Here is a 144,179-nt window from a genome sequence, read left to right on the forward strand (position 1 = left end):
CTACAGTTATGCAAATGAACATAGTTAACATACCCATCATCTCCTATAATATTATACCTTGCTTTGTGCACATGTATGTGTGGCAAGAGTATCTAAAATCTACTGTCTTGGCAAATTATAGTATGTAATACTAATAATATAGTAATAATATAGCATTATTATACTCTAGTATTGGGTCATTAAATATGAAATGTTCGATTTAGAATCGAAAGTGTAGTTTATTATATCTCAAACAAGAAGCAGTATAATTAATCAAAGTATGCACCTAAACTATTGACATGGTTTTGCCGTCTCAATGGCAGCTTGCTTATGCAAGCAGGGACAAAGCCTGGAAAGCGAGTGGGTATGAAATCGCCAAAAGCGTTTTCCACAGCTTGTTGAGAATTGAATATTTTTTCTTGCAAGAAGTGGTCCAACACCTGGAAGAAGTAGTAGTCAGTTGGTGCAAGGTCTGATGAATACGGTGGGTGACAGACTTTCCAAGTTCAATTTCTGTAGTTTTAACAGTGTTGTTTGTGTAATATGTGGTCCAGTGTTGTCTTGCAAGAGGATTGGCCTGTCTCTATTGACCAATCTCGGCTGCTTAATCGCAAGCATCCTCATCATTTCATCCAATTAGTTGAAGTAGACATCACTGTAATCGACTGGCCAGGTTTCATGAACCCATAGTAGAAAATACCAGCACTGGACCACCAAATAGACACCATTTGCTTTTTTTTTTTTTTTTTTTTTTTTGATGACTATTCAGTTTTATATTGTGTTTGAGTACTTCATCTTTATCCAATCATTGTGCCAAATGCTTGTGATTCCCAAAAAGAACAATCACACATAATGATATGGTACAGAAATGGTTTACCTTTATGTCATGACAGCAAAGAAAGGCAAGTTTTGAGATGATTTCTCTTCTGATGCTTGTTTAATTCATGCGGAACCCATCTACCCAGCTTCTTCACCTTGCTGATTTGTTTCAAATGGTCCAATATTGTTGGAATAGTAATGTCAAACCTTGCTGCTAATTCACGGATAAGTTGAGATGGATTCACTTCCACTACAGCTTTCAGCTCATCATTATCCACTTTGGTCTCAGGTTGCTCACATGGTTCATTTTCTTTCTTTTTTTTTTTTTTTCAGCATATTACAGGGGTACAAATGTTTAGGCTGCATATATTGCCTTTGCCCTGCCCAAGTCAGAGCTTCAAGTGTGTCCATCCCCCAGACGGTGCACACAGCACCCATTAGGTGTGACTATACCCATCCTCCCCTCCCCCCCCCCACCTGCCCAACACCCAGTGAATATTACTAGTAATATTACTGGATAGTATATGTGCACTTAAGTGTTCATCAGTTGATAACGATTTGCTGGTTACATGTGCTGCTTATTTTTCCATTCTTGTGATACTTCACTCAGTAGATTGGGCTCCGGCTGTATCCAGGATAGTACAAGAGGTGCTAGATCATTTTCAAGATTAAAATTGCCAGAACAGAACTTCCCAAACCATCAACATACTGTGTGTTCGTTAACCACATCCTTCCCAAACACTTCATAGGTATTTTGAGCTTTCTGTGCTGCATTGGTTCCACGATAAAACTCATATTCAAAAATAACACAAATTTTTGACTTATCCATGGTTTCACAAAAATTGCTCTAAAAAGATTTTTGATGGTGGGGGCAGAGGTAAAGCACAAGTAATGGAAGCAGAGTGCACCATATGGGGAAAGGACATGCTTGTAGCCCTGGCTTAGGCGAGGCAAACACATTATATGGAACCAAAATGCTTGTACCCCCATAACATCCTGAATTAAAAAAAATTTTTTGAAAGGTAATCACAAGCCAAAACATGAGTTGGAGAGACTGAGGATGTATAATACCTTCAAGACAAACATAAAACAAGAAGTGTCAAAGTGAAATGTCAGAGATATCAAACTGTCATACTTAGTACTTAAGGAAATCAGACATTTCATACTTAATAACCTAATGTAATAGTGTAATAATGTTGTAATAGTATATAATACGATATTATTAACTATAGTCTTTATCCTGTGCATTGGTTCTCTAGACTTACTCATCTTATGTAATTGTAACTTCATACATTTTTAAATAGTAAACTATTCTTATGTTGTTGGAAAAATTCCTATTTGGTCATGATTTAACTTTCATACAAGTTGCTGGGTTTTGTTTGCAGATATTTCATTTAGGATTTTTGTTCATAAGTATTATTTGAAAATTGTTTTCTGTCACCATGTTATTCTTGTATGATTGTAGTTTCAAGGTTCTTTTAGCCTCATGAAAGGTACTGGACAGCTGTCCTTTGCCCTTTTTTGCATTAGAGATTATCTGTTCCTTAAATGCTTGGTAAAAAATTTTTGTTTTATTTTACATTTGCAAGAGTCTTCTTTTCTAAGAGACAAACTTAAGACATAATTTTGTCCCTCTTCCTCCTTTACTTTAGCTCTATCTTACAAGTTTTTTGGGTTTTTTTGTTTGTTTGTTTTGTTTTTTTTGTTTTTTTTTAGAGACAGGGTCTTGCTTTGCTGCTCCAGGCTGGAGTGCAGTGGCCTGATCATAGCTCACTGCAGCCCTTAGCTCCTGGGCCCAAGAGATCCTCCCGCCTCAGCCTCCCAAATTGCTAGGATTATTTATAAGCATGAGCCACCATGCCTGGCCTAGTATCTTACAAGTTTTGATATGAAAAGCTTTCTTTGCCATTCAGTTATACATATTTTCTAATTTCCATTGTGATTTTTTCTTTGATACATGGATTATCTACATATGTGTTGTTAAATTCTAAAATACATATTTTTCCTTGGTTTCTAGTTTCATGACATGCTGGTTAAAGAGTGTGGTATTTATTGGTAACTTAGATTTACTATGTGGCTGGACTATAGTCATTTTTTCTAAACATTACACGAATTTTAAGAAAAGAATTTTTATATTTTCTAAATTATTACCTGCAAAATTCTATATATGTCCATAAGCTCAAAACTTGCTAGTTTTGTTATCCAAATTTTCTACGGCTTTACAACTTTTTGTCTGTTTCACCTTATCAAGTACTGAGAGATGTGTTAAACCCTCTCATTCTGATTTTGGTTTGCATATTTATCCTTGTAATTTTGCCCATACCTACTTTACATATTTTTAATCCACCTTCATAAACAATACAAATCCAGAAGTGTCACATATTCCTGATGGATTACTCCCGTTACCATAACAATGCTTTTATCATTAATAATGAATTTCTCTTTACAAATATTTTATTTTAATATAGATGCATAAGGTTTGCTTAGTATTTGCTGGTATATATTTTTTATTTTTAATTGATTTTACAAAAGAAGCATTAGCAAACTACTTTCTGATGACCAAATCCCACCACCACATGCTTTTGCAAACAAAGTTTTACCGGAAAACAGCCACATTGGTTCACTTACATATTGTCCGTGTAGCTTTCAGGCTACAACAGTGGAGTTGAGTAGTTGTGACAAAGACTTTATGGCTGACAAAGCCCTAAAATATTTATTATGTGGTTCTTTACATAGAAAGTTTCTGGACCACTGTGATGTAATATCGAATAGACCCAAAAGAGTATTTGTAACATGTGGGCGAGACAGACAGCGGTGCCATGGACACCTGTGTGCCCAATACCCAGGTTAGGAGATAAAACTTCGCCAGCACCTTGGAAGCTGTCCTCGGGTCCCGCCCTGATCTCAGCCTCCTGCCCACCATGTGTGCTCATCACTCCATTGTTTTTCTTTATAATTACACCACATTTGTATTCATAAATAACACATTGTTTAATTTCCCATAGGTTTTGAACTTTAAATAGAATCATAGTGTATTATTCATCAACAATTTTCTTTTTTCATTCAATTTATTATGTTTCTGAGATTCACCCTTGTTGCACGTAGCTGTAGTTCATTTTCACTGCTATGTAGAATCCCATTGTGTGTACCAAAATGTCATTTTCCGTTCCAAAGCTGATAAGTATTTCCAGTCCATCTGCTATTATAAAATGTATTGCTACGTACTTTCCTGTTTGTATCTCATGCTGCACATAAGCAAGCATTTATCCGTGATATATACCTAGAGGATTGCTGAATTGCCTGGCCATAGGGTATAATTATCTTCACTTTAACTAGAAAAAGCCAATTACTTTCCAAAGTGGTTACAAATTCAACCTTCCCATCGGAAATGTGTAAGATTTGCCATCATGCCTTAGACTCACCAATAGTTGATATTGTCTTCTTTTTAGTTGATTGGGTGATGTGATATGATATCTCATGGTTGTTTTCATTTTTATTTCTCAGAATATTAATGAATTGGCCATCTTTTTGTGTGTTGAATGACATTTATATTTCCACTTCTCTGATTGCCTTTAAAAGTTGTTTGTCCATTTTCAGTTTCATTGTGTTTCACTTTCAGTGATGGCTTGAATTTTAGCTCTCTTTTTGTTTGTTGCATGTTTCACAGGAGGGCTTTTTTTATGTAATCAAATTTATTCATCCTTCCCTTTGTGATTTTTTACTTTTCATGTATTGCTCCAAACATATCATTCACTGATGAAGAGTGACAAATGAATTCTCCAATATTGTTCCCTAAAAGATTTTGTTTGCATTTCACATCTAGGTATTTAATACACCTGGAATAGATTTTGAGTACAGTGTCAGGTAGGGATACAACTATCTGTCCATTGTAGGTCTCATTGTCTTAATTAGCATATATTCATTATAATTTTAAGTAATATTGCTTTATATTAGTTTTTTAATATGAGTTAAGATAAGTTTCCCCTTATTTTTTTCTTTATGAGTGAGTGTCTTAGATATTCTTAGCCCTTTATTCTTCCATAAAATTTAGTATTGTATTGACATTGAATTCCACAAAGAAAAAAAATATGTTGGAATCTTAATGTGAATAGCATGACTCTTTAGATCAACTTGGAAAGAACTGATGACTTTATAAAATTGAGTCTTCTTATCAAGACATAAAACATCCCTTTATGTCTCCTTTAACTTCTATCAATAATGTTTTATATAATTTTCTCCTTAAAGGTCTTACAAATCTTTAGATTAAGATTACTTTACATATAGTAATTATGTAAAGTATGGATAATGTGCCCATCTTGGAGGTGTGTGTGTGTATTTTACAACAGGAGGAAGTGAGTTTTGGTATGCACTGAAGACAGAGACAAGGCCTTTAGCCACACCACATGGGGGACCGGAACTGAGGCTTCACTCACAAAACACAGAGCACTTAAACTGCTGCCTCTTCCGAGAAAGCGTAGACTAGAAAAAAATCTAGAAGTTTGTCTATTTCTGCTCAATTTCTGGGTAGAAAAAGACCCGAAATATTATAAATTATACTATTGTAATTATAAATGACATATATTTTTATTATACTTTGTACCCATTGGTGGCTGGTTATTACAAATGCAGTTCATTTTTATATATTGAATTGTGTGCAAGAACTGTGCTAAATTCCTTTATTAATTCTAATAATTTATCGATAAGTTCTTTTGAGTTTTCTATGTACATATCATATCATCTGGGAACATTAACAGTTTTCTTCTTCTCTAACTTTATGGCTCTTATTTATTTTCTTACATTACTGTGCTGGCTAGGACTGCTGGTACAATGTTGAATGAAAGTAGTGACAGTAGATACTGTTTTCTTGTTCTTGATCTTAAAAGGGATGCTTTCCTCAATTTTCTATCAAATTTGACATTTCTGAGAGGATTTTTATATGTCTAAGGGAAATTCCCTTCTATTCTTCTTTTGCTAAGAAATTTTATCAGCTTTTTCTACACATATTAAAATTATTACAAGCTATTTCTCCTTTAAGCTATAATGGGGTAAATTAAATTAATTGATTAGATCACTAATGTGATCTACATTCACATCCCTAGAATAAATAAACCCAACCTGGACATCATGTGTTATCTGTTTAATGTATTGCTGGATTCATTTTGGGTAACAACTTGTTTGGGTTGTTTTCACCTATGTTCATAAATGACATTGGCCTGAAATCTTACTTTCTTATACTGTTCTCATTAGCTTTTGGTGTCAGTGTTCTGTCTCATAAAATGAGTGAGGAATGTTTCCTCTTCACTTCTACTCAGTAAAATTTCCATAAAAGAAAAATCTGAAGCTTATATTTTATTTTCTCATCTTGAGAATCTTCCGTATAAATTTGAATATCAAATGTATGTGAGGAACACGAGGCCTGTGTTTTTGAAGTCATACAGGGTCTTTTTCTACCCAGAAATTGAGCAGAAATAGACAAACTTCCTATCTCATCCCTTGATTAGGGGATAGGTTTTTTTCTAGTCTACTCTTTCTCAGAAGAGACAGCAGTTTAAGGGCTCTGTGTTTTGTGGGTGAAGGCTCAGTTCCAGCCCCCCACATTTTGTGGCTAAAGGCTTTGTCTCTGTCCTCAGTATACCAAAACCCACTTCATCCTGTTGTAAAATACACACACACACACACAAACACACACACACAAGATGAGCACATTATCCATTTACGTGTCTATTCTCCCAGTTGTCAGTCAATTAAGTATCCCTTTCTTTTCTGCAAGCTCATCTGTGCATTTGAAATTATAACTATACTATTTCCAGCATTTCTAGATGTTTCTAGAAGTTTCTGATCATTCACACTGTTGCCACAAGCCCTTCCTCAGTGACTCTTTATGATAACTTTGCTGCACAGGGATTATCATCCCGAATTTATAGCTGACGACAATAAACTGAAAGAAATCAAGCACTTCATTCAAGGTCACTCAGCCTGTAAACATCAGAACCAGGATTGGAACTGAAGAATGCCTGGTGCCAAAGCCTGCATTCCTAACCACAACTCCAAGTTTTCTGTTCTTCGTGAAATGCTTCTGATCCAAGATTGCCCATTTACCAGGAAGTTATAGAAGTGCTACAATTCTGGGAGGCAGTCATGAGCCTAATCACAGAGGCAGCCCAAGAGGAAAATCTCCTCTTTTATCCCCATATTCAAGACTCTGGGGGTCCTCTTACTCACTTACTGGTTAAAACATAATTTTTTAAAGTTACTAGGCAAAATACAGTAAAATTGCTAGGCAAAATACAAACCAGAATGTTAAATTGCAGCCAATAAGACAAAGTGCTAACAAGCAATATATAAATAACTCACAAAAATCAATAAGAATAAAACCAGCCTAATGGGGAAATGAACAAGTCAGATAAGCATAAAATTCACAAAAGAAAAAATATGAATGTGCAACCTCAGTGTTAATAATTTTTTAAAATGCAATAGACCTAAATGTAAGAGCTAAATATATCAAACTATTAGAAGAAAACATAGGAGTAAATCTTCCTGACTTTTTGTGAAGCAATGGTTTCTTAGCTATGACACCAAAAACACAAGAGAAAAATGAAAAAATATAGATAAATTGGACTTTATCAAAATCAAATACTGCAAAAGAACAGCATCAAGAAAGTTAAAGGCAACTCAGAATTTGAGAGAAGATACTTATAAATCATGTCTGATAAGGAGCTTATATCTAAAACATATAATGAACTTAAACTCAAAAATAAAAAGATAAATAACTCATTTTAAAATCGGCAAAGAGTCTGAACAGACATCCTCCAAAGAAGGTATACAAATAGCCAACAGGCCCATGAAAAGATGTTCAGCACCATTAGCCATCAGGGAAATGCAAATCAAAACCACAATGAGATACTACTCCACCCCTGATAGAATGACTATAACAATAATAATAATAATAAGACAATAACTATTGGCAAAGATGTAGAGAAATGAGAACCTTCATTTATTACTGATGAGACTATAAAAGTGTACAGTGGCTTTGGAAAAGAGTCTAGCAATTTTTCAAAAAGTATATAAAGTTATAATGATTTAGTTATTCCACTCCTAGGTATGTACCCAAGAGAAATAAAAACATACATCCACAGAAAATCCTGTACAAGAATTTTATAGTAGCAATATTCATAATAGCCAGAAAGTAGAACCAACACAAACGTCTATCAATAGATGAAAAGATAAACAAAAGGTGGTCTATCCACACAATGGAATATTACTGAGTCATAAAAAGGAATAAAGTATTGATTCATGCTACCACATGGATGAACCTTGAAAACATACTAGGTGGAAAACACAGAAAAGACCACACACATATCATAAGAAATATATGAATATACATGAAATGGAATTTATACAAAATGTTCAGAATAGGCAAATACAGAGTTACAGAAAGTAAATTAATAATTGTCTTGGAAGGAAGAGACACAATGAGGAGTGACTCCATTAGGTACACATTTGCTTTCAGGGAGATGAAAATGTTCAAAAATTAAATTACAATGATGGTTGCACAATCTTGTGACTGTACTACACAGATTAAATTATACATGTTAAATGGGTGAATTGTATCTCAATAAAAAGAAGCAAAGAAAAATAATGACATACTTTTCTTTGACTTTTGAGTTGGCAACTTTTTTTTTGCAAATGATGCTAATGTTATGCCTTGGCAAGGGTGCAAGAAAATCAGTGTAGTGAAAGTGTAAACTGATGCATATTTTCTGGAAGACAGTTTTAGGCATATATCAAAATACTGAAAATATGAATAGCCTTTGCTTCAGCAATTTCCCCTCTAGGAAATATAGCCTACAGCAGTATATCTAGAGATATATGCAAAGCTTTATATATCACGATGCTAATTGCATTATTATTTTTAATAGCAAAACAAGAGACAGCCTAAATATCCAACAATGGGAAAATCATTAAAGACAGTATTACACAAATATATGACCAAATACTATCTATTCATTAAAAATCATGTTGTAAAGGGCACTAGCAGGGAGAAATTGCCACAATGGTTCATAATAAGTGATAGAGCAGGCTACAATGCAATATGTAGGGTATAATGCTAATATTGTAAAAAAAAAAAAGGTATTGAAAATATTACTTTAAAATATTAATCGTTTTTTTTTAATGTGATAGGATAATAGAAAAACATTTTTATTGTCTTCTTTGCTCTTTATTGTTCTCATTTTCCCATAACATGTACTGGGCTTTTGATGACAGGGAAATTAGAGTTTTAATATTGATGTGCTTTGGAGTTTCCACTTTCCTGGCCATCCTACCCTCAAATGGAACAATTGATGGCTATAAGATATGAAAGCCAAGGAACTCTGAGTTAGATAATTTCTAAGATGCTTTCCATTCCTAAGACTATGACTCCGATGTTCCATGCTATTTCTTTTCACAATCCACCTAAGAAGTTCTCAGAGACAGAATCTTTCCATTTTCCTATAAACTCCATGGCCCCCCACATCCAGGGAGGGAGGAGTTGCAGTCTTGAAAAATAAGGTTATCAGCAGTCAGGAGAACAAGACATTGTGAGATGAGGCAAGGCAAGCCCTGCAGAGACCTGGGAACGATTTTTCTCTCCCAAAATATAATTAATCAATTATGTCCAAAGAAGGGGAATCAATATTTTTATAAATGAGATGTTCATACGCCAAGAAGGGATTGTTGTGGTGGTCACCTAATCTTTCACCTGCTAATCCAATGTAAATTATGGGCTGTTTAGCTGAGGTTTTCAGCGTTTGCCAACAAAACTTTTGCCCACTTTGGCATTCTGGTCACGACTTTCCAATTCTTTTGTCCAGCCCCCGGCAGATGCAAGGTGCCAGAGTCTCTTAATAAACAATACACCACTAATAACAAGACCTTGTATTCACTGGCTGCCCTCCTCTCTCAGGCCTTTGCAATATCGTCACATTGATCTTCCCAGCATCCTCTAGGACACAAGGAAATGATGTGCGACTGGGGACACTGGCAAGGCTTAGATAAATTGCAGCTTGATTGAATCTTTTTAATGCAAGAAACATTTATTAAGTGCCTACTATGCACCATGACTACACCAGGCACTAGAGCTACAAAGATAAATCTCACAGACACTGGCCTCTGGGACTCACAATTCAGCGAAGAAGACAGGCAAGGAATAAGTAGTTGCATTACATCATCACGGGCTGTGAGCTGTAGATCAAAGCATGGCATTATGGGAACACGGAGGAAGGAACAACAAGCTTTCCCTACAGTGATGAAAAGCAGTTCCTTGCAATTCTTGAAGGGTGAGGAATTGTCCAGCGAGCAGGCGTTCTAACAAAAGAAGGGGAACTGAGAAAAAAGAATATCCCATTCAAGGAATGGGAAGAGGGAAGGTTCCCAAGAGGGCAGACCAGGGCTGGGTTGGGGCAGGCTTTGGTCATGTGCCCTCTGTGGACATCTGTGGATCTGCCTCCCCTGTGGCCATCTCTCCTTCTTCCACTACAGCAGACCACTTTGCAAGTGGGGTCCACTCCTTCCACCTCCCAGTCCGATGGAGCCGACAGCTCCCACTCCCATCAACTTCCGGCACTCACAGGCAACATGCACTGGCCCTACCCCAGCTCACAGTGAGAGGTTCAGGGGTGGGCACATGACTCAGTTCAGTCCTGGAGTTGTAAACTGTGCAGCTTTTGATAGATGGTTGGAAAAAAGGCACCGTACTCTGAGTGTGGCCACTAGGCTGGTAGACTGAACACCAGAGCATGCCAGCACCTGGGGAGAGACCACCTGAGAAGGAGTAAAGAAAAGTCAGGCTGAGAAGGGAATAGAAGGGTAACCTTGGTGACATTATTTTGGGAGCCAAAGGAAATCCTCTTTTTGTTTCAATTAATTTGACCATTGTCTTATAATTACATAATGATATAAGGGTTATTAATGAATTAATACACCCCCCCAGTACTGGGGGAATCAAGCCTATAGAAAATAAGGCAAGTTCCAGTTAAAGAGGGACTTCAAGATGCCTTTAGATGAGGAAACTGAGATATACATGTAGTAAGTAAAGGATTTAGTTCAGATCACACTGAAGTTAATTCCAAAGCCAGGAAAGAACGAGGTCTCGCGACTCTGGGACAGCTGCTCTCTGCTTTCCAGGGCTCTGCCTGGAAGATCTATAGTAACACCAGCAATAATAACACCTACTTCCACGTGCCAGTTCCTGTTATAAGCCCTTTATATGTGTTAATTCAGTTAATCCTCTGAACTCCTTCATAAAGGCAGGATTATTCAGAGAAGTAAGAAAGTTGTGGAGCATTTCCAGCCATTTGAGCTCACCACCTGAAAGAGCGAGCTGGGACAGGGGTAGGGGTGAAATCAAGCTCAACCCCAGGTGTTCTCATGGAAAGATGGGTGGGGGAGGGTGTGTATGGACAGACAGCCAGGGGACCTGAAGGTGACACGGCAGCTCAGGTGAGCCTGGTCTCACAGCTCTATCAGAGACTTGGGAGTCACTCTTCTGGGAGCGGGTCCCCCCAAGGAGCATAGGGGTGTAGAGAATGGGGTCTCTAGAGAAGATCAGGGCTTCAGCCAAATCCTGGGGCTTAAGTCCTTGTTGAGGAAACAAAGGCAGAAATGTCATCAAGAAGCTGGGGCTGAGGTGGTGACTTCAGCTGCAGCCAGCGCTTTGCCATGGGTAAGAGCGGTGCTGATGCCCTGGCCTGCCCACTGGAGCATGCTGGGAGAGCTCCCGGAGCCCCACATTCACCTGGCTTTCCCAAGGAGCTCTCACCTGCTCTCCATTAGTAGCAATTGCTCTTTAGACCCTGACGATGCCTGGAGAAGAAATTGATGTTTGCTTGTCAAACACAACACATCCTTCCTCCTCCCTTTCTAACAGATTTTGTTTGAAAGCCCATCTTTTCCACCTGCATCCATGTGACCCATGGGAAGCAGATCTCGTCCCCAGTTCCAGGTATGAAACTGAATTGCTCAGCCAACCAGCTCACATGGTCTAGTAGTGACTGTGGACACGTGACTAGAGTTGGCCAATCAGATGGAAGGGAATGGCGGTAGTGATAACTGGGCGAGAGGCTGTAGTCTCTTCTGCTGAATGGGGAAGTGAGTGGCCCTTCTGGCCACTGGCAGCTCTAAGAAGTCTAAACAATGGAGAGCAGAGAAGAGAGACAGCATGAACTTGGGGTCTTTGTTACAGACATATGTCAATGAGCGACTGAAACAATCAGCCTGAGAACCTGTTCACCCTCTGGAATTACTATTTTATGAGATGAGAAACCTTATTGTTTTTGCCAGTTTGGGTTGTTTTTTCTGTCACTTAGAGCTGCAAACATCTGACTGATACTTCTCAAATTTCTCTCCCCAGCCCAGACCTGCCTCTGAGTTCCAGACTCTCCACATGGGATCATCCCAGCAGCTAAAACACATTGAAATAGCTCTGGTGTGTGTTAACAGGAATAACCTAGACTTCGCTTCTCAGCTTCCCTTTACAGGAAAATGCCTTGCAGGTGCTGTCTGCATTCATTGCCCCACTTTCAAACTCATTCTCGTCTACATCCTCTCTAGCCAATCATCTCAAGCTTCCCCACCACCACCACCCACCACCTCCACCCAGCCACACCTTCTAATTCCACTGCTCTGCAAGATTGGAGTCAGCTGGTCACAACCTCCCTCTTAAAATACTTTTCTCACCATGCTTCTAGAACATAATTCTCCTGGTTGTCCTCCTACCCAAACCTCCCCAATCTTTGTCTTACTTGCTGGCATTGTCTCCTGCTTCCTGACACTATGTATCGGAATTACCCAGAGTTTGCTTCCCAGACCTCACCCCTTCTCTGGCTATACCCGCACCCTAGGTGATCTCCCCGAGCCCTGTGTCTTTACAGAGCACATGCAAGCCAATGAGTCTCGACTTCCTGAGGTCCAGGGCTCTGTGTACCATCGCCTGCTTACCTCCCCCTGGAAGCCTCACACGGGACACACGCAAAAGGGACCTTGATAGGATTCCCAAACATACTTCTCTGACAGATTTACCATCTCAGTACATGGCCCCTTTCCCCTGTCATTCAGGTGAAAAATCCAAGACACATCCTTGACTCCTCTTGGTTTCTACACCCCACATGCAATACAACAGCAAGTCCTTCTGGAACTATAGGCAGAGATTATACATCCTGAATCTGCCCGTTTCCCATCACCTCCTTTGCTGTGTCCAGGCCACCAGCAGTAGCCTCCGGATTAGACTCACTGCTTCCACTCTTTCTCACCTGCAGTGTGTCCTCCCGCCAGCAGCCAGAGTAACCTTCTAAAAAGGTAAAAATACTAATCGTATCACCCCTTTATTTCAAACCATCAATGAACCTCTCTCTTCATCGCTTCAGGCCCAGCACACACACATTCCCAGCCTCAGGTAACTACTGTTCTACTCTCTACCTCCATGACACTAACGATTTTGGCTCCCACCTGCAAGTGAGAACACGTGATATTTGTCCTTTGGTGCCTGGCTTATTTCACTTGACGTAATGACCTCCAGTTTCGTCGTGGAAAGGCTTCTGTCCTTTTTTATAACTGAATAGTATTCCACTGTGTATATGCACCCCATTTTCTCCATGCTTTCCTCCACTGATGGACACCTAGGGGGATTCCGTATCTTTGCAGTTGTGAATAGCGGGGCATAAACATGGCAGTCAGAAGGCGTAAGTCCTAACCTTTGATAGGGTGACTATTGTTAACAACAGTGTATTGTATATTTCAAAAGAGCTAGAGGAGAAGAGATGTTCCCAACTCCCAGAAACAATAAATGCTTGAGGTGATGGAAACCCCAAATATTAATACTCTGACTTGATCATTACGCATATGATGCATGGAACAAAATATCGCATGTACCCCATAAATATGTGCAAATATTACATAGCTGCTGGAAGCCCCTATTCCTCTATGTGCACAGGGCCGCAGTGGCTGGGGATTTATGTCCCCACTGGGGATGGTTTTTAACCAACCATTGACAGGTGCAGAATATAAATACTTAAGGCCCCATGCCTATGACCCGGACAACTGCAGTGTGATCTACACTGTCTCAGGGCTCCCCTGCAGGGCCAAGCCACAGGTACCCTGGGCCTTGCTACTGACCACACTATTGCTTGGTCTCCTTCCTTTCTCTGTCCTACGTTGCCACTTCCCTGGGAACGTTTTCTGGGATCACATGCTAATGAAACACTTCGCATGAATCCTCCTCTGAGGATCAGCCTCTGCCTCCTGAATCTGCTCCTCCCACCTTCCCCATGTCAGGGCGTGATTTCTCTGCCCAGTCAGCAATCCTGGCGGCGACCAAACCCATCCTAACCCTCTCCACTGTCTAACCAACAGGCCCGCTTCTCCTGACCACTGTCAGTTTTAGGCCATTTTTCTCCATCTGCACTCCCACTGCCCCCTGCAGGCTGGCCCCAGGCATGGTCCCCATTTATTGAAGCCTGCTGGTGGCAGGAGTGGGAGAATTCTGCAGGCGGTTTTCTCATCTAAGCAGAGCAGTCTCAACATAGCACTTAAAGTCTAGCACAAGAGACCGTGTCCTCCCTGCTTCCCTCCCTCCTTCATTTTGCACCAGCGAGTCTATTCACTGCGTATTGCAGGCCACCACCATTTGCATTTTACTGTAATAGATTTCCTCCTTTGCTTGATGAGAGCCTATCAGCCATCTACATTAGGCCAGGCGCTGAGCTAAGCACTGGTGACGCAGTAATAAAAGGCACAGCTTCGGCTTCAAGAAGCTCATTGTTTAGCAGAAAACCAACATGTAAATACTTTCAATACAGTGGCTAAAGTGTCACAGGGCATTGTCCACAGGGCCCCAGACTACATGTGTCATTAAATCCCTGACACTGTGCCTAACACAGAGTAGGCTCACAAGGGATTAGTGGATTTTGCCTGGTGAGTCAAGTAGACGTATTCCCAGAAGTGACATTTCTACTGGGCTTTAAATAATGAGGAAGGAGGGAAAGAGCTAGCCAGAAAGATGTCAGAGCATGCACGAAGACCCCCAGGAAGTGAAAGAGTGGGGTCTCATAAGGAAAGAGCAATTGCACAGGATATTTGGAGAATTATATGCATAATGAGTAGCTAAATGAGTCAGCATGAGTGCTGAAGAAATATTAATACAGACTTCATGAGCCTAGACTTGTTCCTAAGGCAAGAGGGAGACATGGAAAGTTTTTGAGTTCCCCCACTTGTTAGGAGCCCAGGAAATCAAGACCATTAGAGTCTGTTCCAGTCTCCAGTCATGTAAATGACTCTTGAAAAGCCCACTGATTGTTCATATTCTGTTAGCTTAAATATCTGTAACCCTGGTCCTATTTAGCCACTGGGCTGATGGTACCAAATCGTGTATCCTTAAAAATCCATGCTGTGGCCTGGTGCAATGGCTCATGCCTGAAATCTCAGCACTTTGGGAGGCTGAGGCAGGAGGATCACTTGAGGCCAGGAGTCTGAGGCTAGCCCTGGGCAACATAGCAAGACCTCATCTCTACCAAAAAAAAAAAAGAGAGAAGAAGAAAAATCAGCCAGGCACGGTGGTGTGTGCCTGTAGTCCCAGCTATTTGGGAGGCTGAAGCAGGAGAATCACTTGAGCCCAGGAGTTTGAGGTTGCTGTGAGTTATGATGATGCCACTGCACTCTAGTCCAGGGGATTGAACTAAGTAAACACTGTCTCAAAAAATACATATATATCCATCACATGGAACTGTCACCACGATTGGTGATACTAAGTGAGGTCATCATTCAGCCAATTCTCTACCCCAGATGGACAGGAAATCGATCTCCTATCAGATCAGACCAAACCACAGTACCCATCATTGAGAGACAAGTTTGCACTTGTGTGTGTGCGTTGATGTCTGCAAGTGACTATGTATTTGGGTCCGCCTGTGAGTACAAGGATGGGCTGGCTGTCTGAGTGCATACACATGTGGATTTGCATGTGTGTGGATTTACCTGGGTGTATTGTGCTTGTGCATCATCCATGTTCACTATGTGTGAGTTTGCATGTGGACGTGTGTATGTATACATGTTTGTGTTTGCATGTATGTATGCCCATGTGGAGGTCTGCGTGTACAAACAAGTCTCCACATGTGGCATGCACACGCTCAGCCTAGCACGTTTTGTTTGTGAGGTGCCCAGAGCCTGCTTCTGCCAGAGCCAGCCCCGTCCCTTCGGCTCGCCACTGCTCATTAACACAGTCTGCATTGGTTGCGCCTGTGGCGATGGGCCTCTGCAGAGAGTGTTAAATATCGCAACTGTTTGTTGCTTAATATTCTTCATGCTAATAGCAGGCTAATTCACAGGGATTCAGGGCCCCGTATAAAACACCTTCTGCTGACTGCTCATTTCGTGCCAAGGAAGGACTTGGCAACCAGCAGCCCCTGCCCAGGGCCTCTTTGGCTCCGAGTGTGATGCCACACTGCCCCCCGTTTGGTCTTTCCTGAACGCATTTGCGGCTAAGCTGAGTGCACAGCAAACGGCAGTATTTGCGTTTCTCTGCCGAGAGGGTGGTGAGAGAACGGAAGCTGGAGCTATACCCTGCGGGGCCAGTGTAATCGGCCCGGAGAAACAAGTTTTAGAAGAGGAAAAAAAAAAAAAGAGGTGATCCCGCAAGAGAACCTGTAAATGACGGAGATCAAATCACGTTCACGTTTTGACTGGCCACGATCCAGTGCCCTGGCTGTGACAAAAGGCCGTTTGACCATCACCAGTAAAAAGTCATGCGCCTCTTGCAGGGGAAGCCTCTGCCAGCCGCCGTTTACTTCCCGAGCACTTACTATTTGCTGGCAGTGCACCACGCTGTACACAGAATTTTCTTATTTCATCCTCAACAATAACTCTTTTAGGCAAATAGTCTTGTATCCATATTAGTAATAAGGAAATTGAAATTCAGAGGGTTTAAATGACCCTGGCCATCAGCTAGAAAGTGACAACACTCGGGGCCAAGCCCTGGGTCTTCGATTCAACACTCCAAACACATTGCTTATACTCTGCACTGACGAGGTGCATATCTGAGCCCAAATTGATTCCGTGGATGTGTTTTGCCTGACTTGCAGAGTTTAGGTTTTTCTTAAATATCAGTAGCTGCCAACATCTAAAAACTGGAAGATCACTGATAAAAATCAAGAGTCCCAAACTTTCCTTAAAAATTAGACTGTCCCATAACACTGAGCTCCCACTCCTGCTTGGTAAACATGGACCAGAGTTGAGTTTGGGCTGCCTCTTCTACATGGTGCATGTGTTCTTCAGTTTGCCACACTCCTCACCATTCCCTATTATCCTACACACAGCCCTTTTTACTTATTTATATTACTGAGCCAGCACCTGCCACAATGTTTTAGATCATTTTTGCAAAAAAAAAAAAAAAATCTCTCGTTTTTTTTTGTTGTTGTTGTTGTTGTTTTTTCAGGTAAGACGTAAGTCACAGAAATAATTTCTCTAGATTCAAATGGTTGGGCATTTGCTTGAAGACTGGTACATAATCGGGCTGATGTTTCCAACAAGACAGTATAAACCGGAAAGGCAGAGCAGTGGTGAGTAACTCTTAGGGCTACAGAGAGGAGAGATTTATGGAGAAAATATTCACATATATAATTTTTTCCTGCAGTCAAAATGAAAAGCATATTATCAAGTCCCATGTAGTTATGTAGGTAGTCTAAGGACTTAGATCACCTAGTAATTAAACTAAAGTTAGAATGGCTAATATCTGGGCATATTTGAAAAGTAGCAACATGGAAATTCGCTATAACCTTTCACTCTGAAATTCTACGTTGAATCTTTTGGGGAATTCTGTGTGGCCCAAGAGCGATGGGGTTGCTCAGAAAACCACAGCCAAGGCCATGGCCCTCTCTCAGTCAAGACTAGAAAATCATTCCATGGCAAGATGATGCATTTTCTAAGCTTCGCTAGATGAGGATCTTGGGAGAAAAGAAGGGCTCTGGTGGCCACAGCCTCAAAAAGAATGAACTCTCCCAGGGGTCTGTGACTGGAAGATAAGAGACCAGATGCCCACAGGGCAGACGGTAATGGCAGGAGTCACGACTCAGCCCAGCAATTGTTGTCACGTAGAAGCTAGAGATCTTCTAGTTTCTCAAAAGAAACCAGAAATCTGCATTTTATATGAAATCTCCAAACTATTAAATGTTGTTAAGTAAAGCATTCCTAGCAGAGTCACTGCGTCAATGATGAAAGCTACCCAGCTATTATGTGCCGGGCTAAGCACGCAGCGCGTAATGTAAATAGCTCCCATTAGACAGTCCTTACTATGCGCCAGGCACCGTTCTAAGTGCTCTACACGTACAACCCACTCGTTCAATCCTCCTGTTAACCTTGCGCACTAGGTGCTATTATTGTCATCTCCATTTGACAGAGAAGGAAACTGAGGCATGCACAGGTGAAGTCACATAGCTAGTAAGCAGCAGAGCTGGGATTTTGAACCCGGCAGCCCTGACTCTCGGTCACTCCATGGCACTACCCCAGTGGATTTTCACAGCAACCCTTGGAGGTAAGTTTTATTACCATCCCCGTTTCATAGAAGAAGAAACCGAGGCCAGAGAAGAACGACCATTGCCTGAGATCATGGAGCTGGGGTCTGACTCCAATGCTGGGGTCTTTCTGGACAAGCCCCCCAGTCCGTGCACTAGGCAAGGTGGAAGCAGGTGGGTTATTAGAGAGGAGTGAAGGAAACATTTTCTGAGAACCCAAATGTCATTTTTTTTTTCTGATAAGACAAAGGCTACTCCGGCTGTCAGACCATAAGCTGCAACCTTTATGTTTACAAAGCAAAAAGGCCAATTAAGCGAGACAAAATAAATCTTCTCAGGCCTCCGTCGATGGACCTTGCAGGTCTCCGGGCTGAGGGCTGATTGACAGGACACATTATGTTCTGGAGTGGACTCAGCCTCTGACATTTCCTTGATGCCGCACTGAAGCATGAGGGCCGGTTTCTTAAAGTGCCCCTGCACCTTTTCCAAGCTATACAGGCCCCCAAGGCAGAGGGGCGTAGGGAAGGGCATGTGCCATGCTTGGCTGAGACAGGGAGGTGATGGCCACAATCACGGTGGAGATGACAATCATGATCTCAATGATGCCCAGACAACTGGCACCCATTGAGGGTGTCCTTGTGCCCAGCCCTGCGCTAAAGGACATCAGCTGCACCATTCAGTAAGATGCGTCCTCCCTCTGTGATTGCCATCTGTCTGGCACCAGGGCTCGTGATGCACCTGTGATGTACCCAGTGTCACACAGGATGGCTTTATTTAGAGAGCAGAATCAGTTAGAGAGGACAAGATGTTCCACCTTCTTACCACTCCTAGAGGGAGGTGTGCCAAGGCCGGTGTGCTTGGCAGGACCCTCCGTAGGAGCATGTTCTGGGGAGAGACCCCAGTCCCGTAATAGCTCTTCCTTCTCATAGGATGATGTCAGAGCAGCCCTGACGGTGGAGAAACACAGCCTGGCATCAGGGATTCCGGAGTTATCTGGAAAGGCCCATGGAAAGCTGGGCTTGGGCACAGCTCCTCCTGCTGGAGCAGGAAGCCACACACTGCCCACTTGCCACAAGAAGGTGAGGCCAGCCCCAGGCCCCCTCTGGGAGAGCAGAGTCCCGTCCTCACTCGCTCGCTGTCCAGCGTCGATTCAGACAGTCCCCCTGGGATTCGCAATGATCCCATCCGGCCCTCCTGGCCGTCCTCCCCAGCGGATGTGAGCAGCCCCCGTTTCCCACGCTGCCCTGCAGACAAAGCCTGTCTCTCTCCCACGTTCCCATTCCTGACCCTGGGCGCTGGGACGTGAGATGCGGTTGCACAGGGGTTGGAACCGGATGCTATCGACTGAGCGATCACCTGATCAATCGGTGAATACTTCTGCTTCCACCCAGAGGAGCACATTCAACTCAGGCGCAGAGGCAGAGTCGCCTGGGGTCAATCCCTGGCTCCTGCGCGGAAGAGTGTGTGTCTAGGCAGGCTGCCCTGTGTTCTGTGCCTCAGCCGCCTCCTCTGTAAACTGGAGGCCGCATCAGAACCTGTGTCCGGGGGCTGCCGGGGGAAGTGAATGACATGATGTGTACAAAGTGCCGGGCAGCACACCTAGCACGCAGGGTGCTCGGCGAATGTCCGTTCCTGATGTTCTGGCTGCTGTTGGTGCTGCCGACGGAGATGGTGCTAATGATGGCGATGACGCCGATGATGACGGTGACGCTGATGTCTGCTCTGTATCCCGTGCCACGTTCTCCGAGGAAGACCGCGGGCTGGGAGGGTGCCCGACATTCGGTGTTTGACGTTTTCTCAGTAAGGCAGGCAATAAATCCATCTTTGGATACTGGACATCTGGGGTAAACAGAGGACTTTAAAACCCTTGCGTTGGGAGAGTGGAACAAGCTAGCAGACAGCGCATTCCACCGGGTCCCTTTCTTGGTTTCACGTGAGAGCCAGAGTCACCGTGGGAACTAGACTGGAGTTGTTGCTTCCTTGGGGTTGACCTGCTGCTGGTGTGGGTTAATGAGCTACCACGAACCATCCTAATTAAACTTAGCCCTCTGCCTTTCAAATGCTACAAATATTCATGGCAGCACCAAAATCCAGCCAGCTACGTCCATTGGTGCCATTGTCTCAGGTTTAGAGGCCAGGAGGCAAGATTTCTACAACCCTGGAAAATGAGCATTCAGGTCCATAGGTCTGCCTGCTGGCAGGTGAACGCCCAGGTGTGCTCTGTCTGAGCCCTAAAGCAAGCCCCACTGGTCATGGAATTGTCAATGGGCACGAAGGAAGGTGGGAAAGCCAATACATACTTCTAAATCACGACAGCAGACCCCACGGTGGCCCTCAAGCTGGAAAGGGGTAGAGAAGCAAATGCAAATCTAGCTCCCCCACCCAGTGTCTGCTCCAAGAGGCCATTGTGCTTAGGGGCACTACAACAGAAGTCCGAAGACCTGGATTCAAGTGTCTGCCTCTCCATGACCTCATGGATGACCTGGGACAAGTCATTTTGATCAAAACCTCATCTTCCTTGGACTTGAAACAGGAGAAGGGTCCCACCTCTGACCATCTTACTACATTGTAATGAGCATTAAATGAAATAAACAGTGTGCTACACCTTCAAGATCTGCAAAGCGGTGTGAAAACGCTGTTTATTAACAGAATGTCTATTCTCTCCGGCACTTACTTAAGAGGGTGAGAGAGGCCCATTAGGGAGAAATCCTCCTCACCTAACAGCCAAGCACAGTCTTGAAAATTCTTGTACCTGTACTGAAGGCTCCACCCAACATAAACTAGCACCTGGAGAAATCCACCCCCTAAAAAATACGACAATGGGGAGGGGCAAGAGGAAGAGAATGGTGACGAAGAGCAGCGAGAGGAGGGAAGGCAACTGCATCACTTGAGATGTTTTCAGCCTCAAGCAATTGATTCACAATGGCTCACACAATAAGATAATTTATAATCACATGCAAATGTATGTCTGATAGAGGACGAGGGGAGGCCTCAGGTATAATATAATGCAGGATTCAACAATACCATCAAAACCTCACGTGTTTTCCCTCTTCCCACGCTGCCGTGCTCAGTGCGTGTGGCTTTTGCGTTCACCTGCTCCCTTCTCGGACTCAAGATGGCGCCGGAGGTTCTAAGCTTCATTCCAGTACGTAGTAGGAAAAAGAACGGAGAAAATGTAGGAAACAATGTAGGAAAAAGAAAAAGGGCTACCTCTTTCTATGTCTTCTTAAAAGGGAGGAAGCCTTTCCCAGGAGGAAGGCAGAAACTCCCAGATGTTTCATTGGCTTGAACTGGGTCCTTGCTCGCTGACTAGGGGAAGGGAATTCCCAAGGTTGACCTAGCCTTGCGCTGTCCAATACAGTAGCCACTCGTCACATGTGACTATATTTCAAATTGAAATATAATTTACATAGCATCAAATACATTCTTTTAAAATGTACAGTTATAGGGTTTTTGTATATTCACAAGGTCGTGCAACCATCACTGCTATCTAAAGAAGCCCTGTACCTGTTCCTCCCTCCCTCCCCAGCTCCTTGTGGCTGCTAATCTATTCTCTGTCTCTATGGATGTTTATTCTAGACATTTCATAGAAATGGAATCATATAATATGTGTGTTTTTATGCCTGGTTTCTTTCACTTGGCATAATTTTTTTGAGGTTCATCCATGTTATAGCATGTATAAGTACTTCATTTCTTTTTACATTTTACTGTACAGATATATTACATTTTTAATATATCACACTGATTAGTTGGTGGGCAATTAGGTTGTTCCATTTTTAGCTATTATGGATAATGCTGTTGTGAACATTCACGTGTAAGTTTTTGTGTGAACATATGTTTTCAAGTCTCTTGGGTATATACCTAGTAGTGGAATTGCTGAATCATATGGTACCTCTATATTTAACTTTTAGAGGAACTGCCAAATTGTTTTTCAAAGTGGCTGCACCATTTTGTATTCCCACCAGCAACGTATGAGGGTTTCAGTTTCTTGATACCCTTGCCAGTATTCATCCATCTTTTTTATTATAGCTAACATGTTACTGTTTAATTTTAAATTTAAGTTAATTAAAATTAAATGAAGTTTAAAGTTCAATTCCTCAGATGGACTGGCCACATTTCAAGTACTCAGTAGCTACATGTAACTAGTGTCTACCATATTGGAAAGCACAGAACATTTCCATCATCTCAGAAAATTCCACTGGACATCCCTGGTCTAGACCACTCAATATACCCCCAACTAGAGCTTGAAATGGCAGCAGCTTCCCCTGGCGCATAATTTCAGAGTTTGGGGAGAGGAGGAAAAGAGAAACAGATGGTTGTAGGCAACCAGTAGTATCTTCTTCATTAACATTTTACATACACCTTCATCACTTATAAAGAACTTCTGCACATCTTTCCCGCTATCATTCCACAACCATTTGTTATTATTCCCATTTTACAGATGAGAAAACTGGAGCTCAAGGAGAGTAAATGCTTTGGACGAGGTCATTGTTAGCAAGTGGCAGAGCCCGTGGAAAGGTCTTCTCTTGGCTTTGCATGTGGTACAGACAGTGGCCATTGAGGGGTAAGGCCCTTGACCTAGAGAAATTTAACTTAATAAATTGCATTTAATTCTGGCCTTTCCCAGTCCAACCCCCACCTACCCTGTCTTCCTCCCAGAGCAAGCGGAACCCATTCCTAGAGGTGGGAAAGGGGTTTGGTGTGCACCAAGGACAGAAGCAGAGAAGATGGGACAAGGTCATTCAACTCCAAACTCATTTATTTGCCCAAAGATCCATTCACTCGAAAACTAGCTACTAGAGGGGACGTCAGCAAGACAGCGGACTGGAAAGCTCCAGGCCTTTGATCCCCTGCAGGAACACCAAGTAAACAATTACAGATTGACTGAAATTACTTTGTAGGAACTCTGGACCAGTCAAAGATCCACAGAAACCAAGAGAATGCCCAATCACGAAAAAGCCACATTTAAAATGGTAGGAAATGTTGCGACCTTTTTGTTCACCCCGCCCCATACCCTCCTCGGCACAGCATAGTGGAAAGGGCCATTTATCTCCTTACGTTGGCCAGAAAGAACCAGGTAAAAATTGTGTGCAACATCTGGTCTGTCTGTGGGCTGCCTAAAGGACTGCTTTCTGTTGACCTGTCTTGGAGCTCAGACAGAAGTGGGAGAACAGTTTTTACCTCAGCCTGGAAGCTTCAAAAGGCAGTGGTGAGCATCAGGGCATGTAAAAACTGAAAGGAAACTACAGACCCATGGACACCTGGGGCAAGAGATTACAGGGAGAGGGGCACAATAGGATGTCGAAGGTCACAAGAAGAAGGTTGGGTGAGACTCTTTGGGAAATTAAGGCATTTAAAAGCTGCTGGGAGAAATTGGAGGAAAAAGCACACACACAAATCTGAATAGAACCTGAGAAGATCGTAAGCCTCCACCCCATGCTGAACTCAAGGCTCAGTGAACCACCACTTAGTGAAGGTCTTCCCTGGCAGTGTGCAAAAATTGTCAAAGATGACTGTTTTTTCAAGTGCCCAATTTTCAACAAAAAGCTGCAAAGCATACAAAGAAAGAGGGAAGCCTGGCCCATTCAAAGGAACAAAATTAATCTCCAGAAACAGTCTCTGAAGAATCACATGCATTGAACTTCTTAGATAAAGACTTTAAAATAATTGTCTTAAATATGCTCAAGGAGCAAAAGGAAACATGGCCAAAGAACTAAAGGAAATCAAGAAATATATAAACAAAATGAGAATATCTATGCTGTTGGAGTGGGGGGTTCACTCTCTTTTGCTCTTCTCCCATCTGAGGACACAGAGTTTGTCCCTCTCTTGCCCTTCCATCTTCTGCCATGTAAGGACGCAGCAGGAATGCCCTCATAGGATGCCAGCACCTTGACCTGGGACTTCCCAGCCTCCAGAACTGTGGATGGGGCACATGTTCTGTGGCCAGGTGCAGTGGAAACAGCTGCAGGGAAAGGACAAACAGGGTCGGGGATCTTGAACCTACCTGAACCAAGAATGTTGTTTTTGTCTGGCTCAAGATTAGTTTGTTCTCTTCTGATCCCAATCCCCTGCCCCTTCTCTCTCAGTTCCTGGGAGGGAAAGTGATTGAGAGGAGCTCAGCTAAGAAGCAAGACATCTGGGGCCCACCTGACTTTGGCTCAGTCTCACTTGTCTCTTCCTCATGGCTAAGTGAGGATGCATCTAAATGACAGCCACTGCTTATAAAGCCCTTGTTATTTTCCAAGCACAAGTTGCAACTAGACCATGCTACAGACACAGAGGACCAAAGCGGGGAAGTGACCTATCCAAGGTGACTGAGGGAGGAGGTGCATTTTGGGTGGGATGGTCAGGGAAGGCTTTCCTACAAAGGGGACATTTGGGGCAGAAGCAAGCCATGTGTTTACACAGGGGGGGGGGAGCAGTCAGGTAGGGGGGACAGTACAGGTAAAGCCCGAGGGGGGAGAATTTGCAGCATGTTTGAAGAACAGCAGGGATCAAGTGTGGCTAGAATAGAGGAAGAAGAAGTATAGCCAGAGACTGGGCTGGGTCATGTCATGTTGGGAGGCCAATTAAAGCACTTGGTTTTTACCCTGAGTGAAATGTGGGGGAGGGCCACTGAGGGTTCTAAGCAGAGGAGGAGTGAGATCTGACTCAGATTTCCACAGAATTCTTCTGTCTGCTTTGTTGAGACCAGACCACACAATGAATGGGAAAACAGAGAACCAGAGTGGGGAGGTGACATGTTCAAGATCACACAGGATGGTAACATGCAGCCAGTGGTAAGCCACAGGGAGACAAGCCATCAGTCACCCAGAGCAGGCATGTCCCCTTCCAGGCCAGGTGGTGAGTTTTTTCCAGGACCCAGATTTCCCAGTGTTGCACTTGGTGACTATGAACAGCTGCTAGTGGTCTCCTTCCCCTCCCCTTTGAGGAAGAGCACACAGCCACCCCATCTTGGTAACTGCCTACTTCCTGCCATGGATGGTGGTCCACACTGCCACAAACCAACTCCTAAAAGATGTAAATAAATTTGAGCTCACTTGTGGAACAAGTCCAGGTAGGGAGCAGGGTGTGGACTTCTAGCACTCATGTCAATCAGTGGAGGTGGCATTCATGAGCAGATGCACACTTGAGTCCGTCTCCCTCCTCTGCGTCAGCCTGGCAAGCTCTCCAGTCCCTACTAGGGAGAAACCAGTGCAAGACCTGAGTTACCCCCGGGGGCAATAAATGTCACTAAATAAGCCTTGTGTTTGAAGCCCAACTCTACCACCTACTAGCTGATAATACTATCCAGCCTCTACTGCTCCTGATCCTCTCATCTATAAATTGAAGATTAGAAATTCTAGCCTCATAAGGTGGCTGCGGAGATTTAATGAGATGATATATAGGAAGGTTCAGGAAGCAATGCCTGGTCTCCAGCAGTTGCCAATGGCTGGGGTCAGACCCCTTTCTCAGATCCCCTGTGGGGATAACTGTAGTGGTCTCCTGACCTTCCCACCAACTCTCCCCAGAGCACACTTTCCACACTAGGTACTCAGCAACTGAACACGACTGTCTCTAGAAAAATATATTTTGAGATATTAACTGTTTGGGTTCCTTGTGTTTCCTCTTATTCTTTCCTGCTGTGATTTAAGCATGAAGTAGCAAGGCCAAAACCAAACTTTCCTGCAACTCTGTGTTTTGCATATTCTTAGAAGTCTAAGCTCTCAGGGTAATAGGTTTCACTGGCAAGGTCAAAGTGAGAAACAGAGAAAAAGTATTTCCGTCAGACTAAAAGAGAGGCCATCAAAGCAGAGAGATTGGTGGGCCCTGGAGTACGTGTGATCTGAAGGCCACTTCCTGATATCTCAAACAAAGTGATAGCAAAGCCGAGTGAGAAACGCTTGCATGGAATGTCTGGGGAAGCCGATCATAGGCTGGAGAAAGGGTCTTGTGCCCAGCTTGGCCCCTGAGAGCTACTAGACCTCCAGGGGTCACTTAGGCAGAGACGGTGGACACCTCATCATCAACCATCCTCACGGTTCTCAAGCAGAAGACCAATGAGCTTCCCCAAGTCCCTTGACACCACGTGAGATCCAAGAACATGAGATTATCAGGAACTTCATTTAGAGGAACTCCCAAAAAATTGAAGTTACTGTTGGACTAGGAGGACACAAATTCAGAAATCAAGTTGAGTTATGCAAAAAAGAAATTAGCTTTCTTGTACATTTGAGTTTGTAGATTGGGATTTAATCCCTTCTGTGGTTCCCATTGCCCCAGAATAAATGCTAAACCTCTTAGCCCAACATTAAAGTCCCTCAACGGTCTCGTTTCTGTTCCCGCCCAGCCTTAGGTCTCACCATCCCCAATAACCAGATACCTTCTGGCCACACCAAACTACCTGTAGTACTCCCCAGAGCTTCATGCTCCTCCCACTTCCAAGCCTTTGTGTATATTATTTCCTTTATCTGGAATGCCCTTACGCATTGTAGCCACTCTGAGAATTCCCACTGTTTTTCAAATGTCAGCTCAAGAATGAGACCTACTCATTACCCAGGATGATTTAGGGTCCCCTCCCTGATGTTCCTACAGTTGACACCGTCGTCTTATTGTATACTAGGGTCCACTGCAGTTGTTGGCTTCCTTGGCCACCTCCTCCACTCCTTATGTTCCTCAAGTACGGGAATAGTTTTGCATTCTTTATCACCAGTGTCTAGTATATGACCCAGCACCAATGGTTGATGAGTGAATAAATAAAATAAATGACACCTGACTGTGTCCTCAATATCCCCATTTGCTCAACTAGGAAATGAGACATTCTATGACTCCATGAACTTGCATGTGCTTGACAGAGCCACTAGCAGGGGTTCAAAACAGTGTTATTAGCTCTTGTAAGCTAGGTGAAAGAGAGTGATGGGATGAAGTAGGGAAAATATCCATGTTTATCTCTTTCAAACAGGACCCTTAGCAAAACTGGGAGTTACTGACTCCTGTCACTTGAAAGTCCAAGGCTTTGGGGCTGGTTTCAGGCAGAACTGAATGCAGGGCTCAACTGACATGGTGAGGACACATCTCTCAGCTCACCTGTGGGTGCCACTGAAATCCATAGTCAGGTTCTTTCTTTGCTGAGGCAGGATGGCAGCCCAAGCTCCACCTTCACATCCCCCTTATTTAAATCCAGTGGGACAGTGTGAGTCTCTCTCCATAATAGTTGGTTCTTCTTGGCCCTGATCTGCCCGATTTGGCTCTAATCCCCATCCCTGAACCAATCACTGAGGCCAGAGACATCCAATGGGACTGGCGTAAGCCTGGCTCGTGAGACTTGCCCTGAGACTCAGGCAAGAAAATTGCAAGAGAATGAGGTGTGGCTCCTAGGACAAAAACCAGGGTCTGATGGTGGAGGAAGTGGATGCTGTGTAGACTCCAAGTCTCCATGCTCCTCCCCCGGGCCCTGAGCTCCACCTGACCAGGACACGGATAATAGAAATCTTACCTCCACCAGCAGTTCTGGAATCGACCTTGCTGTCTCAAATCCACCCCCTAGGAAGGGGGATACCCTTAAACCCCTATGAGCTGCCAGAATCCTAAGTTTCTCTGACAGACTCCTTTACCCTCTTCCATATATCTGTGGTGCTTAAATCCTGGTCTGAAATCCAGCCAGGAGTTCCTGCTCTCACCTCTCTGCTCCCCCACCTCACAGTGGGTTCATCCCACTTCCCAGGTCTAGCGGAGGTGCCATCAGCTGACTTGGATATCACTTTCTGCATTTACCCCAATGCCCAGCCCAGCCGACTTTTGGACCATTGGTTACTGAGTGAGCAGTGACCACCTCCCTAGAAGCCAGTCAAAAAGTAGACTCATTTGCCCCAAATAAACTCCACTGATTCCTATCACCTTCTTCTCCTGACCAGCTGAGCTATGAGGCTCCAAGAATACACAGCAGTGCATGACAGCTCCAGACTCAGCGGGACATTCTCCAGTTATTCATTCATTCATTTATTCATTCAACAAACACTCTTGATACCTCCTGTGTGCTGAATGCTGTGATATCATCTGAAAACACAACAACAACACAACATTGAACAAGACTGGCAGCCCCCAGTCGCCAAAGAAGTTTCCAAGCTTGAGAGGGAAAGGGACATTTACCAAACAATCACACAAATGATTGTCTCATTGCAACTGTGGCCAGCACTAGTAAAGCTTGCTATGAGAGCATATAACGTGGTCTGGAAGATCACCTTGAGAAACTTACATTTAAGCTGGAACCAGAGCAGCCAGGTGAAGAAAGGCAAGAGGGGTGAGGCCAGGGCACCAGCACAGGCAAAGCCTTGAGGCTGGAACGAGGTCGGCAGAGGGTCGGTAGCCCCATGAGCCGGGGGAGGAGGACTGGGCTGGGAGGTATGCTTAAGCCAGTGCATTCCAGATGTGAAGTTTTAAAAATTCTACATCTCATTTTATTAGGAATGGCAAAATCTCCATAAAGAGGCCAAGACTGATTTCTTTTTCCCTTTTTTCTCTATTCTCAAATAATTCAGACTTCAAATAGCCGTTTCCTACACTGCCTCAGGGAGCCTCACCTGGAGCATCCCCGACACTCTGCCAATTACAGCAGTCCACTTAATAGCTCCTCCACCGACAGGGTTTCCCTGAGAAGCAGGCCGGGCGCCCTGGGGGACTGAATGTGAAGTTGGGCTATTACAGCACACTCTCGCTGCCAGGGTGTGTGCGCCCACTGCTGAGAGCCTGCAGCTCCCCGAGCAGTTAATCTGCAATATCCGAACGATTTTCTCATTCTAGGAGGGGCAAGGTCTGTTTTAAAAAAAGAGAAAAAAATGAAAAACACCCTGCCACTCAAACTCTCTCCGAGCGTGCAGTCACCGTGGGCCCTGTCCCCCTCTCTGTCGACGCTGTTTGAATGCTGTCAACAGTACCAGCCAGAGCCCACGCCCCGCCCGGCCGCCTTGGCGACCTCCATTATTTATGACAGAGCGTGAAATTGATTGTGGCTGAAAGATCCACACTGGAATCAAATGAACTCCTCAATTATTGCTGCACGAATAAATCTCTGCTTCCGGATTTCCCCTGGGGTGGAGGCATCTAACCCCGGGTTCATGGTAATAGATATTTCTAGATGGAAAGTACAGGTGACTCTATTGTAATGATTGTCAAGTTATAAGATTCCCGGGGTTAAGTGATTCTTTCTCTCCCTCTCCGTCCGCCTCCCCCTTAACAATTCCAAGGGAAGAGCGTTCCAACAGCGTCCCCATTGTGAGCTCCGGGGCCTTGCCTCGGCTGCTGAGCACATGACAGATATTTCCACTCTGTGGGCTCTGGTCATTTCCAATCCTTTTTCATAGAAAATATGCAGTGAGTGTTAATGGGGTTATGGAAAGATTAATAGAGCTTTCAGGGTGTTCGGGCCCGGCTGTTATTCCTTCCACAGAAAGCCTTCAGCTCAGGGAAATTTAATGATGAGACTTAACCCATTAAGACAACAAACAGACAACCCCCACCCATCTTGGGATTAATCTTATTTTCCTTCCTGGCCATACAAAGCCCTCCTGGCTCAGGAAGACAGGCAGAGAACGCAGGGAGGCTGAAGGCTTGCTGCCAGCCAGGTGGTTGGAGAGTTCTGGAACCAGGGGAAGAAATGCCTGGGTACCTGTTACTGATCTTGAGTCATCACTGTGTAAGGCACTTCTGTAACGGAGGGAGCTTCCTGGAAAAGGGTAGAAACGATTTGTGAGCAGTGATCGAGAGGGGCAGGGGAGTGTTCTTTGTACCACAGGAGGTGGCTCATCAGAATCATCAACTATAGTTAAACAACAATACCTTGAAGCTGAAAATCCTCCCTTTAAAAGCTCTGTATTTCTGCTTATAGATAGGACAATGGTGCTTTAAGACAGGAGTCTGCCTTTCTCCTCCTTGGCTGGCAACCTCCCTTTCCTTCTCTTCAAATCACTTGTCCTTCATTCTTCTGATACGAACTCAGAGAAAAATGCTGAACTTTCGGTAACAATTCCACCAACTTTAAGTCTTGCAACTCTCTCATGAAGTCTTCCCAGTGTTTCTGCTTCACAGATGGTGAAACTGAGGCTACAGCCAATGGGAACCTCAGCATACAAAATGAATACTAATATTCAGGTTCACGGCCAACATTCATCATCCAGTACTCAATGAGCATCACGCATGATGCTACAAGGTTTTACACATATAAGCTCATCTAATCCTCAAAGAAAATCTCCTGGAAGGATACCAAGGACAGAGAAGATAAGTCACTTGCCTAAGGCCACACACAGTAAGTGCTGAAGGTGAAATCTGAGCTTCTGACAGCTCTGCTAGTCTAACTTTAGGAAAGGAGTTCACATTGCAGTAGAAACAGCTGGGGCATAAGGTTGACCCAAGTTCCCTGCTCAGGTTTGTTAGCTGTCTACACTTGGGATATTGATTATGAATGTCACTGGCATGTTTTGTGGCAAGCAGTCCCAAGTGGTAGGTTTGGGGTATAGAAGATCATGAAGAGCATTCAGAATTCAAATTATGGAGCTGGAAATGCCAGCTCAGCCCGTATGTGCCTGCCTAGCTTACAGACAATGGGGAAACTTGAAGTTAAAGAGCCAATGTGTCCTAGTTTACAACAATAAGACTTGCTCTGGACCCCCAGACCCATGCGTCCCTCTATGTTCCCCATTCGTATTGCCTCTGGATTCATGGCAAGCCCATTTCATGCACCTGCCTGCACAGTTCCAAGCCCCAGTTAGTTTGTCACAGCAGTGTAGCAGTCACCCTCACTCTCAATCAATATTTCTGGCTTCCTCCTTCAAAGGACCAAGTTCATTGAACTTCTTGGTTCCTTCAATTTAAAAGGGGCCATGCGATTTTCTTTGTCCAGTGAAATGTGAGAAGTCACCTGTGACTCCCAGGCGAAGGCCTTTAAGCTTCAGTGTGAAAACCACCACATTTCCTTCTCCCTTCCCTGGTGCCTGGCAGCAGCCCAGGTGCTAAAAGCTGCACGGATCAGGAGGGTACCAGAGTGAGGATGCCGTGGAGCCCAGCCCAGACTGGACCCGTGACAGACACACAGTGTGAGCAAGAAACTGACCTTTGTCACCTGTGACTGCAGCGCAACAGTCCTGAAGGATACAGGTGATGTGATCGAGAAAAATGCAAGATGGCCCGGCCCTCAAGGTAATTGTAGTCCAGTGGATAGGAAAATCTGTACACAGATAATAGTACACAGCCCCATCTGACTGCAGAGGATCTATGTCGCCCCTGGGGAACCGGCTGGGAGGAGGCTGTGAGTAGGCGAGTGCCCTTCTCTCAGGGCAACCAGCTCCCCTCCAAGTTGTTTCCTGAAAGGCCATTGAAAGGATATGTGGCCCATCTGGAAAATTCATTGTTCTCCAGCCAGGCGCTATGGCCCTATTTATCCTGGAGTCAGGAGTCGCCCTGTGGGCAGCTGCGGAAACTCCAAGGGAAATGGGATATCGATTTGCAATCCCTTAGATACACACAGCATCCTCACAGCAGAGTGGCTGCCTACCTCTTTGTCACCAACACCTTTTTGTTCTGTTTTTCCTTTGGCCTTATGTTTGGAGAGACATTTCTTTCCTCGAGAACAATCTATATATAAAGTGATCTTCCTGCCTTCCAGGTAGGTAACACCCGCCTTTGCTTTCAATGTCATCCCCGATTTTAACATGCAATCCTTAGTCACCAATTGCTCCTCATTTTGCTCTGTGTCGGTGGTTCACAAACTCGACGTGCTCTATTAGTGGTTCAGGGTCCCCTCCCCAGAGATCCTGAGCGATTGTGTCTGAGCTGGTGTCTGGGAATCTGCACTTCAGCAAAACCACCCCAGCGCTCTCGTGCTGGCAGTCAGTGGGTCATGCCAAAGAAATGCGGATTTCAATGCCTATCGGGAAAGTGGTGTATGTCCCCAACTCCAGTGACTGTGGATGGCCTGAAGACGCCCCATGACTCTCCCCAGCCCACTGCCCGGGACAGTCCAGATCCCCATCAACACGTCAGCACCGTTGGTGGCTCCCAGCTAGTCTCCCCCTCTTCAGCTCCCTCCCCCAGCCCATCCTCCACACCACATTGCCATATCCAGCATGCTGTCCCCAGCTGCAAAGCCCCCTTGAGAACCCTGCCGCCTACAGTAAGCCTTTATTGAGCACCTAGTGAATGCTAGGCAAGTGTTTTACATCTGATATCTTAATCTCCAACCATATACCTATGATGCGGGGTCTGTTTTGAGTCCTGCTTTACAGACAAGGAAGTGAAGAAGCAGGCAGGCTGGGTATCAGAACTGCCAGGACACTTACAGGGCCCCAGGCAAGCAGAGGCTTGGAGCTTGCAGCCCACTCCCTTTCTTTCCATCTTGGCTCCCTCTCCTGCGGCGGGGCCTCGCCACATATATGTGCACACTGAGCCTGCGCATCAGAGCTTCACCCACACGCTTGCAAACAGCCATCCCTGGGACACCGCTCAGAGTAGGGACGTGCACACGAGAGGCATGGCACGTCCTTGAGGGCATGCACTCTGCAAAGAGGTGCATGCAAGACCCTGGAAGTAGTTAGGGCTACTGTCCCCAACCCCCTGGCTGCAGACCAGTGCCCATGTGTGGCCTGTTAGCAACAGGGCTGCACAGCACAGTATTTCCTCTGTATTTACAGCCACTCCCCATTGCTCACATCACCTCCTGAGCTCCACCTCCTGTCAGATCAAGGGTGGCATTAGTTGCAGGAAAACAAGCTCAGCACTCCTACTGAGTCTGCATTATGGTGAGTTGTAGAAATATTTCGTTATATATTACAATGTAATAATAATAGAAATAAAGTGCACAATAAATGTAATGCACTTAAATCATCTCAAAACCATTCTCCTCTACCCCCACTGTCTATAGAAAAATTGTCTTCCATGAAACCAGCCCCTGGTACCAAAAAGGCTGAGGACCGCTGGGTTAGGGGATGTTTGGACAGGAACCACAGTTTGCATGGTCCAGAAGAAGGGCGCATGGGTTCTGAGTGGGCATGCCCCCTTGGCCCCACTGACTCCCCATCCCATGTGAGCAGCACAGCCAGAGGAGGGCCAGAGTGAACCTCCCTCAGTCCTCAGGCAAGGTCTTGCGGTGGCGGGGTGAGGATCGGAGCCCGGCTAGACTCCAAAGCCCAGGACTTCAGTTAACACGTCACTCTTCTCCCTCCCTCCAAGTTCAGGCTTCTCAGCATGGACTTTGGCCCTGGCTGCCTTGAGCAGCTTCCTGCCTGGTCCTCCCTCCTCCATGCACAGAACACCCATCTCTGTTTCAGACCCAAACTATGATTTGCCAGGTACAAAACAAGGCACGTTATGACATCCCTCTCTGGCTTTGTAAGATCTATTTCTGACATTTAAAATGTCCTTCTTTTTCCTTTTCTACTACTTAAAGCTCAGATCAAATGTCCTCTGTAAAGCCTTCCCTAATTCCTTTCCAACCACCCCAGAGCAAGGTTATTCACCCATCCCTGAGGGCCCTCATCACATGAAGCCCACATGACAAGGCTGTGTTGACGAACCTGAACTCCTCTCTGTACCCACAGAACCCAGTGGGGGCTGGAACATTCAGCGCTGAATAAATACTTCTTACAAGAATCATGACAAAGTTGATGCCAAATTACTCTTAGCTGTTTCCAACATCCAAATATTTTTCAGGACATAAAGATCTATCTTGCATGAGAGATTCAAAGCAGGCATATCCTGAGTAGACAAAGATGTTCATCATTAGCAAAACAATTGGACATAACTCAAATAACCATTAATTAGTTAAGCAAATTAAAGATGCAGGATATAACGGCATTCTATGCAGATGTTTAAAAAGTACAAAGTGCATTTATGCCAACATGAGAAAACGCTAAGTGAAAAAAGCATGATACAGATAAGAATGATCACATTTAAAATTATGTGTTATATATATGTGTGTGTGTGTATATAAAATGCTTGGCATTATATGCACCAAAATATTAAGAGCTGTTCCCCCCTACTGTGTAGTATTGGGAGATGTCATTAATGTCTTACTTTAATGATTTGTTAGATGGTCCTATATTAAGAGTGTATTTGTTTTATGTGTTAAAAATAAAGATATATTTTGAAAAAAAAATGGTGCAAAGTTGGAAACCTCCTTTGTTGGAAGATGTGGCCCGCCTTGCTGGCTAACTGCTTTGAAAGGGCCACTCCTTGTCTGCATGCAGCAGCCCAGGGCCGCCTGCCAGAGCCCAGGCAGGGTATCGTTCTCTCCCTGCTAGGAACTCCTGGAGAGGAAGTCACGAGCTTGCATCTGTCCCGGCTTCTAGCCCCTTGTCAGAGGATGCAGCCCAAAAAAGTAAAGCTCCAGTTTCAGAAGCAACGCTGGCCTTGGATGAGGAAGGAACTACAGTAACCTGTAGGCTTCACAACGCTAGAGAAGGAGGACAGAAAGTCGAAAGAAAGAAAGAGAGAAAGAGAGAAAGAGAGAGAGAGAGAGAGAGAGAGAGAGGGAGGGAGAGAGGGAGAGAGGGAGAGAGGGAGAGAGGGAGAGAGGGAGAGAAGAGAGGAGAGGAGAGGAGAGGAGAGGAGAGGAGAGGAGAGGAGAGGAGAGGAGAGGAGAGGAGAGGAGAGGAGAGGAGAGGAGAGGAGAGGAGAGAATTTATTTTATTAAGTGCCTGGTTTGTGTCTAGATCCTTTTAGATACAACATTACATCTGATTCTACCAACAACCCTACAGAATATATATTCATATCCCCATTCTACGGATGAGGAAACCAAGGCACAGAAAAGTAAAGAAAGCAATTTGCCAAACGGCACATAGCTAGTACAAAAGAGAGTCGATATGGAAACGTCCTCACGCAGCAAACACAAGCACACCCCAGAGACACTGCAGGTTTGGTTCTAGCTCAACACCTGCTGCAATGGAAGTGATTGATAAATGGAAGCTTTCATCATTATTATTTTGTTTTCCAACTGTAATCTCACCAATCTTGATTGGAATGAGACCATACATTCTCTACTTCTCTTAAGACAAGTGAGAATCATGTTTATGTTCTCACAAGCACGATGGCATCATCATGATTGGCTGAAATTGACTTTGCTGTCAATCAAAAACCCTTAAATCCTTTCTGAGCATGGTTGCTTTGTCACCAGCCCTCTCACGTCCAGCAGGGGCATCACGAGCGTTTTGGGCCCAGAGGTTTGCCCTTACATGCGTACCAGTCAGAGCTCATTTGTCCGTGTCAGGGCAGCATTCCATTTTGAAACACAAGCTGATTCACCAGGAGGCAGAAGCCTCTGAGTGTTACACAGGGGAACTTGGACCCTCTCCTCACCCAGAAAATCCACCCATCGTAATTTTTCTCTTTCAGAGGCAACATGTACTTTTTCAACCACTTATGATGAGGTTATAATTGGGGAAATAGTCATTTTCCCCAATTTACAGATGAGGTGACTGTTTTATTTAACATGGTTTGAAAACTTGCAAAAGGAAACCTTGCTAATTAGTGGTAGGACCTAGACAAATATTTACGTCTCCTGAACACCAGGCAGTTGTTCTCCTGACACACTGCGCACCTCTGGACAGAGGGCATTTGAGACCAAGTCCAGAACAGGTGATAGCGAGTAGGTAAATGACTTACAAATGGCCAAGGGCAATCTCTGACTATATTCCAAAACGTTAATGGGAGTGGTTCTTAGATTTTCCAACAATATCCACCTATTTTGGCCAGAATAAGTACAACGTAGCTGCATTTATTGCATAATCACCTTTTTTCCCTCCCCACAGGCCCAAGTATCGATTATCCCTCATTCCATGCTCACTGCAGACAGCTGGTCCCTGGCCCTCCAGTCAATACTGCTTTAAAAAATCCACATTTAGACCCCCCAAAAAAGAGAAAAGAAGAAGGCATCTGAGGTTTGCAGCATGTGAGATCAGCCCCATGGCAAGGCAACATACCTTGCTGTTCGAAGCAGGTGCACCGGGGCAGACGCAGGACCTGACTTCCGGCTCTCGTGCCTTCCCAGATGTGCTCTGGGCCAGTCACTCCCATGTCCGAGTCTTTGCATTCTCGTCTGCAGAGGAGAAAGAATAGCACCATGTCAGGGGGTTTCTTGGAGGGTTATATGGTATAAAACGCACCCAACACTTATCTTAAGCCAAGTTCCCTAGACACAGCCCAGGCTGGGATTCTGTAGTGGAGGGAATGCTCGGGAGTCAGGGAGTGAGGGAAGCAGAAAGGAAGAAGCAAGAACAAAGCCAAGAAAGTGGTCTCAACCCAAAACTCTCTTCAGCCTGATCCCACAGGCAGCTCTGGAGCATGAGGCCAACCGCAGAGCTATGCTGAAATGGAGGCAGGGCCGGCCTAGGTCAGTCAGTCACTGCCTGCTACCGAAGGCAGAGCTCGGGGAGGTGTTTCCTATTCACCTGGGAGAAGGTGTTTCCTGTTCACCTGGGAGAAGGTGTTTCCTATTCACCCAGAAGAAGGAGTTTCCTATTCACCCATGGAGGGGAGATGTTTCCTAGTCACGCAAGAGCAGGTGTTTCCTATTCACCTGGAGGAAGGTATTTCCTCTCCATCTAGGGTGAGGTGTTCCCTACTCACCTGGGGGAGGTATTTTCTGTCCAGCCAGGGAGGTGGCTTCTATTGCACCCCTCCTCCCCGAGGTGGATCCTATCCAGCCCAGGCGGCAGCTGAGAGCTGTTAGCTGCCCACACCCACAGCAGCTAGTGTGTGACTGTACAGCCAGGGAAGGGGGTCCTGGTGGGGCACCAATAGCATCCACTGCAAAACAGAGCCTGGTGAGCACAAGTGTCCATTTGATGGTAGTTATCACCATTATTTGAAATTGTCCTCATAATTCTCAGGCTGAGCCAGTTTCCTATCTTGTAGCAGAAACCATTATGTATCTTCAGCATCTGTTTTTGGCCCCAAGACCTGAAGTAGCAGAGACCTAGTCTGCAGCAATAAGGTAATAACAGGAAGAAAATCTCCTCCTCTGATGTGGAAACCAAATGCCCTGAATTGTCCAACATCAGAAACCTCAGAAAACCCTAACAGGATGTTTTGACATATATAGTTCAGGCTTCAGACAACTGCCTCCCAGTGGAAATATGAACTGTGCAAAGAAAAAGGCAAAGTTCAGGCATCAGAACGACAGGACAGATCAATGTGAAAAGCTTAATATGTAAGCTCACTATGCAGAGTGATTTTGCAGAAATGAAAGTTTTTCAAAGCAACTTTTCTTTGCCCTTCTGAAGCCACACAAAAACTGGGGCGTCTTCTCAGAATCACTAAGAAAATGGCCTTGTGCCATCTGCACCTGCCATACCTGGACCTTAGCCAACCTAACAGATGCAGATGCAGGGCTGGCTGCAGGCAGGCAAGGGACCCAGCTTTGCAGCCGCCACTGTCTCTGTGTGCTGATGACTCCTGGGTTTAAGTCAGGACCCCCCCCCCAACTCCAGCAATAAATATCCAAGAGCGAGCTTCACATCCTCATTCACTAAGATGCCTAACAGGCATCTCAAAGTCAACACAACCAAATGGAACTCCTCACACCCCTCACCTGTTCCTCCCACAATCTCCCCAAATCTCTGCATAGGGCAGCTCAGAGTTCTCAATTGCCTAGGTCAAAAACAGCACCATGGCCAGGCATGACGACTCACTCCTGTACTCCCAGCACCTTGGGAGGCCAAGGCAGAATATTGCTTGAGGCCAGGAGTTTGGGACCAGCCTGGGCAACATAGTGAGACGCCATCTCTATGAAAAATAAGAAAAATCAGCCCAGCATGGCAGTGTGCGGCTATAGTCCCAGCTACTCCAAAGGCTCAGGCAGGAGGATCGCTTGAGCACAGGAGTTCAGTGAGTTAGGCTGACGCCACTGTACTCTACCCAGAGCGACAGAGTGAGACCCTGTCTCAAAACATAAAACACAGCATTATCATCTCCCTCATTCTCTGACATAGCACATATCCAATCTGCCAGCCAATTCTGCCTGCTCTACCTTCAAGATACACACAGAATCTGAGCACACCCCACCGTTCCCCAAACCAAGCCATCATTGTCTCTCACCTGGATTTCTGCCACTGCCTCCCCTCAGGTATCCCTGATACAGTCCCTGCTCCCTTGAGTCTATTCTCAACCCAACCACAGTGACGCCTTTAAACCGCGTGCAAGTCAGATCACATCACCCCTCTGCTCAAAAGCCTCCAGCGGCTCCCATCCCACCCGAGTAGCAGCTACATTCCCGACAGTGTCCCACAGGGCTCTGTCTCATCCTGCCACTTTATTGCCTCCCAGATACCGTCTACCTTCTCCCTTGCTCCCGCTATTCCAAATACACTGGGCTCTGTGCATCTCTTTGACTGTGGCAGGCACGTTGTAGCCACAGAGCTTATAATCCTTGCAGTTCTCTCTGCCGGGAGCACTCTTTCTCAGACACCAGCGTGGCATCTGGTCTTTTCTCCCTGCGATCTTTTCCCAAATGTTGCCTTCCCCACTAGGCATTCCCTGGCCAGCCTACTTAAATTGCAACTGCCACCTGCCCCCACCAATCCCTTTTCTTCCTGCTTCGCTTATTCTACAGAGCTTAACGTTGTCAGGTTCCATGAGGGCCTGAGCTTCTGTTTTGTTCACTGCTGTATCCCCAGAACCCAAAACAGCGTCCGGTACGTGGGTGATGCCCACTAAATATTTCCTAAATAAACAGACGGATGAATTCACGTAAACATTTCTCTGTAAACTGACTCCCTTTTTAGCATAAGTAAATCCATTTTTAAAGGAAACGTGTACCTTGCCTGTAAGTGAACCAGCAGCAACAGTCCTAAAGAGAAGTTACCCAGAAAAAGAAAGACAATGAAATGAAAATGCTGCTATTAAATCCTGCTAGATGTTGCTGCCAGCCCAATTCTCTAAACCCGCAGCATACTCTCTCTTTCCTAAAAAGGGAAATCAGCAAGTGTTTAAAGACGTGCCAGCAGCAAACGGAGACTGTTTTTAACTAATCAAAAGAGTCGATAAGGAATTGAAAGATAAATAGCTTTCTAACTCTCAGTTCAATGCTAACTGTTCTCGGGTCTGCATGTCACCTAAATATCTCCTCTACCACCCATAAATATTGAGCATCCCACACGTCTGCAAGCAATGAAATAGATATTAATGACCTTCAATCTTCTGAGCATCAGTTCCTCCTACAATTTCTCCCATATATGTATAGGGCAACTCAATTTTCTCAATTGCCCAGGTCAAAAACATCATCCTCTCCCTCATCTCCTCACATACTACATATACAATCTGTCAGAAAATTCTACTTGGTCAACCTTCAAAATATACCCAGCATCTGACCACATATTACTGTGTGCAATATCCCTTTTCTAAGTTAATTGATGAGGAGGTACTGAGAGTGGTTGCAACGTGGATTCTCCCCTGAAGACATTCAGTGCGGTTCGGTTGGGAGACAAAGCATGTAATTGACATGCACAGAATGAAGGGTAGAAAGTTGCAAATTCCACAAGGAACGCACAGATCATGTGCTACAAGGCCTGATGTGAGATTAGTGGTTAGCAAGTATTCATTTACACACATCTGTGCACGCTCCTCAGGAGAAGAATGTGCTTCCTTGCACCCTGGTATCAGGGGCGTGGACATAGGTCTTGCTTATCCAGTGAGGTGTGCATGGAAGTGACAGTCTGTGAATTCAGAGTCCAGGCTTTACGACACCTTGTACATTTCTGCTCACCCCGCTGAGACTGTCCAACCTCTTTTCCAAGAAGAACGTGCCTCACTTAGCTATTGCCCTTCCAGCCTGAGCCTGAAAAGGAAATCTATGAACCAGAAGCTGCCCCCAGCAACCTGCAGGTACATGAGCAAGAAACAAATGCTAATTTGCATGTGCCCCTGAGTGTCAGGGCTGTTTGCTATGCAGCATTATTGTGGAGAGAGATGAATGAGATAGAAACTGACGGTAGCTGGAAGAGGGGATTTGAAGGTTCCAAACATGAAGAAATAATATATGTTTGAAGTGATGGATTTGCTAATTACCCAGATATGATCACTACACAGTGTACACATGTATTGAAATGTAACACTTCCCCTATAAATATGTGCAACTATTATGTATCAATTAAAAATAAAATTATATTTTTAAAAGACAGAAGCTGACAGGAAGAAGAGGTGACTGATTGGGCGTGAGTGAGGGACACCCCCTGAGCCGGTGGCATCACAGGTAGATTTCACACCACACACACCATACTGGATTGCAAACCAACAAGGTCTGGGAAGAAAATGTCCCAGATGGGGCTAGGCCAGGGGTGTGAAAATTCCCCTGAAAACAGTTTGTTCCCTCATAGCCCATAGAGGAAGAAAGAAGAGAAATTTTCTGAGGATTTCGTCTAAGCATTTGTTCGTGTTTGCTCTCGGGTGATTTGTTTATTGGTGTGCTTTTTGGAGAATGCTCTCTACCCTCTCTGTCTGCCTTTTAAGCATCGGTGCTTCTCAGGTTGTGGTCTCAGCCCTCGTCTGCCTCCCATTCTTCCTGGGACACTCGCCACTGCCCTTGATCAGGGTCGTGCTGAACACTCTCATGCATGTTTCATGATGGCAGAGTCCATCCTAATTTGTGTAGCCCCAAAAGCAGAGCCTGGAACAAAGACTCAAGTGCAGGGAGTTTGAGAAGTTTATTTGAGAGAGCGGGAGTGGGGGCCTGGGGAGTGCAGGGAAGAAAGCCGATCCCGCGTGCATCGATGAGCAGCTGGGGAGCTGGGGACTCTCTGAGGAGCCACACAGAGCCCCTTGGAACTGCCCCACCAGAGAATGGAGAACCCAGGGCATCTATCCACCACCTCTCACCTTCTTTTGGTTGAGGGTTTCCCGGGGATGTTAACTGCACCTCCTGGTTGTCCCTGCACTGAGCCAAGGGCTCCAACCCAAGCAGCAAAGCAAAGACGCAGAGACACAAGCTCCATGCAGGACACTGGCGGCAGGCATGGAACTGTCCAACTTTGGGTGCTGAAATCTGATGTGCGGAGGGGACACGGCTCAGTGCATCACACAGGTCCACCACAAATGGGGGTGGGGGAGTATTTTCAGCACAGGCCTTTCTCCTGAAACAGCTGTGCAACATACAGCTCTGACTCAGCATATTCCAAACGATGTCATCACCCCTCCTGCCCTTCCCTGAATTCCTGGATGCAGGGAGTGGCCCACTATCCACTCCAGCTTTGAAACTTCAAAGATATTCATTTCTCCCACTCCCTCACCTATCGGATCAAAGCATGGATTCTGAGTCCAAAGCAGGGTTTCCTGCCATCCCACCCCCAGCAGTTGCCCCGCCCCCATCACCCTGCTGTGTGCTGCCAGCACTCACCCCTCTCTAGAACACGCCTGCCTGCACCTTCTCTCCCTGGCTCCCCTCACCCTCCCTCCCCAGGGCCCAGAGCAGTACCTATCACAGAGCAGGTGGCTGATGGGTGTCTGCAGAATGAACAAGCAGCTCCCAGGGAGAGCGTCCCACAAACTCACACAGTGGTCACCAAGGCAGAGGCTGGGCAAAAACCTCTCTCAGTTCATTGTCACTGCGTCCGTCCCTTTCTACCTGGCGTCACCTGAGATAAAGGCACAGGGGAAGCTTGAAGTTGGAACTACACCCCTGGACAGGGAGGAAGGCTTCGGGGAAGGAAGGAAGCCACTCTGTTCAGAGCATCCATGCTGGGCAGATCTGTTGAGGCTCAATACATCACTTGCATTTTTTTTTCAGCTGTATCATGTTGCGTTTCAGTAAACTGGAAAGGCAGGAACTGTATTATCAGCAATCCTAACTCCCAGCCCTGCCCTGGTCCCCCACCCACCCCACCTCCTCTCCAGATCTGTGGCCTCCCTGCCTCACCCATCAGCTCCTCCAGGACACTTGCCATTAATACTGGCCCCAGAGGGACATTTCTCCTGCTGGTGCCACCGGAATTTCCTCCTAAGAGAAGAGCATAAAGATTAACTAGGTGAGGAAATTTTTCCTTTGGCTCTGACGCTCAGGACATTTGTCTGATAGGGTACATATTCTCCAGGAGACAGGCTAAATTAAAATACTAATGGACTGCTGTATTTAAAATATATTTACCGATGATTAACAGCTCGGCAGGTGATGTATGTTTCAATAATTTCTTATTACAATGTGGGAAACCTCAATAAATATTCTCAGGGTAATTAGTGGGTGTTTGTTTAACATTCAGCTGTGTTTTCCTGCACGCCCAGAAGGGTGTCACCGGTGCCAGCTGGGATGCTCCTGTGTGCAGAGAGGGACCCGCCCTGGAGCAGGTACCTGCTTCACACTAGGAGCAGGGGCCCAGCCCTGGGGACACAGCCCCCCTGCAGGTGTGTTTGGTTTGAGCCACAGTATTGAGCATGTGTAGGTGATGCTGGCAATAAAAACAGGAGAGTATGCATCAAGTTTGACCTATTGACCTTTGGGAAGTTTGGACAAACATCTTTGTCTGACTGGTCCCAGGAATCTGTTTTCTTGCCTTCATCCCAACAAAGGTCTAATCTTGATCCCCTCAGCTGGGGCCCTTAAATAACAGGTAGACTTCATGGGTCTTCTAGGAGTCAGATTAAACTGCCTTAAAAAGATAAACTGCCGAGATCAATGACTTTTAGGAGACCCTAGGGAGAGTATTCTGGGGTCCCCAGGAGGTCAAAGCCCCTACTCCATCCTCCCATTCCCTCTCCATGAACCCAGAGCCCTGAGTTGGTTGAGCAGCTATGGCTGTGAGCTCACAGGTGCAGAGGCTATTTGGCTGGCTGCGTGGGGCTGAGAATCTGAGAGAAGCAGATGTCAGGCAAGATCAGCAAAGCTTTGAATGGATCGGGAAAATGATGTTTGAGCCTTAGAGTGCATGCTTAGCCAACGTGCCATGATGACCATGACCAAGGACCGGTGAGGAATGCAGCCATCAGCAAACGCGGCAGCCCCAGGCAAGGGTACAGGGAAGCCAGGTCAAGAGGGAAGATACGGAGGCGTGTAAAGAGCCCTGGACTGGCAGAAGCAAGGCCTGGGTTCTGGTCTGAGGTCACCACTAATGCAGATGCTCTCTGGACAGCTCAAATAGTTCAGGTCTGGAACAAAAGTTTCAGCTTCAAATCCTGTCTCATGAGCAGTGTGACATTGGGAAAAATACTTAACCTGTCTGATTTTTAGTTTCCTCATCTGAAAAGTGAGGTTAATAATAGTAGTCACTCCTAGGGTTGCTGCGGGCATTAAATCAACACATGTAAAGCTCCGGGAGGAGGACCAATGCACAGTCAGCATTCGATGAGCATTCGCTAACGTAACTGAAACCAAAGAGAAGGATGAAGAGAGGAGGATTGTTCTGAAGAGAGACGACAAGCACAGGGGAGAATTCCTGTGCATTTTACTTATGTGGATTCAAGGTCAATATTATAGAATGTTGCAAGTCATGTTTTTCATCCAGAACTCAACAAAGAAATAGTTTTCTATACCAAAGTTAGGTGAACAGTTGGCTGTGTTGGACTCATTGAGGAAAAATACGTGTACACAAAATAGCAAACATTGTACTTCATGAGGAATTTGGTATACTTTTCCAAGATTTTGGCACTCCATTATTTTCTCCCTGCATGCTGGCTTGATACCTAATCTCCACACAGAGAGCAATGGTCCAGGTTTCACCCATCTGCCAACTTTGGAATGTCAACTACCTGCAAGGTGCAGAGGAGTGTGGTTTCAAGGCTCAGTGATGAGGAGTTCTGAGACAGACTGGCAATGTCTGCCATGGGCAGTGGTGGAACAGCTGCCACATCACGTCCCTCCTGGTCCCGTCAACCTCCAGGGGCTTTCATATCTGGAAACCCAGGAGCTAACAAAACTCACCAGGGGAATGAAGAGCAAGAAGGCGGAACAGAGAAGCAGCAAACTAAAGGCCTCTTGCTAAGTGGCAGAGCCCACCTGGCAGAGCCCACCTGGCAGAGGTCTCTGTGCTCCCAGGATCTGGTGCCTCCTCCCCCAGCCCAAGGGCCCTATGAAGATTATCTAAGCACAGAGAAAGGAAGTGCAAGTTCTGCCACTAACATGCAGCTGTGTGATCCTGAGCAAGTCCCTTCCTCCCAGAGTCTCAATTTCCCCATTGGAAAAATGAGATGGGTAGGCCTTAACATTAAGAAAAATATCAAATATTTATACTATTGTGTCTGCTTGACCTTGCTTCTGATTGCACAGAAAAGTGTGCCGGACTGTAGCAACACCTTCCCTAAAAGAGAGCCAAGTGTCTGCAGGGGGACATGAGAACAGGTGACATCACCCCTCACACTACACAGTGCCCATCATAACCCTGAAAGGCACAATCCAGAACACCATAATCCCAAACACTGAACTCCTGAAAGATCAAAACCTCGGAAGTCTAAAGTCCCTAATATGTAAAATGCTGAAAATCACGACGCCGAAACATTAAAACTCCAAATGTTGAGATCCCGCAAGCCGAATTCTAGGGAAGGGATTAGTGCTCTTCTCTCAACCCCCTGGGCGACTGCACAGGCAGCGGTGACCCACCTCGGGTTTTGATCAATTTCCTCAAAAGACTTCGGCTGTCCATCACAGAACTTCAGATGACGCAGTCACAGAGCCGGGTGCGCACAGTAGCAAGCACAGTGTTGTGCATTTATTATGCATTTCACTTTTTGACCTGTTTCTCTATAAATATGGTTTGTCTGCTCACAACTGTTATATCATTAACATATGTATTTCTGCTTGTAAAAATGTGTATGTTGTTATCGCCTATTTTATGGTGTAAAATGGCCAATAAAGTGTTCTGTTGTGTTTTTATATGTTTCTCAAATAAATCCACTTTTTAGAATGTGAATAAACTGCTTTTAAAGCATTTTCAAGTTATGTTTTCCAGAAGTATATTTTCAGGATTTCAACATTTGGGATGACAGCATTTGGGAGCGTATCTTTTGGAATTATGGCCCAAACCCCAGACTCCACAGCTGTGGTCTGGCATGCACATGTCCAAACTCTAGATGTGAATATTCGATTGTCTGTTTGAATTTCTTGGATTTCGCAGAGGCATCTATAGTGTCGTATGTCCAGAATGGAGTTCTTATTCACAACCTCTGTGGCTGCCGAAACTACACCTAGCACATATTAGTAAAGGTAATCTCTTCCACCCAGGTGATCAGTCCAAACGCCTTGGGACAATCTGAGATCCCTCCCTTCCCCTCCCTGCCCATCCACGAGCCCTCTGATCCACCCAGGTATGGCCTTAAGCTATACACCTCGCTCCACCTCCGCCCCCACCATCCTAACTAGCCGCCATCGCCTCTCCCGACACCTGCAGCTGTCTCCTCATTGGCCTCCTGGCCTTCTTGCTCGCTCCTCTTTCTACAAACAGTGCTCCACGCAGCACCCAGAATGGCTTTACTGAGGTCCTATAACTTCCCTGTTTAAAATCCTCTAATGAATTCAGTTTCACTTAGAATAAAATTTAAATCTCTTATTATGGACTGGAAAACCACCCGTGAGCGGGTCCCAGTCTGCCCCTCTGTCCTCGCCTTGTCCCGTGTTTCACGAGCTCTCTGAGCTCCAGAAACAGTGACATTTGCCACTTAAACAGCTCTGTGGCCCCCAGTGAGCCAGACCTCCTGGTGTCCACGCTCTCGGGCATCTCCTTCCCACATGGACTCTGGGCTCAGCCACGTGGGGGTTTTAATTGTTCCCAAGTGACACTAACATGCAGCAAAGTTTGAGGACTGCTACTGCAAAGTGTTTGAGACCGTACCTGGCACTTAGAAAATGCGGTTGTCCCTCAGTATTCACGGGGGTTTGGTTCCAGGACCTCCTGAGGATATCAAAATCCAAGAATGCTCAAGACCCTGATATAAAATGGTGTAGCATTTGCACATGACCTATGCACATCCTCCCATGTCTTTAAATCATCTCTAGCTTACTTTTAATGCCTAATGCAACGTAAATGCTATGTAAATAGTTGTTGAACTATATTATTTAGGTATTAATAATAAGGACAAGAAAAAAGTCTATGTGCATGTTCAGTACTGATGTGATTTTTTTCAAATATTTTCCATCCACAGCTGGTTGAAGCCACAGATGCAGAACCCACCGATACAGAGGCTGACTGTGCAAGGAAAGTATTAGCTGCTTGTATCTTTCAAGTATCGGCATAAAATTCACTTCCTCCAGGAAGTCTTGCGTGAGTCTCAAGACCAAATCGGGTGCCTCCCCTGTGTTTCCTCCATAGCAACACTCAAAACATTGGATTGAAATTGCCCAGCTACCTGTCTGTCCTCTACACTAGCCCACCAGCTACGCCCCAACATGTGGATCAGGGCTGTGCATAGAGAAATTCCTGATGAGACCGGTTGAACAAATCCTCTGCCTCCCCAGATCACCCCAGCCACTCCGGTGGCTCTAGACGCTGTCCGTGCAGCTGGCGTCCCTATCACTGCATCGTGCAGCTGCCCGCCCACTCCACGGCACCGCTTGGCTGCTCGCAGACTTTCATGCGTCCAAAACTAAACTCTGTGTTTCCTTCTCCAAACTTGGTCTGGAACCTCCACTTTACCCGTTTCTCAAACCAAAAATCTTAAAGTCATCCTTGACCTTCCCCTCCACCCCGGTCATGCTCTACATCCAATCCATCATCGAATCGCATCAGCTCTAGCTGCAAAATGTACCCAGGATGGCCACTAGTACCTGCGGCACCACCCTGTGACCCCAGCCACTGTCGTCTCTCACCCAAGAAGACGCCATCACTCCCGACTCCTGGTCCTGGATGGCAGACAGCGGCCAGAGGAACCCCACTATAGAACAAAAATCACATCGAGTAACGTCTCTGCCCAAAACACTCCAGTGACTCCCAGTCTCACTCAAATTCAAATCTGAAGTTCTCCCCCAGCCTGACATTTCATACGTGGCAAGGATCCAGCTCTTTCTCCGACCTCGGCCCCTACCACTTCCCCAATCTCACGCTCTGCTATGGCGACACTGGCCTTCATGCTGCCATTCAAACCCACCAGACCCACCCACACTCGGGGCCTTTGCACATGCTGTTCCCTCTGCCTGTAACCCTTCGCCTCAAATACCTGCTTGGCTCCACTCGACTCCTTTTCGCCTTTGCCTAAATGTTACAAGGACAACTTCTCTCACTGCCCAGTCTAAATAGCCCCCAACCCCCATCTTTGCTGTCCCCCTTGCTCTGCTGTCACTTGTCCCCATCAGCCATGATCTCTTTATTGTCTATCTCCCCACACACCACATACTCTCGCAGAGTAAGCTCTGCAAGAGTAACAGCAGTGTCTATTACAACAGCCAGTGCGGACGCAATGGCTGGCACATAGTAGGTGCTCAGTAAACACGGAATGGAGTCATCTTCTTGGGAGCCTGGCACGGGCTGGTCAGCTCACACCAATTGGATGGAAATTCACCCAGCTGGGGGGAGCACCCCTTAGGCATTGCCAGCTCCTCAGACATACCACTTGGGCATAACTCCTCACCTCACTGAGCAGTGTTTAGTTTCCGGGGTGGGGCGGAGGACATTTCTCAGAAGATAAATGGAACCCCCATGGAAGAGAGAAAGGCTTGGCATTTCATGGCTTTTTCAAAATATTTTCAATAGCAATTTGAAGGCTATTTGCTCATCTGACATTTATCTTCATTTGGCTTGGGAAATGGCTGAAACACACGGAGGGGAGAAATCACTTATGAATGTTGGGTGGTGGCACAAAAGTCCTCTTACACGAATCTGTCACAAAGCAGCCGCGGCCTCTTGGCTCCATGAAAACTGCCCCCATCTGCTGTGATTTATTCGGCCAGGATGCCACCCCCCCACACACACCGATAGCCCAATTCATTTGAAACATAATTATCCTCCGTGTTCTAAATGGTGCTCCCTTGTCCCTGGGGAGGTGACGTGTGAGGACACGCTAGTGACAAGTGGCAGAGCATGTCTGATCATTGTTCACGCCTAGGAGGGGTGGCTGGCTGGGGTCGGGTCACGGGGTAGGGTCGGCAGCCTCTGCCTGTGTCACTGGTGATGCTGCTTCCCCCGTCGCTGGAATCTCTGGGCATGGACTGCCTCCCAGCCTGACCTCCCGAAGTGACATCTCCAAGGTTGTGCTCGCTCAGCACCTGGAGCACAGGCCCACTGCAGGGTTGGGGTGGGTAAACAGGAGGTCACTGTGCTCTCCGAGGGTCAGCCCCTCGCGCTCTGGCTCCAGGTTGGGTCTGGCTGATGGGAGGTGACAACGGGAGGTCACGGGGCAGGAGGAGAGGTCAGAGAGTTTGCTCTCCCTGTTAGGCCACTGATACGGGTGGGATGTTGGCCGCCTCCAAGTCTAAACTTGAAATTGGATCCCCAACATTGTCCGTGGGGCCCAGTGGGAGGTGTCTGGGTCAGGGCGGTGGACCTATCGTGAATGGCTGAGTGAGTTCTCTCGAAAATCCCGCACCTCCTCCTCCCTCTCTTGCTCCCTCTGTCTCCACGGGACACACCTGCTCCCCCTTCTCCTCCGTCATCACCGGGGCTTCCGGACGCCCTCATCGGAAGTGGCTGCTGGCTCCATGCCTCTTGCACAGCCTGCAGAACCGTGAGCCAATGAACCTCTTTTCTTTATAAATTACCCAGCCTCCAGGATTCCTGTATAGCAATGTAAACCAGACTACCACAGCCGCAGAGAGGAGTGGAGCTCTTCCTCTAATGAGAACCGCAGGTCCTCTGGGATGGCCCTCGCCCTCACCTACGGCTCCCGCCGGGCTTGCTCAGACCTTCCTTCCCCTAGGGATGGTGGCGGCTCCCCGTCGCTGCTGGTCCCAGAGAACACCATAATCTCCTGCCGGCTGCCCTTCACCCTGCCCAGGCCCTGGCACGCGGTCCCTTCGGTAAACCATCCTCAGTCGTCCCTTGCGTGTGCCGTGTGCCCTGCCGGAGCCCTCGATGATACTGCGCATCCCTTGAGCACCCGCGAGCGCCCTGCGCGAAGGCGTGATGATGCAGCTGGAAGGAGACGCCACAGCACAGCTCTCTCCGTGAGCGCGGGAGGCACGTGGCCCCGTGCTGGATGGCTGGATGGGACCACAAAGGCACAAACAGGCCCGGACGTCAGAGAGCTCCGTGCCCATTAGAGAAGGCGCTCAGGGGTTACGGAGGAGGGACAGCTCAGAGGAGGCAGGCAAGAATTCCTGGAGGAAGATGACAGCTAGGTCGAGAGCCGGGGGACGAGTTGGAGTTGCCAAGGAAATGGAGAACGGAAGAGAGTGGCGCAGAGGGAAGTGTCACGTGGGTGAAGCTGGGAGGTGAGGTGCGGTCTGTTTGGAAATCCGAAAGGCAGTCAAGCCGCAGTGTGAGGTGGCAAATGGCCCTTCCAGACCCTTGGGTTCAAGTCATAGTAATGATATTGAAAGGGGTGACTTTTACACAACTGGGAAGTTGAGCATAGAGCTACCTTCAGGCATAGCTGGATCCAGGGCTTCATATGAAACTGTGCTCATTCTCACATTCTCCCTCTCTCTCTGCCGCTCTCCCCCACACATATCCCCCCCATTTCCACCTTTTTAATCTCCCCTCTATGGCTGATTCTGAACCTTTCATCTCCTACTATGTACATATTTTCATCATTTGGAAGAGGAGCTACCTCATCCTCTCAATTCCAAACTCGAGAGGCAACTTACTTTCTCCTCCTCTTCCTGCAAAAATTAAAAAATAAAAAATAATTCCAGTGAAGGGTTGGAATTGGTCCATCCTGGGTCATGTGCTCATTCCTGAACCAGCTACTGTGACCAGAAGAGTGGGGATGGCACTCTGCTGTGTCAGGGTCACAGGAGTGCCCCGTGCAGACAGGGGCGACCCGATGTTCTAAGTGACAGCACATTAGAGCTCCATAAACAGTGTGGGGTGGGGAGCAGTCCCTCAAAGGAAAGTCCTGGAGAAATAAAAACCACACTGGTCCACTGCAGCCGGAGACAGACTTGGAGAGGTCAGAGGACTGCTCAGGAGTCCCACTCCGTGTCCCGGCCAACGCCTGCCAACTCATCGCTCTTCCCTGTCTACCTATGTGTTCACGGGAGGTGGCCCGGGACCTGGACGAAACCACTGCCTCCTCTCCACGGCTGAGCTTCATGGTGTGGACAGCCTGTTAAGTCCACAGGACCGTAGTGTGGAAGCCCAGAGACTCTTCTTTTTGGGGATTTAGCTGGTGTGTCCAGCATTCCCCACCTGTGGATTTCCCTGCAGCTATTCCTACGTGGCGTTCCGGAAGGCACACCGGGGCCGGGGGATGATGGGGTGGAGAGGGAGGAGACGGCCCGGGGTGGGCCAGTGTTACGGGCTGAATCGTGTCCCCCTGAACTCAAATGTTGAAGTCCCAGCCCCGAATCTCAGAATGTAACCATACTTGCAGACAGGGCCTTCAAAGAAGTAATTAAGTTAAACTGAGGGCTTCAGGGCAAGGTCCTAATCCACTGACTGGTGGATTCTAAGAAGAGGAGAACAGGACACAGGGATGGGCAGACAGAGGGAAACCCCCTGCAGGCCAGGAGAGAGGACTCAGAAGAAACCAATCCTGCTGGCACCAGGGTCCTGGACTTCCACAACTGTGGGGAGAACACTTCTGTTATTGAAGCTTCGGTCTTTGGTGCTTTGTTCTGGCAACCGAGGTGAATGAGACACCCCCTAGGAGCACTCCTGCCTGCAGGGGCTTCTGGAGAAGGAGGGAGAGGAACAGGGGGGAAGAGGAAAGGAGGGAGGGAGATGACAGTGATGAAAGAGAAAGAGGAGGCAGCCCAGAGGGTGGAACAGGAGCTGAGTGGGAGCCCACCTGGGCTAGCTCCACTGGCAGTTAAAACACTGAGAGCCTCCCCTGCTAGTTGGCAAATGGCTGCCCCAAATGCCACCTCCCCAGCCACCCTGTCTTCCCTCCAGCCCCCGCCCCAGCCTCCAAGCCTCCTCTGTCCTGTGGGCAGGGCGTGCTATGTGTGGCTATAAATACTTTGACTGCCACCCCTGAGCTTACCCCTCACTCCCAGCTCCCCTGTGTGGCCTTAGGTTGTCACTTGCCTGGTCCTCTGATTTCTCATCTCTACGATCCTAGAGTTCTTCCCAGCGTCCAGAGATATTACAAAGCAAAGGTCTTAGGACAGCGGCAGGGGGCTCCAATCTGCAGGGCCTTTTGTCATTGTCAATGCTGCTGCTGGTGGCTGGGTGTGGCTGTGGTAAGGGGGCTCAGTTGGCCCAGACCCTCCAGGTTCAAAGTTCAGGGCTGCATGTCACGCCCCTGCCCTCCCTCACGGTAATGGCAATTTATCGAGCACCTACTAAGCGCCAGGCGCTATGCTAGCTGTTCTGCATCCGTATCTCATCCGGTTCTTACAAAAGCCCTGTAAACCAAAGCCCATTTTACAGATCCGGAAAACTGTGTACCTGAGATGAGGAGTTACTTCTTCAAGGCCCAGTAGAGGAGCCAAGATGGAAACCCAGGTCTGCCGACTCCCAAACCCAAGTTGCTCCCGTAAATCCTAAACTCTTGCCCACCAGGGGCTAGTCTGGTTCAGCGTGTGGGCACACCTGGCGGGCAGCTGGAAGGGGCCAGGTGAGGTGGGGCTGTCTGTCTGTCTGTCCTGGAACCTGGAGGCTGGCTGCCCACTTCTGCCGGCTCCCGACACCAGGTGGCAGGGGCGGAGGACAGGGGGCAGGTGAGAAACGGCAGGTGGCCACATGTCGGGTGCTGGCACCCGGAGACAGGTGGGGTGACAAACGCCGCCATGACAATGTGACAATGTCAACAGTAATTGCTTCCACCACTCTGCGTTCCGGGCTGCAACAGGACGACCAGGGCTGCAGGTGGGATGACAAGTCGGGAAATTGTTGAAGATTGAAACCACCGTGGAGGGAGCGGCAGTGTTCTCAAGTAATTACTTCCCCCTCGTGGGAGGAAGGAGAGCGCTCTCGCCCACGTGCTGGAGCAGGGACCTGCCAGAGCCGTCAGCTCCTCCCCTCCTCCTCCCCCACTCCCCCACTCCCCCCACCCCCGCCACTGTCCCCTCCAAAAGCATGGAGAGGCCTGAGTCCCGCCCTTCTTTGAGGCTCCTGACATATTAAAAAATAAAAGAATGCCCAAACAATCAGGTCGTGGCACACCTGGAATGAATGTATGAACATTTTAACACCCTCAAGGGGAAAAAAAAGGCAAAGCAATATAATTATACTTTTCATAAGATAATTATGGGAGTTCTAAAATATTATCAATTTTGTGTTCCCTATGGGCAATGAGGTCCAGGAATGGGACATCAATTTAAAGTTTTAGAATAAATTACTTCTTTCAAACCTGTTAGTGGATCTCTGACTACAATGGTGTTCAAGTCTTATTTGGACACAATGTCAGAAATTTAAATTGCATTTTTTAATAAGAATACGTGTGTACACACATACGTGCGTATATTCACACATCCACGCCAGGATTTATTATGCGCCAGGTAGATTGTATAATAGAGCTGTGTAGTCTTGGGTTCTAGGCCGCGTGGACCTCCTGATCTCCCCCTCAATTAAAAACAAGACACGGGCCCTGCAGGTCAAGAATACGCCCCCAAGGAATGGCTGAAGCCATTCTCCACTCGCAGCAGGGGTTGAAATGCCCCTCCCCCGGCCCTGCCCAGCCCCTCACCCTGGTGGGAGCACATTCCAAGTGCGCCCAGAGAAGGCAGTGTTTGGGCTGCCCCAACGCCTTACCGGCTCCTGACTACGCCGCTTTGAACGGACCTCCCGTGCTGAGCCTGGACCACGCACATCCCTGTTCGCCCACCATGGGGGCCTCATGGACTTCGGCAGTGACAACAACTAATTAGGGTTGTGACAGCCCCCAACGTGAGGCCCAGCCCGAGGACCTCCACCCCCTCACCAGCTTCCTCCAGCCCCCCAGGTCAGCATCCTCCCCGGCCAGCTCTGTCCCCCCTAGTCATGCTGTCCCTAGCACCCCACTTTATTTTCTTTGATCACTGACTGAAATGGAAAATTTCCCTATGTATTGATTCGCCTCCTTACGTGTCTATTGTCTATCTCCGCCCATCAGAGTCTAAGCTGGCGCATGGTAGGTATTCGATAAATATTCGTAGAATGAATGAATGCTGAGGTTCCAGCACTGGCAACATTTTTGGGGAAAAGGAGAGGTGGTCAGTCTCTACGTTCACCTTCTCCAAAAGTGCCACCTCTCCAAGAAGTTTTAAGTGGCCACGTTGACGTGCCTGCCATTAAGACAGTGGTGGAGAGCCCTCAGAGCCATCAGTGTGGAACAGGAGTGGGCCCGTGTGACACAAGATTGGAATGTCGGCGGTCAGGCCACGAGAGAGGAGGAATGGGACAGGCCTTTCAGTGTGCTCGCTTCCCACCAAGTAACAGCCTGGCCCTGGCTCTCCGCACACCCTCGCCCCTCCCACGGGCCAGGGCTGGCCTTCTGCCCGCAGTGACTAAAGGGCACAGGGAAAGGGCAGGCTCTGTCTGTGCTGGGCTGGCAGGACGGAGGGAGGGAGCTCCATGCCCCCGAACGCCTGCTCTACGCCAGGTCTGTGCCTTTGGCATTTTGGGGTTCGATTCCCATGACAATGGTAATCTCCCCTCTACAGATGAGGAAAGCAAGTTCAGAGAAGCCTCATAATTCACCCCACTCACACAGTGAGTCAGGGGACGTCCCAGCCCGCCTGGTGCCCAAGGCTTCCTCAACTGCCACAGCAGAGGGACAAGGGCGGGTCTCCCTTCTTACTATGGGACTGTATTCATTTCCGATCATTGCTACGATGCAGTACCGCAAACTGGTGCCTTCCTCAGCTCATGGCCGCTTCCGGTACCTTCCAGACCAGCAGCGTAACATCTTCGGTCTCTCTCTCTCTCTCTTTCTTGCTCTCTCTCTCTCTTTCCCTTCCCTACGACCCTCCTGTCCCCCTCTTACAAAGACTCTTGTGATATAGCGGGCCCCACCAGATAACCCAGGATAATCACCCCATCTCAAGATTTTTAATTTAGTCACATCTACAAAGTCTCTCTTGAAAGGTAAGGTAACGTATTAATGGGTTCCAGAAATCGGGACACATGCATCTTTGGAGAACCATCATTCTGTCCACCACGACGACTCTGAACATCCATCACCCCAATCCCCGTCACAGAGGGGGAGGTAAGACATGGGGTGAATACTGGTCCTGCAGTTTTCAAAAAAGGTATCCATGCCAAAGAGTGGGTCAGGTACAGCACTGGCGTGGGGGCGGGAGGGGGAGCCTTAAATGACACTAGAGACCCTCTCAGAGCACTTGCCACAAGTAAGGCCCAGTTCTAAACTCTCCCTCTCTGTGTTAACTCACTGGACTGCCAAAAGAACTCTAAGAGGTAGGTGCTATTGTCATCCCATTTTACAGATGAGTCAACCGAGGCACAAAGCAACCAAGGAACTTGCCCAACACGGCTGGAAAGAGGTGGAGCTGGGCTTTGAACCCAGGCTCGGAGTCTTGCCCACTGTGCCTTGGAGCTGGATCCTCCCACACATACCAACCTTCACCTGCAGACGGTATTTATTCTTACAAAGCACTTTGTGTAACGCAGCTTCCTTTTACGGAGGGCTTATCGTGGGCACAGCTCGGGTGTGCTGAGCTCTTTCCATGCACTGTGTCCGCTAATCCTTCCCCAGGGTCGCGGATACCAGGACTCCCCTCTCCTTGCAGTAATGAGATAACAGAGGCTCAGAGGAGTGGAACAAGCCACAAGGCCCCGGACTTTAAAACCCAGGCTGTCACCCCTGAGACTGGCAGGTTGCCACACAGCAGGACAGGCCCCCCAGACTGGTGGGACTCTGGAGCCGTCTGCCCCCACCCCACCCCCAGAGGCTGCTTTGCCCTTCAGCAGTCACGGAGGGGCGGGGGAGGCAGCGTCAATAATGTATGACATCCCCCAGATGAAGCGCGTCTGAGATTGCTGCTGGTGGCAGCTCATCAATGGTGCATGGGGGTTTTATGTTTCCCAGTTCGGATGAAGGCAGTGCCTGCCTCGCCTCAGGCCAGCATAAAGATGTGACCTGCAAAGGTTGCATTTATCTCCGGAGAGAGCCTCCCGCCACCCTCGCTAGCAGATGGGGCCGGGAGTGCCACAGTGACATGTGAGCAGTATCCCCACCCGTGCCCCCCAGCCACGCTCAGCCTCCTGTCAGTTTTCCATCCTGAGCTCCGCACCCCACAGTGATTTAAAACTCTGCAAACAGAGGCTCCAGCCTCTGGTATGAGCCCCATGGCTCTAGGCTTGGGGGACTCTGGGGACCAGGATGGGGTCCCTGGCCTTTCAGAATGAGGGTCCTAACCCAAACCTTCATTCATTCATTCACCACAAATGCTCTGAGCACCTACTTGGTGCCACACTTCTCTGCCTGCTGCCAGTGAATGGCACCAAGGCGAAGACCTGCTCTTAGAGAACATTCCAGAGACGCAGTGCACAGCACAAGGATCCTCATGGCAATTCTCAGATGAAGAAATGTAGGGGCGGAGACAGGGCAACCCTGTCCAAGGTCACACAGGTGATAAATCACAGAGCTGGTCTGAAAACCAAGGTCTTTGCCCTCTCAGCCTGGCATCTTTTCTTTTAAAGGTTACCGATTTGAAACCCCTCTCATGGTTAAGAGCCAAATTTGGAAATCAGAAAATGCCTTAAAAATAAATCTCAGGAGGGAATCACATGTGAAGAGAAAATCTGAACTTGGCACAGGTCGTGGTGCATACTGGGTGCTCCAAAAACATTACTGGAAGGAAAGATAGGAGGGAGGGAGGGAGGGAGAGAGGGAGGAAGAGAGGGAGGAGGCTTAATTTCAGAGGTGATCATGTTTCCAGGCTGAAAGAGACAGTGAGGCTGACAGTTTTATTGTTCAATTGTTTCGTATGGATTTTGAATAAAAAATAAATTGGCTTCTTTTAAAGAGGACAATTCTGAAAGCCTTCGAGGACGGTGGTGAATCATCTGTGACTGCCCTTGGCTTTTTTCCTCGAAATGGGAACTCCGTTTGCAGTTAGTGAGGACTTAGAGCAGCTGGGGGCAGGGGGAGCGAGGCCCTGACACCAGACCCCTGGGCCTTGGCATCCTGGGGAGGGAAACTAAGCTGGGGAACTCCCCGACTCTCCTAGGTAGCTTGTTTGCAAATAACTGCCCTGCAGTGGGGATGCCTGCTGAGTTTACGTCCCTCTGTCTGTCTGATGTTCCCTGGGACCTAGGACCCACCAGGATCATGGACAAGTTGCTTCCTCCCCTCTATAAAATGGGCATAATAAAACCTCCCTCCCAGGACTGCTGTGAGAATGAAATAAGATGTGGTAGGTGGAGTGTGCCTGCCACAAAGTAGATGCTCCGTGCCATAGATACACGACGTCCAAAGCGGGAATCCAGTGGTGATCACTGGAAAGCGGGCACGCTCGCCAAGGAGGGGTGAGAAGGAAGGAGCAAAGTAGGCGCACTCATACGCCAGGAAGCTTGTTCATCCTGGAGGCAATGGAGGTGGCGGAATGGCCTTCTCAGGGAAACCCTTCCCATAAAAATCCATTTGTAATACTTTTGAAGGAAGGAGGTCAAAAGTTAGCCCCAAGAGACAGCAGGGGCTGGAAGAGAAAACCCAAAGTCGGTCAAGATTCTTTCAGTTGTATGTGAAAGACCCCAACCTAAAATGGTTTAATCTATTAGGGCAATTTATCGGCACATGCAACTTCCAAGTCTGGCTTCAAGCATTGCTGCATCTAGATTCCAAAGGATGGTGCCAGGAACATGTGTCTCTGTGTCGCAGTCATACTCCGGTGACTTTCCCCCTCTAAGTGTGGCTTACGACACCTCCGGGCTTTTTTTCTACCTTCTCAGCAACCTCAATAGAAAGAACCTCTTTTCCAACAGGTCCAGCAAAAGTCCCGACACTGGCTTTCATTGGCCGGACTCAGGTCACATGCCCATCCCTGAACCAATCACTGCAGCCAGGGTGGGTGTGGCCTGTGCTAATTGGTTGAGAGTTGGTCACTCGCCAATTCTTGAGACCAGAGGCAGCACTGGCCTCACCTGAACCAATAAGATTCAGCATGAGAAAGGAGATTCTCACAGGAAAATCAGGGCACTGTTTCAGAGGATGTAGACATGGCTGCCTGCCCTGCCTCAGCCCTGCCTCAGCCCCACGGTTAGCCATTTTCACTTCACTGTCCAGCTCCTTGTAACACCAGATGGTGACTTGGAGGATCCAAACCTCTGCCCCACCTTCCTCCCGTGTGTAGGAGGGATGCTGGTCATCCTCCCTCTCTGCACCTTGAGGTGAGCCCCACCCCATGGCCACCAGTGAATTGAATGAGTGTCACCCCATTCCTGTTCATCGTCTCGGGTGTCTTGGCTTCATCCCTGCCAGGCTCTGGGACTGTACCTCTCTGAAGCTCCTCTTGCCTTTGTCCTTCCATTTCTATCTCATGTCTGCTCCTTGGACTTGATGTTTGACCTCATCATTTCCCAAATCATGACCTGGACTTGTTCCTCTGGCACTTCCTGACCACTTTGGAAGATCACTTCCTCCCCCAAACACGTATTGAGACCCCACCTTCACCAGGCACAGCACGCCCCCGAAACAGCCTTACACAGAACAGCTGCTCTGCCCCAAGGCATGGCTGTTCTCTTTTTCCATTTCCCACTTGAAACGTCCTCACCCAACTATCCTCTCTTGATGTGGGTGTCCCCGGTCATTGGTGACACTGCATTCAAAGGATCAGATACCCAGGCTTCTCCACCATCCCCAGGGACCCCAGAGTCCTCCACAACCCACAGGACACGCAAAAAGGTAAAACAGACAACTCAACCTGCTTCTTAAAGGTCCCAACCCCAAAGTGACCATAATCAGGTCTATTCACAGTCCATGGGCAGATCTAGTCAATGGAGCCGGGGGTGCTGGGGGAGGAAGCAGCTGCCTCTCGGCAACGCTTCCATGTGATGTAAAGGGGAGCACATGTTCCTGAAAACTAGCTGGCCATCTCTGCCACAGCATCATCTTAGCATCTTATTCATCACTAGCCACAGGTAAATTGCTTTTTAAATTGATTTATGCTGTGCAGAATGCTCGTGTGTGAACACACACTGTTCAGTGTCCCAGCTACGATGGTCGTGTCAACCCACAACGTGCAGCCAGCAGCAAACCAGAGCACTGCTGAGTTCCAAGTCTGCCCCCCCTGGGGTTTGAGTGGTTGCAGGCTGAGGCATAGCCACAGAAAAGGGTTCTTGCAATGAAGCTGGGTCCCAAGGAATTGATATTTTACACTCGCAGCACACAGGAGGCTTCATTTCACGTAAGTGAAATGTCCGAAATATCCCTTTCAGCAGCCTGTGAAAATTAAAACTCCCCAAACCCAGTCTCCTACCTACAAAGTCTAGTGAAAAATGTCATTTTCGGCGTGCAGATGATACGGACTACCCCATGGGGATGAAGCGAGAGCACGTCCACGTTCAACGATCATACGATGCCCAGCGTCTCACAGGCTTCCCCTAAATGTGTTCGGTCGTGGGGACGGAGGTCTTTGTCCTGCTACACTTTAGATGGTCACCTAGAAACAGCAGCAGTGGGACGCAGGGGTTAGGAACCCAAGCTCTAGAGTCCCAGATCTACCTCTTGTTCACTCCGTAACTGTGAACAAACTATTTAACCATGCTGAGCTGCAGTTTCCTCATCTGAAAATTGGAGTGTCAATATCACCTACCTCCTAAGACCGTTGTGATTATCCAAAGAATATAAAGTGCTTATCACAGCGCTGGCACGCAGGAAGCAGTCAGTAAATATTAGCTGTTATTATTCTTAAGAGTTCGCCTTCTGAAACAGCCGTATCTACTGATTCCATCACCTGGCTTTGGAACATGTTGGTTCAGGATCTGTTAAAGGACCCAGCTTCAGGGAGCATCAGGACACTCATCTTTGAGGTCCTGAACTGAGAGAGGCCAGGGAGCCAAAGGGGCTGACTGCACCCTATTCTGAGGAGTCCAAGCACCCAGCCATGGGGAACGCCAGTCCCCTCGGCAGTGAAGTCAGAACCAGCCTCTGTGTGAGGACAGGGCAGGCACAACTCCCTTTCAAACTCCAAACTAGATCCTGAGCTAATAGCTCAGGCAGGAGGGGGGACCCTGAGTAACTTGTGCACCTGCCCAGCCTCTTCCCGTTGCACGCACACACACGTGCACACACATAGACAGGCACTAGTGTAGCAATTCCACTTCTGGTAATTTGTCCACAGAAAAATCATTGGATTGGCCAGGCATGGAGGCTTGCACCTGTAATCCCAGCTACTATGGAGGCTGAGGTGGGAGGATCACTTGAGGCCGGGGGTTCAAGACCAGCCTGGCAACCTCATGGCAACATAGCATGACCCAGTCTCTAAAAAATAAAATGAAATAAATAAATAGAAAAAGCACTGGATTGGTATACAGAGGTTTACAAATAAGGATATTTATAATGATGTGGAGCCGGAAGCAACCTAGCTATCCAACGATAGAGGATCTGTTAAACCATAATGCTAAGCCCGTAGCATCATGCACCCATTAAAATACACGATGCGGATCTCTATTGCTATGGAAAAACGTTTCTGATCCACCATGTAGAGGAAAACCAGATTAAAATAAGCTTCTTGAGTTAAAAAAGACTATGTAGCATTTACTATGTACCCAGAACTATATACCAAGGACTCTACAAGTATAAATTCAATTTAATCTTCACAGCAACGCTGTGGTGTAGACACCGTGTGCGATGATGCCTGCAGGAGAAGGCGAGCAGGTCCAGGCCCTTGCTGGCAGCTTTGTGCTGTGCACGAGCGGGAGGATGCCTATGAGTTTTTCTTATTACACAAAAGGAAATAAATAAACCCCTGTCTCTTTAAGCCAGGGTTAGGTTTTCTGTTAATTGCAGCCAGACACAATCCTAATTCATGCACTTGGTAAACAGCAAGGATGGGATCCAACCACTCCTACACAGGTGGCAGTCTGGAGCTGACGGCACAGGAGACGGGAGAAGAACCAACTTTTCTCCGGGCTGTATCGGCCCAATGCTCTCCTCCCAGCCATGCCGCCTCTCGGCTCCTCCTGGCCCAGCCATGAACGCTCTGCCCTGGCCTCCTCTCACTCCAGCTGTGCCACGCGGCCCGCTCCCCGGGGCTAGACCCAGGAGTCCAGGGAAGCCAGGACATCCCCCAGGGTCAGTCCCCTCTGCGCTCACGGCTCAGCCGGCTTCATCCCCAGAAAGACACTTTGCATCTCTTCTGCTCATTGCAATTCAGTCACGTCAGAGTAGCCCACAGGATCCGAATGCAATTTTCTCATTGAATTATGCTAAATCCTTCAGGGAAGGAGGCAAAATTATTTAAAACCTATAAAAACTAAAGCAACATTCTGGCTCTATATTTTAACTTTCTGATCATTATTTAGAGTTAACCTTTTCTGCCGCTAAATCACAAACCCATTTTGCTGTATATCTGGCAGCACAGGCCATAAGGCATGGCAGGGAAAAAAAAAACACACCCAGGCAAAGAGTAGACCCGGGAATTGTTCCTTGGCTCCGGCGGATAATAGAAATCGAGGTGGCATTTTATGCTTAGAAATCAAAAGTATCAGAAGGTGATTCATTGAAGCAGCAAAGAAAAATGAGCTGTAGCGTTGTTATAAATATTAGAGCAATAGATTAGGGATGAGGTGTGTTTCTGCAGAACAGTGCCCTGACGGGGAGGATGGGAATCCGTGAGTCAGGCAGACGAAGGACAGAGCTCTGTGCCTGGCATCTCAGTGAACTACTTCTTCCCTCTGAGCCTCAATCTCCCCATATATAAAATGGGAAAACATCACAACTCATTCAATTAGGAGGTAAGTACTATTATTTATTCTCATTTTGTAAAATGAGGAAAGCAAAGCAGAAGTTCAGTGAGTTGCCTTAGCAGTCAGATATGGCAACACTGAGGTCTGACCTAAGGCAGGCAGCTTCAGAGACAGGGTTACCCTGCAAAGTAAATGAGATAATGAATGGGAAGTGCTTAATACAGTGTTTGACATAGAGCAATAAATGCTGGGTGAATAATTTGTATACATTAGCATTTATAATCAAATATATATGTAATTCTTATAAGTTTTATCAATAATCTTGTTAATAACCAGCCTATTTGATGCTATTATAGCACCCTGTATTTTTCCTTCATAGCATTTAAATACAATTAATTATTCATGCGATTAGCTGTTTTGTATGCAGCTTCCATTCCAGCACTGTGAGTTCCATGAGGGCAGAGACTGGGCCTCTCCAGCATCTAGCACAGTGCCTGGTATGAAGTAGTCATTCACCCAAAATATCTATTGCATGTTTACTAGGCTCCAGGCACCATTCTAGGCACTGTAAACAAAGTCCCTGCACTCTCGCTCTCCATTCTAGTGAGGGGGTACAGACGGAAAATAGACAAACTAGTAAGTACTTAGTATATCAGATGGTGTCTTCACCAGTTCAGGCTGCTACAACAAGAATATCATAGAAAGGGTGGCTCAAACAATAAGGATTTATTTCTCACAATTCTGGAGACTGGGAAGTCCAAGATCAGGGCGCTGGCAGATTCAGTGTCTGGTGAGGGCATTATTCCTGGTTTTCAGAGGAGCATCTTCATGTCGTAGCCTCACATGACTATGAGAACAATCATCTCTCTGTCTCTTCTTATTAGGGCACTAATCCTGCTCATGAGGTCTCCATCCTCATGACCTAATTACCTCCCAACTCCTAATATAATCAAAGTAGGAGTTAGAACACCAACATTTAAATTTGAGGGGACACAAACATCCAGTCCATAACAAGTTGTGTAAGTAGTTGGAGAACTATAAATCAGAGGAAGGGAAAAAGACTTCTGGGGACAGGGGATTATTTTATAGAGAGAGGTCAGAGAAGTTCTCTGCTAATAAGAAGGCTTGATTAAGCAGATGGATGGGAGGGATCCACCTGCAGAAAGGTTTTTCCAGCAGAGGTAACAGCAAGTGCAAAGGCCCTGAGGCAGAAAGGTTGCTGGCATGTTCAAGGTCAGTGTGATTGGAATGGAGCAAGTTTTACTAAAGGAGTAGAGGAGACAAGGTCAGAAGGGAAATGAGGGGCAGATAACAGATGAATAATTGTACAAAAGAACAGAAGAGGGACAGAGACAGTGCCTGTGTTCTTTCTGCACATTCACAGACAAACATCAAGCAACCACACAGCGCAGGGTTGGTGGGCTTTGGACACTGACGAGCCCTGAGCGATTACTGCATAAACAGAGCCTCTGGCCTGAAGAGGAAGGATGGACATGAACACAGTCTCCCGATACCCAAAGGGCTGCCATGGGTGAGATGAGTCCACTCGGTTTGGGGAAATTCCAGGGGCCAGCCTGGGGTCAATGGTGGCTCTTACATGAAGGAAGATTTCAGCTCAAGAATGAGACAAACATTCAAAAGTCAAAGCAGCCAGATTTCTGCATCTGGGAAGATGTAGTGGATATACTTTTCCCTTTTCCTTCCACTAGATACCAATAAAAACCCTGGATACTATATATAAAACAAACCTAAGAAGACTCTGAAAGGCAGAGAATACAGACCAGCTAGGAAACTTGGGACTCAAAGAATACCACAGTAGTTAGTAGTAAGTTCCCTGGGCCTGTCTTTCTTTCTTTCTTTCTTTCTTTCTTTCTTTCTTTCTTTCTCTCTCTCCTCATATATTTCAGCTTGGAGTTAAAGAAGATGGCAACCCAGAACCAATAGTCGCAGACAACAAAAGCCTGATCTTTCTAACCGAAGGACCAGAAACAGGGCAGCCTAGTAAGACAGAAAACCTTTAGACAGTAGTCACGCTGTTACAGCAAAACACAATAGAAAGAAGAAAATAAAAACTTGGCTCCACCACCAGCCACACCAACAAAGACCAAGTGGAGAGCCCACATGTCCACTCAGGCAAAGCTGTAACAGGGCACTCTGGCCCCAACTCCAATCCCGGTGGGATCAGCGAAGTCTGAATAGGGAGCCTCATCCTTGCTGGCCAGTCGTGAGGCCAGTGCTCCATGGTGTCAGGGGAGGCCACTGAGGGAGCCTGGACTTCCATGCACACAACACGGCAACTGGGCATCTCTCCCCTTCCTACTGGGGTCTTGTCGGAGGAAGCCGAGCGGAAATTCAAGATTTTCACCATTTCCAGCAAGAACAGGGACACTCCCACAGCTGTGTCAATGGAGACCACGTGAGGAACCAGAATTTCACCCCTGCCCAGCAATGACACGGTGTTCACCCCCAGGTGTCACCAGAGGCCACGTGGGGGACCTGGACGTCTGCCTCCACCCGGAGGCAGCACCCCCCATCCCTGCCGCTGGAGCGGTGCCAGCTCAGGCCACTGAAAACAGGAGGCTTAAACAAGGTCCACAGTCTCTCACAACATGCACAAAAATGTTCAGGATTGAACAGAAAATCACTCGTCTTACCAGGAACCAGGAAGATCTCAAACTAAATGGAGAAGAGACTAAATCAGTAGATGTCCGCACCAAGACAGCACAGATGATGGAATTATCTGGCAAAGATGTTAAAGTACCCACAATAAAAGTGCCTCGGTGAGGAAGTACAAACACACAGGAGACAATGAGAAAACAGAAAGCCCCAGCAAAGGAACAGAAGATACGGAGATGAACTAAATAAGATATTTAGAACTTGCTTTAGAAAAGCCACTCAAAAAGAAAAAGAATTTAGAACTGAAAAATTCAATGACCAGAATTAAAAGCTCAGTGGATGTTCTCAACAGCAGAATAAAAGGGACAGAGGAAAGAATTGGGAAACCAGAAGATAAAACAGTAGAAATTACTAATCTGAACAACAGCGAGAAAATACACAGAAAAGAAGCTGACAGAGCCTGGTGGACTTGCGGGTCTGTAACAAAAGATCTAACATTTGTGCCACTGGAGTTCTGGAAGGAGGGAAGGGGAAAAGGACAGGGGTATAAAACTATTTGAAGAAATAATGACTAAACGTTTCTCAAATTTGGCATAAATTTGGCATAAATAAATAAATTTACAGATTCAAAATCTGAGTGAATCCCAACCAAGATAAATCTAAAGAAATCTATGTGAAAATGTACCATAATTACACTTCTGAAAACTAAAAGAAAAAAATCTTGAAAGCTGCAAGAGGAGAACTACGCTGCACACATAGAAGGAAAACAAATTGAATGACAGTAGATTTCTCATCCAAAATCATGAAGACCAGAAAGAAGTGGCACAATTTTCTCCAGCACTTTTTCAAGAGCTGGAGAAAAGAACTGACAAGCCAGAGAAAATACCCTTCAGGAATGAAGGAGAAATCAAGACACTCTCCAATAAAGAAAAACTAAGAATTTGTCAACAACAAACCTGTCTTAAATGAATAGCTAAAGGAAGTTCTTGAAACAGAGAGGAAACAATAAATAAAGGAATCTTGGAAAATCAGGAAGAAAGGGAGAACACAGAAGCAAAAATTGCAACACTGATATCATTTCAAATGCACATGGAGGAAATATTTAAGACAATTATATAGTAAACAGGGAAGGCAAAACGATGTAAAAGGAGGAAAGGTTTCTACACTTTATTCAAACTGGTAAAATGATGAATCTACCAGTAGACCGTAATAAATTATGTGCATATAAAGTAAGGGAGCAACAGCTAAAAATGCTATACAAAAAGATACTCTCAAAAAGACCATACTTACATCAAAATGGAATTCTGAATATTGTTCAAATAACCTACAGAAAAGCAGGGAAAAAAGATAAATGTAAAACAGAGAGAAAAAACAAAACAAAATCTGAAATGACAGAAATTAGCCCTAACGTAGCAATAATTAAATTAATGTAAATGGGGTCTGTATGACAATATAATATAGAGATTGGCTGAATGGGCTAATAAACATGACCCAACTATATTGTGCCCATAAGAAACTCACTTTGAACATAAGGATATAGGCAAATTGAAAGTAAAATGATAGTGGAAAAGAACATATCATACAATTATTAACCAAAAGAAAACAGGAGTGGCTATATTAATTTCAGTCATATAAAATAAGACTTCAAAATAAAACAAACAAACAAAAATGCCAGAGACAGAGACATCATATAATGATAAGAAGGCAATCCACCAAGAAGAGATAGCAACTCTAAATGTGTATGCACCAAACAATAGAGCTACAAAATATATGCAACACAATTTATCTAATAGAGCTGAAAGGGAAAATAGGCAAATACACAATCAGATTTTGAGACTTCAACACCCCTCTCTCAACAATTGATAAATAGAACTAGGCAGAAAATCAGCAAGGATATAGCACTCAAAAACACCATCAACCAACAGGATTTAATTGACATGTATAGAGCATTCCACCCAAGAACATAAAAGTATGCATTCTTTTCAAATACCCACAAAACACATACCCAAATAGACCATATCCTAAGTCATAAAGCAAATCCCATCAAATTTAAAAGAACTTAAATCATACAGAGTATAGTCAAAGATTGCTATAGAATCAAACTAGAAATCAGCAACAGAAAGAAAACAAGAAAATCTCCAAACACTTGGAAACTAAACAACACACTCTAAATAATCCATGGATCAAAGAAGAAGTAGAAAAAGAAAGCAAATAACACACCGAACCAAAAGAAAATGAAAACACAACATCCAAGGATTTGTGGAACGCAGTAATAGCAGTGCTTACGTTAGAAAATAAGAAAGGTATCAAATGTCCTTTCCTACATCAAGCAACCAGAAAAAGAAATGTGAAATAAACTAAGAGAAAGCAGAAACAGGGAAACGATGGCTATGGTGTGAACGTCTGTGTTCCCTCCAAGATTCGCGTCGCAGTTTAATCCCCAATGCAATAGTGGTAACGGGGGCAGCCTTTAGGAGGTGATGAGGCCATGAGGTCAGAGCCCTCATGGACAAAATAAGTGACCTCATAAAAGGGCTGGAGGGAGCTAGCTAGGCCCTTTGCTGGCCTTCTATTCTTGCGCCAGGTGAGGACACAGCGTTCATCTCCGCCAGAGGGTGCAGCAACAGGGCGGCACCGACAAAGCCCAGGCAGGGCCCTCCCCAGACACCGACCTTGCTGGAACTTTCCCCTCTGACTTCCCAGCCCCGGGAACAGTGAGAAATAAATTTCTGCTTTTCATAAATTACCCAGTCCCAGGTATTTTGTTATAGCAGCCCAAATGGATTAAGATCATAATGAAGAGCAGAAATTAATAAAATTGAAAGCAGAAAAACAATAGGGAAAATCAATGAAACAAAAAAAAGCTGGTTCTTTGAGAAGATCAGTAGAATTGACAAACCTCTAGCAAGACGGATAAAGAAAAAAGAGAGCGAAGACACAAGTTACAAAGATCAGGAAAGAAAGAGGGAATATCACAGATCCTGCAACCATCAAAAGGATAATAAGGAAATATCATAAGTAACTATACACACATGTTTGACAATGTAGATAAAATGGACCAATTCCTCCAAAAATAAAAACTACAACAACTTAACCAATATTAAACAGATCATTTGAATAGCCACATAACTATTAAGAAAATTGAATTTCTGATTTTAAAACTCCCAAGAAATGAAGTCTCTGGGCCCAGATGGTGTCCTTGGAGAATTCTACCAAATGTTTAAAGGAAATTAACACCAATTCTACACAATCTCCAGAAAACAGAAGAGGGAGAGAAAAATTCCCAATTCATTTATGGAAGTTAATATTATCTTGAAACCAAAACCAGACAAGGACGGTACAAAAATAGAAAGGAAAACTTCAAAGTAATATCCTTCATGAATATAGAAACAGAAATTTGTAACAAATAACAGCAATATATAAAACAAAATTAGATATGATGACCAAGTGGGGTTTATTCCAAGGACACAAGGCTTATTTATTATTCAAAAATCAACCAGCATAATCTACCAGATTAAGAGACCTAAGAAGAGAAATTACAGGGTCATATCAAATAACATAGATAATTTTATATTATAGATGCTAGTTCTTTGTCAGATATGTGGTTTGCAAACATTTTTCAATGTAAGTATTTGAAAAAATTCAATACCTATTCATTATAAAAACTCTCAGAAAATCTACCAACTTCCTCAACTTGATAGAGTTTCTTCAAAACAATCTAGAACTAAGATTATGCTTAATGATGAAAGACCAAACGCTTTCACCAGTTTTAGTTTTTTACTGTCTAGACCCATGGAAAATCACTACTTCCCTCCATGCTAAATGTGGAAAAGGAAATTTGTATTTATATTGTGCCACAATCTGAGGGGAGGAGGTGGAGGAAAAATGTCATACCTGGAACACTCAGTACACTAAAACCTTACATGTTAACATACACACACGTATTCATATTTATAGACATAAAATTATTAATCTAAATGTCAGTTGCACCTTCATTATTTAGGATAAGCAAGCCTAGGCACCCAAATTGTTGAAGAACAGGCGTTCATTCAAAGTAAGAGCCGTCTCATGCTGACCCAAGGTCTGTCATGCTGACCCAAGGATGGAACCGACACAGGAAAAGCAGAGCTCAGTGGTGGAGAAAGAGACTTGACTCCTGGCGACATCATTTGGGGTCTGGATCAAGCCGTGTCTGAAGCTACCCTTATCCTTTCTGTTATACGAGCTGATGACAAGCTCCCTGTGTATGTCAGCTGCTTTGCTTTATTTCCTGTCACTTCCCACCAAAAGAGTCCTAAGCGGGCCATTGCCTGCGCTCCTGTCCCCGTAGGTGTGCAAGCCCAGGTGGGATGACCATCTGTGAGCGGCTGTGACTCTAACAGGAGCCTGGACAACAGATTTCCTCCAAGGTGTTTTCTTGTTGGAGATTACCTTCCACAACCTTTTTGGTGTGGTTTTAGGACTATTTATTACAGAGGTAGAGAGAGTGCTGGAATTTGCCAGAAGGATAAATCACTCCATTGAGCATTTGCTTTACGTAGGCAAGTAAGGTCCGGTTGACACTTGATTGTGGACTGCATATCCCAGGTGACACAGCCACTGCCCGCCTCTCTGACCTCACCTTCTGCCACCCCTCCCCACACTCACTCCCCTGCTGTTCCTTCCTTGAATAGAACAAGCACCTGCCCACCTCAGGGCCTTTGCACGTACTGTTCCCTCTGCCTGAAATGCTCCTCCCCCAGACCCTTCCACGGCTGGTTCCTTCTCACTCAGCTTGGAGGTCGCCTCCTCAGAGAGGCTGTCTCTGACTACAAAACCCAAATTACCCACCTCAACTCCCATGCCCGGCATTTTCTAGTCCACTACCACGTCTTATTTTCTTCATCACACTTTACAGTCTGAAATTACCTTAAATTTCACTTGTTAATTATCAGCCTCTCCCCGGTAGAATATAATCTCTGTGAGAGCCGGGAACCTCATCCGTTGTGTTCACAGCCGTGTCCTCAGAGCATACTGGAAGGAAGAAAGGAGGAAGAGAGAAGTGAAGGACAGATGCCAAGAGCTAGGATGGGCCCCTGTTCCCACTGAGGCCTCTCTAGCCTCCTGGGGACCCTCTAAGCCACCTGCAATGGTCCCCAGTGGCATTACACCTCTGGCGGCCACGTAAGTCACCAGCTCACGAAAGCACACTTTATCGCTGTGTCCCTATTCCCCTTCTCGTTTGCCTGCTCTCTCACGGCTCCTGGAATCACCTACTGAGTGAGGTGGCTGCTTTCAGGGGAAGCTACATTAAGACAGACCCTTACACGGAAGAGTACAAGGACACGCATGACAATGTTCATGACAGCCTTGCTCGGGGTGACATGAGGTGCGAGCTAACCAAGGTGCTGAGAACAAGGGAAACATATCATGAAGGAGTCAGATGCAGTAAAATGCGTGGGCAGAAGGCTGCACGGAAAGACTCCTAACACGCAGCCCAGGGAAGGAGTGGGAACGGGAGAGTGAGACACCATCTCTGTAATTAAACACACACGCCCTTAAAAACGGACGTTTCGCATTCCTCCAAGATGCGTACTTCTTCCAGAAAACATTTAAAATATCCCAAAGTGGCTGCCTCTGGGGGTTCAAAGAAAGGGGAGGAGACATGAGAGATAAAGGAAAATATAAACACTGGTGTCAGCGTGCCGCAAGCAGACGGGCGTGATTAAGTCACCTCTGTGCAACTGAGGTCCCAATACAAAACTTACCGTGGTAACTCAGGGTGAACCCTTCCTCTCTCCAGCTAAATGACCCCCACGCGCCTTCCCTATCTCAGCGCCCGGGCCACACTGCCGTGGAGTGGCCTCTGACCGCCCTGACTCAGACACGGCCCCATGCTGTCCCTCGGGTGCCAGGTACCTGCTTCATCACAGCCATGACTGCAATGTCACACTTATTCCCATCACTTCTTGGCCTGTGTCCGTCTCCCCCACTCCACTGTGCCTCCAGAAGGGCAGTGAATACATTCTCTCTCTTTTTCTCTCCTCCCTTCTCCCCCGCCCCCCAACCCCAGCATCCCAACGTTTCAGCCCGTGGCGCTCTGCAGACCGCTGAGTGCATGGGTAAGTGAAGACATTCCCGAGAAACCCAGTCGCCACGGCCACAGAAATGCACACAAGGGAGTCGTGCAAATCAAACCACACACACAGTCAGAAACTGTGTCCCAGGGCCATGCACACGACACACACTTCCCACATGGAACTACACATGAAATATGCCCAGAGGACACACGTGGGGATCTGCACCACGCAAAGGCCCCAGACACAGCTTCCACTCGCTGTCCACTAACTCCAGCCGGACCCGCCGCCTCCCCGGCTCCCGGAACTTTCCCAGGGGTCCCAGCCTGCACCCCCTCCCTGGGCAGCCAGTACCACCTCCCCGACTTCCAAAGACAAATTTCATCTTGTCTCCCAGCTGGTTTTTTCTTTTTTAAGAATCTCTTTCCAACTCAGGCCCTTTTCTCAGGTTCCCTCCGGAAGCCCCGCACTCCCCTCCGGAGGACGTGCCCACAAAGCTTCCAGCCTAGCTGGGAAATGAATCGAGCTGCCTCCAGCGCCAGCCACCTCCCCGTCAGAGGCCAGCCTGCAGGTACCCACTGGGCTTCGGTGGGATAAACAGATACAAGGCAGACTGCTTTGTCATTTCAGAAAATGAAAACAAGCAGAGCCGGTAAGGAAGGGAAAATGGATGGAGCTGGTGGCCTTAGAGAAAGGCTCTCACGAAAGCCATGGTCCGGAGAGCCGGAGGCCTCCCTCTCCCAGCCTGGGGAAAAGAGCCCACGTGCAGTTATTATATCCGTGATGGAAGATTATAATTACAGGTTTCGTTAGAGCCCACACCCTAAACAGTACGCGCTTAGGGGACAGGATCTCATTTGCTATGTCCCCAGTGCCTTGCAGCAGCCAGAAACACAAAGGACGCTCAAGAAATATTTGTATTTGGGGCAACCTGAACTCAGCTGGGACAGACGACTGTAGATACGCATGCCTTGTCATCAGCATCAAGTAGACGCCAACTACGACCAGGCAAGGGCGTTCAGGTTTACCTTGTTCAATCTCCATAACTTTGTCGTGAAGGCTCAGAGAGGTGTGTTCACTTGCCAGGAGTCACACAACTAGCAAGAGGCAGGTGCAGGATGGGAAAGCAGATTTTCTTTTATTTATTCATTCATTCATTCTTCTAGCTTTCACTGGGCACCTACTATGTGCCAGGCTCTGCGTTGGACTTTGGAGGAAAAAAATACTAAACAAAAAGAGCATTCCCCTGTGATCTGCATGAGGTGGTCTTTGAGGAATCAGAAATACAGTCGCCCCTCAGTATTAGGTGACCCCTATGATACCAAAATCCACGGATGCTCAGCATCAGTAGCATCAGCATCTACGCCAGTGCCTGGCTCATAGTAGGTGGTCAATTAATATATACACATCTGTGTGTGTGTGTGTGTGTGTGTGTGTGTGTGTGTGTGTGTGTGCGTGCAAATGAATGAAACGGGGTAGGCAGTTGAAAGACTTTTCTTCTGGTGACTCATCATCCCTGTGAACCAGGAAGTGTGATCATTGACTACAAGGAAGGGAGGAGATGGTGGATAGGAGATGAGGGAGGAAGTGACATTGGTTATGGGGATAGGAAATTAAGGAGCTGAGTGGGAGTTTCTAGGAAACACTGGGGCACAGCTGGGGTTTGGAAACCATGAAATTGTAGCAGCACCAACTTAAGAGCTTTGCTGGGACTTTTCTCTGACGGCCGATAGAGTGGCGAATAAGGGGCACTTTGGAGGCCCGTGGTCGGCACGTGGCAGGCCGATTGTTGTAATGGCCCAGTTATTCCCGCCTCCCTTTACCCACGCACTGTCACCATGTCCTCCCACCATTTTAGGAGTAACCACTGGACTTGCTTTGACCGATGGGTTTGCAACAAACTGGACACACACTGAGGCTTTAAAATGTGCTTGTGCATTTCTCCTTCCTCTCTCACTTCACTGATTCTGCCAGGAGGATGTGTCCGGGCCAGCTAAGGCCGCCCTCGATCAGCCAGCCCCTGGCTGACCCACCAGCTGCCTGCAGAAAAGCAGGTGCGGGGGAAATCAGCCCGGCCAGCCCAGCCCAGCAAAACCACCCAACTGACTCACGGGTTCATAAGAAACCCTAAATAATGGTTATTGTAAGTCATCACCTTTGGGGTGACCTGTTGTGCAGAATTCTTATGACAATAGATAACTGATATAGGCAACAGCAGAAGGAAAGAGAAGTAAAGTAACCGAAGGTATTGGCAAGTAAACGGGGGACTCTGTCTTCCTACCGTATCACTCAAACAAGGCGACCCAAATGCTTAGGAAAGACTGGCCCCAAAAGCACTGGGCTGGTGGAAAGCTCCAAGAACGACGACTGGTTCTGGCAGCTTTCCCCACTTTTTACCCCCAAGTCCCCAGGTGTTTGGCTGGTAGGGAGAACAGTTCATGTGGGCTCTGGGCAAGGTGGCACATGAGGAGAGTTGGGACATTATCCCACTTAATCCTGGCAGCAGTCCCGGGTGGTAGATAGATGCCTTGTCCCCATTTTACAGATGGGGAAACCGAGGCTCGGGAGAGTGTAGTGCTTGCCTGGAGCCACACAGCTGGTGGGGGGAAGGCAGGGATGGGTCAGTCTGACTGCAAAGCCCATGCCGCTCCACGGTGCCACACAGCCTCCTGAGAGAGGGTCCGTGGGGCAGGCCACCCCCCGCCCTGGCCCTCCCCACGCCCCCTCCTGCTGCTCAGCCCCCTTCCTCCTTGCCCTAATTGGCCCGCTGAGTGCTCAGCCTGCTAGACCATTCCCCTCTGATTAAAAACTCTTCAGTAGATGGAAGGAAATTTGGCAGTTACCTCTGCACACAGCTTTAAGTGCACATATTGGCCAATCTTTACAGATTTAATTGTCTATAAAATTACTCTATATGCAGTTCTCACGTGGATCTCCGGTGCCGTGCACTCTGCATGCTTCTTAGCTGGCACTCTCTCCCAGGCTGTGGCACAGCCACGGAGTGGGTGTCATGCACTCCAGAGCCAGCTGGGTCAACCCAAAGCTGGGCTACTGGATAGGTGTGTAACTTTGAGAAGGGGAGACCATCCTAGGCCTCAGTTTTCTCACGTGTGAATGGGTATAATCATGGTAACTTGTCGAAGGTTGGGAATGTTAAATGAAACAATGCAGCTTAAGCTCTTAGTGCTGTCCCTGACACACAGAAAGCGTGGCAGCTACTACTTTGGGATCTTAATCCATGCTTTTCCCTCTCAATTCCCTGGAACATTTTGTCTCTCTTCCCTTATCCCTGCCATATGGTCATGTACCTATTGACGCAGGACAGGTGATTCAAAAGAAGAAGAAATGAGACTCAAGAAATGGGCTTTGAATCTTCAAAACACTGAGTCTTGATGAATTCAAGATATAAAGTTCATACCCTAAGGAACAGATTGGAAAAAGAAGGGATGAAGAACCAGCACATCAGCTCAGAACCATGCTCTTGCAGGTAAAAGAAAACCCAGCTCAAACTAGCTAAAACAACGACAGGAACTCACTGGTTTGTGTGACTGACTGGGCCAGGGGAGAGCAGCTTCAGAGGTTGTTGACCCAGGAGCTCAAGAACTTCACCCAGGTCTTGTGCGGTGGCTCACGCCTGTAATCCTAGCACTCCAGGGGCCAAGGCAGGCGGATTGCTCGAGGTCAGGAGTTCAAAACCAGCCTGAGCAAAAGTGAGACCCCATCTCTACTAAAAAATAGAAAGAAATTAATTGGCAAACTAAACATTAAAAAATAAATAAATAAATAATAAATAAATAAATAAATAAAAATTAAAAAAAAGAAGAAGAACTTCACCCAAAGTCCTACCTGCTTTCAATGAGGGCTGCTCCAAACCATGGTTGGATCCCCCTATGGAGACAAGATGGCTGCCTGATGCTTCCGGGGCTTCCTCAAGGAGTGTGGTCTCCAGGTAGCCCCTCCCAGAAACCACCAGCCAACATCATCTCTCATCTCATTGGACCAAAGTGGGTCACATGCCCATCTCTGAGCCAATCAGTGGAGGAATGGGTTGGGCTAACTGGGTAAATCCAATAAGGCCTCATTCGTGGCTTTGGGTCCCTTCCCCTCCAATTGCTGAGGGGCCGTAATGGGTAAATAGGGGCTTCTTGGCTGGATGCAAGGTGGCTCAGGCCTATAATCCCAGCATTTTGGGAGGCTGAGGCTGGAGGATTGCTTGAGCCCAGGAGTTTGAGGCCAGCCTGCGCAACATAGCAAGATCCCATCTTTACAAACAATTTTTTTTTTAATTACTCAGGTGTGATGGTGCATTCCCATAGTCCCAGCTACTCGGGAGGCTGAGGCAGGAAGATGACCTGAGCCCAGGAGGCCAAGGCTGCAGTGAGCTATGATCTCACCACTGCACTGGGTGACAGAGCCAGACCCTGCCTCCAAATAAATAAATAAATACTTCTTTAATTGAAGTATTCGAGGTATGACGTTTATGCCACAGTGAATAGTCTGGAAAGAGAATAAATGAAGGGCTTCCTAAAAGTTTTCTTATCCATGCTGAATTATTCCTTCTCTGAACAATTTTTATGAATACACTTAATTTATTCAATAATTATTTCTTGAGAAGCCCCTGTGGGGCCTTCACAGTCAAGGCAAATGTGAGAATATATCATCACCTCTTTTAAAATATGACACCCAGAAATTGACATAGCTCTCTAAAAGGTCGGGCCAGCACAGAGCATCAGGGGACTGTCACCTCCAATAATGATGATAGCGAACAGTTATTGAAGAATTACTCCCTGCCAGGTACTATGCCACACATTTCATGTATTAGCTCTTTTAACCTCACAACAGCTCTATGAAAGTAAGCCCTTTTATTATCCCCATTTTACAAATGATGAAACATTGGCACAGAGAGTGGAAGTAACTTGCCCACCATCACACAGCTGTCCAGCGGCAGACTAGGATTTGAGTCCAGGCAGGCCTGTTAAGCTTGTGTGCTATCTTGCCTCTCCTTCTGTGGTGTCATGGAGGTTCACATCAGACATCTGACAGGAGTATTCACTCATTCACCTGGCAAATATTTATTATATGCCAAAAATCCATAAAGGCATTTAAAATTGATTCATTCATTTGTTTCCTCAACTAGTATTTTTTAAATGCCTACTTTAGACCAAGCATTGCATTATTTCATGCCCGGGAGCACTGTGGTGAACAATCCTGACCTAGTCCCCGCCCTCCTGAAGTGCACAGCCTGCACTTCCTTACTAGTTGTGCTGAGCACACAGTCAGCTAAAAGCCAGAGGCTGTCATGTACGGTTGCACAGGGTGCACGCTGCACAATGGCACTCAACAGATGGGGTGAGTGAGGGCTGGAATCCACCACCTCACTCCCCCTATAAGATCCTACGCTCTGGCACTGAGCTAAATCTGTGGGAAAAGACACTTCCTGTAGGAAAGTAGTCACCTTTGTGCTAGCAGTGCCCGCCCAGCCAGCAGGGGGCGCTTGCTCTAATTTACACAAAAGCACCCTATGGAGAAACCATGACCCTGTAAAAGCTGCTTGCACTGGTACCACTATCTCACCAGTCAAGGTTCTGGTTTTGTTTGTTGGTTCTGTTTGTTTGTTTCTCTTCTGGAGAAAAGAGCTGCCGCTAAACCATGCCTCTTGGTCCCATTGTCTGTTCGGTGGAGTATGCACCCAAGAATTTGGCCTGCTGTGTTCCATCCCCGAAGAACCAGTGCTCTCATGCAGTCCTGGCTGGTGAACTCCTCTTCATGAGGGTTCACACACATCTTAAGATGTTCAGCAAACCCACAGAAGCCTCGCGGGGAACCAGGAACGCGAGACTCTTTGGAGGTAAGAAACGTCTCCCCAGTTAATAGAGTCAAGGGTCCATCAGGCAAGGGAATCCCACCTCTGGCTGCCTCCACTCTGATCCCGGTAGAGTTGGAGCAACAGAGACCCCGTGTTGAGGCTCGGTGCCAGCACTTCCCGGGGACCCGTGGCAGATGCTGTCAGCCCGCCATCTGCACGCCCTCGGCACCCCCTACCACTTCCACGCACACCAGCCCCGATGAGCACTCGTGCCCGACAGTGCCCCCGCACCTCCTTGCTGGAGGCCTGACTTCAGCCTGCTGGAACCTTCCGCCTGTGCGTGTGCAGAGCCAGAAGTGGCCAGGAAGCCACATGGAAGCCCTCAACCAATGGGTGCAGGGGAACCAATACACTGGCTGCCTGTCCCCAGGATTGGGACAGTGAGGAGGTGTCACCTGCACTGAGTCCGGCTCCCCTGTGAGACCTCACTGGATACCCTTCCCTTCCCCGTGTCACTTCTTCACTGGCCTATTGATCTTCCCTGGGAGTGCTTCCTAATAAAAATCTTGCACACCAAATTTCATCTAAGGGTCTGATTGAGAGGAATCCAATCTAGAACGGGACCCAAAGGAAGCTGGCCAAGCCACGTGTGCCGAGTATCCCCCTCCCGGGCTCCTTTCTAAGCCGCCTCTGTAATTCCAGGAGACGGATGCCAAGTACCTCTTGGGGCCAGGCCTGGGCCATTGAACCCAATCCACTGGCTCCCTCCGGCATCCATCTCTCACATTTTTTCCCAGACCTCCATGAAAAATGATTTGCAAAGTCCTCTCTCCCTATCTCGCTCTCTCTCTTTCTCTCTCTCTCTCCCTCTCTCTCTCCTCTTTCTCGCCCTGTCTCTGGTTAAACTTGGGCAATAGTGTTCAAGGACTGCACGAGATGTTTCTCTAACCGACAGGTTTATGGGGCAATAGCTGCTGATGTTATATGTGTCCTCAGATAGGCAGGTCTTTTTATACTGTGTGTGTCCCCATAAAAATGATTGGTTTTAAGTTGTTATTCTAATATTGCTGTGATTGTAACATTGGAGCCGACAGTCTCCGAACGAGATGAGTATCAGAGTCTGATGAATAGACGCGGGAGGTTCCATCGCTCGGCGCGGCAGGAGGACAGGCTAGTGGGCCACCATCCGCTGACAGGCAGGGGCTCAAAGCCTGTTGTTTTCATGTCATTATAAAGATCATGATTAATAAGTGATAGCATCATAAATACTCAAAACTGCCTCCCAGACTGGAGGCTCACCATGGCCTGAGCAGAGGGGAGAGGGCAGAGCCCACAGAAGCAGAGACAGAAGAACGTGGAGACCCACAGGGAGAGGCAGAGGGGATGGGGGCGGGGGCAGAATAGATTATAAAAGAGCCAGACAGACGCGTGACAGGCAGACAGGCAGCAGCGGGAATTGGGAGATGGCGACAGAGCGCGGCACATGGACAAAACCCACGGCAGGCACACAGAGAGAGAGAGACCCCACGCTCCCCGGACGCGCAGAGCCAGGGACGCAGGCAGGTGTGGGAACAAGGGACAGGCTGACATGTTGAGAGCAAGACGGACACAAAGGGATGCAGGGAAATGGTGAGAGAAAAAAGAGGCAGGCGAGGCAGACAGTCGGACAGACGGACACAACGACAGACCAGGGGCCAGTGACCACAGCCAAAGAGAGGACACGTGAGAAAGGCACACGGAAAGGCAGAGACAGGCAGGCGTTTAAAAGGAGGAGGAGGTGGCAGGGGAGGAGGAAAGAGCCACAGTGAGCCGCAGAGTCGGGTGGAGGAGCAGGGCTCAGGCACCAGATGGCCTGGTCCCCACCATGGTTCTGCCACTTGCTGGTAGCAGAGTGACCTCAGGAATGTCACTTACCCTTTCTGTGCCTCAGTAAAATGGGACAGCAAGAAGACACAGCACCGGCTTCAGCCCTGCGCTGGGGGTCCCTAGCATCGCGGCATGGCTCTTGTGACAGGAATCCCCGGGACAGCCCCGGTAACCCCTGCTACCTGGGGTTCATGCCCTCATGTGGCACTTTAATTTGAGGGAAAACTTAGCCATCGGCTTCTAACCAATGCAGAATGCGGCAAAAGTGCTAGGATGCCACTTCTGAGATTGGGTTACGAGCACCTGTGACTTCCATCTTCCTATCATAGCACTGCTTCCATCCAGATCTGGAGCTCTTGCTCTGGGAGGAGGAATCTGCCGCGTCATGGGTTGTCCTAAGGACAGGTCTGCGTGGCAAGCAGCTGGTGTCTCCCACCAGCCACCAGCAAGGCCCTGAGCCCTGCCAACAGCCACGTGAGCAAGCCTTGTGGCTGCAGCCCAGGCGGACACCTCGACTGCAGCCAGGAGAGGGACCCTCAGCCAGGGGACCCAGTTAAGCCTGAGCACAAACTACGCTCATGTTTGTTGTTTTGAGCTCCTGTGTTTAGGGATGATTTTCTACACAGCGATTAACACCTGAGACAGATTTCGGTGGCCGGAACCGCCACGACAAATATGTACGAGTGCAGGTGTGCCTTGGAGGCGAAGGCAGAGGTGGGAAGGACGTGAGGGGCGTGTTGGAGAACGGCTACGTCGCCTTGCACAGGTGTGACTGAGGTCTGGACTGGGCGGACACCAAGGCTGAGGGTTCGAAAGGGACAAGGAACGTGTTACTGAGAAAGGAGGATTCTTGTGAGATAGCGACAGAACCTCCGCAACGCTCTCTCCTCCAGACACCTGGAAAGTAGCAAAGGCGCCCGGGGAACTGGGCCCCTGGGTGGCCTTCTCTCCCATTGCCTAGCAAGACGCAAATGAAGTTTCCTGTCGCCCCCTTAACAAATTGCCACAAACACAGTGACTTAACACAACACAAATGTATTACCTGACAGTTCTGGAGGCCGGAAGTTGGATGTGGGTCTCACTGAGCTAAAATCGAGGTATCAACAGGGCTGTGCTCCCTCTGGGGGCCGGAGGGAGGACTTGCTTCCTCCGTGGCCTTGCCTGCCTTCCTGCCCTTCCGTCCGCCGGAGCACGCCTCGGCCAAGCCTGCCATCAAGGGAGGGCATGGATCTTTTCTTAACAACTGTGCCATCCTCGGCAGCCCCTTGGGTGCTGCTCAACCCTTAGCTAGTCTGTCCCACGCCTCATCCTGTGCCCCGAGGAGTCCCTTCCCCCACCAAGCACTCCCCTCCAACAAGGGAGGGGATACAATCTACCTATCGCTAGTCAAACGCTCACCATGTGCCAAGTGACTTACGTACAGTATCTCCTTTAATCCCAACTACCATTCTTGGAAGAAGGCACAATACGTTTTCCACTTTACAGATGAGGAAACTGAAACTCAGAGAGGTGACATCATTTATGGAAGATGATCCGTGTAGTCTCAGAGCCAGGATTGGAGCCCACAAAAGCTGACTTCAGAGTCTGGGATATTAACCGGCCACACCTGTGCTTCCCCAAACCTACTGCACGATTTTAGGACGTAGGACCCTCTCAGGAGCCAGGGTCTATACACTCCGCAGTGGGCAGCTAAGGAGAAGCGTGGGTGGCAGCTGGGGGAGCGTAGGCAAGTTACTATCTGTCTCTGCACCTCGATTTCCTCATCTGTGAAATGGGGATACTAGTGCCTTCCTTACACAAACGCTGTGAAGATTCAAGGTGCCGTATCCCACCACACACTGGGCACAAGGCAAGCTCTCGACAGTGAGTAGCTGGAGTTACTAAAAATAGAATTGGTCACGGGGTGTATGAGCCAAAGGTGGCATAGGCCCCTTTCCAGGACCACCGTGTCTGTCAACTGCACACTGTGCTCTTCTCCGAAAACTCACAGTTGATCCACAGCCAGAGATGACTGTGTCAACAGTCAACAGCGCTCACTTTCTGAGTACCATAATCTGTTATGTTGACAGAGAAACAGCCTGTAGAGTGTTTCAAGCCCATTTGGCAAATGCAATTAATTTCTTCAGCATTAAATTGTCTTTCTTAATTGTCCATACAGATGCCCAGGCAGAAGGAGGAAGGGACAGAATGACAAGGCTATTAATGTCACATTGCTAGTGATGAGCTGTTCTGGTGGTAGACTCAGAGCTGCAATGGAAACAAGAGTTGTATCTACCAAGGCTCCCCTCGGGCTGAGGAGATGCCCCAGGGCCCTTGCATGCATGGGTGTGTCCACTGTGGGCCATGCCAAGTGTTCTCTGAGGCTCGTGCTGCATGCACAGGGAGGTGTCTGATTCTAGGGCGGTGGCGTGCTCCTCTGAGCCTCGCATGTTCAAGTTGCAGGTACATTTCCAGCTGAGGCTCTGAGCCAGGCCTGACATCTCACCACCAGGAGGAGTCTTGCTGCCCCAGACTGCAAATCCAATGTGGAGGAGACTTTGACAGCTCACGCCCACACAGCCCCAGCCTCTCCAAACCCCAGCCTGGTGCATGCCCTGTGCTCTGAGCTCCTGCCTGGAGTTCCCTTCTGCCACCTCTGTGACCATTCCATGACCTTCTCAACATATACCCTCAGCCATGTATGGTCACTTGATCCAGCAAGCCTAGCCCAGCCTGTCTGGTGGGACTTGGAGTTAAATTGCTCTCCCAGGTCTTAGGGCAAAGCCTCCTTTGGTCTTATATCCAGGCTTCCTACACTATAAATCACACCATGAATGAGAATGCAGTTAAAACCCTAGGGTGCTGCGGGATTCCTCCTTGTCCCTTTGTAGATGGATTATACAAAATTACATGCCATATTCATGGGTTGGAAGATTCAGCATAGTAAAGATGTCAGTTCTCCCCAAATTGATATACAGATTTAACACTATTCTCATCAAAATTTTGGAAGGATACTGGTCACAGGTCATCCTCCTGCTGATGCCTCATGCCACTTTGTGGACTATGCAGGTCATGGTCTGCCTAATTTATGGATTCAGCAATCACCTGGATTCTGCTCCTGCTACATTCCTCCTACCAGCTTAGCACTCCTAGAACCATGGATCACCAGAATACATCAGAGGTGTTCGTTGCTCCTTTGTGAGATACCAAGATGCATGTGGTGCAGAAAGCATGGTCTTTGCAGCCAAACAGATCTGGGACCACAGGCAAGTCACTTAACCTCTCTGAGACTTAGTTTCCTCGCTTGAAAACTGAAGGGAATGATCCCTATCTTACAGGAAAATGAAAAAAATGAAAGGCGAGTACCTACCACAGTGCCTGGCACAGAATAGGCCCTGAATAAATGTGCTCCATGAAAGAAAAGAAGGAAAGAAGGGAGGGAGGGAGGCAGGGAACGAGCATATACTCAGAATATTCCAGATGCTCAGTATTTCCTCCCTCCTACCATACCTCCCATTTTGCACCCAGACAATCCAGCTACTTTTGATAGTTTTCCTGGGTTTTGTCCTCCTGTCCAGTCCTAACTCCACCGCCCCCTTGCCATCAGTCCCTGTCATGAATCACTCTGCAGTCACACACTCCAGCCCTCCTACCTGAGACATAGCTGCTTTGCTGCCACAGAGAAAGTGAGGCACCCAGCCAGATGGCTCCAAACCACGAGGATCCCCTAGACAACCTCACAGATGCAGTTTAAGCTTCACCCCCATAGGCCTTCTTGCCCACCCTGGAAATCTGGGGCAAATCAACGGCATGTGCTTCCCAACACATCCCTTGAGCACTGCCCACCCGAGACACCAGGTGGTAGGAGTAGCTGTTTCTGTTTACAGAGCACCTATTCTGTGCCAGGTTGCAAACTGGTACAACTCAGTCCAGCTCCACAGGTGTGTTTTGCTTGGCCTGAAAGTTATTCAAATATTTTAATAACTTGCCAACATTCAAATATCAGAAAACTGCACATCAGAATCTTTTTTTAACAATCTAAAGATCTGGATCCTCAGTCCCACATAGCCAGGCAGTCACAGCCCCCTCTGACCAGCACGGGCCTCCATTTTGCCAAAGGCTCCACCAAACTGGCCCCTGCAGGCATTTGGGAATAGGATTTCTGATGCAATAATAATAAATTCCTGACATCTATATTATCTGTACATATTAGAAAGGAAGAAATAAAACTGTTCCTATTTGCAGTATCTATGTAGGAAATTCCAAAGAACCTACACACACACACACACACACCACTGCTAGAACTAATATGTGAGTTCAGTGAGGTCACAGGATACAGGATCAACACACAAAGAATCGACTGTATTTTTATGTACTAACAATGAACAAGCATAAGCGGAAACTAAAAGCATAATACCATTTACAGTTGCCCAGAAAAATGAAATACATAGAAATAAATCTTGCAAATTCTAGCAACATGGAGGATGAACAGTCCTTTCAGCAAATTATGCTGAAGCCTTTGGACATCTATAGGGAAAAGAATGATAATAAAATTCTCCAAGAGAAAGGATTCTACTCTTTTTTGTTCACAGCTCTATCCTAGGCACCTAGAGCAGTAATGGGCACTTAATAAGTGCTTGATAAACATTTGTTGAATGTTGAATAGCTTTAAAAACTACCACTTTTTAGCACTGTCTGTGTCCCAGGCTCTGTTCTAAGTGCTTGACTCCATTAACTTTAACAACCCAACAGGATGAGTGTTATTATCCCCGTCTGATAGAAGAGAAATTGGAAGCACAGAGGAGCCAGGTAACTTGCCCAGTACCTCACAGCGGTAAGAGGTAGAGCCAATGAAGGTTGTCCACTATCTAATTCAATCCTTCCTTGGGTGGGTACGTGACCCCCTTTCTGCTGATGAAGAAACCCAAGTTCAGAGAGATTGCATGAATTCCCAAGGCCCCACAGCTAGCAGGGTACAGCGACAAAGTTCCATGGAACCTGGCGGAACCCAGGACACCTGCCAGGGCTTCCCAAAGCCTTCGGGGCACTGTTCTCAGGCTACCTGGTGGGGCCACCTCGCCTCACAGCAAACCCTCCTCTGCCCCTTATTTGCTCAGAGGCTGCTTAGCATATGTGGCTTAAATACCAGGGCTCCCTGCAGGGCGCAGTTCACCGAGCCAGCTCATTTATTCATTAATTTGCTTTCCATATTTCCAAACAGAAAGCGGCCGTTCCAGGCAAGGCGAATCAATACTGTGCTCTACCATCCATCTTCATTCGTGCCACATCCCCGCGCCATCCCGGGCGCTTCTCGCCCAGGCTCCCGGTAATGGGTTCCCGGACGCTGACGAATAGGATTTTCCCAGGCAGCCACACCACGTTAGCAGATTAAATCATTAATATCTGCATCGGTCATTTTTACGAGCCTCCCTTGCCCCCAACTCCTCACCGCCCCGGTGTTGAGTACACTGTTAGTGATGCGGGCAGACACGGTCAGGATGAAATTGCCACTTCTGAGATTTTATTGGTTGCAAACTTCAAGATATTGATTTTCTTCCTTTTTTCCCCCCTGCTTTTGTAAAATGAGGTATATGGCCCAGAGTTGCAGAAAGTATTGAGATAGAGGCTGAATATGGACTTGCTGATTCCACTCGCACCATTTGCCAGAGGGGCTCCTTGTTTTCCTAAAAGAAGAAAAAGGTGGTTTCCTAAAATTTATTTTATAGTTACAGTTTAAAATTGAGCACTTACTATTTGTCAACTAAACACGGTGCAAGCGATACTCACTCAGGCCGCTCAGCAATCCAGAGGTGGGATATTACCATCAGCTCTTTCAATGAGGAAACGAGTTCTGAGATTTCCCCACGATGACAGGGACCTGGAACTCAGATGTGCCTGCCTCCAGAGACTGACCTGAGGCACTACCAACACAGTGCTGCCAGCCCCCACTAGCTCTGAGAGACGGAACAGCAGATGTCAGGTGTTACATACACTGTTTATGTTCCCTGCGGTCCATATTCTAAAGCCCTAATCCCCTGTATCACTATATTTTATTCGTTGCAAGCTTGAAGATACTGATTTTTTTCCTGCTTTTCTAAAATCAGGTATATAGCCAAGAGTTGCAGAAATGATTGGGATTGAAGATTGGTAGGGCCCTTGAAAGATGATTGGGTTTAGATGAGGTCACGAGCGCAGGGAGGGATAGAATTCCATGATGGAATTAGTGTCCCTATAAGAAGAGGAAGAGACCAGAGTGTTCCCTCTCTCCTCTGAGCTAATGTGAGGACACAGCAAGAAGGCGGCCATCTGCAAATCATAAAGAGAGCCCTCACCAGAAAACAGCCACATTGACACTCTGATCTTGGACTTGCTATCCTCCAAAACTGTGAGAGACAGATGTCTGTTGATTAAGCCACCTAGTCCATGGCATTTTATTACAGCAGCCAGAGCAGACTAAGACATCAGAGTCTCACCATTTTCTGGAGCAAGGTCACGGGTCAGCCCAGGGAGCAGGGATGAGTGGGACAAGATACCAGAAACCAGAGCACGGTGTGGATGTACCTATACCTCCTCTGCCCACAGACAATTCCACATACCTGAACCTCCTCACCCTTCTAGGCAGGACATAATTGAACGTACTTCTTCTTAACATCCAGAAGGTTTAACTTTATCTCTAAAGAAGCAGAAATAAATATTTAAGGCTTTACAGGCCATACAGTCTCTATCACAACTACCCAATTCTGCCACTGTAGCAGAAAAGTGACCACAGACAAGAGGTAAACAAATGAGCATGGCTGTGTCCCAATCAAATATTATTGACAGAAACAGCCAGCAGGTCAGATTTAGTCTGCAGGCCATGTTCTCCAGTCCGAGAAGATAGAACTTTAGGAGCAAGCTTTAGTAATTTCTGAGCCAGGTATGCTCAGTGGGGCTGAAATGGAGGAAATATAAGCACAGAAAAAGGAGACACAAAGTCCATATCAGCAGGGCCAAAGTGAAATACAAAACCCCTTCCATGGAGTAGAAACCAAACTGGAGTCACCCAGGGTAACACAGCAGAAAGTAAGTCCAGTCACAATAAAAGTAAAAGCAAAAATCCTTACAGTGTTCTACAAGACATTCATGATATTCCCCCACCCTGCACCCTTTCTGAGCTGCTACCACTCTTCCCCATGAATGCTTGTTTCAACCACATGGGGTTCCCTCCTCTTCCTCAGGCATCCAAGCTTGCTCTCACCTCATAGTCTGTGTGCCTTCTGTTCCTCCTGCCTGGACCCCATACCAATTGGCTAGACTGCTGGAGAATGAGAGACCACATGGAAAACAGATGAACCGTCCCAGCTGAGGCCATCCTAGACCAGCTAGGCCCCAGCCAGTCTACCAGCTGACCATGAATGAGTCCAGTCAAGACCAGCCAAATCTGGTCCAGATCAACAGAACAACCCAACTAAACTGTATCCTCATAAGAACAAAACCCTATAGCTTAGTGGTTTTAAGTCACTCCATTTTGGAATTCTCTCTTACTACAGCAATAGCCAACTGATACAAGAGGCTATACTACTAACTTGTTGTGTGACTCTAACACAAACATTTACTCTGTCTGCAAACTCCTCATCAAGAAAGTGAGAGTCAGAAAATTTTTAATCTTCCCCTTGCCTGACATTTCAGCAATATTTAGCATGGTTGCACACTCCCCTTTTCTGAAACTCTTTCTTCCCTTAGCTGTTACTACACCAAGTTGCATGATTCTCCACTCATTTTTCTGACTTCTTTTCTTTGTTCCTTCTGTAGAATCGTGATCATGAAATATTAAAGTTATTCAAGACTTGGACCTCAGCCCTCATCTCCCTTCACTGTAAATCTCCCAGAGTGAATGCATTCATACCCACGGCTTCATACCCACTGGCCAGATCAGTCCCTGACCTGGGCCTGGGCAAGAAACCCAGTTTGATCACACTGGTCCCCCAAAACTGGGGTTTGACATCAAAGGAAAAAGGAGGAATGACTCTTAGGTGGACAACTAAGTGTGGCTGATGGCCACACCAGAAATGAGGCTCTCGTGTTTAAACTCTCCCTCTCCCTGTAGCCAATTGCCTACCAATTCCTAGGTAGTTTACTTTCTTAACAACTTGTGCTTGAACCTGAATCCCAGCCTCCTACTAGCAAGCCACACCTCGTATCACTTCAGCCAAGCCCACCAATTACATTCCTACTCACACCCCTTCCACCTCTGCTTGAACCAAACTTCATCAGTTATCCCCTCTCTGACTTGTACCTTGAGCCTCTTACTCTCACTCATTCTCATTCCCACTGTTCAATCTTGACAAATTCTTTTCAGTCTGGAAAAAAACTAAATCCCTCCTGTGGCAGATGCTTCCAGTGTCCCACCCGTAGACCCTCAGCTCTTATCATTTTCATCATCTAAGTCCAACTTTCAACTTTGTCTCTTTGCCTGAGGACTTTATCTGGCTGCCAGAGTTTGCTCTCCCCATGCACATGGCCTGCAAATGTGCCTGGGAACGAATGTTTTCCCTGTCCCCAAGGAGCAGAACCTCCACCAAGGACTGGTGGAAATTGATGGATAAATATCCAAGCTTCCTTGCTTCTCCTGGGAATATCTCTTGCTTGCTTGCACACCCTTTGTTGATTTCTGTACTTTGTCGATGTCTCACCTCTTCACTCCTTTACTGGTGTTTCCTGGAATCACCTCCAACATAAACTACTCTCACTCAGTCCTGTTTCAGTATCTACTTGTGAAAGAATGCAGACACCTCCGTCACTGCAACATCTGAGTACTGTGCATACCGCCCAGTCTCGTTTCTCTTCCTTGGGCCAATGTGTACACTACATTCATCTCCTTCCCATTCACTCCCAACCTACTGCAGTCTGATTTCTACCCTCAGTGTCTCACCAAAACTGTTTCTATTTTCTCCTAAATAGAGGTCACTCTATTTGACCTCTTTCCAGCTTCCAACATGTTGCCACTCTCTTCTCGCTCCCATGGCTTCATGACATCACTCTCCGTTGTTCCTCCTACCTCTCTGCCATCCCTCATCAAGTTCTTTCTCAGACCCTCGAAACTCCAACTACCCTTTAAACATTGAGAATCCTGAAGGCTCCACCACCCTTGACTGCTTTATCCATGCAGAGCACAATCCCAAGCGTCAGATCTCAACTCCAGCTGTCAATCAAATCTCTCCAGCATGTCCTAAACTCAAATCAGCATCTTTCCTTGCCCCTCCCTAGTTAATGTCACAACCACCCAACCACTCACCCAAGCCATTTGAAATCATCCTAAGCTCCTTCTCCTACTTTGCCCAGGGTGCATGGTTCACCACCCAACCTTGCCAATGCGACCTTCTAAACATCTCACCTCTTGGTCCAGAACACCATCATCTCTTGTCCAGATGGCTGCAATAGCCACTTTACCAGTTTCTCTGCTTCCAGTGACCCCAATCCAATCCATCCTCTACACAACTGGCAGGGTCATTCCTTCTGAAGCACAAATGTCCGCCCCTTCTTCCCCTGCTTACAACCCTTGGATGATCTCACTACTCTCAGATAAGGTTCAAATCCCTTAACAGCTTCCCAGACGCTCCCCAATCTAGTCCCTGACTGCCTCTCCAGCCCCACCTCCCAGCAACTCCCATGCTTTAGCTCCGTGGCTCTCCACCCTGGCTGAACATTAGCATTATCGGGGGGGGGGGGCTTTAAAAAAATACCAATGCCTTAATCCTGATGCCCAAAATTATGATTTACATGGTCAGGGATGAGGTGAAGGCATGTATACTTTTTCCAGGCAATTCTAAAGTGCAGCTGGAGCCGAGAGCACTGAACGGCTCAGAGTTCTGCACAGTTCCCAGGCCCTCCCAGGCCCCTGTGCCCACTCAGCCCCACTCTCCCCTCTCATCCCCTTAACTCCGCTCCAGGGAACCTTCCCTGACCCCAGCTTCCCAGCCTGAGCTAGGAGCTTTCCTCTCGGTTTCCAGTCTCCTCTGCTTAACTCCCTCAGAGGATTTATCACACTGAGTATTAACTGTCTGTCCACCTCAAAGAGGCGGTGACCTGGGGTGGGGTCTTCCATCACCGCAACACCACACCTAGCACAGTGGTCCCCCAGTAGGTGACTCACACATGTTTGTTGAATGAATGAATGAATGGTCCTCTGTCCTCTCTGTTCATGAGGGTAGGAACTTTAGTGTCTTTTCACCGCTCAATCCCTCTCCCCTAGTTTCATGCCAGTACACATAGTAGGTGCTCGGTCAATATTTGTTGACTGCATTAACAAACATAAGACATGAGAGATGAGCATCTGCCTCATCCTCATTTTTACAGAAGAGCTCTAGGGAGCAGAGACAAATCAAATTGAACTTCCTACAGTTTTGCTAAAATGGAATTTGCCAAAGACGTCCTGAAAAATGGATTTAATTAGGCCCGTTAATAGGGGAGTCGTTGGTGGCTAAGATTTAAAGCTGAGGCTGGAAAAGGTATCGATAATTTTACCATTTTAAATTATATAGGAGGTTATTTATTTCTCACTCTCGCCCTAATTATAAGAATGCATCTCGATGAAACCTCAGCTTTGGAGGGAAATGAAGCCAAAGGTAGGGGCGAGATTTGATATTTCATCGAAATGACACATGGGAGGTGGCGCAGCAGGAACCCAGCTGGCTCAGCCCAGGTGTGCCCGCCTTGGGGGAGGGGATCAGTGGCACTGCACAGCCAGATCTCATTACATTAACGATCGTCAGTACCACCCAATGTGGCTTTTAATTGCAAGAAACATCCAGGAGAGGGAAAGGTACCACTGTCTCCATGACGAAATGAAATTCTGCATAGGTTTTCAGAGCCCTGTGGATCTCTTGCATTCCATTCTCCCGTCAGGTAGTTTTAGAGATTCAAGCTCTAACTGGTTCCACAATCAGATCTTGGAAGGGACACACCCTATGCTTTAGCTTGCCACTGTCAGAAATACTCAGCTGCCCCCAAATTAGGGGGCCAAGTAAGTGCCTAGTTTGGGGTTCTAGCTTCCTTCAGATACAAGAAGACTTGAATCCCCATTGGGGGACCAGTCTCTTCTCTGGGAAACCCCACAATGGGTCTCGATACATAACAGGGCATCATTCATTCTGCAAATCTTTATGGAATGTCACCACATGGTCTAGGCAGGGTTGGGACTAGGGTAAGATAAGTGAGGCAGTTGCCTCATGGGCAAAATTTCAGGGAATGCCAAAAGACTAGTAACCAGGATAATTAATATTTCAAGACAATATTATTAAAAATAAAAATTAACATAAAAATATTCAGGATGAGCAAAATATCAAAATTTTCACTGAAGACGGGATCCAAGCCTGCACGTGGAGCAAGCCTCATCCACCTCACGCCAGTCCCAGCTGGGGTTCTAGGCGCTGGGGAACTGGGCAAAACCCCTCCCCCACATGGCTGCTAGGGCAAGTGGAGACAGTGAACAACATAACGGATCAAATGCACAGGGATGGTGACGAGTGCAGCAGAGAGAAATAGAGCAGACGAAGGGGTAATTCCAAAATCAACACCTCAAAACCCCCTGCCCAGCCCAGACTTCCTAACACATGGCGTAGCAGAAAGAACAGGGACTCCAGGGTCTACCGGGGGGCAGATCCTAGCCCCCACCCACTTGCAGCATGCCTTAGGAAAAGTCACTCACTCTCCCGGCTTCAGGCTTTATAAGAAGGAAAGTTTATAATAAAGAATAATATAACATAGGATATAGAAATGTGAACAGAGAATTCAATAACATTTCTGAGCAATCGCTCAGCGTGGAGCCGGGTGCTAAGCTTACTGTGACCATGCCTCATTTAACCCCCATGCAGCCTCCTGAGATAGGTACTTCTACCACGTGCAAAGCTGAGACTTGAGATTAAGCCGTTTGCCCGCTGTGGCAGGCCAGGAAACAGGGAGAATGAGGTTTTGAGGTTCTTCGGCCCAAGTTCCCAGCCATAATGCTCTACACCTCAAACTGAAGCCAGGTTCTGTCCCCAAATGACTTTAAGCAAGTCTGTGAAGTGTTCTGAGCCTTGTTGTCCTCAACTGCAAAATGGGAACAATAAAGTGGCTCCCCGCCCCCACCCCGCAGGACCTTCAGGAGCCAGGCGACCCGCACAAGCAGGTGCCCGTGAACGCCAGGTGCCTGTGAACGCCAGGTGCCCGTGAACGCCAGGTGCCCGTGAACTCACGCACCCCAACCCCCCAGGCGGCAGCTGCGGTTTCCAGCGTGCTGGGGGCAGAATCACCAGTGAAGTCCAAACACAGCCCATTTCCTATTTTCCTGACAGCCTATTTCATGGATCACGGAGACCCAAGTACAGCTGCTTATTCAACGGAGGAAAGAATGAATTCATTTTCATTCCTTAACACCCGGCGTGACCCCCTCTCTGCCGATCCCTGTGCTGGGGCTGCAGCCGCCAGCGGACTTCCAATTCGGAGAGAGACCGCGCGGTAATGACAGAGTGTCCTGCCCGGGAACGCTGGGAGCCCAATCGCCACCGCGCTGGTAATAAGTCCAAATGAAAGATATTATGTCACCTCGTTCGAATTAAGCAGATGAACTATAGTCCTAGACCATTAAAAATGAACCAATCTGCGGGGCGGCGTCCAAGTGCTCGGAGCCCAGCGCCCCAAAAAGGTGCTAGGCTCCAGCGGGGTTTTATGTCCTCATTTTCTGCCAATAATTCCTCCCCTCTGCGAACGTGGAGGGACAATTGGATGACAAGGCGCGTAGGGCTAGCCCAGGCCTGGCTGGCAGCGCGGGGTTGAACTGGCTGTGCAGCGCGGGCTGAGAGCGGCAGTCGCGTGGGGCTGGGGGCCAGGTGACCACCTGCTCTGCCCCCCGCGATATTTTCTCCTCCAGGAGTTCAGGGGAGCCCCCACCCACACCCCAAAAGCCCAGAGAGGGGGGCACACTTACTTGACTGTTACTCACTTTTATAAATGAGGAAACTGAGGCTCTATCGTCCGGGGCACACGAAGTCACACCCCTGGGTCGTGCGCGCTCAGGTGCAAAGGACAGAGGGCCCTCCGGGTCCTACTTCCACCCCACCCGCTCTGTCCCAGTGCGCCGTCTCTCTGAGCATCCAGTTCCTGCTCACTGTCTCCCCGTCCCTTTGCCATGACACAAACGGTCTGTCCCTCATTTGCAAACCTGTAGCTCAGGCGTGCAGCCCCAGAGTTAGACTGGACTGGGCAGTCACCAAACCCTGCTTGAATCCCAACGCTGCTGCTTAGAAGCTGTTCAGCTTTAGGAAATCTCTTTGCCCTCACTGAGCCTCAATTTCCTCATCTGTAACTTGGGACTTAACAAGCAAGGGCTGTTCTCCAAATGTCTAACACCTTGCCACCCACCACCAGAGTCCCCCCGCCCCAACCTGCATTTACATCCTTCCAACTTTAGGAATCAGCATCAGGGTAAGATATAACTTTCTCCTTTAATCCACCCCCAAAACAAACAAATCTAGTTTGCCTTCTATTGATGATAAAAAGACAATTTCCATGTATAATATTCCAAACGGAACTTATCAAATGTAAAAGCACACCACTCTTACATTCATTAACTCAGCAAAACTGTACGGAACACTGCAGCCTCTGCCAGGCACTGGGGACCCAGGCCACACTCCCTGATCCCGAGGACATCAGCAGCTAACATTTGCGAGCCCAGTTTACTGAGGAGGAAACTGAGGCTGAGAGGGTTCGGATCACCTGCCCAGGTGGCACAGCTGACTGGAGGCAGAGCCCACTCTTCCTCTCATCCCCCTGTCTAATCCCTCAGCAAATCCTGGCTCCCGGCTCCACCTCGCCCCCCAGGCTGTTCTTCACGGGGCACCTGTTCAAACGCCAGTCCCCTCATGTCACGCCCCTGCTGGAAACTCCCATGGCCCCCAACTCAGAGTGAAACCCAAAGCCCTAAGCAGAGCCCACAGGGCCTATCCTCCCTGTAGCTCCTGTGCTTGAAGGACAGTGGCCCAGCGTGTACACACACTCACACTCCCTCGTTCTGGTTTATTTTCCCCCTAACATTTATCATCACACAGCAGATGTTTACTTCTTTACATCTGTCTCCTTCCATGAATAGAAGCTCTCTGAGGCCCACACATTGCCCGACACAGAGCTAGAACTCAATACATATTGGTGGAAGGAAAAGAATATGAGTTCGAGAAACATTTGTTGAATGAATGAATGAAAACAAGCAACATGCTGGAATCAGGAGTGCTTGGGGGGAGTTGCACTCAGAGATCTGACGCCTAACTTAGCAAGGGTTTCTGCTGGAATTTCATGATGAATATTAGGGTTGGAGGCCCAGGGCTAATGGCCAATCTTCTGGGCTGGCGAAGTTCTCTCTGGTAATATATCCTTTTCCATCCTCATAATAGGAGAAAGCATTGCTGAGACTCTCAAGGGCAGGTGTTGGGGCAGAAAGCTTCAGGGTAAAGCTAAATCCAGTAAAATCCATTGACCATGTCTAGGCACGTGGTGCATTAGTCCATGTACAGCAGACAAATAACCCCCAATCCTGATGGCTTAACTCCCTGACATCACAAACGCATTGGGTGGGGGTGGGGGTTCTCCACACAGTCTTTCAGGGACCCAGGCTCCAGCCACCAGGGCGCTCTGCCACCGTCAATGCATGGTTTCCGAGGTCCACTCGGAAAGGGAAGGAAGAGAAAGACCATGTATGGGGGTTGTTTTGTGGCCCAGGCCTTGAGTGGTGAACAGCCCTTATGCCCACTCTGTTAGCCCCACTAGATGCGAGGGGGCTAGAAACGTACTTTTCCTACAGGCCCAGGAGGGAAGTGAGATAGTCTGATGATGAACACATAGCATTGTCTCTGCCACACCAGAGAAGGGGAGACACTCGTGTCCAGGATCCACAGATAATGTGATTGAAATAAGGTTTCCTGTCTGAGCCTGACTCTGGGACTCAGAGTCAGGCTGTGACTGCCGGGCTGCTGGTCCTGTGGACAGCAGTCACCTGTGTGAGGAAATTGACATCCTTGAGAGAAAGGGAAGCGGGAGACAGAGGCTGGAATGTGTGTTGGGTGAGAGGAGGGCTTCTAGGGGGCAAACAGCAATAGGCTGGAAACAAGAAAGGCAGTCGGGTACGTGGTCCCCAGAATGAGATGCAAGCCTTCCCCAGTAGAGGAGGGCCATTCCCCTGCTAAAACCTCCAAATAAGCTCTCAAGAAGGTGGGCGCTAAGCTGAGCCGTGTGGCCTCAGTGTACCCACAGGCTACGGATCTGGCGTTCCGTGTGCTATGCGGGAAGGGGGTTGGGATTACTACATGTTCTCTCCATTTATCCTGAACAAGCCCGGGTCTCACCCAGTCCTCTGGCCCATACCTGGGTCAGGTGAGGTGGGGAGTGGGGAGGGAGGGAAGCCACGTCCCAACAGGCTCACCATAAATCTCCAGCACTGGGGCATCTGCCCTGTTCTGGATTCTCGCAGGGACAGAGCCAGTCCTGAGTCCCAGCCCACCTACCTGGCGCCCGACCCCCTGCCTCCCTCCAGCCAGTCCCCTGAAGGGCTGTTGTCCCTGCTTCTCACAACAGTCGGGTCCCACCACATCCCTTACTCTGAGCGCCACCACTAAGCCACTGTGTCTCTCTGCCAGTCCTAGTGGGGAGCACAGGGGGCTGTGGGACAGGGAGTCACACAGCCATGAGATGCCCCTCCCCACCCCAGAGGATCGGAATTTCTGGAGCAAAAGCTATGCATGCTCTGAGTACAGCAAAGGGAAGCTGAATGCCTCCCCAGTGGGAAAGGAATTCATAATAAAGATGACAGTGATAATTAGCAATGACTGTCAAGGGGCTGAGTGGCTTTCTCTCTGAGGTGTGTCTTCCTTCTCCCCTGACCCTGCTTCCCAAACAGAGCAAGCCCTCTTCACACCTATTAGGGCCATGCTAAGCACCAAGGCCTTCCAAACACTAAGGCACGAGTTGCGTTGAATCTTTATATTTCTTGATTTTGGGGGATCGGGGATACCCTTGAGAATTTGATGGAAGCTATAACTCCTTCCTTAGGGAAAAAAAATTGTGTGTGCAGCTCTTCACAAATTTTGCACACAATTTCAATGAATTCTCAAAGTCCTTAAAACCCACCCGTGAACTCTTAAGGGGTCAATGAAATCTTAATTCGGTCCGTCACTCAAACATCTCTTAAGTGTCGGGTAATAAATAGGTGTGTGTTTCCATCTGCAGTCTACTTCATTGGGGTTGCACATCACAATCGCCTACAAAAATGCACAGCTGTGTCCTAGCACAAGTCTCAACACTGGCGCGCACTGGAATCCCCTGGAGAGCCGTTTGCCAAATTCTGTTGGCAAAGCCTCACCTCAGACCAATTAACTGAGAACCTCTAGGGTGGGACCCAGGCATCCCCAGGCGATTCCAATGGGCGGCTGAGGACAAAAACCACAGTCCTAGAAAATCCAAACATGCTTTTTAAAAGTCCCCCAGGTGGCTGTGATGCACACCGCAGGGTGGCTCATTCATTCATTCATTCATTCATTCAATCAATCAATGTCTAGTGAGTATCTATTAAGTACCAGGCCTTGGGCGGGGCATCAGGGCCAGAACAGAGGCTAAGAAATCACAGTCTCTGCCCTCACCAAGCTTGCATTCTGGCCGAGGGAACTGGCAGTAAATAACCAATACGTAATTCATTAATGTCACAGGAAACATCAATTAGGAAGTGGCATGAAGAATACTGGAAGGATCTTCTTGGGGAGGTTGGGGGAGGCTCCCTGCGAGAGGGACACTTAGGCTGAGATCTCAAGACTGAGGAAGGATGAGGGGCCACAGAAGAGCATCCAGGTGGGAGCAGCCAGTACAAAGGCCCTGTGGCAGGTAACAGCTCAGAATGAGAGCGTGGCCAGCCTGGCTGGGCAGCCAGGTGAGGAAGGGCTAAGAGTGTGGTGTTCATCGGGGAAGGGAGACCAGAAGAGGCAGGGCCTTGCAGACCTGGCAAAGAACTGAGGTTAAACTCCTGACTGTGGTCTTCTCTCTCATCCTCACAGCCACCTCGGCAAGGAGGCAGAGGTGCCGAGACGAAGAGACACAGCTTTTAAGGGGCTCGGCAGGGGCATGCACCCAGGCCTCCGCCAGATCCAGTGGCTGGCAAGCGGAGGCCACAGGCCCCTCAGAGAGGCCCCCGGGAAGGTGTTCTCACCCCGTCTGGCCACAAGCCCCTTTCCTGAGTGACCCACCCCCTCCGGGCCAGGCCCCCTCCAGTGTGACTGGTGCTGGGACAGCATTGTTCTCCCTCCCTCCCTGCCCCCCGCCTCACAGACCCCATCACCATGGGAACTGAGCCAGCCAATCAGAACACCCAGTTTTCAAAGGGCAGCCTTATAAATTGAGTCACCTCCCCCCAGACAGGCCACAAGCACCATTCAGAGGCCTCCCAGGGCCCCCTCCTCCTGGATAAACCAATTCCTTTGCCCCCCATTTTCCTCAAGGGAGAAAAGGGGGAGTCTTCTGCCCAGAATGCTCAGGGACAAGTGCGGAGCCTAGAGTCACCCAGCTTAGCGCTCCAAACCCACACGCAGCCACACCATGCAGGAGCGACTGAGGAGCCCCTGAGAGTTTCGTGTAGTAACCTGGGGAACGCCTGGAGCAGCGAGAGCCATGCGTTGGGCACGCGACACCCCAGCCTGGAGCAATGCAGTCTCGCCAGCCTGCTGAGCAGCGGGTACTCGGGCGACGAGGAGAACAGTGAGGTCAGCTTAGTGGGCAGTCATCGGACCATCCGGCTGAACAAAAGGCCCAACCCCCAGGTGCCCGTCACGCAGAACAGCCAGGTGTCCTACGCATACTCCCCCAGCCACTTAAAGAGCCAGCGGTCCAGCCAGGCCCGCAGCGCCAAGCACCCTGGAGGGGAAGAGTGAGCCCAGCCTGCCGTGCGGCGGCGGCAGCAGCAGCAGCCTGCCCAGCCTCAGCTTCGTCAGCCTGGGCAGCAGCGCTCTGACCTTCCAGGTGAGCAGCGGGCTGTTCTCTACCCCCAGCAGCCTTCCCTCCACCCAGGCCAGCAGCCGCCAGAGCATCGGGCTGGACAGCGGCGAGCAAAGTGGGCCAAGGAGCAGCACTAGTGTCGCGGAGGACAAGAAGGAAATCGACAAGAAAAACAGCAACACGGTGGCCAAGGGCGAGCAGCCTGCCCCGACCCCCGAGCCCCTCCAGGAGCTAGGGCCCCTCGAGAAACTGCAGGCGTGAGGGCCCAGCAGACCCGGATTTCACCCAGAGTGTTTATCGCCATAACAAGCAGGAAAGGCGTTTGAACAGGGCGCACTGGTTGGGTCAAAAAACATCGACGGACAGTCCCATGTGCGGCAGCAACCGTCAGCAGGCAGGTCACAAGTGGCGAGAACTTCTGAGGCTGAGCACCGCCTACACCGGGACCATCCGTACTGAGAAGCATCGTAGGTAAGAAGAGCCGTAGTATCAAGGCCACCGACGCGGGGACCCCCACCCGAGTCAAAGCTGCCAGTGGTAACGACATCAGTACGAGAACCTCAGCAACGGGCGTCCGTAACAAGACCCACCCACGACGAAACCATCTGGAGTGGACGCTGTCGTGGTGGGACCGCTCGCACTGACACCAGGCTCAGCCGTGGTGACCACCGTTGATCTGCGGCGAGTGCCGGCTATATTAAGAACTGCCGAGACTTAAGACACTTCCGTGAGGAAGCCATCCTGAATGAGGAGCACCATCCACAGCCAACACCCGCCATGACAAGCTCAGGAGAAGCAGGTGCCAACCGTGGCTGGGACCGCCCCCACCGAGACCCATCCGGAGTGCGCGACAGACGTGGGCAGCCGCGTGCACAGGGAGCTCGGTCCCTGCCAAGCTCTGTGGCACGCGCTGTCCGCGGGAGCGCCGGCGGGAGGGCGCAGTGCACGGGGAGCACCCCCGTGCCTGCCAGCACCCCCGGGAGCACAGCCCGCAGTGACCGTCCCCAGGGGAGGCCCGCCAGGGGAGGTCACGTGCCACCCGCCCACAGGGAGCCGCGCCTCGAGAGAACACTGGGGAGGGCTGTGACTCGGGAGCCCATCCCCGAAGAGCACCACCCAGGGGAGCTTTGAACGCTTCCTTTTTGAGCACCGTCTCTGGGCAGCTTCCACCCAGAACCTTCCCAGGAGCAAAGGCTCCCTGACGCCCCCGCTCATGTCTCCGTGTGGGTCAGAGGCGGCGGAGAGACAAGAAGGGCTGCCAGGAGCGTGCTTTGTTCAGAGGGTTGAGACAGTGCTTCCTGTGGCAGGACGATGCCATGGTAAGTGCTTAATGGTGACAGAGCCCGCCCAGCCAGGAAGAGCCGCGACGGGGAAGCTCTGGGCCATTCGGCCAACATCCCTAGGTGGATGGAAGGGCCGCAGTCTCTGCCCCTCCTTTCTCAGGACATGAAGCCCCTCCCTGGCTGATCCCACGGACTCGGGGCAGTGAGTGGGCCTGCAAAGGGGAAGGGCCAGAGACGGCCGTGAAGACATCCACTAGGAACCAGAAGGAAAGCAGAGGGGGCACCGAAGACAATAAAGGTGTCTGGAGAGGCCATCTGTGTGTGGTCTGTGTGTGCAATCCCGGCCTGGGTCTCGGGGGGGCCGGGCGCGGGGTGGGGGGCACGAACACGGTTCGGGTACCCACTCTACCACTCCTGAGCTGGCCATCTGGGCAAGGCACTTAACACTTTCAGAGCCTCAGTTTCCTCATCTGGAAAATGGGGGGCAGCAACCCCTATTTCATACACAGGATGGTTATGCGGATTACATGAATATATATACCAGGGACTAGCAAGTGATAGGCACGAAAGAAATGCTTTTGTTCCCCTTTCCTTGCTTATCTGTTAAAATGGGCACAGTGGTTTCTGTCTTCACTCACAGGCACCGAGAGGATCATTGAGAAAAGGTTATTGGCAAAAAACAAGAAAAGGCACAGCCATGGCATCTGCTAGGAGGCGAGATGTCCCAGCAGAGGGGTTGGCAGTTGAGGAAGGGGTGACTGGTTCTGGGTGCGAGGGCGCCACGTGTCTGGCCTGGTGAGTCTCCTCTCAGCCACGAGCACCTCTTTTGAGCACATTCTCCCCGACTCCCTCCAGGCAGAGTTGCTGAGCAGGGCCTGGCCCATGACCCAGGGCAGACACCCCTGCATCGGGTATCTTAGTCCTGTGGGGTGGCTGAGGCAAAATGCCGTAAACCAGCGCTCGCAAACAGCAGAAACGTGTGGTTCACAGTTCCAGGGGCTGGGAAGACCGAGATGGAGGAGCCCGCGGATCAGGTGTCCGGCGAGGGCACGCTTGCTCACGCGCAGCCATCTGCGCCCGCAGCCTCGCGAGGCGGACGGGCCTTGTATGGGGCGCTGATCCCACTCGTGGGGGCTCCACCCCAACACCAGCCACCTCCCGAAGGCCCCTCCCACCTCCTGACACCGTCACACTGGGGGGACAGGCTTTAATGTACGAATTTTAGGGGGACACAAACAGTCCGTGGCACCACGTGAGCCCCTGTCTTCGGCAGGCACAGCTCTGGGGGACATTGGGCCATGTCATCTCCCCGTTCTCTGCCCCTCCCACTTCCCCTGCTGCCCTAGCCCAGAGGAGAAAGGTGAGCTCACAGAAGCACACCGGGGCCCTCAGCCTGGAAGCCGCCGGCTCCTCAGACGCACGATGGCCAAAACTGAGTTCACCGCTGTCCCCTGCCCGCCCCTTCCTCCCGTGTCTCCTCTCAGCAGATGGCATCATGGCACCAAGGGCGTCCAAGCCGGGCCCCTGGACGTCACTTTGAGTCTCACTCTGCCTGAGCCCTGTGTCTCATCGGTCCCTGCACACCTCTCCACCACCACCGCTGCCATCCCATCCCCGTCCCCGTCCCTTAGAGCAGCCGTCCTCAACCCCAGCTGCACACTACAATGGCGGGGAGGAGAAGGACATTTACAGGATATGTATGTGCAGGCTTCTCCCGGCAACCTGGACTGGGCATCAATGCTTTACGACGTGCCCCAGGGGTGACAGTGTTCACAGCAGGATTGAGAAATGTCCCCGCCCTTGACCTTGCTCTCCTGGGATCCACTTGCAACTCTGGGGTCAAAATCAGCAGGGGATGCAGTATAAAAGCTGGGGCTGGGGCTGTGGAAACAGGAGAGCTTGCGTCTCATCTAAAGAGAGGACAGACGCCCAGAATTCTGTGGAAAATCTCCCAGTTTTTATATACTGGCCACACATTCAAATTCCTTAAAAAAAAAAAAGAAAAGAAAAGAAAAGAAAAGAAAGAAACTATAAGGCAAATGAAAACATTTCTGAGGGCAGGGTCATGCCTATATGCCTAGTTCTCTAAACAGAAGAACAGAGCTATCTTTCTGGAACAAAAATCTGCTTATATCCCTCAATTGCTTAAAAACTTCTGATATTTTCCCACTGTCCAAAGCACTGGGCACAGCATTCAGGGCTCTTCACGAACTGGTCCAGTATGTTTTCCCTGCCTCACCTCCTGACACTTCCTCCCACGCACCATCTCAAACCTGCTTTATATTCTAACCCGATTTCCAGCCTCGGTGCTTTTGCACGTGCGGTTCTCTCCGCCTGGCAAAATTTAGACATGGCAAAATTGACCTTCATAGTGTACAGTTTTATGATTTTTTACAAACATATAGAGTCATGTGTCCACTGTCACAGTCAGAATACCAAATAGCTCCGTCATTCCCAAAATCCCCTCGTACCCCTTGCTAGTAATCCCTCCCCCAACCTCAGCAACCACGAACCAGTTTTCTGACCCTATAGTTTTCCAGAACGTCATACACATGGAATCACATGGTATGTAGCCTTCTGAGTCTGCCTGCCTCCACTTAGCATGATGCATTTGAGATTCACCCTTTTTTTTATGTCTATTGCTGAGTAGTGTTCCACAGTGTCTCGGTTCTCTGGCCGGAAGGCATTTGGGTTGTTTCAAGTTTGGGCAGATTATGAAGCTGCTATAGACATTCATGTGCAGGTTTTTGTGTGAGCATAAGTTTCTCATTTTACTTGGATAAATACCTAGGAGTGGGCTTGTTGGGTAGTGTGATGTGTTTAACTTCATAAGAAACTTCCAAATCCTCGTCTGATGATACCATAAAGTTGCCAGCACTTTGTATCAGTCACTTTGGGTTTTTTGTTTTAACCATACATGCAGGTGCTTTGCATCAGTCTCCCATTATTAACGCCATTTTACATACGGGGAGACCGAGGCACAGAGAGGCTAACTCTGCGGAAGTAAATGGCAGGGCAGGGATTTGAGCCTGGGAAGCCTTGCCCCAGAGTCCATGATCTTAACTCTTAACCTCTTTACCCTCCTTCTGTGCTTGAGCCACTTGGGGCCCCAGCATACCCAGGCAACAGGCCACAGCCATACGCAGAGCCCCTACTCAGCCGTCCCTCCTCTCAGGCCTGCGAGCAGCACGCCTCTCACTTCCTGCCCGGGCGTGCAAGCGCCCACCTCCCTGGGGGGAGGAGCCGCTCCCCAGCCCTCTCTGCACCCCCCATGCCCACTTCTGTGTCAGTGACATCAGTGATGGCACAGATGGATGAATGAATGAGTAAGCACATGCATGAATGGCTGCAGCAGAAGAAGAGAGCTGGGTCCTCCCAGGCCTGCTCTCCAGTGCCCACAGCCCACTGTCCAAAAACGAAGGCGGCTCAGGATCCAAAGGTGGAATAATGCTCCATGTGCATGCCCGCCAGCCCCAGGGCCACTCCATCCTTCCCTCGCTGTGGGCCCCCCAGATACATCTCAGCCCGGCTCTCTCCCCCTCCTGCACGGAGCACCCAGCAAGCACCTGGAGTGAGGACCATTTTTCAAGCCGGCGCGGTGATTTTTTTCTTTCCTGTCCACTAGCTCAGCGTTCGGGGTGGCAGCGGGGCTGGAATGATGGGTTGGCTGCAGGCACCGGCTCCTGAATTATTAACTGGGCTGGGCAGAGAGTTGCTTACAAATGCTGTCCGTCCAGCGAACCCAGCAGCCCGTGGACTTCGCACAGGCCTGGAGCGGGAGGGCAGGAAAGAGGGATGTGGCCAGCGGACCTTGAGGATTCAGCTTAATGAATCGGGGGCCTCTCCTCCCGAGCGCTCCCTTGGCCTCCATGCTCCGCCCGGACAGGAGCTCATCCTTCCCGCTGCCTTCATACGACTCGACATCTCCCTTCTTCCCGTTAGAGCCAGTGGGAGAGACAGATCTGAGTCGAGGCTTGCCGAATTCTCCTTCAGGGGCTCATCACGGGCAAGGAGACAGGAGCAGGGTGTCTAGGTTGGGTCCCTAGAAGCAGCACCTGAGATGGGGATTCCTGGCCGAGTGATTGAGGGCATGTTGCCAGGAGAAGCAGAGCAAGGCAAGCAGCATGGGGAAGGGACGGCGCTAAGCAGCGGCATGGTCTCAGCAAGACACTGGCCTCAGCCTGATCCCACCGGGAGCTCTGGGGTGTGACCTGTACCACAGAGGGGATTCCACCCCGGGTCGGGAGAACATACCCTCCCAGGCGAAATGGCTCCCATCCAGCCAAGAGCAGTTCTCCAGAGAAGGGGCAGCTGTGAGCCCCCAGCAGCAACTCTGGCCAGGCAGTCCAAGGTGGTATGGTGGCTCCACAAAGTGATCAGGAGCCCAGCTCCCTCCAGCTCTCCTCTCCACCATCCTGGGATGATCTTGTGATTTGCTCTGACCAACAGAAAGCGGCAGAAGTGATGCTCTGCAGTTCTGCGCCCAGGCTTTAAGATCTGCAGCTTCTCCTCCCACATTCTTCAACCTCTGCAACCATCATGAGAATAAGCCTGGGCTAGCTGGTTAATCAGTGGTCCCCAACCTTTTTGGCACCAGGGACTGGTTTCATGGAAGACAATTCTTCCATGCATTGGAGGAGGGAGCTCAGGCGGTGATGGTGAGGGCTAGGGAGTGGCTATAAATACAGATGAAGCTTCCCTTGCTCACTCGCTCGCCGCTCACCTCTTGCTACGTGGCCTCGTTCCTAACAGGCCACAGACTGGTACCAGTCCATGGCCTGGGTGTTGGGGACCACAAGGTCAAATGATGAAAAAACACATGACACGAGGTCCCAGTTCCCCCGGCTATCCTTTTCAAGGTCATCATAAGCCAGCCAGCCCCAGACGGCCTGCCAGCTGACCACAGACAACAGACAAGCCCAGCTAGGATCAGAGGAGCTGACCCAGGCCAGAAGAGCCACCAACTGAGCCCAGCCCAAACTGCTGAACTTGGCTCCTGAGCTAAATAAGAGGTGGTCATTTTAAGCCACTATGTTTGGGGATAATTGTTACACAGCCAAAGCTAACTGATAATGCTCTGATGACTCTCCCTTGCTCTCAGGGTAAAGTGAAAAATTCTCACCAGGACCACCAAGGACCTGGCCTTTGATGACTGCTATGGATTGGATATGGTTTGTTTGTCTCCACACGGATCCCCAGTGTGGCAGTGTGAGGAGGTGGGGCCTAGTGGGAGGTGCTGGGTCATGGGGGCACATGGATGGCTTGGTGCCACTCTCCGGGAGTGAGTTCCCACTCCAGCAAGGCTCGATTCATTCCTTTGGGAATAGATTAGTTCCCTTGGGTTTTACAAAGCCAGGATGTCCCTCCAGTTTCTGTCTCTTTTTACATGCCCACTCCCCTTTCCCCTTCTCCACCATGTTACAGCATGAAAGTCCTTGCTAGAATTCAGGGCCATGCCTCTGAACCACCAAGCCTGCAAAACCATGACCTAAATAAGCCTCTTTTGTTTATAAATTACTCAGTCTCAGGCATTCTGTTGTTGCAACACAAAATGGACTAAGACAATGACCACCCTGGCCTCATCACAAACCACACTCCTCTCACTCCCAGCAATACTCTCATTTCCTCAGACCTGCTCACCCCAGAGCATTGCACCAGCAGCTCCCTGCCCGGCACACACTCCACCCCTTTCATCTGGTTGCTTCCGACTCTTCCATCAGAGCCCAACTCCCTGCCACTTCCCTGCGAAGGCTTCCCTGCCCACCTGGCTAGACCCAGTCCCCCTGAATACACTCTCAGAGCACCGTGTCCCTCCCTCCCATGGCACTTAATTGCAGTTGTAACTTCACATTTCTATGTGTGATTCTTTGATTAAGGTCTCCTCTCCTGTGAGCCTTGAACCCACAAGGCCAGAGACTGTGTCTACTTTGCCCCCCATGGTGTCCCCAGAAACACCCCCTTTCACAGTAGATGCATCATTGTGTCCCCAGCATCTAGAACCATGCCTTGCACACAGTAGGGGCTGAGTAATGAAGGAATGAGCTGAATCTGAGAATTGCCAAGGCTATCCAATGGAAACTAGTCAAATTTTGATTGTAAAGTTAGTTCTTAACACACAAAGTGTGATTAAATGAGAGCCAATGGAGATTGGACTTATCACATGCACACACCCAAGTATGCCACCTTGATGAGTTCCAAAGGTCGTGAAAGTGACTGTCAACAGACCTATCTTTTAGGTCCACTAGGAGTCCCTAGAGCCAACTGCTCTCCTCAATAAATTGTTAGCTGTGGTTTTTGAAAACCCACCCAGAATCCCTTTCTCTGATGCAAACCCTTCACATACACGTCACATTAACCCACGTGAGCACAGGGTGGCCTCATTCCATTCCAGTGGGCAACAGAACAGCCTTTGGGTTCAGAATCCCCAGACTCGAGTCTCGGATCTGACACATACCAGCGTGTGCCCTGGAACATGCGTCTTAACCAATTTTTCTAATCCTCAATGTCATTGTTTATAAAAACGGGGATCACAAGGCACCTCCTAGGGCTGTGAGGAGCAAACGGGATCACTTGCACAAAGCACTTGGCTCAGTGCACATAGCAGGCAACCAATGGTGGCCATTGTTACCGTGGCTCCCACACTGACACGAATCTCCTCAAAGGCAATTATTTGCCTGCCAAAGAAGATGGAGTGGAATGTTAGTTGAATGAAGAAATGAGAACTTGAAAAGCAACGAAGGAATTGAGCTCATTCATTCATTCAGCGTTCACCGGGTGCATGGCCCGGTGTCCCGGATGGTGGAGAACTAAGTAAGAATCAGATGCCATTTCTGCCCCCAGGCCTGGGCCGTAAATCCAAAAGCAACAGCCCATAGGAGATGTCACTTAAGGATCCATACCGCCAGCTCCTGAGATCTGGGTCCCATTCCCGCCTGGCAGTGAGCAGCTGGAGCTGAGTCTCATGTGTGCTTGGCCCAGAGGCCTTGGAATTACAGCCTTGATCTAGAGGGAGAAGCGGGCAGGGAAGCAGAGCAGTGAGCGGGAAGGTGCAGCTCCAAGGAGGCAGGAGCACTGCGTGGGGGCACCTCATCCAGTGTGGGGGGTGGGGGGAGAAGACAGGCTCTGCTTCCACACCAGACGCACGCAGTCACAATGGGGAGGTCAGTCCCCACCTCCGAATACCGTCGCATTGGGGGTTAGGGCTGCAACATTTGAATTTGAGGGGGGACACAATAGGTCCATGGTGATGATTATTTCCCATTTGTTTTTCTTAACAAAACACTGTTCCAACAAAACATGTCTATATGTTTAGATTTATCCCAGGGGCCACCAGTCTGAGACCTCCCCTCTAATAAGTCTGGCCTGTGAAGCTGGTTCCCATGGAGACTCACTGACCTCTTACCCCTGATTGGCAGGATCAGGTTGAGCTGGCAACTCCACAAAAGAGGTGGCAGGGGAGGGTGTCCTGCGCGGAAGCCACCCACATGCTCACTCCTGTCGCCTCCAGAAAACAGATGTAATGAACAAACAGACACGCGAGGGCAGCTTGAGACTGGATGGGCCTCAGAAACATGGTGATGTTATAAAACAGGGTGACACACAACCACAGCGTCCTGAGGATTACACCAGAAAACAAGAACTACCAAGTTCTCCCTCCACACAGCAGTCCCACGATCTTTCTAAACAAATCTGAGGCTGCTTAAACCTCCAGTGGCTCCCCATTGCTCTCAGGGTAGGGTCCAAATGCAAATGCCTTAACTTGACTTTAAGGCCTTCTGAGACCCAGCACACATGTTCCCCGTTCCCATATATTAATAGTCCCTGTCCTTCTCTCTCCACTGGGGCTTTTTACACACTGTTCTCTCTACCTGAAACACCTCTATTCCCTTCTCTTTTTGCTTACCTCTCTCTGTAAGACTCAATGCAGGTGTCCCCTCCACCAGAAAGCCTTCCCTGATTACACCTCCCACTGAATTTAGATGCCCATTCCCCTTACTCTTGCTGGACCACCTGCTCATTCATATTTTTGTCCAAGTCACCCCCGATGGTAATTGTCCTTTTCCTTCACCGTTCTCTCCTCTGGCAGGACACACCCCAGTGCCTCAGCACAGAGCAGGAAGCAATGAGTGTGTGCTGACGTAAGGAAAGAGGGAGGTCTGAAAATGGAACGGACCGCCAGCCTAAAAATGCTTTGGGACATAGTTCTCCCACGAAGCCAAGGCCTCAGTGTCTGCTCAAGGTCCCTTCCATCACTTGGCTCTCAAAGAGTCTCAGTCAGTTGAAAGGTGGCAGACTCATACTCAGAGAGGCATAGAATTTACCAGTGATCACGCAGCAACACATGGGCAAAACGGCAACAAAAACTCGAGTCAGACTTCTGCCCTGGTGCTGGCTCTTACTACTCCCCAGATGTCCCCTTCCCCGTGGAAGAGTCAGGAAAAAATCAAGGTGACGGGGCTGGTGGCAGTGGTGGGGAGGATGGACACAGAAGGTATTTTCTCTTCTAGGTCTTCATGGGAATCTGCCCCATGAATTATTCATCGGGAAATCGGCTTGAGGTAGTGTCTTAGTCTTAATTTTCAACTCCCCTAATGCTGGCCGGTTCTCTGCTGAAAACCTCTCAATTATTAATGTCTCTAAAACAATATTTGTTTTCTCTGCATCTAGCAACAAGAGGAGGTCTCATAGCTAGTGATCCTGCCCTGGAATTCCCGGAGAGAGGCCCGCCTTGCTGAGGAGGCATTTCAAATGGCTCCGGGGTGTGTTAGGCTGTAGCCGCCAGACCGAGAACACCGAGCCCTGGTGAGACGGGCATTTAAAGTCTCCCTCCTACCTGGAACTCCCAGGACAAAAGACACTACAATAATAAATAGCAAAAGCAACTACAATGAATTAGGCTCTTATGTGCTAAGCGTGAGTCTAAACACTTCACTTTTACTTATTTAATTCTTACAAAAAACTCCGTAGGGTAAGATTTATATTCCCATTTTACAGTTAGGAAAAGTGAGACTCAGAGAGGCCCAATCTTTCACCACAGTCCCACAGCCTATAGGTGACAACGGGTGTGGACTCAATTCTGTACGACTCCATGGCCAGCACATTCTCCTCCTTGACCCAGCAGTGTTGTCTGGGATCTTAATTGCATCATGAGGGATGTGAAGTAGATGCGAGGAAGAACTTTCTAGAAGCCTATTTTATTACTCTTAAAGAGCACGTGAAGCGAGGCATTGCTGGACGGGAGAAAAGAATGACACCAAATTCTGGAGGTGGGGGCAGTGGCGCTCCAGGAAGCTGGGAGCCCCCGTGCGGGACTGCTTTCCTTCATCACAGCGCAGCCTGTGGCCGTTACAGGGAGCAGGGGCAGAAGACAATCCCCTTAAGCAGTGACAAGGCTTCTGTGTGCCCCTGCGACCCTCAGGCTCCACCATGGACAAGGGCCCGGGGTGGTGGTGCTGGTGTCTGGCGGAACAAAGGGACCCAGGCTTCAGAGTCAGGCCAGCCTGGGAGTGCGTCCCAGCTGAGCCACCTGGAACCAGTCCCTCGACCTCTCTGAGCTCAGCCTCACTTTGCATTCCTGTGAAATGGGGTAACGCCAGCCCTCCCTCATCCTCTGAGAGAATGCCCATGAACAGCCCAGTGCGCGACCAACAAATGCCAGCCTCCCTGTCCCTTCTCTGGGCCAGCGAGGGGCTGACGTTTCCCAAAAAGACTTGCTGAAGAGTAAGGGGAAGCACAGAAAGGAAACAGAGACTACGGCTCCCTCCCAAGGCTCTGCGTTTGCTAGAGGGAAAATCTCCTCAAACAGCTGACAGGGAAAGAGGATGCCGAGAAAAAGGAGCGGCTTCCTGTGGGGACACAGCATCTCTCAGGGGACACGGCCGGCGCCCAGTGGAGCCTCCTCGCGGGCCAGGGCCAGACCCGCTTCTCGCGGAGTCCCCGCCCCTCGGGACGCCAGCGCATGCTCCCTGTCCGCGCCCCCGTCAGCTTCCCGCGCCTCGCAGCCAACTGGCTTTCCCGCTCCCCCGTGGAGCGACGCGGACGCCGCCCGGCTCCCGCTCGAGTCCCTACTCCAGCTCGGAGCCGCAGCATTCCAAAGTCTGATTGGCCCAGCTCACTGTCCGGTATACCGCCTGGGCCAATCAGATGGGCCGGGGGCGGGTCCCCGAGTACAACGGTGGCCTAGGCGCTACCTGCGGGTGGGCGAGGGTGGAACGTGGGCGCGGCGGGCAGCCTCCAAGAGGGACTCCATAACCCGCTGCCTGGTGTTGTGCCCTTATGTGGTCCTCCGCCCCCTTGAATGTGAGCTAGGCCCAGTCACTCACTTCTAATGAGTAGGACATTGCAAAAGTGACGGGATGTCACTTCCAAGATGAGGCTAGAGACTCCAGCGCCCCTGTTTCTGGCCTTCTCTTGTCTCTCTCGCTTTCTCAGTGCTCAGGTGACAGAAGCCAGCTGCCACGTTGTGAGCTTCCCATGAAGAGGCCCACGTGGCAAGGAACCAATGTCTCTAGACAACAGCCACCGCTGGCTTAGGCACCCAGGTGGGGGATACCGCCATTCCTGGGATGAGAAAGGCCAGAGCGGGGCCAGGGAGGGTGATGGACTCAGTCTCGGACCAGTCAAGAAAGAATTGCCCTGGCGACCTCCGTGTGGACATGGCAGAAACCATGCACCCCCGCTGTCTTAGATCTGGTGCCCTGGAAACAGATTCTGAGACAGGGTTAAGTGACGGGGTAGGGGCGTTCTCAGAAGCTCACTCCATGAGGAAGGCAGGAAGGCGGGATGCCGCCAGAGGAGAAGCTGGCCTGCAGTGTGGTTGCAACAGGGCTGCTGCCAGCCCCACCTTGCATCCTGGTTGGCCGTGGCTGCCCTGGGAAGGGCCAACCCTTGGGCAGAGCAGGGCCCAGTGGTCCAGGGCAGATCCTAGACAGTGTGGCTGTGAGGGGCAGCTGTGACTGCAGCAGCCTGTAGTCCCAGCAGCCGAGGGCGCCAGCCCTGAAGAAGCCATTTGGGTGAAGCCCCTGCCCTGTTTCCAATTTGTGTCCCACTCTGGCCCCGTGGAGGGCTGCGGGCTGTGTCAGGCAGTCCCCAGCTCGTTCCCTCCCTGGCACCAGAGAGGCACTGAGAGGCCCGCATGCTCCTCGCTCTCTAGCTCTGCCTGCTGTTCCCACCGAGCAGCTCCTTCTAATGTATTTTTTATAAAAAGAGCTGGGTTTTCCTTTGATGTAAACACCCGAAGCAATTAGAGCCTCTTGTTACCACAATTCCTGTTTGGTGGCTGATCTCCACAGCATGGGGACAAGTGTCACCATCAGGGCCATAAAAACCTATTGCAGGGGGTTTCCAGGATCCCAAGGGCTGGACAAGTTCACTCCCTCGAGGGTCTCTCATGCCCCACATCTGATTCATTAGCAAATCCTATCGGATCTACCTTCAAGATAAATCCAGAACTCGACTTCTCACCACTTCCTCCGCCACCCTGGTCCAAGCCCGCAGCATCTCACCTGACTCGCGGCAGCTGCCTCCTCGCTGTCTCCCGGCTCCTAACCACCCCTGGCCCTCTGCAGTGCCTGCTCAGCACAGCAGCCAGACTGAGAAGTTAAACCCTAAGGCAGATGATGTCGCTCCTCTGCTCCCACCTCACTCTGAGAAAAAGCCCATGCAACAGCCTTTCTGAGCTCATTTCTCCTTCCCCCAACCCCCACTCATTCTGCTCCCATCACATCGCCCTCCTTCAATCTCGCCAGGCACATTCCTGCCCCAGGCCCTTTGCCCTTGCTGTCTGTCCACCCTGTCATACTCTTACCCCCTTGCCTCCCTCAGATCTCCACTCACATGTCACCTGTTTCTCGAGGCTTTCCCTGACCACCCTATTGGAGCTTACAGCCCCTCAGCAGCTCGCCCTCCCCGGATTCACTGCCCCCTTCACGAATTCACACCTGACATGTCATATATTTTCCTAGTTATTTTATTCATTGTTTGTCTTTCCCACTAAACTCCACAGGGGCAGAGATTTCTGCCTGTTTTGTTCAGTGACTAGAATGCAACCTCATGCTCAGTAGGAGAGCTCAATATTTGTTGATTGCATGAATTAAGAAACGAACAACAGGCCATGCTTGGCTGATAACTCTTTTCTCCCCACATCAGCCCTTAGAAGAGGGTATTATTATCCTCATTTTACAGATGAGAAAAGCGAGGCTCCAAAAGGCCACACACCCCAGCTAAGGGCACACAGCTCAGAAGTGGCCGAGGCAGAGTTCCGAGCAGGTGTGGTCCCCCCCCCCCACAACCTCCACCCTTCCCCTCACACCTGCTGCTCCCTCTGCTGGGAATGTGCTTCTTGTGGCTGCCTCCTATTCCAGCTCAGCGTCACCTCCTTGGAGAGTCCTTCCCTGACCCCCCTGCTTCTCAGTTACTGTCACTTTGTCCCCTTCATTTCCTTCACAAGCAAATTCGGCATTCTGAAATTACCTCCTGCCTATATGTCAGGGTGTGGGCAAAATGAGGAAGGCTCAGGAAGGGCATGGTTTTGAGGGCAGGGAAGTCCCCAAAGATGTCCTCAGGCCTCTGGCTACAATGTCCTCTCTAGGGACACTTAAATGCATAGAAAATCAATTCCCAATGGCGATATAGCACCTCTTGTATATTCCTGGATACAGCTGGAACCCATTCTACTAAGTGAAGTATCTCAAGAATGGAAAAACAAGCACCACATGTACTCACCAGCAAATTGGTATTAACGGATCAACACCTAAGTAGACATATAGGAGTAATATTTATCCAGTGTCGGGAGGGTGGGAGGGGGGAAATGGGGATGGGTATATACAACCACAACGAGTAAGATGTGCAACGTTTGGGGGATGGACATGCTTGAAGCTCTTACTCGAGGGGGGTGGGGGGCATGGGCAATATAAGTAACCTTAACACTTGCACCCCCATAATATGCTAAAATAAAAAAAAGAAAGAAAATCAATATCCAAATGACCAATTTACCAGGTGATCAATTTGCTAAGTATTTGTTTCTATTCTACTTATGAAGTTTCAGCAATTTGTGTTGCAAAATTGTTTTGGCAGAGGATTTTTTGAAGTTCGGGTCTCATTGCAGCCAGAGGGAGGGGATATCCCTGTGCCAGCCCCACATGCCTGCCTTCCACCCTTGAAAAAGCTGGGAATGTAGCCCCAAGCCCTCCTCTAACAAGGCTGCTATGACCACAGCCCTCGGGCAGAGCATCAGAAGGGGTGGCCTCCTGACCAGCATGTGGGCAGCTGGACTCATCACAAACACACATGTCCCCAGCCAGAGGGCTGCTGTCACGCCAGGCTGGGTAATTTCAAAGGCCACTTGAACCAGGGCCAGGAAGAGGGTGAGGGAAATGATGCATTTGCCTCAGGTTTAAAATTTAGAGGGCTCCAAAAACCTCAAAAATCCTGATAAACATTTTAATGCTAAAGTTTTTTCAGAGACAGGCTCTTGCTCTGTTGCCCAGGCTGGACTGCAGTGGGTGTGGTCAATGTAACCTTGAACTCCTGGGGTCAGGCAGTTCTCCCACTGCAGCCTCCCAAGTAGCTGGTATTATAGGTATATCTCAATATACCTATATCTCAAGTTGAGATATAGGAGTATCTCAACTTGAATGAAAAAAAGACAATCAATGCATGCCAACACTGATATGACAGAGATATTAGAATTACCTGATAAAGAAACCCTGACAAAGGGCTGAAAAATCACTCAAAAATTTTAAAGCAGCCATTGTAAAAATGCTTCCAAGAGCAATTACAAACATACTTGAAACAAATGAATAAATAGAAAGTCTCAGCAAAGAAAGTATTTATCTTTGGATAAAGGAGATATAAAAGAGAACCAACTGAAAACTTTAGAACTGAAAAATATAACAAATAGAATTAAAGAACTCAATGGATGGGTTCAACCACAGAAAAGAGAAGACAGAGGAAAGATTAAGTGAACTTGAAGATAGAATAATATAAGTTACCTAATATGAACAACAGAGAGGAAATAGACTTTAAAAAATTGAACAGAACTTCAAGGCCCTCTAGAACTGTAATAAAATATCTAACATTGGAGACCCAGAAGAAGAGAAGAAAGAGAATTGGGCTGAAAAATCTCTCAAAGATACGAGGGCGGAAAACTGGCAAATTTGGCAAAAGACATAAACCTACAGAGTCAACAAGCTCAGCAAACCACAAACAAAATAAAACCCAAAAAATCTACACCAAGACACATCATAGTCAATTTCTGAAAACTAAAAAAAAAAAAAAAAAAGAAAATATTGAAAGCAGTGAAAGAAACAATACTTTACCTATGTGTAAAAAACAATTCGAATGATCTTGGATTTCTCATCAGAAGAGATGAAGGCCAGAAGGAAGTAGCACCACATTTTTCTATTGCAGTAAGAATAGAACTGTCAACCCAAAATTCTGCATCAAAAATTCAGTAGCAAAAATATCCTTCAGGGATCAAGGGAAATCAAGCCATTCTTAGATGCAGGAAAACTAAGAGAATTTGTCACCAGCATACTTCCTTTAAAAGAATGGCTAAAGGAAGTTCTCTAAACAGAAAGGAAATGATAAAAGGAGGAAATTTGAAATACTAGGAAGGAAAAATAAACAAGAGAGAGTAAAATATGGGTAAATGCAATATGTTTTTCTTCTCTTGAATTTTCTAAATTATGGCTGATGATTGATTCAAAAATTATAACCCTATTTTATATGTTTCTAAATGTACATAGAAGAAATATTTACGACAATTATATTGTAAAGGGAATGGGTGAAAGAACATAAAGGGAAGAAAGGTTTCTGCACTCACTCGAACTGGTGAAATGTTTAGTAGACTGTTATAAATTATGTATATATAGTGTAATATTCACATCAATCACTTAAAAAGCTATACAAAGAGATATACTAAAAAACACTATAGATAAATTAAATGGAATTCTAAAAATTGTTCAAGTAACCCACAGAAAGGCAGAAAAAAGAAAACAGAAAAATGAAAAACAGAAAGAACAAACATGAACAATAAAATGGCAAACTCAAGCCCTAACATAAATAATTAAATTAAATGTAAGTAGTCTAAATACATCAATTAAAAGACAAGAGATTGGCAGAGTGGCCCAAATATGCTCTCTATAAGAAACTCTCATCAAATATAACAATATAGGTAGCTTGAAAGTAAAAGTATGGATAAATATCCTGCAAACATTAACCCCAAAATGCAATATATCTTATATATTAATATTGGATAAGATAGACTTCAGAGAGAAAATAATTACCAGAGACAGAAAGGAACACCACATAAATATTAAAGGGTCAATTTACCAAGAAGACATAGCAATCCTAAATGTGTATGAAGCAAATGACAGAGCTATAAAATATGTGCAGCAAAAACTGCTTGAACTAAAAGGAGAAGTAGGCAAATACACAATCATAGTTAGAGATATTAACACCTTCTCTCAACAATTGATAAAACAACTAGCCAGAAAATCAGCAAAGATGTAGAAAAAAATCAATAATATCATCAACTAATAGGATTTAATTGACATTTATAGAACACTCCACCCAACATCAGGAGGAAACACATTCTGAAAGAGTGCCCACAAAAATATATACCCAAATAGACTACCTCCTATGCCATAAAACAAACTTTAATAAATATAAATCATACAGAGTGTGTTCTCTGACTACAGTGGAATCAAAGTAGAAATCAATGACAGAAAGAAAACAGGAAAATCTCTAAATATTTGGAAACTAAATAACATACTTCTTAAAAATCATGGGTCAAAGAGGAAGTCTCAAAGGAAATTAAAAATACATTGAACCGAATGAAAATGAAAATACAATATAACAAAATTTGTGGACACAGGTAAGCAATGTTGAGAGGGATATTTGTTTACATGAGAAAAGAGTAAAACTCTCAAATAATAATCTAAGCTACCATCTCAAGAACCTAGGGAAAGGCCCGGCGCTGTGGCTCACGCCTGTAATCCTAGCTCTTGGGAGGCCGAGGCGGGCGGATTGCTCAAGGTCAGGAGTTCAAAACCAGCCTGAGCAAGAGCGAGACCCCGTCTCTACTATAAATAGAAAGAAATTAATTGGCCAACTGATATATATATAAAAAATTAGCCTTAGCCGGGCATGGTGGCGCATGCCTGTAGTCCCAGCTACCCGGGAGGCTGAGGCAGAAGGATCACTCGAGCCCAGGAGTTTGAGGTTGCTGTGAGCTAGGCTGACGCCACGGCACTCACTCTAGCCTGGGCAACAAAGCGAGACTCTGTCTCAAAAAAAAAAAAAAAAGAACCTAGGGAAAAAGTGAAATAAACCCAAAGAAAGCAGAAGATAAGAACAGAAATCATTAACATTGGAAACAGAAAAATAATAGAGAAAATCAATTAACAAAAAGCTGGTGTTTTGAAATCACATTAAAATCTATAAACTTCTGAGAAGATTGACAAAAACAAAAAGAGAGAAGATACAAATTGCCAACATCGGAGATGAAATAGAGATATAACTACAGACCTATTATCAAAAGGATAATAACAAAGGAGTAATATGAACAACTCTACACACACAAATTTGACAACTTAAATGAACCAATTTTTTGAAGTGTACACACTACCACAACTCACACAATATGAAATAGGTAATTTGAATAACCCTGTAATCATTAATAAAAAATTGAATTTTTATTTAAAAACTCTGCAGAAAAGAAGTTTCCAGGCCCGGATGGTTTCACTGGAGAATTCTATCAACTGTTTAAAGAAAAATTAATTCTACACAATCTCTTCCAGAAAATAAAGGAAGCTACCACTTCCCAATTCATCTCATTGACACCAGTATCAGACAAACACAGTACAACAAAAAGAAAACTGCACATCAGTATCTGTAATGCATATAGATGCAAAAATCCTTAATAAAATATTAGCAAATAAAATTTAGCAATATATTTTTAAAAATATATCTTGAGCAAGTATAGTTTATTCCAGGGATGCAAAGCTGATTCAACACTTCAAAAATCAATCAATGGAATTCACCATATTAACAGGCTAACAAAGAAAAATCACACGGTCATATTAATTGATAAAGAAAAAGCACTTGCAAAATCCAAGGATTATTCATGATTTAAAAAAAAACTCTCATAGAACTAGAAATAACAAGGAACTTCCTCAACTTGATAAAGAACAACCACACAACTGCAATTAGGCAGAAGGGAAAAATAAGACATACAGATCAGAAAGGAAGAAATAACATAGTCCTTATTTACAAATGACAGGATGATCTACATGTAGAAAATCCCAAGGAATCCACAAAAAAATAAAATAAAATAAAAATCCTAGGACTAATAACAAAGTTCAGAAGGTTGCACGGCACAAGATAAATATACAAAAATCTATTGCATTTCTCTGTACTAGCAATGAACACATGGACACCAAAATTAAAAACTTGATACCATTTACAATTGCCCTCCCCTCAAACAAATAAAACACTTAGGTATAAATCTAACAAAACACTTGTAAGATTTTATGCTGAAAACCTCAAATCCCCCACCTCACCCTAGTCCTGGTCCCTGCATGAACTGGCCTGGACTCTTGTTAAAAGGAAAACTTTAAACAAATTAAATTCAACAGAGTTTAATTGAGCAAAGAACAATTAGTGACTCAGGCAACGTCCCCACCCCACACCCCACTCCTGCCCCAAACTGCAGCTGGCGCTGCCACATGGTCACAAAGAATTTATGGACAGGAAAATGGAAGTGAGGTATGGAAACAGCTGGGTTGGTTACACGCTTGCCCTATTCCAATACTGTTTGAACAGCTGGCCGCCTGTGAGTGGCTGAAGTCTGGCTTCTGTGATTGGCTGGGACTCAGTTACTTGTGACAAGAGTGGGTTACAGTCTGTTTACACATCCAGTTAGGCTGCAAGCCAGTATGTACAAAGAAACCTTTAGGCCGAACTTAAAATAGGTAAGGAGGCAGCTTTAAGCTAAACTTCATTTAACACTCTGTGTAAGATCTCATGATTGTGGCTAATTGACCATTAGCTGGACGACTGATTTTTGGCAAATTGTTTTTGATGATTTGGCTTTGGATGAATTGACCTATACTCCCCGTTGCTCAGGGGTGGGAGGGAAGAGGCTGGGGGTGTAAGCTGGAAGTGGATACTACCAGGCCTCAGAACCCATTTTAAGGACTCAGAACCACTCCTCGGGGCGGTGCGGAGGGCATTGGTTTGCTAGGGCTGCCCTGACACAGCACAACAGGCTGTGGGTGAACAACAGAAATTTATTTTCTCATGGTTCAGGAGGAATTTACCACCAACTCCCATCCCCCATTGGGTGGGGGGAGCCCCCAATGGTGTGAGCTCCTCTACACATCTGGGTGGCATGTGCACCGGGCTGAGCGGCTTTAGAGGCTTAGGGACAGCTCTAACAGAACTTTCTGCAATGATAGAACTATTGTGTGTTATCCAAAATGATCCCCGCTAGCTACATACATGTGGCTACTCAGCACTTGGAATGTGGCCAGTGCAACTGAGGAACTGGATTTTCAGTTTTATCCCATTTTAATTAGTTTAAGTTTTTATAGTCACATGTGGCGGTGGGTACCATATTGCACAGTGCAGCTTCGGAGGAAGCAAAGCAGAGAGCGCACAGCCCGCTATGGTACAGGCCGGGCGCCGGCAAGAGCAGGGGACCTTCCGCCACTGCGGTGCCACATCTGGCAGGCTGAGGGCAGGCAGCAGGGAACTGTCTGCCACTGCAGTGCCACGTCTGGCAGGCTGAGGGCAGGCAGCAGGGAACTGTCTGCCACTGCAGTGCCACATCTGGCAGGCTGAGGGCAGGCAGCAGGGAACTGTCTGCCACTGCAGTGCCACATCTGGCAGGCTGAGGGCAGGCAGCAGGGAACTGTCTGCCACTGCAGTGCCACGTCTGTCAGGCTGAGGGCGGGAGAAGGGAATCGTCCCCACTGTGGTGCCATGTCTGGCAGGCTGAGGGCGGGAGAAGGGAACCGTCCCCACTGCGGTGCCATGTCTGGCAGGCTGAGGGCAGGGCGCAGGGTGCCAGCCACAGACGGGGGACAGACACAGCTCCATATTTAATTGGCTATGGGGGGCACTGGCTCCAAGTAGGGTGTCTTGGACTTGCAGCCTCCAGAACTGTAAGAAAATAAATTCTTCAGGCTCCCTGTCCTCCAGCAGGCAGTTCTGTTTGGTTCCCCAGCTGACCCCCAGTGGACAGAGCCCCAGGTGCCCTCAAGGGTAACCCTCTCCTTGGCACGCCCTTCCCTGTCTCACTTTCCCTGTGTCTTCACTTGTGCTTCCTGAGACCAAACAAGCTGTGTGCGTCTAAGCGCTAGTCTGTGGCCTGCTTGGTCAGGGGATCCCTGACTGAGACACCCTTGGATTGCCAATTTCACGTCCACTTCATGCTGCGATAACAGAAATACCACAGCCCCGGTAATTCATAAAGACCAGAAAGTTATTTTCTCACAGTCTGGAGGCTGGCAAGTCCAAGATCGAGGCACCAGTAGGTTTGGAGTGTGAGGAGGGCTGTTCTTTGCTTCCAAGGCAGTGCCTCGACACTGCCCCCTCACATGGCAGAAGAGCAAAGCGACCCTCCCTCCACCAAGCCCTTTTGTAAGGGCACCTACTCCCATTCGAGAGGGCACCGCCCTCGGGACTCAATCTGCTCCTGAAGGCCCCACGTCTTCCTGATGTCTCACTGGGGATTGACTCTCAACATGAGTTTGGAGGGAGCGTGAGCATGCACGCTACAGCGTGGGGTATCCAGACACGGCCAAAGGCCACGCAGGCGAGGTCTCGAGGGTCTGAGCTAGCCCACGCCACTGGGCGCACTTTGGGCCCTTGTGCCAGAGAACCGACAAATGGACCCCTCGCTGATCTTGCAACCAAGATTAAGCCTTCCCCATAAATGGCAGACAATTGCGTAGGAGGAGAGCTTAAGGGCAGAAATATTAGTATATTTGGGGTCTCTCATTGATTTCATGGAGCTCTAAAACTGGACATAATTAAAAGCAGCATTTCTTTTAGAAAAGCAAAACAAGGTCCCCACCTAAAGAAACCGATTCGGGTAGATCCACGTTTCTGATAGACTTGGCAGTACCCTTGCAGTGCCTGCATGCCGGCACATTATAATTTTTTTCTCCATGGTTAGACATACTCTGTTGTTATTCAATCTGACTCCTTTGAAACTGCTGCCAATAGCCCAATTAAACAGTTAGCTAAATGTATTAATGGCACATTGCTGTGTGTTTGGCTGAAATGAGGTTCACAGGAAGTGCATTTCCCAGACCACAAGGGCTCCAAAGGTGGAAATTGCTAGCGGCTTGGCTCTCCTTGGCCACAGCCATGGGCCCCAGGCCAGCCATCCCTAAGAAAGAGCCTCCAGATAAACAAAGATGCCAGAGCTAGAGCAAGGAGTCAGAGAACAGCCTCAGTTTCCCCAAGGGGAATAATCAGTCTTCGGGTCTGCTCACGCAGCCATAACAAAATACTACAGATCAGGTAGCTCAAACAACAGGATTTTCTTGCAGTTCTGGAGGCTGGAAGCCCAAGATCAAGGTGCCAGTAAATTCCGTTTCTGGTGAAGACTCTCTCCCTGGCTTGCAGGTGGCCATCTTCCTGTTGTGTCCTCACATGGCCTTTCCTCTCTGTGCATAAGGAAAGAGAGAGAGCTCTCTTGTGTCCCTTCCTCTTCTTACAAGGACACTAGTCCCATCAGATTAAGAACCCACCCTTATGACCTCATTTAACTATTACCTCCTTAAAGACTCTATCTCCAAATTCAGTTACATGGGGGGTTGGAACCTCAACATATGGATCTGGGGTGGTAGAGGACACAATTCAGCCAATGACAGATGGTTGAGACAAATGGTTCAGAGATGACACCAACTGGAACAAATGAAAGAGCAAAAGTGATTTTGGTCATCTCTGCTTAGGAAGATGCATCCCTACAGGACTGGTAGCTATGGTGTTCAGAGGGAGCCCATGTTCAGACAGATAATGCTTATTGAGCACCTACTGTAAGCCAGACATTGAGCTGGGTACTGCATGCTTCCTCATCTTGGAGTCTAGTGCATCCAAAACAAAGTTCAGGGTACCATGAGAACACATCACAGAGTCCCCAGTCCTGACTTGGAGAGCCCTAGAAGGCTTCTCCAAGGAAGCAACATTTAAGCAGAGATCCAAAAACTGCTCATGGGTTTTCCAGGTGAAGGAAGTGGGAATGGAGGTAGAGGAGTGGTCCAGGCAGTAGGGACAAGAATCTATGCAAAGACTGGAATTAAGAGAGAATGGCACAGAAAGTTCAATGTGTCTGGGACAAGCTCCTTCCTTCCCAGCCCACCACAACACCAGGACACCATGGGCTCCTGCTCCCATAGGCTGGCTGCTGGGCATGGCTGAGATTTTCACTGGCTCCAGGGTTAGGTTTTATCTTCCAAAATTCTCACTGGGCCAAGAGGCTAACACAACTTGGTGAGCAGAGTCCTCTCATACCAAGGAGGCAGGAAGACCAGGTAGGACCTTGCTAATCTGAACCTGGGAGATAGCCTCTTAAACCCCACAGCGACTCCCAGGATACCTGCTTCAAGAGACCAGGTGTGGTCAGATGATTGGCTTTTGTAAAGCCAGTGAAGAGGCAGCACTTTTGACGTGACCACGTCTTCAGCTGACACCCCAGAACTGCAGGATGCAGCACCAAGTCAGGAGGTCTCCCTACAGTACAGTGAGTGAAAAATGGACACTGAAGCCAGAAACACTGGGGTCTGAGTCCTAGCTCTGCCTCTGCTGGCACGGGGCCCTCTCTGAGTCTTGCTTTCCCATCTACAAAGTGGAAATTCATTCCACAAATAATTTATTGGCTGCCTACTGTGTGTCAGGTCCCATGCCCGGTGTGGGTAATACAGTGGTAAACACAATACTCATGGCCACCGCCCTTGGATCAAGTCCAGTCTAGCAGGGGAGACAATCAACAAATATTAAAATCGATAATGATATTATGAGATGTGACCAGGACAATGAAGGTGACAAGATGGCAAGAACTGGGGGCCCCTTTTACGCAGGGCGTCAGAAAGGCTTCTCTGAAGAGTTGACATTTGGGACAAGATCAGAAGATGAATAACAGTGCTAACTCCCAGGGTGTCTGTGAGATCTAAAGGAAATAATGTCCATAAGGCTCCAAGCGCAGGGCCGAGCACATGGGCAGAGCTCAAAAAATACTCCCTTTATCATCGTCCACTAAAACATAGCCTCTTTAGGGTAAAGACAAGGTCTGTGTTGTTTGCCAGAACCATGCCTAACACCTAAAAAGAGTTAACTAAACGAATTCATTTATAACAGCGATGGTAATCATAGTAGCAATAAGAGTAACATGTTAGTATTAATAGTATTAGTGCAGAAGTATTAATAGTAGTATTAGCAGCATTAGTAATAGGGGTTAGAGTATCAGCAATTCCTGTTACTGTTGACCCTCTTGGCAGAAATGTCATGATGCAATGGGAAGACTGTGGGATTTGGAAACAAACACAGCTCTTGAATCCTAGCCCAGCTACACTGCTCTGCAAAACAATGGAAATGCATTTCCCTAAGCCTCAGTTTCCCCATCTGTATGATAGGGATAGTCCCGTGCGTCTCACAGGGGCTGCTGTAAGAATTAGGGAGGTGTGTGTATGGTGACTCGGACAGATGGGCACAAATAAATGGCGGTTATGGAGATGACAAGCATGCCATCCCAGCTAACTGCACTCCAGCCACCTGACACTCCACCACCTTCCTTGGGGAGAGACTGAGGAAGCCACATGAACACAGGTAGCCAGGGCTTGCAGCTTCCCAAAGCTGACACTCGCAGGCAGCCAGCCCCTCACTGGGTTAGTGCATTTGTTCATCACCCTCAGACATCTCTGGTCCAGAAAACTGTCCCTCTGGAAAACAGCTGGATTGAACTAGGCTAGGTAAAAGTTCTCTATTGAAATTCCACCGAGCAGAGAAAACATTTTCAACACATGTAACCGTCAAAAAATTCCTATCAATCAACAAGAAAAGGATCCAACAAAAAAATGGACAAAGTGTATAAACAGGCTACACACACAACAAAGACTAAGGGCCACCTAGCATATGAAAGATCATGGGAATAGAAATTAGAAGAATGAGAAACCCTTTCAGACCTGCCAAGTGGGCAATGTGCAGGTTGAAAGTGTCCGGGATTGGTGCGAGTGTGAGGAAATGGGTAATTTCATGTACTGTGGATGGAAGTAAAAAATGGTAGCTTTTGGGAAGGGCAATTTGATGGTGTCTGCTTAGAATTTGAAATCAGGATGCCCTTTTAGCCACTGCTAAGTGAGTGTCCTGAGAAATACTCATATATGGCCCAGGGAGACAAAAGCTTCTGGATCCATACAGAAAAGTCCTCTGGACGCCCAAGAGTCAGTATAATGATGGCAGCAGGAACATAGAGACACGAGACAGACCACGGAGAGCCCGAGGACAGAGCCAGCACCCTCTGGTGTCTCTCTGCTAAAACCTTGGCCATCGCAGGTTTAGAGTGGAGAAGGAATCCCATCGTCTTCCCCAAGTCATATAGTTCTAGAAAGACCTTCAGACATGTCTGATCCAACCTCTTTGCTTCGCAGATGAGGAAACCAAGGCCCAGTTAAAGTCAAAAGCAGGAATGGAGCAAGAAGCCATGTCTCCCTGACGGACTCTGGTCTTGTTCACAGAACCTGGCACAGTTCTTGACACAATTGGTTGGGGCTCAAGCGATATTTGTGAATTTTCATTGGATCTGATTTATTTCAACCAAACAACAAAACTCCCCGACCCTTTCAACTGAAGACAGAGAAAAAGAGACGATTAAATCCACAGGTGGGTGTGGAAAGCATTCCCAGGGTCAGGAAGTGCTGGCATAGTGCACAAATGGGAAAGCCCTGAGAAGCGGCCCCAGCCCGTTTGGAAGCTGCTCACCTGCAGTCACTTGTTTGTGCCATCTCTATTCTCCCTTGTGCAGCGGCCGTGACATCCCCTCTTTACCACCTGGCTTCCTCCGCTGTCAGGTGTCCACAATGGCCACTCCAACCCTCAGTCTGCTTGACCTTCGAGTTCAACTGCCTCTACCAACTGGGAATTTCCCTCTGAGTCTTAGTTCAAATTCCTAGAAAGAACCTGATTGGCCAGGCCCATTTTTTGGGAAACCAGGCCACATAAGTGATAGGTGGTTGGCTAGCCTATAGATCTGCTGCCTTTGGGTCACATGACCACTGCTAGTCCAATCAGCTGTGGCGGAGAAGAAAAAGGGGTGGAACCAACTGCCACAGGTGATGGCACTTTAAGGGCTGAGAGGAGGGACGTTTCTCACGGAGTGGGGATGGATGCCAGGTGGTAATTAGCATCTCTAGTCCTTTCCAGTCTCTATTCTCCTTAGGCAACCTGCCTTCTGGGACCTGAGTGGGCAGGTCAGAAATGTGCTGCTCCACAAGTGTCTTCTAGGATACAAATCTCAGGCTGGAAGACTAACCATGGCAATAATTAAGAGTAAAGGCTACAGAGTCAGACAAATTGCAATGGAGGCCTGGGTCTGCCACTTAACTAGCTGTGTGTTTTGGGGCAAGTTACTAAACCTCTCTGAGCCTTCATTTCCTCAACTGGATAATGTGAGTAACAACAGAACCTACCCCTTAGGGTTGTGAAGAGTAAATGTGATGGAACATGCTATAAAGTGTTAGCACCATACCCAGAACAAAGTAAATGCTCAACAAATGTCGATTGGTTCTTCTGAAGAGAGAGCCCTCTTCAACAGACCCCTAGGCACATCCTTTGAGCACCTGGGTGCAGCCATGACTGAGGTTACTTACCCTGGACTTTGTGGATAAATAAACAAATAAACTCCCTTTTGTTTTCACAAGCCTGTTTCAACTGGTTCTATATCGTTGCAGCCCAAAAGCGTCCTGACGAAAACACCTTTAAAAAGTTCCTCTCACTCACTTGCTTTCAGAAGAGTCTCCTTGCACAGGAAAAGCAAGCAGTGGCTGCCCAGCCCGTCACTGGGAATGGCACGTAACCCAGAGCCTGTTTCGTCTACGCTTCCGGTCACGGGCTGACTATGCCCATAACAACAGCGGTCCCCAAACTTTTTGGCACCAGGGAGACTGGTTTCATGAAAGACAATTTTTCCATGGACCCGGGGTGGCAGGGGAGGATGGTTTCGGGATGGTTCAGTGCATTACATTTGTTGTGCAGTCAGACCTCTCTGCCAATGACAATCTGTATTTGCAGCCACTCCCCAGCCCTGGCATCACCACCTCAGCTCCACCTCGGATCGTCAGGCATTCGAGTCTCATAAGGAGCTGCAACCTTAGATCCCTCCCATGCGCAGTTTACAGTAGGGTTCCAGCTCCTGTGAGGATCTGATGCCACCGCTGATCTGACAGGAGGCGGAGCTGAGGCAGTGATGCCAGTGATGGGGAATGGCTGTAAATACAGACGAAGCTTCGCTCACTCACCTACACCTCACCTCCTGCTGTGTGGCCCGGTTCCTAACAGGAACTGGTTGGGGACCACAGCATAACAAGATGTTATTTGCCACGTGGGTCATGGAGGGCGGGGGGGATAAGAACCACTGGTCTAGACTGACCAGCTGGAAAAGTGTGTTGATCTGGTGACACCTTCCCCAGGAGTGAGATGACACAGTGGAGGTCTGCCAATCCAAACTTGCCTCCTCTCAACCAGGCCAACACCCAGCCCCTAAGGGTGTGTCTAACATGCCAGGTCTCCACACACCTCACACATACACACACACACACACGTTCTCCCGAGACCCCGGGCATTTCTGGCAGTGCCACTCGATGGGCAGAGACTGGGCCATCTAGACGCCCCAGGGGGACGAGCACTCTGTTCTTCCACGGGCTCATTTTCCCATTCATCCAGTCACCCACTCTCCTTCCAGACGCACAGTTCCTCTGCGCCAGGCTCTGTGGGGACACACAGTGGACTCCACCATGCTATGGGTTGGAGCTCACGGCCCGGCAGGGCAAGCAGCCGTGAACAGAAGCGGTACCGTATGATGTGGGGGGTGCCCGACAAGAACAGACACGGGCCTGAGTTTTCAGAAGCAAACGCCAGGACTGACAACCTCACAAGTGCGGCCTCACTCGTGGGGACATGACCAGGGATGCGGAGACACAGGGGAGCGGTGGCCAGGGCTGGGCGTGATTACAGACAAGGGCATGGCTAGAAACAAGGATGCGGTGAGGCGTGGGAATGTGGGCAATGTGACCGTCGCTGAGGCTGTTCAGGAACAATCACCCCTCCTTCTGGTTACGTGCAGGATAGCATTTCCTTGTCCATCAGATGTGGCCGCAGGACTTGCTTTAACCATGATGTGTATGCAGAAATGGTGCATGTCACTTCTAAGTGGGAAACTCATGGTGCCCCCAGATGGTGGAGGCTCTGTCCATCAGGGTCCCTGAGCCAGGAAGAATGCAGCAGAGCCCCCATCAGGCCCAGGAGGGACACGAAGGCCACATGAGAAGGGAAGCTTTGCGGTAACAAGCCACTGAGGCGCAGATGCGGGCTCGTTTGTTACCGCAGCATCACCGCCTGCCCCGGCTGATACGGCCAGGGACGGGGCTGAGATCAGAGTTGACACTTGCAAGGGAGACTTAGCGGCCCCTTCCCCTCTCCTTCCCACCCTCTGAGCCTGGCCCCACAGACAGAGTCACTGTGCGAGCCACAGCCCCTTCCAGGCCCCTGACACTAAGGAAGACAGACAGGAAAAGGCGTCCGCTGTCTTCATCTTCATTCCAGAAATTTCACTTGATTTCCCTGGAATGGGCCGGCGGAGCTCTCTCTCTCTCTCTTTATTACATTCTGAGGATTCCTTATTCTCTCCGTGGAGCTTGCGTTTATTCTGAACTCTATCAGCTCCACTGAGCAGCCATAAACCAGGAGCTGTCGGAAAGACAGTCTGCAGAGAAGAAAGTCAAAGCCAGGTTCTTGGGCACAGAAGGGGCCTCTGAGCACGGACCCCCCATGACGGCGCCGGCTCCTCCCCCGCAGCAGGTGCTCCAGGCGGTCCAGTCCCTCTCGGCAGCTAAATGCAGCGAACCCCATCTCCTGGGATCCACAGGGACCCATATTTCAGCAACTCTAAGATGCCATCGATTGTAGGGTGCATCTTTATGTACCACTAAGAAAGAAAAAACACTGCCAATTAAACCAAGACAGATGCTTTATTATCACTTAGAATTTTTATTTTATATGTAATGAAAGGGCTCTCTTAAACTTGTTTAGACATAGATTTTTTTTTATCATAGATCACCATCGTGCATACATAAAATGGAAAATATCAGCAAAATAAATTGGCCAAGTTATCCTAAAACATCTTCACATTCAGAGTTCGACTCTTGTGAATCTTTTCAACTCAGAGTCATTGATGTTTGTGTTTCTCACTCAGCAGCGTCTTCCAGGACATCAAGAGTGTAAGTGATGCAACATTTCTTAAAAGAGTGTTCTACCATTGTCCCCGAGGTTTTATTTCAAGCAGACACTCATTCTTCAAGTTTTGATGCTGGTATTTTTTTTTCTAGTCTTGCCATAAAAGGTATAAGGCAAAGACAACTATCACACTACTAGCAAGCCAACAACGATTGTGAGGTGCCATTGATTAGGAGATGAAACCTAATTCCAGAAATGGTAAGATGTGGGGGGGAGAGGGGATTTGTGTCCTTGAATCAACGGAATCTGCACCCATCTTCCCTGATTCAGCTTCTAATGCAATGCATAAGAGTCCGTGGTCAGGAAAGTCTGAGTTCAAATCCCAGCCACTCCACTTGCTAGCTGTATGGTGTATTAATCAAGGTAGGTCGGGATCTGCTGCGGTAACAAACAATCCCAAAATCTCAGTGGCTTAACACGATAAGACTTCGTTGTCATTGCTTCTCAGCCTTTTGGCTAAGATCAAGTGTGGGGCTTGTCTTCATTCAGAGCTGCCGCAGGCGGAGTGACTGGGCAACACAGCTGTCCTCCACGTGGCGACTTCATGAACTCGTGGGTCCCCCACCACCAGGGTGGGAGGACGGAGACTGGAGGATTACAGAAGGGCTCTTCCTGCTTCAGCCCGGAAGTGACACCACCCACGTTCCACTGGTCAGACTAGTCACATGGCCCTGCCTAACTGCAAGGGGCAGGGAGATGTACTGCCCTGAACACTCGGGAAGGGGAAAGGACCAAAACAGTCGTGCCGATAGTGAAATCTAGCACGGAGACCTTCATTTGCTAAACTAAACCTCCCCGACCTTTCATTTCTTGTAAACACGAGGGTTATGAAAGTGCCTGTTGCATTGGGCCGCTGCGAAGGCTGACCCACGAGACACGTTTTGCATTGTGCCTGGCTCACGGCGAGCGCTCAGTGAGCACTGGCTGTGAAGTGTCCTGACCTCCTAAAATCGCGGAGTCTGCCAGCCCTGAGTTCTGATCCCAGCTCCTCCAGACATTCGCTGTGTGAACCTTGCCATGTTCACAGCCCTCTCTGGGCCTCAGCTTCCCTTAAAATAAAGAGTCTCAGCAGAGCTCCGCACCTTGCATGTGCCTGAGGCCGGGAGGGGACATCAGCAAGCGAGTCTAAGGCAAACCGGAGAAAGCTCAGGCCCAGTCGGAAGGGAAGGCCAGGCCTGCACAGCCAACCCACTGGAGCCAGACCCGCGGGAGCCTCAGCCCCCTTTGCCTGGCACTGCTTGGCATCGCTCCAAAACAACCTTCCTGGCTGCCCATTAGAATCAAAAAAGGGAGGGAAGGAGGGAAGGAGGAGGAGGAGGAAGGCAGGGAGGAATGGGGAAGTCGGAGGGACACATGGATGATGGATGGACGGCCAGAAGAACGGATGGATGGTGGGTGGGCAGATGAAGAAAGAATAGAGGGAGGAACGAATAAAGGAAAGAGGAGAAAGGTATGAAAAGGAGGGGCAGGGAGAAAGGGAGAGGAAGAAATGAAGGGGCTTGAAGAAATGAAGGAAGAAAGGAGGGGTGAATTAATGAATTAAGGGAGAGACGAAACAGAGGGGGAAGGCGGAGGGCGAGCTGCTGCGCTCGGCGAGCTCGGTCCGGGGACAGGTCCCCGGCGTCGCGCGCAGCGGAGCGGGCCGGGGCGGGAGCGGGGCCGGCGGCCGTGGTCGGAGCGGGCGGCAGGCGGCGTCGGCGGGGCCCTGCTGCCCCCTGGCGGCGGCTCGCGGCACTGCGGCGGCACCTGGCGGGGCCGGCCCCTCTCGGCGCTCCCGGTGCCCCCCACCCCGGCCCCCCATCCCGGACCCTCCCGGTGCCCCCCACCCCGGCCCCCCATCCCGGACCCTCCCGTTGCCCCCCACCCTGTACCCCCATCCCGGACCCTCCCGGTGCCCCCCACCCCGGCCCCCCATTCCGGCCCCTCCTGGATCCTCCCGGCCCCTCCGGGTGCCCCCCACTCTGTCCCCTCATTCCAGCCCCTCCCGGCCCTCCCGGTGCCCCCCACCCCGGCCCCCCATTCCGGCCCCTCCTGGATCCTCCCGGCCCCTCCTGGTGCCCTCCACCCTGGCCCCCCCGGGCCCCCCCCTCCGTGCCCCCCGGACCCCCCGGACCCCCCGCCCCTCCTGCCATCCCCACCCCGGCCCCTCCGCGCACACTCGCGCGCCCCGCCGGCAGGCGCAGGGGCGAGGGGAGAGACGTGCCTCCGCAGCTCTCGCCTGAAACGGTTTTCTCTTCCCTCCTCCGTGGAAAAGGATAACGAGGTGGGGGTGGGGAAGGAAATGGTTTAAGTTAATTTAAACGGCGTCTGCCGCGGGCAACAGCCCGAGAAAGGTCTCCGCATCTTTCCAGAGTGGCGGCGGAGCGCGGGGAAGCCGAGGAGGCGCCGCGCGTCCCGCCCGCACTGTCGCGCGCGGCTCGTTGCCTGCGCCGGGCCACGAGGTCGGTGACACTCGTCCCCACTCCGCAGAGGGGACCGGCCCGGGGCAGCTAAGGGCCGGGGGCAGCTAAGGGCGCACGGCCGGTGCGCGGCCACGTCTGGGGAACTCGTTAAGCCCATCCGGACCCCGCAGTCGTGGGGCTCCCGCACTGCGGAGAGTGAGTGTGCCACCTTCCCGTCCTGCGGGCAAGGGCGCCGAGGCCCCCAGGGGCTGGCTCGAGGCCACTTGTCTACAGTCTGCTGCCCAACCCTGCACCCCACCCTCACACCTGGAACTCTGCCCTGAACTCCAGGAGCTGACCTCAGACAGCTGCCACAGCTGGTGGGGGCGTCGGGAGGCGGCCTGCAAGTGCCCGAGGCTGCCGTCCCTGCCAGCGCCCCGCGGGGAGGGCCGCAGCTGCGGGCAGGGCGCGGGGTCAGGGAGGCTCAGAGGGCACACAGTCCCTGCCCCTGTGTCCTGCCCCTCCCCCGCGTAGGACGCACAGCGCTGACACGTGGGGCTGCATTTCACCCCAAATCAACCAGTATTTATTCAGTATCTGCCAGATACCAGGCACTGTGATAGACAGCGAGGAGACGGGGTGAATATGGTACTTGGTGCTGAACACAGGCATTAAACAAGTCAACAGCGAATGCACAAGGTGATCTGGATATTAATAAGCACTGAGAAACAAAACGAGGCGATTGCATGCTAGGGAAGGTACTGTTATTACTGCCCCCATTGGAACCTACTTTTACAATTGCACCTACTGTGTCGCGGTGTCGGTGCCTGCGTCTGCATCTGCCTCCCGTCCTGCCACGCCCAGGGCCTGGTGCCCAGCAGCATCTCAGGGACGGCAGCAGAGCTGATCTGGTGCTGGCTGGATAACCGAACCCAGACATGGCTAAGGAGTATATCTGGACACATTTGAATTTGACACTGGTTCCAGGAAGGGATATTACAGTGACAAAGTACTCTGAGCCCTGGCTCTGCTCCTTGCTCAGCATTTGTATGCCTCATCTCCATCAATCTCTGCAGCCTTTGAGGTAGATACTATTACTAGCCCATTTTACAGATGTAGAAAGCAAGGTCACAGCTCTATTAAAGGAGAACCAAGGTTTGAAAGGATTACCTGGTTTCAGCACCATGCTTCTAAGCAATGCCCTCTACAGCCCGTCTCCCACTGGGTGTTACACTCGGTGGGAAACGTTCTAGAGAAAGAAGAAGGCGTGGGTCTGTTACCTTGAGCAAGTCACTTCTCTCTGAGCTTTTTCCTCAGGTCTGCAAAAAGGGTAAAGTGGGATGCCTACCTTGGCTGGGTTCATTTGAGGGATTAAATGAGATAATGCAAGTAACTTGCCCACCCAGCAAGAAGCCTGGAATTCAGGAATAGGTGGTTGAATTGAAGAATGAAGAAATGAATGAATGGGCCTTATTAGGGGATTATGTTAATCCCCTTCCTGGCCCCCAAATAAGAAAGGAAAGGAAAGGAAAGGAAAGGAAAGGAAAGGAAAGGAAAGGAAAGGAAAGGAAAGGAAAGGAAAGGAAAGGAAAGGAAAGGAAAGGAAAGGAAAGGAAAGGAAAGGAAAGGAAAGGAAAGGAAAGGAAAGGAAAGGAAAGGAAAGGGAGAAAGAAAAAGAAAAGAAAGAAAGAAAGAAGAAAAGAAAAGAAAAAAAACAAAAGAAAACAAAAGAAAAAAAAAGTTCTGCTGGGCCCACATTCCTGCATGCCACAGATGGCCATGAACTTGCCCCCAGGTAGTCCCAAACAACATGTGCATGTTGGTGATGGGCTTACATCCTGTCTCTAGAGCAGAGCTCATCGTGCAGTGCAAGCACCAGCTTGTGGCTGACGCTGAAAGCAAGCAAGAAACCCCACCTGAGTCCTTCTGCACAGGGTGTCCTGAGTCAGACAGACCCAGATCCAAATCCTCACCTGCCACCTACTCATTGCCTGACTGTGTGACTTTAGGTGGATGGCTTAGCCTCCCTGACGCCTGAATACTTCACCTGTGAAGAAGACACCTGCCCCATAATGTTGTCCTAAGGATCTCATCCAAACCCCCTTTCCCTGTGAAGCGGTGGGGTGGGCAAAGGGGGCAAGTCCAGAGGGTGAAGTTTTCATACAAACATTGGTGCCATCGTCACCACCTGAACAGCTTGGACAGCCACCACACGGCCACACCCCTCCCCACCTCACACACTCTCCAGACAGCAGCCGGAGCAGCAGGCATGATTCTAGATCAGACCCCTCCCCAGCTTAAAGCCTCTAGTGGCTTCTTGCAGAACTCAGAATAAAATGCATACTGCTGCCTCCACTTACCCCACTGTGCCGGGTGGTCCTCAAGCTCCCTCCCCAGTCTTCTGCACCCTGTCCAGTGCTCAGACCTGACCTGCATCTAGATGCTGACCTGCAGGGATTGCATCAACCTTTACCCTCTGCCCTCAGGCTTCTGGTTGGGCTCGACCAATAGGAGGTGGCAGCAGGTGACCAGTGGGTGGGTGGGGTCAGAGGTGAGGGCCTTACTCCCCAGCTTCCTCTCTGCTGGGCCCTCTGTGGCAGTGGCTGGGTCTCTTGGATGAAAGCTGGGGACCACCTCCTATAGGCATAGCTCTGCCTGGTTCCCAGGGCCCTTTAGGACTAAGGGTGGCGGCAAGTGCCCCACCCATGCTGGTCCCAGGGACATCATCCACACCTCGGTAAAACTCCTTTCATTAAACTTTCACCAACTACTACAACCCTTGAGTGTGCGTCTGTTTCCTGCCCAGAAAGCAAATGACACTACGACCCTGGTGATCTAGCCCCTGCCTATCGCCCATCCCTCTCACGCAGCTCTTCCCGCTCCTCCACAATCTAGTTAATTACACATCCGTCACCACCCATGCTGTGCTGTACCTCAGATCCCCAGAGCTTGTCCACCCTGTAACCGAATGTGTGTGTTCTTGGACAAAAGTCACATCTCCTCATGTCACCCACCCCCAGCCCCTGGCAACTACTGTTCTACTCTCGGCTTCTGTAAATTCGACTTTTTAAGATCCCACACATAAATGAGATCATATATTATTTGTCTTTCAGTGTCTGACGTGTCACTTTACATAGTGTCCTGCAGGTTCAACCATGTTGTCTCAAATAGCAGAATCTCCTCTTTTTATGGCTGAATAATATTCCATTGTGTATACATCCATCCATTGATGGACACTTAGATTGTTTCCGTATTTTGACTATTTTGAATAGTGCTGCAACGCACATGGGTGTGGATAGCTCTTCAACGTACTTATTTCACATCCTTTGGATATATACCCAGAAGTGGAATTGCTGGGTCGTAAGGTAGTTGTGTTTTTAAATTTTTGAGGACCATCCATACTGTTTGCTATAATGGCTGTGCTATTAATAATTCACATTCCCACCAACTGAGTGCAAGGGTTCACTTCTCCCCACACCCTTGCCAGCACTTGCCAACTCTTGTCTTTTGGATAATAGCCACCCTGTCATGTGTAAGGTGAGATCTCACTGTAGTTTTGTTTCCATTTCTCTGATGATTAGTGATGTTCAGCACCTTTTCATACACCTGTCGACCATTTGTTTGTCTTCTTTGGAAAAATGTCTGTGTGGGTCCTTTGCCCATTTTTTAATAGTGTTATTTGAGTTAGGAATTTTTTTAATTTTATAAATTTAACGGGTATAAGTACAGTTTTGTTACATGGATATATTGCACAGTGGTGAATTTGGGGCTTTTAGTGTAGTAACTATCACCCACATAGTGTACATTGTACCCACTAAAAATTTCTCATCCTGCAACCCTCTCCCCCTTCTGAGACCCCACTGACTATTATTCCATACCCTATGTCCGTATGTACAGATTACTTAGCTCCCACTTATAAGTGAGAGGGTTTGGGAGTTTTGGTTATTGTTTTGTGGGGTTTTTTTGGTTTTATTTGTTTGTTTTTCCTATTGAGTTATGTGAGTTCCTTATATATTTTGGATATTAACCCCTTGTGAGATATATGGTTTACCAATATTTTCTCCCATTGTATAGGTTGCCTTTTCATTTTGTTGACTGCTTCCTTTGCTGTACACAAGCTTTATAGTGTAATATAGTCCCGCTTGTTTATTTTCGCTTTTGTTGCCTCTGCTTTTGGTGTCATATCCAAAAAATCATTGCCAAAATCAACATTAAAGAGCTTTTCCCCTGTGTTTTCTTCAAGGAGTTTTACAGTTTCAGATCTTACATTTAAGTCTTCAATCCATTTTGGGTTAATTATTACATATGGTGTTGGCCAAGGATCTAATTAATTACATTCTTTTGCATATGAATATCCAATTTTCTCATCTGTGTTCATCAGGGACATTGGCATGTAATTTTCTTTTCTTACAGAATCCTTATCCCAGCTGACTTCTTTTCAGAAATTGACAAGCTTATGCTAAAATTCATATGGAAATTCAAAGGACACAGAATATAATCTTAAAATTTTTTTAAAAAGAAAAAGTTGAAGAACTCACATTTCCCGATTTCAAAATTTACTACAAAACTATGGTGATCAAGACAGCATGGTATTGTTATATATATCAATGGAATAAAATTAAAGTCCTGAAATGAACTCATATACCTATGTTCAACTGATTTTTTAACAAGGATCTATTCAATAGGAAAAGAATAGTTTTTCAATAGTTGGTACTGATACAACTGGGTATACACATGTAAAAAAATGAATGAAGTTGAACCCCTACCTCATGCCATATAAAAATTACTCAATATGGGGCAAATGTCTAAATTTAAGAGCTAAAACTATCAAACTCTTAGAAGAAAACATCAAAGAAAATCTTTGTGACCTTAGATTTGAACCTTAGATCTGACATCAAAATCACAAGCATGAAAAGAAAAACTATATAACTTGTACTTCATCAAAATTAAAAACTTTGTATTTCAAAGGATACCATCAAGAAAGTGAAAGATAGCCCAAAGAATGGGAGAAAATTTTGCAAATCACACATCCAATAAGGAACTTATATCTCACATATATAAATATTACAACTCAATAATAAAAATGCAAATAATCCAATTTAAAAATGAGCAAAGAATCTGAATAGACATGTCTCCAAAGAAGATATATAAATTACCGATAAGCACATGAAAATATGTTTAGCATCATTATCTATCAGGGAAATATGAATCAATACCACAATGAGATGCTACTTTACACCCACTAAATGGCTACAATCAAAAAGACAGATAACAAGGAGAGGATGTGGAGAAACAGGAACCTTCTTACACTGCTCATGAGAATGTAAAATGGTGCAACCACTTTGGAAAACGGTCTGGCAGTTCCTCAAATGTTAAACATAGATCTGCTTTTAAAACAGCTGTAATAATAAATAAATAAATAATTTTAAGTGTTAAACAGAGTTATCATGGGATTCACCAATTCCCACTCCTAGGTATACACCCAAGAGAATGAAAACATATGTCAACACAATATCTTGTGTAAGAATGTTTATAGCAGCAGAATTCATAATAGCCAAAAAAGTATGTAAACAACCCAAATGTTCCTCATCTGACGAATGGATAAATAAAATGTGATATGTTATTCAGCAATAAAAAGAAATGAAGCGCTGATACATGCCACAACACGGATGAACCTTGAAAAATTATGCTAACTGAAAGAAGCAATTCGCAAAGGACCATATATTATATGACTCTATTCACATGAAATGTCCACAAATCCATAGAGACAGAAAGTACATTAGTGGCTGTCTAGGGCTGGGGGGCTGGGGTGTGGGAGGGTAGGGGATTGGGGAGGTGACGGCTAAGGGGTGAATATCTTCTTGGAGCGATGAAAACGTTTTTAAATTGATGGTGTGATGGACACACAACTGTGCACACTGAGTCATCCGCTGAGGGGCCAGTGAGGGGGGACCCAGCCAGGCTCCCCTTTCCAAGCCCCACACCCACAGGGCTGACCCTAAGCCCAAGGCGGCTTTCTCTGCCTCACACTAAGGCCTGTGGGGGTCTGTGGTCCCCCTGTAAGGTAACTCAGGCCTGCTCAGACGAAGCTCTGGGACACCACCCCTTCCCCTCTCTGTCAGGGACTCTGCTGGGGCCGACCCCATGATCTAGGGGTAAACACATGACCTAGCCTGGCCAATCAGAGTGCTCCATCCCCTTGGCCACAGTGATTGGGTCAGAGATAAGCATGTGATCTAAAATGATCCAATAAGATTCTCTCTCCCAAGAATCTGAGGCTTGAATGAAGTGACACAAGGCTGGAAAACGATTGCAGCTGATTCATCCTGACGGGGAAGCTGTGTGCTTCCCCCAGCCAGTCTAGCGGTTCAACAGTTCTTCCGACAAGCTGGGCTGCCCCACATCCTAGCAATGAAGCCTGGGTTTTCCGCCTGTGTTGCTTTCTGTCTCCTGCAACCACAGACTGGACCCTGGACGTACTGTCTGGTCTGGTGAGGGGTCTCCCCAGCCAAGCACCCCAGGCCCTGCCCCCTGAAGCTTCCTCTCCCCATAAAGGGTCAACAGCAACTTCTCAGCGGTAACTCTACCCATCGGCCAGGAAACACTTCCTGGGCTTCCTCCCCAAGGCCCTCGGGTTGACCTGATTCCCAAAGAAGAGGCAACGGGAACCAGAAAAGAGACCCCACTGGGCACCAGGACACTAGTGGACTGTGGGACTTCAGGCAGGTTCCCCGCCCTCTCGGGTCCTCTGTTTCCAAATTAGAAAAACGAGAGGCTTGGAATGAACTCAACAGCTCCCACTGACAGGTAGAGAGGAGGGCAGGAGGGTTAGGACGTGGAACCTTGCCTGCAGAGAATCCCAGCCCTGCTCCTAACTTCCTCTCTCTCTGCTTCAACTTCCTACTCCATAAATTAGGACCAGAAACGGGACCCACCTCATTGGGTTGTTCAGAAGATCAAATGATTTAACATTTGAGAAGTGCTTAGAACAGTGACTGGCAGGTAGAAACACTCAACAAATGTGAGCTATTAATTACTTTACATTGTATTAAGGGCTGCATATACATCACCTCTTTTAAATATCACAAAAGCCTGAGAGGTCAATTCTATTATTACTGTTTCATAGATGAGAGAACAGCTCAGAGAGGTTAAGTAACTTACTCAAAGTCACACAGGAAGGCAGTAGAGGACCCTGGATTCTTACCCAGGGTCCCCTGACTCTGAAAAGCCTGTAATTTTTTACTATTATGCCTTTCTACCTCTGATATTCCCAGCCACTGCTTCCCAACGTGTTAACATTAACAGAACGCAAGATGAGTTTGAGATATATGCAGTTTGTTTTATAATATTAATTCATTGATTTTCATGTTTACCTTCTGTTCATGGCAAGTGAATACAGGCTTTGCATTTACTCAAATTTATTTAATTCTACATGGTATTGAGCACCTGGATCCAACTGTACCTGAAGCTGGAAAGAACTACTGATGGTCTTTCATGAGTCGGAACCCACCCAATTTCTAGTTAAGTCAATTTGCATTGGGTTGGGGTTTGGCCACTCGTTATAATATAGTATACTAATTCGTCCCCTGAGAACCAGTATAAGATAGTTCTCACTAGAGAAAGATGTTAAACAAAAAGACCAACAGGCAAACCGGCAGACAGATGATCTCCAATAATTAGGAACTTCCTCCCACCTCTTTACAGAAAAGAGCCACCCCATCTCTCCTTGCTCAGTGCTTTGCTTGTGTCTGGCGCAGCCAGGGCAGGGCGCCAGTTCCAGGCAGGCTGCAAATATTATGAAACATCTGGGGAAAACGGCATTGTTCCCAATTTATGTTTTTGCTTCCCCTCCTGTCTCCTGCATTTTTGCTTTTATTTAAGGCCGTGTTCAATGTTGTAATTACTTTTTAAATCGGTAACGTCTGTGTCTGGGGCGTGTGGCTTCCCGCCGTTGCCGGGGCTGGCGCAGTAAACAAACCCTGGCACTTCGGCTGGGATGCTGCCGCTGATATATTGCCCTAAATAAATAAAAGGCAAATTAGATATCGGAGAATAACTTTAAATTACGCTCGCATTCTTGGGGAATTACATCTTACATCTGCGTTAGGGACAAACGAGTTCGCCATGAGTAACACAGCTAGAGTGAGCGGCCAGGGAGGGTAGCAGTGTTGGGCAGGAGGACAGGAATAGATCCTTTTGAGGGAGGTGACGGGTAACAGGGCGACTTCTTAAGGGATCGTCTCAGAAACGAGGTGGAATGGGGAGAGGTGTAAATCTTAAGAAACCTTGGATATATCCGCTGGATCTGCCAGAGAGATTGGGACTCATTGAAAGGAAAGTTACGAGGTCAATTAACCAGGTTGTTTCCTGCAGGTGGAAGGAGGCGCTGACATTGTCGTGCACCTACTGTGTGCCGGGTGCCTGGCAAACATAGAGGCACCCAGCAGTCACCAGGTTGGTTGACCGAAACTTGGGTACAAAGGCTGGCGTTGTCCCTACCACTGCTGACCAGCAGGTGCACAGGTGAGTTCAGGGGACTTCAGTGTCCTGACTTTGTTACTGAAGAACTTCAGAGTAGGGAGGTTTATGTCTTCACAGTGGGGGCTTTGACACCAGCCGGATGCAGGCTCGGCGGGCTGGTGGCATCTCATCCTCACCCCTACTCTCCCAAGACACCACTGAGCCCACGCCTCACGCCCCAGAAAATGAGTTCTGGGCACATTCCAAGGTCCTCAAAGAGACGCATGCACACAAACACACCTGCTTTGCTAGCTGGGTCCATCCGAGAGGAGAGGGTTGGGGGCTGAAATTGTGATGCCAGGTGACTCTGAGGCAAAGAGAGAGATAGCAAGAGACTGAGAGAGCTAAGAGACACTGGAAAGAGGGGAGGACACGTGAGGGAGGGGAGAAAGGGGGAGGATGGAGGGAAAGGGCAAGAGGATGGAAGAGGACTCGAAAAGGAAGAAAGGGGATGAGAGAGGAGGCAGCAGAGGATGAGGAGAGAGGCGAGGAGGAATCTGGGGTGTCAACATATATGACTTTTGTATAAAAGGAAAAATTGAAGTCCTTTGTTAAATATATTCAGTTCCTAATCTGTCCCATCTCTGTACTGACCCTGAAGCATGTAAAGGGACAGGTGTAACATGATGTGTCCCCAGTGCTCTGATACAGAGGAATCAGAGTCTCCACGGAGCTATAGGTGGGCTACCAAGAATGAGGAACAATGTTCCACGTGGACAAGGGGAGGAAAGGCCTTCTAGACAAAGGGAACAGAATATGCAAAGACTCGGGAATGCAAGAGCATGTGCATAGTCTAAGAAGGGCAAGGAGCTAGAAAGTAATTGGATTTTATCTTGAAGACCAGTGTCTAAAACTGCTGTTAAAGGACCCCTGAAAGTTTTCGGATTTGCACGTAGGGATTTACGAGTGCTCAACAAGAGCTTATTAAATTTTGGTGTGTTCACCAAATCCTAGCACATTCTGGATCGTCTCCCTGACAACCAGTGTGGAATCCATGAAACGTTTTTGTTTGTGGTCACTTTGGGGTCTAGTAATAATGTTTTAAATGCCCCGGTACAAGGGGAGAAAAAAAATATTATATTTATATTTAATAAATAAATATGATGTGTTCGTGCCAGATAAAGGCTAAGTGATGTCATGGTCTGCAACGCCTGTTAAAGGTTCTCAGAAAAACGGTGGGAAAATTGAGTCTCCGTGTCGCCCAGAGTAATAAAGGCAGTCGAGCTCAAACCAACCTGAGCTAGAACAGCAATTCATTTTCAGTAAGTGGCAGTTTAGTTTCAGCAAAACATCATCTATCACATTAAATAAATAATGCTAATTTGAATTTTATGTGTTTAGTTTCTAATTTGTTTCAGTCTTATAGCTGTTTATGAACTTCTTTTGTCATTGATACTAAAACATAATTTTTCTCCCATTTTGACTCTGAAATTGGGATGCATCTTAAAATCTATTGCTTCTTACAATTCCAATTGACAGCACTTTTTCCCCTTTAATGCTACATAAAATAATAATGCATCTTACAATTGATGGTGTTTTAGATTCAATGAAGCATAGTGTATGCAAATGGGTTGATACCTATTATGGTTTTGTTTGTAAATAAGTAACATTAAAATTTTACATGTTTAAGCAAATATAGGAGTCCATAGAATGTTTTCCATAAAAACAGCTTACATACTAACACACTACTCATGTTGGAATAGCGCTGGTGACAACGAAGCATGGGAAGAAGTTTCTATCAGAGGAATGACATGGTCAGATTCCCATATCAGGGGGATACTCTAGCACCACATTGGATAGAAATAGAGAGACCAGTTTTGCAGTAGACAAGTGAGAAACTGTGAGGTCCTAAACTGAGGAAATACAAGGAAAGATGAGGACATAACTTGAAGAGATATGCGGGAAGTAGACTCAACAGGAGCGAGTGACCGATTAGAGGTGTCAGAGCGAGGATGAGTGGGGGAGAAAGAGAGGGAGGAGGATCCGGGGATGATGCTGGATTTCCAGATGGAAAAGGGTAGCATCCCCATGGTACAGAAAGGTAATGAAGGTTGAGATGGTGTGGTTGCGCCTGGGATGATGGTGATACCAGTGTTGAAGGCTGTGGTGATGGTGGCAATGATAATGGCAATGATGATGATGGTTGGTCATGGCAGTGGCGGTGGTGATGATGGTGGTGGTGATGGTGGTAGAGGTCATGGTGGTGAGGATAATGGGGTGATGATGGTGATGGTAGTGGTGCTGATGGTGATGATGGAGGTGGTGGAAGTGGTGATGAAGGAGGTGATAGCCCCAATGGTAATGGTGTGGTGGTGATGATGATGGTTGGTCATGGCAGTGGTGATGATAGTGATGATGGTGGTAGTTGTCATGGTGGTGATAATAATGGTGGTGCTGATGGTGATGGTGGAGGTGGTAGAAGTGGTGATGGTGGAGGTGATAGCCCCAATGGTAATGGTGTGGTGGTGGTGATGATGGTTGGTCATGGCAGTGGTGATGATAATGATGATGGTGGTAGTGGTCATGGTGGTGATAATAATGGTGGTGATGATGGTGATGGTGGAGGTGGTGGAAGTGGTGATGGCGGAGGTGATAGCCCCAATGGTAATGGTGTGGTGGTGATGAAACCGGCTTGAGTAGCAATAAAGGGAGAGGTGAAGGTGGTGGTGATGGTGTGATGGCGGGATGGCAATGATTGGTGGTCATGCTAGTGATGATGATGGTTAACATTGTAGAATTATCATCAGGGCATTTTAACCGGGAGGCCTAGAAGTAAAATTGGCCACTCTGGGCATCGGCCCCTTCGGCTGCCCCACCTTGACACCAACCACCACTGGGGATGATCCAACCCTCTCCAGGCCTCATTCAAGAATGTGGTATCACTCTCTCTTCTTCCTATCATGGCTGTAGGTATCACTCTCACTCCCTGATCACTCAAAGGGAAATAAATTATAAGTGAGTGCTGGAACCAAGAATTCCCCCCACAGCAGGGAATGCCCATTATTTACCCATAAAAATATTTCAAGGGTTATTAGCATGTAAACTGTGATTAATTAAATTCACAAAAATTGTTTCTGATGCATGCAAATGAGGCAGTTCCTGCTGGGTGAGACTAAGACTCCACTCTCTCTCCTGCTGCCAAAGGAGATAGTTGGAGGGAAGTTACTCAACTGGTCTCCTGGCCCAGAAACTTTGGAAAAGATAAGACTACAGGGCACATCTCAAATGTGGTTCTGCCCTGAGCTCTCCCAGACTCATCCTTTTAGGTCAGATCTACACAATTAAGGGGAACAGTCTGGATGATGGTTTCCCTACTTGGGAATTTATTCACACTGATGAGCCCTGATCATGGAGCTTGAAGGAATGAGAAGGGAGGAAACTGCTATTTGTTGGTGTCTCTGATCACGGAGTCCAGGAAGGGACAACACTAGTTCAAGGTGACAGGGCTTTCTGTATGCCACCCTAAATTCTTACAGGGTTTTCATGAGGTCGTCAAGAACCACCATTGCACACCCAAGGGAAGCTGACCCAGAATGTACGGCCAGAAGAAAAGGGCCAAGGAAGGTGGAGGGGCCAGACTAGGCTGTAGTGACCCACAGGATCTGAAGGGTTTGTCTACTGCCTCTGTCTTTTGAGCCTCCAGAGATCCACCTGGCTGAATCCCTGGGCATTTGGCACCACCGTGGCTCATGAGGGTTTCAATTATCCAAGGGCCTGTGCAAGTGCCCAGTGCCCACACCAGTGCAGACACAGTGCTCAGCAAGGGCTGTTCATCCTGGAAACTCTCTCCTGCCTCAGTTAGGGGACCTTCCTTCAGTCATTCGCTACCGCGATACCTCCAGCCCCATCTCTCCCCTGAACTCCACGTACATCTGCACACTGGGCGTTTCCACCTGAAGGTCCCTCAGGAACCTGGGGTTCGACTCGCCTCATAATCTCCCCACTTCTCCAGCCTCTGCTCTGTCTTTCCTCCTTTGGCGCCTCTACCCACTCAGCTGCCCAAGCATCAGTCAGGGCTATTCCTGACCCATCCCTCCTCCTCTCCCCTCATCTGATCACCAAGTGCTACTGACTCAACCTTTTTAATATCTCTACATTCTGACCACACCCCCCCCCCACCCACTGCTTCCATCTGAGTCCAGCCAACATCCTCTCCAGCTTGGACGAGCACAGCAGCTCCCTAACTGGTCCCGCTGCCTCTGCATTCGTCTTCTTCTCATTATCCTTCATAGCAACCTCGAGGGTCACCTCCTGTGATGGTGAATTTTATGTGTCTACTTGGCTGGACTAAGAGACGCCCACATAGCTGGTAAAACGTGATTTCTGGGTGCGTCCGTCAGGGTTTTTCTGGAAGAGATTGACATTTGAATCAGTGGACTGCTCAGTGAAGAGGATCCGCCCTCACCAGTGTGGGTGGGCATCCCCCAGTCCTCGAGGGCCCAGATAGAACAAAAAGGAGAAGGAAGAGGGAATTCTCTCTCTCTCCTGGAGCTGGGACATGCATCTTATCCTGCCTTGGACATTGAAGTCCCCAATTCTAGGGCCTTCGGACTGTGGGACTTATACCAGCAGGATTCAGCCCCTCACCCTTGGCTTCAGGCCCCTGGCCTTGGGCTGAAGTACACCCCTGGCTTCCCTGCTCTCCAGCTGGCGGACAGCACATCACAGAGGACTTCTCGACCTCCAGAATCACGTGAGCCAGTTCCCAAAATAAACCTCCTCGTATATCTGCATACACGCTATTGGTTCTGTTTCTCTGCTACATCTCACAAACCAGACTGTGGTCACCGTTTGTGATTCCCTCCTGCTTCAAAGCCCCTCTCGAGTAAAGAAAAACCCAGCTCCTTAGCCTGGGACTTACGACTATTCAGCAGTTACTGCCCGCCCCTCGTCCAGCTCCAGTCCCTCATTCTCCGCACCCCATGCTTTGACACTGTCAGGATATGCTGCCCGTCCCAAGACTCGCTGTGCATGGTCCCCTCGCTGACCCTCCAGCAACACGCTCCTCCTTGAGAACCCCGCCTTTCTCGGCTGCCCTCGCTTCCTCCTTGGAGCTCCCACAGCACTTGGTTCCTCCCTCTTTTGCAGCACTCACCACACCCCCTGTCCTCACCCTGAACGTGGCTTTCCTGTGCCCCTGGGCTGGCAGCGGTGTTTGTGCCTTGCCAAGTGGAGAAGCACAGGCTTGGCGTCACACTGGCTGGGTTTAGCAGCCCTTCTCTGTCTCTAACCATCTCAGAGATCTCTGGCCTGTTTCTTTATTCCATCAACAGACATTCACTGAGCACCCACTGTGTACCATCTTCAGGCTGGGGGAGGGGAGGATGGGAATACACACTCAAGGAAGGCCTCTTTGCTAGGCGTTGAACCATGCGTTCTCACCTACAATGGATCAGAAACCCTACTTGCCAGTGTTGAAATGAGGTCCATAAAATTCGGGGGAGGGGGGATGGGACCAGCCCTGCGGGAGGTGCCAGGCCAGCCAGCTCACGCTTCCTTCAGTCTGCACCACGCCCAGGCATGTCATCTGCCAGCCCCTTTGCTTCCCTCCTGGGTCTAGGGCTGGAAACCCCAGAGGCCATGCATGGGTCCAGTCTCTGTTTCTCCCACCCCCAGCAATGTCCACCTCAGCCCAGACACCAGGCTGGACCCTGTCGGGTTGTCTAGAGAAGGACAGGACTATGTGTACCCGGTGGGGAAGCCCCAATGTGGGCTGTACCCCTGCTCGCCCCACCCGTGCCTGGATGCAGCTCGCGCCAGCGAACACCTGCAGTAGGCCAGACTCTTTGCTGTGCACCTGCACGTGCCGCCTGTAAGCTGATGGCGGATCTCAGGCTTTCCAAGGATAGATCCGGCCATGCCTGGAGGATACCACTGTACCGGGTGCATTCTGCAAGATGCACAAGCTCTCCCAGCAGGGCTGTGTCAGGGCACACAGGCCATAATACCCCACCCTGTGGACAGCTAACTACACAGGACAAGGCCCAGAGAGTTTCACTGTCCCCAGATGACTGCCATAATTATCAAGGGTGGCCTTTGGCCCAGTGTCCTGGTCCGGATTGCCAATCCCACAATCCTCCGTGCCACTTCCCCCAGAGACCGGTGACACTGCTTCAAGTGAGGCAGTCTGGAAGCTCTCAGATGAAACTCCCCTGATGAAGGGGAGAGGGAAGGAGGAGGAGGAGGCAGAAAGTCAAAGGCTTGAAGTCAGGATGAGACAGTCACAGAGAGCAAGAGCCAGGGCCAGAAATGGGCCACAGAGAGACCTGTCCTGGAGCCCAGGGGTTCCTCAACGAGGCCATTGGGACCTCAAGCAGCCCCGCCCCAGCAGGCCTTGAAGATTGGGGCACTCAAATACCAGAACCTTCCAGACACCAAGGAACTCACTTGGGACAGCGTCCAGATGGCTGCAGGGGCCTGGGGTGCAGGTGGGGAGGGCCTTTGACAAGCTAAGACTGCAGGGGCCAATAATAACCATGGGGAGGCTAACAGGATTGGAAGGAGCAAGGCAGAGTGACGGCAGGGAAACATTCCCATCACCCTTGTGTCTCAATCACTCACTCCCTGATGTCTTCTCCACGTGGAAGGAGCCTGAGTAGTCCTAGACTTGCATGTCAGCTTCCTTTTGTGCTTTTGCTGTGCAACCAATTTATTTGAAAGATTCCATCTCTGCCATGTCCCCAGCTCACTCCTGTCCGTAGGTTTTGGAGCTGTTTTATGGGAACCCAGCCCTGTCACCTCATAGATAGCATTTAGGCAGCCTGGGATCTTTACAAACCCAGTGCTGAGGCTGCCCTGGACCGGACAGGTGTCATGGATGATGGTGGTGGCTTACAACCTGGTGGTAATTTTTTTTTCTGTTATTAACAACAAAAAAAAAAGTATACATAAGAGATGTGTATAGTAATAAATTGAAGCAGGATCAAAGGACTTATAGTCAAAAAATAATTTTCTTACCTAACTCAGCCACCCTGTTCCCATTTCTAATCCCCACCATTACAATTTTAGGGGGACCCCTTCTAGAGAGAGTCACATGTATAAATCACACACGAACATACCCCCCAGCTTCCCCACCTCAAATGGAAACACTCCATAAAGACTATTACCATCTTGCTTTTTCCCCTTAATATTTATTGGACACTGTGCCATAATGATAGATATAAATCTCTCTCATAATTTTCAACAGTTATGGATGCATCGTAATTTATTTAATGGGTCCCCTTCTGCTGATCCTTTAATAAGTTATTAAATGCCACGTCTAGTCCTCACAGCGGCCTCATGCGACACACATGTTATTCCTATCATGTCACCTAAGACGATTAGAAAGGGAGTCCTCCATCCTGGCCGCAGCGTAGGGTCACCGGGGAGCCAGGCTGCCCCTCAGGGGCTGCGGTTTAGGTGACTGACTCTCCACCCTCTCCCTGGCCCCAGCTGCGGTGTGCGCTGCTCAACCTGTGTGAGGCACGGCCAGGTTTTTTTTGCGATGATCCGTCCATCCGTTTTTATTTTGTATTAAAGTTGTTATTCCTGCCTGCCGTCGCTACCTGCAGACCATTTCTCGGGACATTAACCTTTACGGCCTTCCTCTCCCACTGATCCTCGGGGCTGTACTTGACTCCGCTCGGGAGACTGGGCACAGAGCCACTGCAGCCACCATAACTGGGCAGTTAATACTCCAGGGTCCCCGCAGGGGCACCCTTCCAGCTGGGACTGGTCGCCTTTGGTTCTGTCCCCTAGACTGTGATTTAAATCCAGACCCAAACACAGAGGAAGACCCAGAGAAAAGTCAAGAACATGGGAACAGATACTAAGGCAGACAGGGAGAAGAAAGAGGGAGAGAGACAGAGAGCTGTGCCCTCGTCCCCAACTGTATAAAAGATGGTTGGTATGAATCCATTCAAGGGCATTTGCTGCCAGGCAAATAAATCAATAAATCATGTTTTAAGACACTGTTATCAATAAAAATAAATTGTATTATTGAGTGCCTCCTGGATGCCAGAGGAAACATAGACATCATCTCTGATTCTCTCTGAAACTCTACACGGAGGTATTATTGTGAGGAAACTACAACACAGAGATGTAAGTGCCTTTGCCCAAGTGTATCAGTCAGTACAGGCAGGTCATGCTGCTGTAACAAACAATCCCAAAAATCTCAGTGGAAGAGCAGAAGATTAGCTGTCACTCAAGCTAATATCTGTCAAGGGTTGGCAGTGACTCTGGTCTGTGTCACCTTCTGTAGTAGACACTGTGTCCCAACACTAAGATAACCCCCTTTAAGGACTGAAGGATCAACATCTTCCCCTGTGCTGTGCTGGTAAATGCTTAATAATCGTTCTCTGAGGAAAAACACACTTGTGTGTGTATATCTTTATTATAAGTTTTACTTATATAAAAGATGTATAATACACAGTTAATAAATAATAATAAAATATACAACACTCTTCATTGTATTAATAAATACCACATAGCCAAATGATTGCTACAGAAAGCTTTTGTTGATTTTTAACCAACTCTTATATGCATAGCCCACCTAGAGTTGCAATTCAACTCTAATTTGACAATTTTTTTTTTTGCTATGCACAGTGAAACAGCTGCCAATAGGACACTTTTCAGTTTAATATGCTTTTTCTCCATCACTTTCTCAAGTCTAGACAATCAACCAAACAATAAATAAAGCCCTGATATGTAGCATTTGCCAATTTCTGTGGTATAAATGCCCCTGCTATGGTCAATGTCAAGCTCCCACAGTGGAGCCACCCCTTGCAGAGCTGGAGAGGGTCGTGTGGCATCACGCCAGCATGGAGTGTCCCCACCTGATGGACACAAGGGACATGGATATGCTCAAGAACGTAGATGACAGCAAAATGCAGCAGGACAACTAGGAAGTGATGGGCCTGGGGTATTTATACCCTTCATTTTTAATAGAATGTATTCAACTCTAAGTTTACAGAATTTAGTTTTTATTGATGGCTGTGTTTAATAGCTGGCCTAGAAAATTCCTGCATTGCCTTC

General features: G+C 48.1%; 1 protein-coding gene and 1 long non-coding RNA gene across 2 annotated transcripts; one reads left to right on the plus strand and one right to left on the minus strand.

Annotated features, from left to right (window-relative positions):
- Positions 1-41,771: 41,771 nt before the first annotated feature.
- On the minus strand, positions 41,772-120,993 carry LOC105879696 (uncharacterized). The gene is made up of 3 exons (XR_012913492.1): positions 120,739-120,993; positions 68,681-68,785; positions 41,772-41,923 (listed from the first exon to the last, which is right to left on the minus strand). It is a non-coding gene; the product is annotated as an uncharacterized LOC105879696 (long non-coding RNA).
- C19H16orf82 (chromosome 19 C16orf82 homolog) lies at positions 94,750-95,637 on the plus strand (the record flags this gene model as incomplete). The annotated part of the gene is given in 1 exon segment (XM_012780097.2): positions 94,750-95,637. A coding segment is annotated over 1 exon segment (651 nt), but the record flags the coding sequence as incomplete, so codon positions are not given.
- Positions 120,994-144,179: the final 23,186 nt, after the last annotated feature.

Source organism: Microcebus murinus, chromosome 19 (assembly GCF_040939455.1).
Source record: "Microcebus murinus isolate Inina chromosome 19, M.murinus_Inina_mat1.0, whole genome shotgun sequence".
Lineage (NCBI taxonomy): Eukaryota > Metazoa > Chordata > Mammalia > Primates > Cheirogaleidae > Microcebus > Microcebus murinus.